The 144,179-nt window shown below is 41.0% G+C and overlaps 2 protein-coding genes and 1 long non-coding RNA gene across 10 annotated transcripts; 2 read left to right on the top strand and 1 right to left on the bottom strand.

The window, feature by feature from the left end:
* The first annotated feature begins 24,869 nt into the window (after positions 1-24,869).
* CCN1 (cellular communication network factor 1) lies at positions 24,870-27,582 on the top strand. Its single transcript, XM_061411395.1, has 5 exons — positions 24,870-24,952; positions 25,263-25,476; positions 25,828-26,184; positions 26,310-26,521; positions 26,636-27,582. Exons 1-5 carry the CDS (start codon positions 24,890-24,892, stop codon positions 26,936-26,938), a joined length of 1,149 nt encoding a protein of 382 aa, XP_061267379.1. The 5' UTR covers positions 24,870-24,889; the 3' UTR covers positions 26,939-27,582.
* Positions 27,583-55,142: 27,560 nt separating this feature from the next.
* LOC133244359 (uncharacterized) lies at positions 55,143-86,032 on the top strand. 8 transcript variants are annotated; one of them, XR_009735376.1, is made up of 7 exons: positions 55,143-55,894; positions 57,001-60,287; positions 63,654-63,795; positions 64,399-64,585; positions 64,926-65,136; positions 65,279-65,395; positions 66,973-67,962. It is a non-coding gene; the product is annotated as an uncharacterized LOC133244359 (long non-coding RNA). The 8 variants fall into 8 exon arrangements; XR_009735378.1 differs by having other exon boundaries at positions 56,655-60,287; XR_009735377.1 differs by lacking the exon at positions 55,143-55,894 and adding an exon at positions 56,238-56,750.
* Positions 78,771-140,641, bottom strand: ZNHIT6 (zinc finger HIT-type containing 6). The gene is made up of 10 exons (XM_061411394.1): positions 139,822-140,641; positions 138,623-138,688; positions 138,430-138,536; positions 138,256-138,341; positions 131,188-131,291; positions 103,784-103,852; positions 102,409-102,489; positions 100,768-100,845; positions 83,680-83,804; positions 78,771-79,675 (listed from the first exon to the last, which is right to left on the bottom strand). The coding sequence occupies exons 1-10, from the start codon at positions 140,475-140,477 to the stop codon at positions 79,635-79,637; spliced, it is 1,413 nt and encodes a 470-aa protein (XP_061267378.1). The 5' UTR covers positions 140,478-140,641; the 3' UTR covers positions 78,771-79,634.
* Between the last annotated feature and the right edge of the window lie 3,538 nt (positions 140,642-144,179).

Genomic DNA, 144,179 nt, shown 5'->3' with positions numbered 1-144,179 from the left:
CAGAGGAACCAGAGACCAAATTGCCAACATCCGCTGGATCATCGAAAAAGCAAGAGAGTTCCAGAAAAACACCTATTTCTGCTTTACTGACTATGCCAAAGCCTTTGACTGTGTGGATCACAATAAACTGTGGAAAATTCTGAAAGAGATGGGAATACCAGACCACCTGACCTGCCTCTTGAGAAATCTATATGCAGGTCAGGAAGCAACAGTTAGAACTGGACATGGAACAACAGACTGGTTCCAAATAGGAAAAGGAGTATGTCAAGGCTGTATATTGTCACCCTGCTTATTTAACTTATATGCAGAGTACATCATGAGAAACACTGGGCTGGAAGAAGCACAAGCTGGAATCAAGATTGCCAGGAGAAATATCAATAACCTCAGATATGCAGATGACACCACCCTTATGGCAGAAAGTGAAGAGGAACTAAAAAGCCTCTTGATGAAGGTGAAAGAGGAGAGTGAAAAAGTTGGCTTAAAGCTCAACATTCAGAAAACTAAGATCGTGGCATCTGGTCCCATCACTTCATGGCAGATAGATGGGGAAACAATGGAACCAGTGTTAGACTTTATTTTTGGGGGCTCCAAAATCTCTGCAGATGGTGACTGCAGCCATGATATTAAAAGACGCTTACTCCTTGGAAGGAAAGTTATGACCAACCTAGATAACATATTCAAAAGCAGAGACATTACTTTGCCAACAAAGGTCCGTCTAGTCAAGGCTATGGTTTTTCCAGTGGTCATGTATGGATGTGAGGGTTGGACTGTGAAGAAAGCTGAGTGCTGAAGAATTGATGCTTTTGAACGGTGGTGTTGGAGAAGACTCTTGAGAGTCCCTTGGAGGAGATCCAACCAGTCTATCCTAAAGGAGATCAGTCCTGGGTGTTCACTGGAAGGACTGATGCTGAAGCTGAAACTCCAGTACTTTGGCCACCTCATGCGAACAGTTGACTCATTGGAAAAAACTCTGATGCTGGGAGAGATTGGGGGCAGGAGGAAAAGGGGATAACAGAGGATGAGATGGCTGGATGGCATCATGGACTCGATGGACATGAGTTTGAGTGAACTCCGGGAGTTGATGATGGACAGGGAGGCCTGGCATGCTGTGATTCATGGGGTCACAAAGAGTCAGACACAATTGAGCAACTGAACTGAGAAGAACTGATATAATAAATGTGTTCCCGAGAATCTGCAAGTCAAATTACAGTCAATTGGATCCTATTTACATATCCTAATTTTGGATATACCCAACTGACACTGTTTCTTAACTTTTTACTTTGACGTGTCTGCTTAGTATGAGCTCCTCAGCCCTACTGACCTGTCAAGGAAGAAAGGACAGCAACTAACCCTTACTGAGCATATTCTAAGGGCTACATCATCTTATCTACAACAAATCTGTGATGAGGGACTGATCCCTAGAAAAGTTGAGGCCAGGAGGCTCCCATTGATAAGTGGTAGCTTTAGGACATAAGTCAGCCGTGAGCAGTCCAAAGTCCACTTTTTTCACGCCCTGCCCCCCCTTCACCAATCACTGTGCTTCAAGACCTTAGTGATCCTTGGATGGAATAGGAGGGCTCCCTCTTCAAAGGACAGCTATAAGGGAGAATTATTTGGTGTTGGAATGAATTACCAATAATTTATAGGTTTTAAAATTATCATTTTCACATGTGTGTCACCTCAGTGGTGAAAACATCTGATACTTAAACTGAGAGGCATAAAATTAAATCAAAACGTTTCACTCAGAAGTATGCAAAATGTTACACCTTTACCTACCATTGTTTAATAAGACCAGAAAATAACCCAAGGGAGTAATTAAAAAACAGGTACAATTTAAAGGTCCTCCATGAGCACCTTTACATTAATCTCAAGCTTAGGAAGGCACATGTAGCATTAGTCTATATACTCTACGTGTAGTGAAAACACCACCATTACCAACTTGCTAGCACTGCCTTGGTTATATAAAGCAGGTCATGGCAGTGTTCTTGGTAAAAGGGAAAACATCCTATCTACGCAGGCTCTGAAACCCTGTGCAAACAAATTTCTCCCAAGTAAGCTGAGCTCTGCCCACGGAGCATACTTTAGGGCTTAGTATATGTGTAAGCTGAGTTCCCTGCTATTATCCACACTGTCAGGAAGGCTTTTATGAATGTGTGACCTTAGGTTTTAAAAGGAGACCACAGAAGCTGACAATGACCTAAACTACCTGTGAATGTCAGCCTTTCAGCTCAGAGAATATTACTGATGAACCCAGGTTACACAGGGCTGCTGTGCTGCTTTGAAACCAGGCAGAACATTGCCAGTTTTAATAGTTACTGGGGTGTGAGAGACACGGCAATAGGCTGTTCATGACACCTCTGGGAAAGTGTTTGCTAGAAATAAACAAGGCTTGTGAATAGAGCTCTAGCACTCTGGCACCTCTGGTTTTCACTGGTTAATTCTCCAGATTACTTCGATAACTTGTGTCAACAGAAATCCAGCTTCTTCTGAGCAGAATTAAATGCCACTGTTCTGCATAGAATGATAACAGCTCCCTGCTCGCTCAGAGTATCAGAATTTCTAGATCAGAGACACAGACTGACATTTATAACATTTAAATTAGCAAGAGTCTAACAAAGTTCCTACTTTCCTTCCTTCCTTGCTGTAACATTTCCTGACCACCTACTCCTATGAGACACACTAGTGATACAAAGACGATAAGGTATGGTCTATTCCTCTAAAGGGCTCAATCTAATCCACAAAATAAACATGAAATGCACATAACACTATAATAGGACAGATGCTATGGTAGAAGACACAACATCACAGGAGACCAACAGGTAGCAGCCTACTGCATCATGTTTCACAGAGGTGACCTTTCAATTTGGTATTAATTGATGGCAAGGAATTTTGCCTGGTGGAAGAGGAGGTGATAAAAAGAATTCTTTGGGTAGAGAAAAGATCATATGCAAAGACAAGGCAGTGAAATAGGGTATGGTATGCCAGGAATGGTGAGGAGTTCTCTGTGGTTGCCACAAAGAGTTTGAGGGAATGACGGAAGAAATAGCACAAAGTCTAGACTTTTTAACTAGGGCAAGGGTTTGGGGTGGACATGGGAAATTGAAGGCAGTGAAATTGAAGGGTTGCTGAGGTACAGATTCATTGGGATGAGGGAGGGTGGGAAGATGAAATCCCAAGGAGATGACTAGTCCTATCAAGTATCCAGTCCAAATACATTTGGACAAGTCTTTGCTAAAGAAGTGTCCATGTCTGAATGTGGTGAATCAGACTTCTTCATGCCACCGTGTCTGGAGAAAGAGTCACGGTTACTATTTCTTATAGACCAGAAAAGAGAGAAAACCCTCTCTCCTTTCCTTTCAAAGGGAGATAATATTAACCCTTACAGAGATTAGCCATCTTTTTCTCCTCAGATCTCACCTCTCCAAGGCATCTTCCACACTGTTGCCAGAGTCATCTTCCTAAAGCACTGCTTTTAAAAGCTAGCTTCTCAGTGACTAGAGTCTGAAGTTTGAATTCTTTAGCAGTATTAGCTTTTCCTTATACAACACACCTTTCTACACTTATGTGCTTCTGCTCATGTAGGAATGACATCTCTTTCTCCCCTACTCCTAATCTGTCAAAATTCTACTTGTCTGAAGTTCAGCATAATGGCCAACTCCCCAGTGAGACCTCTCTTAATTCTTCGCATCATGATTATTCCTTCCTTGTTGACCCATGTTCTCCTGGGCTCCCGCCAGCTGGTTCCCACCAGCACCTATTTTACTCTGTCCTGTAGTTTAGGTGTCTCTGGGAAGTTCTTATTGGAGTGGACATCTTGACTAGGGACAAGGGAAAGAAAGGGAGGGAAGAAGTTTAGCTTCTGAGTAGACACAGTAACTGACTCCTAGATAAGAAGCAGGGACAGGCAGTCTGAGCAGGAAATAAGTGAGACACAGATGCCAAAGTGGAAGACTGTAAATACTTTGGCCACCTGATGCGAAGGGCTAATTCACTGGAAAAGATCCAGATGCTGGGAAAGATTGAGGGCAGGAGGAGAGGGCGGCAACAGTAAAGATGAGATGGTTAGAGGGCATCACCAACTCAATGGACATGAGTTTGAGCACACTCTGGGAGCTACTGAAGGACTGGGAAGCCTGGTGTGCTGCAGTTCATGGGATCTCAAAGAGTCAGACGTGAATGAGCAACTGAACAACAGTGAACAACTGCAACAATCTTTCCCAAGCTCTTCTACAAAGTGGCCTCTAACCTGGAAATAAATCCTGTTTCTCTCCTCTTGAGTCTGAGATGGCCTTAGGACTCACCTGTAACCAACAGAATACTGCACAAGTAATGTTGCATGGCCTCTGAGGTGACACCCTACAGCCTTCCCCTGGTTCTCTTGCGATGCTTGCTCAGCCTCCATGTATGAAGTCTGTCTCCTCAAAGACTACAGCGCTGCAAGAGACAGTAGACAGTCTTAGTAGACAGTCTCAGAGTAAACTCAGAGACTATGCTGGTGCTCCAGTAGACAGTCCCCGCTAAGCTCACATTCCACACCCCCACCAAGGTGACAGACTTGTCAGTAAAATCATCTTAGACCCTTTTGGCCAGCCATCTTCCAGCTGAGTACCACTAAGTGACCTGGTCACCTCATGAGGAACAGAAGAATCTTTTTCTTTCAGAAGAAGCTGCTGCTGCTGCTAAGTCGTTCAGTCATGTCCGACTCTGCGTGACCCCATAGACGGCAGCCCACCAGGCTCCCCCGTCCCTGGGATTCTCCAGGCAAGAATATTGGAGTGGGTTGCCATTTCCTTCTCCAATGCATGAAAGTGAAAAGTGAAAGTGAAGTTGCTCAGTTGTTTCCGACTCTTAGCGACCCCATGGACTGCAGCCTACCAGGCTCCTCCATCCATGGGATTTTCCAGGCAAGAGCACTGGAGTGGGGTGCCATTGCCTTCTCCCCATAGAAGCTGAGTCCTGGCCAAATTACTGGCTCACAGAATCCGCAAGATACAATTTAATGGCTTCTGTTTTAGGTTACTATCTTTTGGAATACTTTGTTTTAAAGCAGTAGATACCAGAAAAGTCAGGGAATGAATGAATCCTAACTCTTTTATTCCTAAAGTATATTGGTCTGAAAGAGTTGTAATCACTGGCCAGTTGGAGACAAAAACTTCTGGGACCTCCTGATAACATTTAAGGTGCTTAGTGAGAATCAGTGAATCCTTAACTGTAAACACCTGCCTGAGGCCACTGGGGCCCAGAGGCCACCCTCTAAGGGCAGCGTTGCTGATCTGACCAGCAGAAGGTGCCCCATTTTAGGTCTGTGGAAGCTCACTGCACTTTGTAAGAGCACAAATTAGAAGTCAGAGGAATGAAAAGATTCTTTGTGCTCAGAAGATGGTAGAGACCAAGAAGAAAGAAAGGCATACATGCTCAGTCATTTCTGATTCTTTGAGACCCCACGGATTGTAGCCTGCGAGGCTTCTTTGTCCATGGAATTTTCCACGCAGAAATAATACTGGAGTGGGTTGCCATTTCCTCCTCCAGGGGGTCTTCCTGACCAAAGATTGATCCTGCATCTCCTGCCTTGGCAGGTGGATTCTTTACCATTGCGCCATCCAGAGGCTTGATAAATACCTGTTGTGTGAACTGACTGAATGCAGAAATTGAAGGCAATACTGGTAGTACAGTTTCCTGAGAGGAAATGGGCAGCTAAGCAATACAGGACGCCATATGCGCTGTGACTGGACATGGGATGCAGATCCAGACTCTCCTTCTTCTGAGACATTTTAGTCAGAATACTTGTAGGTCGGAAACTGTGACCAGTCTGCTGGAGGACTCCTTGTGGAAGAACTTCCTGAGGATTCTGGCTCTGAGTTGAGTGTCTTGCCCTGAGGAGCTCACCCAGCCCTCTGCCTACCATCAGCATCTTCATCTGAAGGTTCTACTTGTTGCTCACACAGCATTTGCCTTTCTCTTCTCACCATTCTGCAGAACTCATTAGTTAAGTGCTAGCTAGCACCCAGATACCCCTAATCGTTTTCTACCATTATTCTAAGCCCTACATGAAACATTCCTCTTTTCTGAGCTCACAATAGCTTCTTTTTCCTCAGGACCATATTTAAGATCTCCCATACTGATTTAAATCTATTAATGTCTGAAGGAGAGACTGACGCAAGACCAATGCACAGGCCCTCACAGTTATCCTGAAAAGGGAATGATGAGATTTCTGATCTCTAAAGCAGCTTTTTTTTTTACAGGAAGATCAAAATCATGTCCTGTATTTTCAGAAGGCCTTTCATATTCTTATTCAATGCATATTTTTGAAGTCATAATCCTGACCGAGAATGTGCTTTAAGCTAGATTTTTAAAAGAGTTAAGATTTTGTTGTGATTTTCAAAGGGCTAAAAATTTTATCAAATATCCTTTTTTCATTACACTGATGACAAATTGCATAATTTTCAGGATTATAACTGCACAGTTCCCTTGCACAAATCTTAGGATTCCCAGTCTCCTGGAGAAATCTCAACTTTGTCTCTATTTTCAGAGATTTGTTAACTATACTGCAGTGAAAATGTTAAACAAAAGGACCAGTTTACTTATGGATTCAGGCTAGGAAAGCCTTGAATCAAAACAAATGGAGAAATTGGCTTTAGGGCCAGACAGAATCAAATTCCTGATCAGTTGTGGTTTGGGGAGCCTAATGAAGAGTGATCCCTCAACAAGGGCTGGGATTACTGCACTGTCAGTCATCATTAATCACTGCAGTTCCCCAGATCGCCTGTCTTCAGTCAGGATACCTTTGTTTCACAGGCATTTCTCCATATTCTTGACTAATAGCACACATATTCATTAGTCTATTAGCAGACTAATGAATGTTCATTAACACAGACTTTATCATTTAAATATTTAAGAGGGACTGCTAAATCATTTTTTAAATGTGGTATTTTGTTCAAGGATGCAGTCAATTATGCTAAATTTAAAAAACCAAGCAATGCATTTTTCGGTGTTTTATATGCCTCCTTCTACACTAAGTTCCTTGAGGGCAGGATCTGGGTATGATTCATCTTTGAGTGCTTTTTGGTGCTTGGCCCTGTGCCCAGCACACTGGAGTGAAGTAAACAGCTTTGGAATGAATGAAAAGAAGCGTATTTGAAGAGGTAAGGGTGGATTCCACGTGAACGCACAGACGAGTTCTCTGACAGCCGTGTGATTTAAAAGGAACACATGTACAGCCCTGCAGTTTGTAAGCACTTCCGCACATTTATCATCTCTAAGCCAAGTGTCAGTAAGCTTATTTTATTGTGGAGGAAACTGATTTCTAGATTACGGGATTTATCTCAGACTTTCTGATTCTCTAGTTCATGGAATGAGGAAACAAAACCACACACACACATAAAATCATATCCCAAAATTCATTCAAGGGGCCCGTGTTTTTAATGTTTTAATCTGCCTACCACATTATCATCAAAATTCTATCTATGGAGGGAGAACATTGAACATCATATTTAAAATCAGTTTCTTCACCTGCAGCTATACATGCCCATACCCTGGTCCTCCGGAACACACAGAGTGGCTGATGGGATCTGACGTGGCTGAACCCACTGACCCAATTTGCAGTGCATGCACATAAAATTCGGTGCTTAGCTTTGCAAACACTTAATCATCAGGTGCGTTGTCAGGAGACAATGAAAAATCAACTCTAGCTTGTAAAATCTAAAGAACTGCTCCAAAAGAAAGGTGAAATTAAGTATCCCTGCTCAGAAATGTCTGATGTCCTTGCAATATTAGGAATGTGGCAATAAGGTAAAATTCTCCATGATGTTGCTTATTTTGATATGCTTTTAAGCATTATCTGAATACACTTATCATCAAAATGATACAAAGGCAGTTCACACCCAGGACAGAAAAACGTGCTCATCATCCTCCCAGCCCCAGCAGTTCTGCCAGCGGGGTGTGAGTGGCAGGTCGAGCCGAACGCAGGAGTGGGCTGGGGAACGTTGCCTCCTCCTCGTGTGAGGCAAAGCCAAAAACGGTTCCTCATTACTGCTGGGTCTTTGATCTCTCGCTCCCTATTTTTAGAACTCTTCTGTCCAATATCTTCTGCCCCATTGCCATGACCTTTCATGACACACTTCTCCTGGTGGTTATTTTGGGATCCTATTCCTTTCCCAAAGTATTACTACAGCTAGAATTAATGTATGAGGTAGATCAGCACAAGTCTTTGCTTGAAAAAGGACCTAAAAGACATGTTCCACATGAAGGGGAGAGAGCTGGTGCACAAAGGACAGATTCATCATCCATATTTTTAGTCATCAAAGCATTCTAAAAAGGCTGCTCAACGTAGCAGATACCGCAACCTCACAAGACAGCATTATCTAGGTGCCCAATCTGGGCATGCGGATTTTGAAAATGTGTCCAGTACAGCTAAAAAGGTATAAATATGTGTGTTGTTTCTGGGGTAGAGAAAGGAGAAGCAACCATAACAAAAAGATGTAGGATTTATTACTTCAGGTTTCTTTTTCAGACCTTCTCTCTCCCTAAATCTACAAATCATATTAAAGAATCAGTGCCAATAATGAGGGAAGGGCAGAGAGATCAAGCATGCTCTGATTGCTCAGTATCCCTTAGAAAAGTATATCCACACAGAATTTATAAAGGAAGAACAAAAGCTCCCTTGCCAAAAATAAGAAGGGCACATAGATTCAGGAGCAAAAATCCTCCTTGGTGATGACAGAGACATCTTTTGTGTTTATCACTATACCTTCTGCATGAAGTACAGTGTTAAATAGATAGGTACGTGAATGAGATAATTTGATGTAATGATAACAGCTAACCTTTATTGAATACCTAGTATATGGCTATGTGACAAGCACTATTCTACAAGATCTTCATAAATTAAATTACTGAATGTTTACAACAAACCCATGAGATATAAGCTTATATTGTTCCCATTTGAGAGAGAAGGATACTGAAATATAGAGAGGCTAGGTATCTCATCCCAGGCCCAACAGTTCTTTTTTTTTTTATTTCTTTTTCTAAAAATGTACTTTTAAAAATAGGGTTTTTTGTTTGTTTGTTTGTTTTTAAGGTCATGCCATGTGGCAGGCATGTGTGATCTTAGTTCCCTGACCAGGAATCTAACCCACACCCCCTGTATTGGAAGCAAGGAATCCTAACCGCTGGACCATCAGGGAAGTCCCTCAGGTCAAAGAGTTCTTAAGTGAGAGGGCCAGAGTTCAACATCAAGCACTTGGGATCCAGAGTTTATGCTTGAAGAGTAAAGAAATGGGTTTTCCTCCCTCTGCTACATCCATGAGGAATTTGAAGAAAGAGCTACACTTAGTCTTAGGGCCTGAATTGTATCCTCTCAAAAATTTGTATGTTGAAGTCCTAACCGCAGTACCTCATAATGTGACTATATTTAGAAATAGAGTCTTTCAAGAGGTTATTAAGTTAAAATGAGGTCATTATGGTGTAGTCAATTTGGAGTAATCCAATATGTCTAGTGTCTTTATAAGAAGAAGAAATGGACACAAACATTCATGTACATATGAAGACACAAGAATCACTACTGGCAAGCCAAGGAACAATGCCTTAGAAGAAACCTGCAAATGCACTGATCTTGGACTTCTAGATCCTATAACTGTAAGAAAATAAATCTTAATTAAAATAAATTTTGTTTACTTCTAATCTATGATCATTTGTTATGACAGTCCTAATAACTAACTAATACATTCCATGTTAAAGTGTAAAATGGAAACCAAGGACAATGCATTGGGTCCAAACGACTCAAAATGAATTCAACAATTCAAGGCAGAAAGTTGCCTCCCTTCCATGGTCATTGGTTGACCAGTTATACAACTTTTGCCAGTTCCCAATTAGGTAGGAGGTGTTCAGTTCAGTTCAGTTCACTTGCTCAGTCGTGTCCAACTCTTTGCGACCCCATGAATCGCAGCACGCCAGGCCTCCCTGTCCATCACCAACTCCTGGAGTTCACTCAGACTCACGTCCATCGAGTCAGTGATGCCATCCAGCCATCTCATCCTCTGTCGTCCCCTTCTCCTCCTGCCCGCAATCCCTCCTAGCATCAGAGTCTTTTCCAATGAGTCAACTCTTCACATGAGGTGGCCAAAGTACTGGAGTTTCAGCTTTAGCATCAGTCCTTCCAAAGAAATCCCAGTGCTGATCTCCTTTAGAATGGACTAGTTAGATCTCCTTGCAGTCCAAGGGACTCTCAAGAGTCTTCTCCAACACCACAGTTCAAAAGCATCAATTCTTCAGTGCTTAGCTTTCTTCACAGTCCAACTCTCACATCCATACATGACCACAGGAAAAACCATAGCCTTGACTAGACGGACCTTTGTTGGCAAAGTGATGTCTCTGCTTTTCAATATGCTATTTAGGTTGGTCATAACTTTTCTTCCAAGGAGTAAGTGTCTTTTAATTTCATGGCCACAGTCACCATCTGCAGTGATTTTGGAGCCCCCAAAAATAAAGTCTGACACTGTTTCCACTGTTTCCCCATCTATTTCCCATGAAGTGATGGGACCAGATGCCATGATCTTCGTTGGTGTTAGTAGGACTTTGTTTTCAGTGGCCCAGACAGCTCTCCTCCCAGAGGACCCCTAATGAATACACAGATTGCAAAACATGACTCCACTTAAAGTCTGTGAAGGGTATATGATTTCTATGTCTGTAGATTTTCTTGTCCTTGAGTATTTCCATGTTCTGAGTAAAGCCCTTTCTTTCCTATACACTCATTTATCAGATACCTCATATTATAAAGCAGTTTTTAGTATAAAAGTTATACTAAAAATAAGAATATAAAAATCACCCATAATCTCATTATCCACAGATAAATGATATTAACAAAGAATGAATGTATATATATACATATGATCTTTATATAAAAGTGGTATCTTGATGTGTATAGAGTTCTTTGTACTGCTTTTGTTCAATTAACACTGTTTTGAGAGTTTTCCCAAGTTATTAGTTTTCAGAAAACATGATTCTAATGGCTTCATGATATTCCTTCCAAGAGATTGTATTATACTTTATTTAACATAAACTCAATACTGGCAAGGATATTGTGAAGCAGGCATTCTCCTAAACTGTTGATAGAAGTAGAAAATGTTATGACCTTCTAGAAAGCAGTTTGACATTATAGATCAATATTATTAAAAGAATTCATACCCACTGCTCCAGTAAAGAAAGGCAAAAGAAAAGATAAACATTCACATTCTCAAGGAAGCTGTGCCAGTCCATCTTTAAATTGCCTTCCTGACATTTGACATTGACTAGTAGAGAGACCTCATGACATCCTAGGTCATTCAATAGAGACACCAGTAGAGTCACATCTTAGTAGTAAACCCGAACTATCTCTTGAGTGAAGGGTTCTCTAGACCTGCCCTAGGAAAGTATAAGGCCTTGAATGGGTCGAGCTAATCTGCATATAACTTAACGACCTGCCAAAGCAAAATACCACACCATTTATAGAAAGAAAACAAACAATATTTGTTTGGAAATACAATAACATAATATTTATAACACTCAGCTTCCAAGTAAAAAATTACTAGACATGCCGAATAGCAGGAAAATGTGATCCAGAATCAGGAGAAAAAGTAATCAATAGAAACAAACTTAGAAATTACAGGATTAATGAGACTAGAAAATGATAATATTAAAAGAGCTATTATAACTGGACAGATCACCAGTCCAGGTTCAATGCATGAGACAGGGTGCTCAGGGCTGGTGCACTGGGATGACCCAGAGGAATGGGATGGGGAGGGAGGGGGGAGGAGGGTTCAGGATGGGGAACACATGTACACCCATGGCTGATTCATGTCAATGTATGGCAAAACCACTACAATATTATAAAGCAATTAGCCTCCAATTAAAATAAGTAAAATAAAAATAAGTAAGAATTAAAAAAGCTATTATAACTGTGTACAAGTATTTAAGGTAAAATATAAATGTAAAGTGTAAGATATTTTTTAAAAATCAAATAGTTTATTTTCAGACTGCAATGAAATCAAACTAGAAATTAATATTTATTATTATTTATTTAGAAATAAATAAGTAACTAGAATGATGTCTGGAAAATATCCAAATATTCAAATCCTAAATAACACACTAACCCAAGAGTCAAATTGAAATTAAAAAGGAAATCAGAAAAGCCTTTCAAATGAATGAAAATAAAAGCATATGTATCAAATTTTCTGGGATGCAGCTGGAGCATCTATAGGGAAATCTACAGCACTAAATGATTACAATAGAAAGAAAAAAGATCTTAAGTCAGTGACCTTAGGTTCCACATTAAGAAACTTGACAAATAAAAGGAAACTGAACCCAAAGTAAACAAAACAAATAAAGCCAGATGGCATACCACAAACAATGGGGGAATAAAATTAAACCATACTTTAAAATGCTACTAAATGTAATGGCATGCTGGGTCATAGCCCTCTTGCCGATTATGCTCTTCTTTCCTGTTTACTTCCAATGTGGTCCACTGCCGAGGAAAAAGGCTTCAATAGCTAGGCTTACCTTTAAAACTATATAACAGAAATCTTGGGATTCACTATGCACCATTTCTAGGGAGGCCAAGAATACAATTCACACATCCATTAGTTATTATCGGCTTCCCTGGTGGCTCAGAGGGTAAAGCATCTGCCTGCAATGTGGGAGACCCGGGTTCGATCCCTGAGTCAGGAAGATTCCCCGGAGAAGGAAATGGCAACCCACTCCAGTACCTTGCCTGGAAAATCCCATGGACAGAGAAGCATGGTAGGCTACAGTCCATGGGGTTGCAAAGTGTCGGACACGACTGAGCAACTTCACTTTCACTTCACTTTAGTTATTATCACAATGCCAGAACATGTAACTTCACCTAAAAGGCCATAAGTAGACATCAGGAAGCCTAGACTGCTTACCAAAGGGAAGTGGAAAGGCATTCAAAACAAAACTACCCAACCCCTTACTAACAAGATTGTCAGAGGACCCTCTGAGTTTACACTGATATTATGTCATTTAAGTATAGTTGTTTAAAACCAAGCAGAGACAGACTCAGCCTGTTCTTTCAAGCTTCACAAAAGAAGCACTGGAATTTCCAAGAGCAACACCATCAAGGGCAGTGAGAAGACCTCACCGCTAGCATAGCCCACATACCCAAAAGGATCCAGAGGCAGTGTATACACAATGCACCCTTATGAGGGGACACAGTATTTGCACACAGGCATTATTTACCTGGGCTCCCCGGTAGCTCAGACGGTAAAGAATCTGCCTGCAATGCAGGAGATCCAGGTTCAATCCCTAGACTGGGAAGCTCCCCTGCAGAAGAGAATGGCAGTCCACTCCAGTATTCTTGCCTGGAGAATTCCATGGACAGAGGAGCCTGGCAGGCTACATTCCATGGGATGCAAAGAGTCGGACACTACTGAGCAACTACATATTATTTACCTATGCTCTCACCACTCTAGACCATGCCGTCCTCAAAGTCAGAGACCACATGTTAGTCATCTCTGTATCCCTAAACCCTAGCATGGTGCAATCATTTAATAAATGTCCTTTAAAGTCAAGTGGGAACCCCCCTAGCAACCTAAAGGGTTGTAGAAAACACCCAATGTGATAGCCTTGAGACTTAGAACACAAAACAAGGCTTCTGATCCAAGTTGAAACTAAAGAACACAGGCTTACTATCTCTTTCCTGAGTTCAATTCAATTTTTGAAACATTTAAAAAATGGATTTGTTTCCAGCCTTCAGTGAGTATTTGGGTGGGACTGGGTTTTATCTGAACTAGTCTGCCCATCCTTTTCCCACGGTGTTCTGGAAGAAAGCAAAGAGTGGTGACTCACAAGCTGGCGCTATTCTTAGTTCCTATGTACTGACAGCAGACTGAATTCCAAAAGAGAGGCACTTACTGAATACAAAGGATTAAAACCTGGATGTCCTGGCCCTAAAATGTGCTTCATGTCATAAACTTTCCAACATGATGCTAAATTAGCTGCATTTGGTTCCAGATGGTTAATGCCTAGTGAGTGGAAAGGTGACTTCAAGTGGAAATTGCCTCAATTCTTATTTATGTCACTTCAGAATTATTCCCTGAGTTTACCTCACACCCTCATCTCCTACCTCCTTCCTTGGCTCCAGCTTTCTGAATTTCAGGCTCTTGAAAACAGTGCTTGCAGGATGGCCCAACTATGAAAGTAGTCCTTTCTGGCCACCTCTCCTGGATGGAGACTCAAGGACTTTTCTATTGGAAACTGCAGAGCAAGGACCTAGGAAGTGCAGAAAACCCACAGAAAAGAAAGGTGATTGGAATCAGGATGAGCTATGTTAACAAGAAAATAATGAATAATAATAATTATAATAATGACAATAATGAATCCACAGGAATGTCATAATTCACTATGTTCTTCTCATTCCACCCCAACACACAAGCACCCATACACACACATGTACACATAACACACAATTCAGTGCGTTTGTCCAATACTCTTTTCACATAGTCCTCTGACTTCCTTCTGAGTTTCCACTCCCTTAATGAGTTGTTGTTCAGTCGCTCAGTTGTGTCCAACTATTTGCAACCCCTTGGACAGCAGCATACCAGGCTTCCCTGTCCTTCATCATCTCCCAGAGTTTGCTCAAACTCATGTCTGTTGAGTCAGTGAAGGGCATCACCCTTTATGAGGGCTTGCTCATTTTTATATTTTCTTAGTGTTGTCACCTTGGCTTTATAGAGCCACTGTATTACTTCAGGGCAGTCTCAGACTGCCATGGCACTTCCTTCTGTCTTTGAAACACAAACTCCCTAAATCATACTTCCTTCATTATTTCCATTTAAACTCCACACCCTGGGGAACCTGTTATCTATCCCTAGAAGACAGAAATCATGGATATCTAAATTATTCTACATAGCGCCTAGCAAGGAAGCAAATCCAAGTGCAGGCTTAGTATCACCATACTTGTTCTCTGGTTATAGTGGTGAGGATAATGATCTCATTCACTTTAATTTGCACCTTCTTGAGAAGTCAGGCTCACCAGTGAGTGGCTCAAAAACTGCAGCATCAATGGATCTGAAAGTGCTAAGAAAAGGTGAAAGGGCTGGCTCTATAAAGGCAAGGTGGTAACAATTAAAGAAAATAGAACAAGAGCAAACACTCATGAAGGGAGTTGAAACTCAGGACGGTAGGACGATGTAGCAGAAATGTAGAAAGGGCAAAGACTTTGGGTTTGGGAGCAGTTAGGTCTGGGTTAGACGCCTTGTTTTGTCACATACTAACTGCCTAATCTTGAGCGAGTTGCTTAACTTCACTGAACTCCAACTTCCTGAGTTTAGAAAGATGTTCACATGCTCACCTCAGAGGATTTTCTTGAACGTAAGGTGAGATAGCCTTTAAGGTTTTGGTTCATGTCAGTTCCCTTGCCTCTTACCTCAGAAAAAAGGATCCATAGTGATAATTTCCAGCAGCACCCACAAAGTTGGTCCTGTCTGTAATCAACGCATTTTCAGAGGCTCATATTAAGTTTCTCCTTTGTATGTATTTTACTATTGTCTCATGAAGATGCCCATGTTTTCTGCAATCGCCAGCTTCAAGGGGAACATACATGTTAGTGCCTGCGTGTGACTGAGTCTGACCCATCCTATCCACCAAAATATACAAACTGAAAAAAACCTCACATTTTGAAAGGGTGGGACTCAAAGTTAAGATGTTCCTTGTCTTTATTCCCAGAGCAATTTGGCTGCCTTTTACCTAGAACATAGACCGCTGTATTATATTATCTGTTTATGCCTCTAGATCTTTTCTAGGCTATGAGAGCCAACATAGCAAAATCTAGATGTTGTTTCTCTTTGCCTTGTCACTTAGAATGAAGCTTGTCATTCATATCATATTAATAGGGCTGAACTGAGCCATTCATCTTCTGAATCGGCAGTGTCTTGGTGTATATTCACATTTTATAATTCCCCCAGCAGCATTTCCTAGGGCCTCAGAAGATTCAAGCATTGAAGACATGTTGTCTTCGCCCTTTAAGAACTGACTGTTCAGGTGATCAAAAAGTACGCACTTTTAGTTATAAAATAATATAAAATAAATAAATTCTGGGAATGTAATGTACAGTATGGTGACTATAGTTCATGCTGTGCTAAGCTGCTTCAATTGTGTCCAACTCTTTGCGACCCTATGGACTGTAGCCCACCAAGCTCCTCTGTCCATGGGATTCTCCAGGCAAGAATACCAGAGGGGTATTGATGTGCCCTCCTCCAGGGGATCTTCCTGACCTGGGAGTCGAACTCACATCTCTTATGTCTCCTGCATTGGCAGGCAGGTTCTTTTACCATTAGTACCACCTGGGAAGTCCCAACCATAGTTGATACTGCATTGTAAATAAGAGTAGATCTTAAAACTTCTACTCTCCCTCCCCCACAAAAAAAACTATATGAGGTGATAGATGTGAACTAGACTTACTCTGGTGATCATTTCCCAATATATAGATACATTGAATCATTATGTTGTATACCTAAAATTAATATACTATTATATATCAATTTTTAAGTTAGAAACAAGTACAAAAAAATAGAACTGTTTAAAAACAGCTTTTTTCTTTTTTTGAAAGCTAATATTTAATCAAAGGAGAGAGGATAAAAGATGTCAAAGAAATGCCTGGGACTAGCCTTAAATTGCTGTATGCTTTTTATTTTTTGCCATAACCTTGGGCACCTCACCCATGCCCACATCCAAGGTTCAGTGACACCTTGCACAAGGTGCACACTAGGAGTGTTTGATGGGTGCCTGGAGGGCTCTGGACTGAGCAGCTCGGATGTGAGGGTGACCACAGGCTGTGGGTGGTAGCAGTGATTCCACCTCAGGTGGTAAAGTTGGCCTCAGGGGATAAAGTCAATGGTGATGACTCAGCTAGGGTAGAAGCATCTCTCAATCTCTGAGTTGCTCCTCTGCTCTGACACATCTCTTGCTTTTCAGAGGAAATAGGAGCAAGCTCAGGCAAGGGTCCCTGAGGAGGGAACCTTTTTTTATTATTTAACTCATTCATTACCAGACTCTCTTGAAGAAAGTGAGGTCTACCATGACTGAAAACACAAATAAGCTCACATTTAGAAAAATATTTAAGTGAGATCCACAATCAGTTGTTAGGAGGAAGTCAAGAGGTTGGGGGCAAGTACATAGATTTTAAGGCAGATTCCATCAAAAGAATGGCCTTTGGATGCAAACACTCTGCTGTCCCTTAACATCTCATATATATATATACGAACTGCCTAGTCTTTGGTAGACAAAACTCAGGCACCATAGATACAGTGATCCTCATGGCTCCCAAACACTGTGGCCAAGTGTTAGCTGTCACTAACTCTCAAGTATGGTGTTTTGTATCTGACTGATCTGTGGGGCACTTGAGTGCATGACCTCTGAGTTGGGGCAATGTCATTATCTTATAGATGAAGAAACCAAGGCAAGAACCTTACATGGCTCAACACTGTTTATAGGCAAAGTTGCAATTCCATGACAGGCAAGGCCATTAAAGTGCTTTGTTAGATGATCACTGGGGCTCCAGTGCAAGCCAGGATCTTGACTTGGGTGGAGTTTATAAATCACATCATCTATATATAACTTAGCAAATGATTTTTAAACTAGAGTTCATCTAGTTTTTTTCTCTAGTCTAAGGAATACAGAATATTCTCTAGAGAATAAGTCTAATTCATCCTATGCTAATTGTAGTAAAAGTAAAGGTAATGGTGGTGATTGCAGTGGAAATAATTATAATTTATTAAGTACTTACTATATGCCAAGCATCCTGCTGAGGATTAAACATGTCTTATGTCTTTGTTCAGCCCAACTGCCAGAATCCTCCTTCACACTTAATCCTCGGCCCTGCAAAAGTTGGCACAAATAAATGGCTTCAGTCTCTCTGTGTGCTCACGTACTGTGCCCAGATCAAATCCTTTCTCAATGTGGTATGTGTGGTTTTAAGTGGGCATTTAAGAGACAAGTATCTCTGGAAATAAAACCCATAGAAAGTGAAGGTTAATTCTTAATCTCTGAATCTGGAACCAACCCATTTGATAGTGACTTATAATTATATATTTCGGATTGCTCCAGCATGTCTAGAAGATAGATTGCAGGGCGGAGTGGGAGGGGTACCTTCCAGTCCATTCCTTTGAAATGTTTCTATGTTATCAAAAAACAAGATCTGTAAGGTAAAAAGGGGTTAGAAATGCCTGGCTTCCTGTGGACAGATGCCAGGTGAAGAAACTAAACAGATATAGTTCCCACTGGATACAAATGCCTTAAAAAAAAAAAAAGTGTTTCCTACCATGCTGCCAAGAGAATGCCTGCTGCTTACAATATAAATTCAAGGGGAGAAGTAAGAAGACAGAGTAGTGTTTGGGGAAGATGGAAAGTGGAAAATAAGAAAAGACACATTCCAATTTTGTTGATAAAGCATAAACTCTTACAACTGAGTCAAATGACAGCCCTAACTCTTAAACAAATGAAAGCCTAACCAACCTGCCAGTTCAATGGAGCCCATGGTGCTATTCCTTAATATGTCAAGAGAGGCTGAGAGTTACAGAATGCCAGAGCAGGACAAGTTTTCAGAGACATTTGGTCTGGAGATCACATTGGCAGCTCCCACACATTGTCTTCTTGAGTTTTCCCAGGATTAACTTAGATGGCATTTTAACACTGTTTTAATTAATTGTCAATATTTTAAAAATTAAAAGCCTTCGTGTGAAAATTCAGATCACTAGTACCTCTAAAATTTGAGAAAACAAGCAAACACTGGATTTACATTTTCACCTACCAACCACTCAGCCCCCACTCCACCCCTCATAGAGTCTACACTATCCACATTGTTGCCCCAGGCTGAGGCCAGTGTCATCAGACAAAAATCCTTGGAATGGCATTTTGTTACCTGGCTGATCCCTTTGAGCCCTTCAGTGCATATTCCCTGAGCTGGGGCAAAGCCATTATCTTATAGATGAGAGGAAACCAAGGCAAAACCTCACAGGCTCACCACTACCTATAGACAGAGTCCCAATCAGATGGGCAAGGCCACTGGCAGAAGATCCAGTTGACGTCTCTTGCCAGTTCCCCAAAGGAATTCTATGGCCAAGCCTTACTAGTGGGTCATCAAAGCTCTATTCCCTCAAATATCTTTCCATGTATCAGACTCTTATTTATCCATATAGACTCAGATTAATTCTATATCCATTGCCCAGGCCCAAAAGTGTCAGACTGTAAAGTCGTTCAGGGGAAGGCCAATATTAAAGTCCTCTTTTTGGTGCCATGACATATCATGAGCTCAGAATAAATCTGGGGTTTGAAGAAGATAAGCAATTTGTCCTCATATACATAGGTGATTATGCTCATAACATAACTGGAAAAAAAGTTAAAAGTAGATTGAGTGTATAAGAAGCACCCAGACTGATAAACTATCAAGTAAGTAGCTGTGAAAACTATCTCAGTGACAAATGTAGCTCTTACCAGGCTAACCCTTACTCCAGAAGTAGGACTGTCTGATCAATGTGGCTTATAAGATTAAAGAAGGGTTCCAAAGGCCTAGATACCTTCTCTGTCATCTGCCAAGGTGTCAAAAAGTCTGTTTGCATTAAGGCTTTTCCGTTGAAATGCAATGACCTTTTCCCTCTCCTTCCCAAGAGCCAGTGCTATGCCGTGCCTAGTTGCTCAGTCGTGTCCAACTCTTTGCAACCCCATGGACTGTAGCCTGCCAGGCTCCTCTGTCCATGGGGATTTTCCAGGCAAGAATACTGGAGTGGGTTGCCATGCCCTCCTCCAGGGGATCTTCCCAACCCAGGGATTGAACCCAGGTCTCCCACATTTTCAGGCAGATTTTTATAGTCTGAGCCACCAGGGAAGCCCAAGAGCCAGTACATAAGGCAATTCTTAGAGGTTTATACAGCTTCAGTTAACTCATCAACTTCTTTTCTATCTGATGCATTTATCCTGGAACATCTGGGTAAGTTGTGATAGAGTTAAATAAAGGTAAGTTTCAGAAGAAGGGACAGGTCTGAACTTCTAAGTGATGGGGAGTACGCACAGCGGTTAAGTGCAAGGTCAGCTAGGACCAAGAAGCCTGGGTTCAATTCAGCTACCTACCTGAGTGCTTTATGACTAAACATTTACCCTCTGTGCCTCCAATTTTTTTCCATTTAGAGAATGGTGTTAACGATGCCCTCAATGGGGCATTAGAGAATCAAATAAGTCAATAAATAGCAGGCATTCAAAACCGTGCCTGACACAAAGTGGGCCCTATATAAGCATTGGCTTCTGTCATTATCAGGAGAGGATGACATAAAATTTGGCCCTGAAAGGGACTGATCCAGTTTTACCACTGCTCCTTTCCCAATTTACTGATGAAGGATACAGGGTCCATTAAGGATGTGCAGTTTACTGAAGACTGTAGGCTAGTGGACGACAGAGCTAGGGCTTCCTATCCAGGGGTTCCGCCTCCACGGAACTTATTGATAAGGAGGGAAGGAAGGGTGGTGGGAGATCCAAGAGAGACCGAGAGCGAGCTTCAGCTTCTCTCCCTTCTAGGGATAACGGAACCAAGGCCCTCGGGGACTACTCCCCAAAATTAATTCCTGGTCCCCACTCTCTGGTGGGCTTGATGTCTCAAGAACGCCTGGTTCCGACACACACCCACACCCCCGCGCCTGGGCGTACCCTCCAAGTCTAGCACAGCGCGGCAACTCTGCCCCGTTGGGAGGACGAGTCAACAGAGGGGTGGACGGGAAAAGTGACACAATCGGGCCGGCGCCCTCCGCGCCAGCCTCCCACGCAGCGCAGGGCGGGCCGAGCCCTCGCAACGGGTGCAGGTACGGGTCCCGCGGCCGCGGTCTCTGGGGCACGCGCGCACCAGCACGCCCGGCACGCCTGCCGCCCCGCGGCGCGAGGGCCGGACGCGGTCACTTTTCAGCGACGCAGCGGCCGCGCGGTTGCCGGGCCCAGCTCCTAAGGCCGCCGCCGTCGCCTCCGCCCCCCAGAGCTGGATGACGGAGTCTTGAAAGACTTTCACCAAATATGGGCTGGGGCTGGAAACGTCCTGCGGCGCGCGCCGCCGGAAACCTCTAGTCCTGACAACCGCGGTGACTCCGGGTGCGCGGGCCGGACAGCCGGCAGGGGGCAGCGGGCGGCAGGCGGCCGGGCGCTTCTCGGTGCTCGGCCCCGGATCTCTCCCCTCCCCATACCACTCTCGCCGCGCGGCCCCTACCCGCTGTCTCCGCAGAGGTGCGGGGGGCAGCCGAGGCCTTCCCAGCACCATTACCACTCAGTTCCTGCCCCCATCTTGCTCACTGACTCTCCCTGAGATCTCTCGGGGTAGGCTGGGCGGTGGGGAGAGATCGAATAGCCTTAAAGCCGGCCTTTCGTTGTCCCCATCAGTTGTTCTGTTCCTTAAGGTGGCTAAAAAAGTGGAGTTGTGAGACCACCGAGTGCCTGACTGAGGACAAATGCAAGCACACACACAGCTCTTACAGGCACTTTTGTCATCCAAGGCGGCGGTCCTCAGGGTATGATTCCCTGAACCAGCGGGATCACATCACCTCGAGACTTCTTTGAAACTAATTAGAACTAATTAGAAACTAAGAAACTTCTTAGAACTAATAACAAATTCTAGGGTGGTGCCAGTTGGGTCGGTCATCTACCCAGCCCTCCAGGTGAGTCTGATGCGGGCCAAAGTTGGAGAACCACTGGTCTAGGGCTAGGAAACCGGAGTCGCCAGATTTAGGGTGATTATTATTCTCAGTTGCCGCCAGACAGTGAACCCTTCTTTTGGTGACCTAAAATTCCCTGGCATCAGCGGACGAGAGACGTTCCCATCGCTCAGTCCAAAGCCAGGAGCTGAGAAGACAATCAGCCCCTTCTCCGTGCCCTGCAGCCCAAGGAAACAAGACGGCCCGTTATTCACTCTTGGGGCACCCGGAGAGGGAGGGTGGGGGAGGAAAGAGAGCAAAAGAGCCATGCAGAAGGAGGACCAGAGGACACTTACCCATAAACGTTTGCACATTTACCCTGCAGTCTGTCAACGTGAGCTGCTCTGCAGCTCTCAGCAGAGGAGGCGAGAAGGCAACGGGACGTTTGGGGTTTCTGGACCTTCCTGGAACAGGACTTGAGGAGCTGCTATTCCTCTTGTTTGATGCTGTCATTTACTAGCAGTGGAACCAGGACATAGTATATATAGGGAAAGGCTGTGCACATAGGTTACTCCCGTCTGTCCGGCTCCCGCGTCCTGGCCCTGTTTGCTCCGGCTTCCCACCCACTCCCACAACACACCCCCTGCTTTAAATGGGCAGCTGACGGTGAGGTTCTGTAAGCTTCTCCTCTGAGGCAAACTCATCCTCCAAGATTCCCCAGATGAAGTCCAGAAACAAACCCACACACTCTTGTTAGAAAACTTTAATCTGATTTTTAATGGAATCTCTGGAATGGTGTGTTTGTGAACGCTGTGCTGCACACTGAATCTCTCTCAGCTCCCCCTTGCCTCCACCCCCCTATGCAACTTCCATAAAGGAACAAGGTGTATACACGAGCCAGTTGGATCATCTGTCGTAATTTCATTTTTAAATTGTGATAGACAGATTGTATGAAAAACAAGGAATTCCAAAGAATTTCCTGCCCTGGGAACAGAAGTTAAGTCTATATTTAACAACATTTGAAGCTGTCAAGAATGCTTTGTGGTTGGATAACAGAGGCAGAAAAATGTTAAAAACGCAGGCTACTGCTATACCCAAATATGGAAATATTGTTACGTCTGGTGTCTGATTCACCATCTGGAAATACTTACAACCATGAAGTCAAAAAGAAAAGACCCGCAACAGAAGCCAGGAAAGCTCCTCTCCATTCTTTCTCCACCGCCTCCTCCCACCCTGTACTGCATCTACTCCTAGTCACTTCATTATGGAGGAAACAATACAGAAACTCTACTACAGGAAAAAACAAAAACGCTTTCTAAATAATAACTGGTGAGTTGACTTGGATAGGGCCCAGAAAACCTGACAGTTTATTGTCTTGAAAAGTAAGACCCCACTCCCAACTAAACCTTAAAGATCCTATTCTCTCTAGTAAAAGTCTCTTAGACTTCTGGAAGAGCACTTTTGAATGAATGAAACTTAACTCTTTCCTGCCACAGTTCTCTGCATTGGAGAATGTTTTCATTGCAGTAGGTCTTTATTGTGTTTATCAATCATTCACAGAAAATTACACTGAAGGCCTTCTTAACCCAGACGGCTCAGTCATTTAGACTGAACAGCCCTAAACATTACAAAGGACAAGAATTTCTCCTAGAGCACATATACATGACAAACTGGCATAATTACTGTGTGTGTTTTTATGAAAATTACACAAGAAGTGTAGTTTTTGAAACTTTGAGGGAACATTTGTCAAGCACATTGATAGTTTTTGAAGTTCAAATAATTTGCTTTGTAAGGGGTCTTCTACTGAATGTGTTGCTCGTAGAAAAAGACCTTAAAATTGCCAACTTTTTTTTTTTTACTACAAAATATTACATCCTAAGACTAATTTCTCTGTATTTAGAGGGCAAAGCATTGCAATTCACTTGAAATGGGAGGCTTCTAAGTAGTCCCAGGAAAGGAGTTAAACTCCCCTGCAAAACTTTCCGTGTCAAGGTGTTTGTTTTCTCCAGAGATTTACTGGGCACAATGGTGCTGGAATCTGGTTTGATTTTGCTGTATATGCCGGTAATGATCTCAATACAAATCACTTGACGATAGTCCTCTACGCTTCTGGCTGTCTGCTTAGTTAGCGTCGCCTCCCGCCTGCGGAGGGAGACTGGAAGGGCTTACCCGGTCTCCTGCATCCGTGCGGAAGTGTAAGACAGCCTCCCGAAGAACTCCCTGCGTTCGTTTCCTCTCGGACTTCCAACCCAGGCAGTGGGCTGGAACTTAAGTGGGAACCTCCAAAAACAAACAAGTACGACGTACCAAAAGGCGGGGAGGGGGGGGGGGTGATGCGGAATAGGGAAGACCTCTGTCTGGGAATCTGCCAGACAATGGGGGGAGTAGATTTTTTCCCCCCCTTCTCATTCATAAATGCCACTGCGGGTATTAATTTGCAATATATTTAACTTGGCTAATAAACACCATGCCAAAGCTTTGGGACTTGATCAGAGCATGCCTCTATGAAGTCCTCAAATAGAGTCCTGGCTCCCAGACACTCCCCCTCCTCGTTCGCCTTTCTCAATAGATAACTTGATTCTCACCTTCGCTGTAAACAGGCAAACAGCTCGCTGCCTTCCCGGGTGAGGGCTTCCAAGGCTGCGGGGTCAACTCGGCATCACCAAACAAAACGACTTTTATCCCTCCCTCCAGGTCCTCCCACCCTCCCAGTCCAGGCAAAGTTCTGAACTCGCCCCCCTCAGCCCTTCCACCACCATCACCATCATCACGCCAAGAAGAGCCCTCCCCAATAGAAGTCGTTATTTAAAGTGGAAAAAAAGGAAGATTGTTTTCTTGACGGGTCCAGGACAAAAAAAAAAAAAAAGTGCAACGGAGCCAGGGGAGGCGCTTGGCAGGAGCCCGCGCCAACCAGCATTCCTGAGATGTTTGAGAATTCTGGAACGCACAGACAGAGCCGACGTCACTGAAACACGCGGCGCCGCGACCGGCCGGTATAAAAGGCGGGCTCTGGGCGCTGGGGCAGACCGCGAGCGAGAGCGCCCCCGAGCAGCACCCGCGTCCTCCGCTACTCCTCGGCCAGGACCTCGGAAGAAGGACGCCCGCAAACCGCTCGCCGCCCCGGCCCTCGCCTCCCCGCCGCCCGGCCCACTACCCCAGCCGCACCGGCTCGTCCGCTGCGCTCTGGTGTGTTGGCGTCTTTGCCTCCGCGCTAGCCGGGACCACTCCTGCGCGCCACGATGAGCTCCCGCACCGCCAGGACGCTCGCCCTCGCCGTCACCCTTCTCCACTTGGCCAGGCTGGTGAGTTCTTAGGCCACCGCTTCCCTTTCCGTTCTCACAGCCCCTTCCCCTTTCCCCGGACGACCCGCGGTTGGAAAAGCTAGACTCCAAAGTTCGGGGGTTGGGGGTGTTTCGGGATAGCTCTTTCTTTAATCCCGCCCTGAAGACCTGCCGGGGGCCTCCTGGCGTTCGCCGCTGCCCAGGACGGCCGGGCTGGACGGGATCAGAAGCCCTCGTCTCCTGCCGCCCGGGTCAGACACCCTCGTCCCTTCCTGGGGCGCCTCTCCTGCGTACCCCGCGGAGCCTCACGCGTTTCCTCACCCCCTTCCAGGCTCTCTCCACCTGCCCCACCGCCTGCCACTGCCCCCTGGAGGCTCCCAAGTGCGCCCCGGGAGTCGGGCTGGTCCGGGACGCCTGCGGCTGCTGTAAGGTCTGCGCCAAGCAGCTCAACGAGGACTGCAGCAAAACGCAGCCCTGCGACCACACCAAGGGGCTGGAATGCAACTTCGGCGCCAACTCCACCGCTCTGAAGGGGATCTGCAGAGGTAAGAGGCTTGCGGTTTGGCCCCTTTTAAAAAAAAGAATAGTCCCCGAAGTCCAGAAGTTTAGTAATTTTGAGACCATGTATGGTGATGCTTTGTTGTTGGTAGCTTGGCAGAAAGGCACATGATTTCAGCAGTCTGGAATGCAATTCAGTGTGTCTGGGCCCAACGAAAAGCGCATACGGAAAAGTGATTCCTGACTAACTTATTGTTCTGGCCTGGAGTCTCCGGGGAATTGTAGGAAACTTTACCATAAATTGAATTAAGCAGCAGAAAATATGTATGAGTTTCAGGCCGTAGTTCGGAATCTTACCTTTATCCACCCCTTCCTTTCTTTTTCGGTGCTCTTTGCAGCTCAGTCGGAGGGCAGACCCTGTGAATATAACTCCAGAATCTACCAGAATGGGGAAAGTTTCCAGCCCAACTGTAAACATCAGTGCACATGTATCGACGGCGCCGTGGGCTGCATTCCTCTGTGCCCCCAAGAACTCTCTCTCCCCAACTTGGGCTGCCCCAACCTCCGGCTGGTCAAAGTTACCGGGCAGTGCTGTGAGGAGTGGGTCTGCGACGACGACAGTGCCAAGGACCCTATGGACGACGGGGAGGGCCTCCAGGGCAAGGAGCTGGCCTTCGATGACTCGGAGGTGGAGTTAACGAGAAACAATGAATTAATTGCAGTAGGAAAAAGCGGCTTCTTGAAGCGGCTCCCCGGTAAGTTAAGACTGCGACCTTGCACTGAACCCTATGCCTAGTCTGAAGCTTTAGAGAAATGAGAACTTGAATTTGTTTGTGTCCCTATGTCTCTGAGAACTCTTCCCTCTTGTTTGTCTGTCTAGTTTTTGGAATGGAACCTCGCATTCTTTACAACCCTTCTTCACACGGCCAGAAATGTATCGTCCAAACAACTTCATGGTCCCAGTGCTCAAAGACTTGTGGAACTGGTATCTCCACACGCGTTACCAATGACAACCCTGAATGCCGCCTGGTGAAAGAAACCCGGATCTGTGAAGTGCGGCCTTGTGGACAGCCGGTGTACAGCAGCCTGAAAGTAAGTGCCTGCGGTGCTGTGCTGTAGACTGGTCCCCTGGGTGTAGACTGGGTGAGAAGGGACCTTCTCTTCCAAGAAAGAGAAAACACTAACTTCCCTTCTCTTTTCTTACAGAAGGGCAAGAAATGCAGCAAGACCAAGAAGTCCCCCGAACCGGTTCACTTTACTTACGCTGGGTGTTCGAGTGTGAAGAAATACCGGCCCAAGTACTGCGGTTCCTGCGTGGACGGCCGCTGCTGCACGCCTCAGCAGACCAGGACTGTGAAGATGCGGTTCCGCTGCGAAGACGGTGAAATGTTTTCCAAGAACGTCATGATGATACAGTCCTGCAGATGCAACTACAACTGCCCGCATGCCAACGAGGCCGCCTTCCCCTTCTACAGGCTGTTCAATGACATCCACAAGTTTAGGGACTAAATGCAACTCGGGTTTCCAGCATAAGGGTGGACAAAGTGGGGAGAGAGTGTCAGAATCACAGAGGCATGGGTGGGGGCGGCGGGGTCAAGGGACTTATGGTAGAAGGGAGGCATTGCTCATTCTTGAGTAGTAGTGAGGTATTTGGAAACTGCCAGGTGTGCTGGTGCACATGGACACTAATGCAGCTGCGATTGGAGAATACTTCGCTTCATAGTATTGGAGCACACGTTACCGCTTCATTTTGGAGCTTGTGGTGTTGACGTTCTGTTTTCTGTTTGTAAATTATTTGGTAAGCATATTTTTCTCTAGGCTTTTTTCCTTTCGGTTTTACAGTTGTAAAAGGTAATTAAGATTAGTTGGACAGTTGAAACCTTCATCCTTTGACAGAAGTAAATGGGAAGGGGGTCCGTCCCTTTCTGAAGGTGACACTCTGTGAGTGTCCATGAGAGGCAGCTATCTGCACTCTAAATTGCAAACAGAAATCAGGTGTTTTAAGACTGAATGTTTTTATTTATCAAAATGTAGCTTTTAGGGAGGGAGGGGAAATGTAATACTGGAATAATTTGTAAATGATTTTAATTTTATATTCAGTGAAAAGAATTTATTTATGGAATTAATCATTTAATAAAGAAATATTTACCTAATACCTGAGTGTATGGCATTCAGTATTTTTAGAGAATGTTCAAAGCCATTGGGGACAATCCAGCTTATGCATTCAATCACTGAAACAAGATTTACTGAGTGAGCCAGGAACTGTTCTAGTGCTTGGGACAGAGCAGGGAACTAACTTAAAAAATCTAACAATGATTGCTTTTGTAAATTCAGTAGAGAAAAACCTTGGCATTGAAAGTAATCTGTTTTAAAAACACATTGAACCCCAGCCCTTGTACAAAGCATAAGAAGGAATCTGAAGTTAAGTTTGTGATTTAAATAATAATGCTTTATTTTCATAAGAATTCAAAGCCTAAGGGTCTCCATCACCCAAGCTGTTTAATCACTAGGTAACTGTGCACATCCTTTAGAGAGGAGAGAAACTTTAATGAAAACAGTCCATAACTCAGGCTGCCCACGTCTAAATCCACGGGCAAGATTTAAATATGGTTGGATGATGTGTTATCAAGTCACCTGTTCATATTTTTCTAGTATCATTCCTCAAACCTGGGAGAATGACTCAAAAATTCACCCGTGATCGGGATCAGAGAAAAAAATCTTACAATCCACAGAAGTCAGTTTGTTTTCATTAAATGAATTTGAACATTGACTTGTGTTAATCCTAATAAGCCGATGATTAGGTAAACATGCTGTTAAATGCAAAGGAATGCAAGGAATTTCAAGTACTTTTCCAATAGTGTGAGGACCATGCTACCCCACCCCCTTTCCTTTTTATAATATACAATATATTGAGGCAGGAGGGAGCAGTTAGATAGAACTGGCTATCCAGAGGGTCAGAGGCTAGATGCAGTGCATTCCTAAAAGGACCCGAATTGTAGGTCTAGGAGAGGTTGAGAAGGCTGCGTCAATGTTTGGGAAAATGCTGGTAGCTAGTTTTAGAAGAATCACATCTGAAGAAAGCACTGACAATAAATGTTTTATAGAGAGAAGTTTCCCTTTCATCTCAGCTTCTTGGCTCCTGTTCAAATCCATAGTGAAATATTTCGGTCTTCACTTAGTTAAGAGAGTACTTGAATCTTTAGGCAACAAGAGAAGGTGCTTTAAAAGAGGAGCCGCTTCTGGGATCTTGTGAGTTTTCAAAATAGTTTAATATTGATGCTCCATTAAGATCTACAGAAAAACACTGCCTGAGCACCTGTTTTAAAGCCTTACTGAAATTCATAACTTTTCAAGTAAATGTGATAGCAAAATCTGTGGACAAAGGCCTTCACTCTTTTGACTCTGACAATGTCTTGCCTTAAATATAAATTTTGCCTACTGAGTGGTCAGGTTTTCTTGCCTGAGGCATTCAAATTTTAAGGTATTTGGAAATTTGAACACCACCTGGCTCAGTCTTGGATGCAGTTAAACTTGTCAGTGCAACAGAACACGTAAAACATAATAAAGTTGTGAGGATTTTTGGTGCAATATTGTTAAACAGACATCTGAACCTTTAGGCAAAATTTATGCATTCCCAGGCACCAATCCTGGTATTATCTTCCAATATTAGAGCCCAGCAAATTGCTTCTTACATGAAGATCAAGGAGCAATATTTTATAGACCCTTTATGTATGTAGAGAGGTAATATTTGTCCTGTGCTGTGCTTAGTTGCTCAGTCATGTCTGATTCTCTGCAACTCCATGGACTGTAGCCCTCCAGGCTCCGCTATCCATGGGGATTCCCTAGGCAAGAATACTAGAGTGGGCTGCCATGCTCTCCTCCAGGGGGTCTTCCCAACCCAGGGATGGAACCCAGGTCTCCAGCAGCCAGATTCTTTACCATCTGAGCAGCCAGGGAAGCCAAGTATTTGTCCATTGAAGTTCAAATGTGAAACATATCTAGCATGGGAAAATACTAGATCTTTGATCATTAAACTTATCATAAGAAATACACTAAATGATACACAAATGCTGATTCAATGAGTACTTAATTAATTTTAAAAAACACCAATAGACACAAAATATTTGATTTGGCAATAGAAAATGAGTGAGAGTGAAGACATTAAAAGTAATTGAGAATGAAATTATGCAATTTAGAACATATCAGTTTTATCTAGGTCTAAAATGGAACACTGCCTACTTCAAATATTGAGAAAACAAAATAAAAAACCATGCATTGCAAATGTGAAATAGAACATATTTGTACCCTCTACACATGGGCTTCCCTGGTAGCTCAGTTGGTAAAGAAACTGCCTGCAGTTCAGGAGACCCAGGTTCAATCCTTGGGTCAGGAAGATCCTCTGGAGAAGAAATGGCAACCCACTCTAGTATTCTGGCCTGGAGAATTCTATGGACAGAGGAGCCTGGCAAGCTATAGCCCATGGGGTCGAGTAAACCACCACCACACGTGGTAAAGATCTTATGTTGTAACCACTTTCCAATCTAAAAGATTCTGATGTTCTTGAGCTGTTTTCTTGTTTTGTTTTTGATAGAGATGTAAGCCTTGAGAGTTATAAAGTGATCCCAGAATCCTAGGAATTTAGTGAATCTTAAGAAATATTCTTTGAGACATTTTATATTTCTAAAAAAATGTCCCAAAGAATGGTGGCTCAGACAGTAAAGTGTCTGCCGGCAATGCGGGAGACCTGGGTTCAAGCCCTGGGTTGGGAAGATCCCCTGGAGAAGGAAATGGCAATCCACTCTAGTACTCTTGCCTAGAAAATTCCATGGATGGAGGAGCCTGATGGGCTACAGTCCATGGGGTCGCAAAGAGTTGGACACGACTGAGCGACTTCACTCAAGAAATATTCTTTGGGACATTTAGCAGGCAAAAGGAGGAGAAGGTGGCAGAGGATGAGATGGTTAGATAGCATCACCAACTCAATGGACATGAATTTGAGCAAACTCCAGGAGATGATGAAGGACAGGAAGCCTAGCATGCTGCAGTCAGTCCATGGGGTCACAGAGTCGGACATGACTTAGTGATTGAATGACAAAGTAGCACAGTAAGTAGTCTCATGGTGATGATTCTCACATAAGCACATGTGCTGTCCACTCCATAAAGAGATGCAACTGAATCAAAATTAGCAAAGTATATTTTAGTTATTTTACTAGTACAGTGACCAGATTTGATATGTTCACAACCTCTTCTCCTGCCTTCTGACACTATTTGAAAGTCACTTGAGCAATAATAGCAAGGGTCCAGTGGGACCACAGTACAGAATAAAGCTGTGTTTTGGGCAGAATGGCAGATGATATTGTAGAAAGAATCCCAGACTAGAAATTGGTAGACATGTCTTTTATACTAGCTCTGCCATTAATTTACTGGGTAAGCCTGGGTGAGTTTCTGGATTCTTCTCTCCTGTTTTAAAATGGAACTTCTCACATTTTTGTCACAAAAAAATTTTTTTTCATATATTCTCTTTAATACATTGACTGCCATACCTTTAAAGCTTTGCCTCATCAAGCAACTGAATGTATGAAGCAAAACCTGTTCACGTTTGTCTGTGGACAAAAGCACTCATCTCCATGAAGCCTTTGAAAATATAAGGCCCTCTTTAGTTTCTAAAGCCCTCCTGGTTATAGGATGTGGCTGTCCCTGGACCTTGTAGGTTATAGGTCCTTATTTTTCCCTCTCTCTATATAGCCCCAATATCTGGACCTTTTAAAATTCCTGCCCTAAAAAGCTTATTCTTTGAGACAAAGCACATTGTGATGCATGACAGTGATGCATGTGTCCTAAGAATAGAACAGACTTACTTTTAACTTTATTGCTGGTGGGAAACACTTACCACATAATCTAATAAGGTGCAATTCAATTAAACAAGTACTCAAGCACATTTGTTAGTACTTTACAGTTCTCATGTATTCTGCTTGTTTATTTTGAATCCACCTCTTTCTTAGTCTAGTGCAAACATCTAAATCTAAGACACCATCACCTCTTGCCTGAATTACTGGAATGGCTCCTTCACTTGTGGCACGCAGTATTTTTCAAAGGTGGCTGCAACCATGTCTTCCAACCCACATGCCCTTTAGCAGCGTGACCCCATTGCTCTCCAAAATAGATGGGGTCTACTTCTCCACCCTCTTGGAGCTGGGTGGGCTCTTTGACTGCCTTGACCAATGAATATCTAAAAAGTCATGTGATATGGTGCTAGTTCCAAATGGTGCACTGGCTAGGTGCTCCTATTTCCTTTCTCTTCAAAAACGAGCTACCATAAAAGAATTATAAGTACACTGAGACTAGAAGATTGATAAGCCCATGCCACAGGGATAGGCTTGAGAGGATGAGATGCCATGTGGAGAGAGAGGAAGATCAGGGAGTCCTTGGGTACCACATGTATATGAAGACACCATCTTGGAAATGGACCCTCCAGCCCCAACTGCCTCAAAAGCTGATGTCTAATAAATTAGAGATGAGCTGCCTGTTGAATCCTTCCCAGAATTCTTGACACATAAAATAATGAACAAACCAATATGATTATTTAAGGCCCTAAGTTTTGAGTGTTGTTTGTTACATGGCAAGTTAACTGCAACATCACTGGTTTCCAATCTTGACCATTGGTGATCCATTTTCCTTAGACGAGCTGGAGTCATTCTTTAAAAGTGTAAATCAGAAACAGGTCCCATTGCTCTTGGAATAAGATTCAACTCCTTACTTGGCACACAGCTCCTGGTAACCTGCCTACTTCTTTCATTTACTCACTGTAAGTGGAGTTTATGGTGCTCCACTTGCCCCTTCCTTTCTGAAATAAGCCATGTAAGTTCCTCCTCAGGACCTTTGCACTAGCTGTGTTTCTCTGCCCCAAACGCCCTGCTCCCTGATCTGAACTTCTTCCTGTCATGCAGGTCTCAGCATCAAAGCTACATTTTCATTGACCTTCCCTCCCCACCTAGACCCAGTCTAAAGTAGTCTACAGCAAAGCTGACTGTTTTAAATGTTAATTGTATCTATAAAATACCATCAGGGTAACATCTAGACTTTTGTTCAACCCAACAAACCAGCATCATAGTCTAGCCAAGTTAACACATAAAATTAACCATCACCGTACTTGTGTTGTAAAACCTTTTGAGAAGAAGAAACTAATGTCTTCTCTCTAAAATGGAATGCATTTTAGCAGTCAGAAAAAGCAAAATTGTTGCCAGATATGCCTACAATTCCTCTAGGCCGGACACTGTGCTTGGGTATGTATGGGGGAGGGGCGCCAGCATTGACTTTTCATTGACCAAAGGTATGGGGCACCTCAAGAAGATTTCTATCCAATTAAAATTAGAAAAAATAAAATGAAAAAAAAAAAGAAGATTTCTAGAACACTAACCCCAAGTTCCATATCGAGCCAGCAGGATCCACCTCAACTGAAATGGATGTAGGAGTCTCATAAAAGCTCTGGAGAAAATTCTTCTCCAAACCCTCATAAATGTGGTAAAACACAGTCCCTTACTTGGACACACTACCAGAAAGAAAACAAGTGCTCCCTCCATTGGCTCGTCAGGCAAATCCATGGTAGCAACACCACCACATCGTGAGTGGCTATTTAACCATTCCCATCAGATTTTAAATTCTTTAAAGAGTTTTGTCAAGGAATGAGTGCCAACTAAGAATAGATTGAAAGGAGTTTGAGAGCTTCCCAAACCTCCAGATCTTCATGAAGAAGAGAAAGCAAGTTTGTCCTGCCTTGCCTCATAGCAGAGGTCCTAAGCACATGTGTGCTAAGTCGCTTCAGTTGTGTCCGACTCTTCGTGACCCTATGGACTGTAGCCTGCCAGGTTCCTCTGTCCGTGGGATTCTTCAGGCAGGAGTATTGCAGTCGGTTGCCATGCTCTCCTCCAGGGGATCTTCCCAACCCAGGGACTGAACCCGTGTCTCCTGCAATTGGCAGGTGAGTTCTTTACCACTAGTGCCACTTGGGAAGCCCAGAGGTCCTAGGCTGGTGACTTAAATAGGATTGGACAATAAATATGTTTTGTTCAGCCTGCAGAGAGTTTATAAAAACTGGGATTTGCTGCCAATATTTGAAAATTGAGAATTTTTTCATATTTCCATATTTCTGAATTCTTTTGAAAAATTCATAGATCTGGTAACAGTAGGCCACAGTTTCTACAAGTTAGTTTGCACAGGGTGGGAGCTGAGCTGCAGCCTCCCCTCTTAGAGTAGGTATGCTGCATTCACCAGAGATGGATGGAGAAGAGATATATATGTATTCCTGCGGTTGGTGGAACTGAAGGGCAGGCAGAGATGATCTTTAAAAATCCAGGATCTTTCTAAAAAAGGCACAATCAGAGCACCACTTTTACTATGAAAGTGCTTCAAAAAAAGATTTTAGGCGTGGAAACTCTGCATTATAAGCCCAGGATAAAATAGAGACCACTTCATTAATTTCAAATATGTGGGGCTGTAAATAAGCCCCCATTCCCTACCTTCCTCTACCATTCCAGACTGTGTATTTTTGTGGAGAAGTTGTACCTATTCCATTTACAATATCATGTCACATTTTTCAACTGACACCAGATAAGTTGATCAAAGATATACACTGCATCCTGAACCTCTGTTGAATTTAACCATCTATTTTTATAGTAACCAAAGAGCCTTCCCAGGAGAGTCATTCCAGGTAGTCAGGAGGTTTGTTCTAGAAATCTTTTTTAATGATTCAAAAATGTTTCCTTCAAGTACTGTCACATAAATATTACTCATTTTTCAGAGGTGTTCAATGAACTTCAGAGAAATTGAACTGAGTAGTTACAGTTAGTAGCAGAGCGGAAGGCGGACCCCAGGATTTATTCTCTGAGCTTATCCCTGACAGAGTCATTTGGGGTACAGGAAAGCACTTGGGTTACAGGGACATTTGCCTGGCTCTTGGTATCAGTGTGGCTCCTGGGACGACTTTCGCTAATGGATTTCCTATAGGCGAGTCAGCATCCTCAGCATCCTAGAGCAAGGATGATGCCCTTCTCCAGCAAATAGAGAATGATTCAACACTGTAAAAATGTGTATCTTCTGTGAAGGAGATTGGCTAACTTGAAAAAAAAAAAAAAGTTGCTCATTCATGGAAAGAGTTTAAATTCTGGGCTCATGAGCAAAACTTTCGGAGCAGTCCCGCCCACGTTCCAAATTAGTTTACTCTTGGAAAGGAGCCCGTGTCTTTAATTGACTTCTTGCATTCAAAATGATACTTGGCCTTTTAAAGTGCTCTTTTTAATATTTGGCTTTTTTTCCCCCTTAACAAAAGAAGGCATACTCATACAAATTCAATATTATAAGAAATACAGAATGTCAAAAATGAAGGTCTCTAAGGAAACCCTCCCCTTCACACAGGTCCCCACATCCAGCCTCTTTTATGGGCATATTACATGGAATTATAGGTTTGGGATGTGCCTAACCTGTTATTCATTATTATTATTATTATGAACAAAAAGATTAGACTATACACAGAGCTTTACAGTTCTTATATCTTGAAAGTCATTTCATGTTGTTGCGTGTAGTTCTCCTTCAGCCACTGTAGTGGGTTCATAGACTTTCACTCTTTTATTGATGTGCCACAGTTTATTCAAGTACTTGGCGTGGGGACACCGTTAGATACGCACCTCACAGACACCCTTCATATCCTTGACTCCTTGCTAGCAGAGCCCCGGTTTTGTTCAGGTGTTTGGCCTTCCATACGTTCAGGGAAGGAGTCCCCTGTCTCTCCCTAACCCCAAGGGTTGCATCAGGACTGGCTTCAGCCACCATAATGGTCTCATTTCCTTATCCATGATGGGCTATGATTTAATCCTGATCAATGATATTCCAGAAAATATATCCTGGAGGAGGGTGATGGGGGATCTTCTGAGAAAGGATTTCTCTGATAATAAAAAGAAACTAGAAGAGGAGAGCTTTTCTTCTTTGCTGGACATCACCTCTCTTGAGCTCAGGGAGAAGTGTCACTGACACACGGAAGACAGCAGAACAGAACGTAGGAGGCCCCTGGGTCTCTAAAGAGACCACTGAGCTGTCGAGTCACCCGACCTTCAGCCCCTCTGACATCCATACCTCTTGTTTAGTGTGATAAGAAATCTCCTATTGTTCAAGCTATTTTTTATTAAACCAACTGTTATAGCTAAAATCATCCTTGTTGTTGTTTAGCCACTAAGTTGTAATTGACTCTTTTGTAACACCATGGACTGTAGCCCGCCAGGCTCCTCTGTCCATGGGATTTTCCAGGCAAGAATACTGGAGTGGATGCCATGCTCTCCTCCTTCCCAACCCAGGGATCGAAACCACATTTCCTGCATTGGAGGAAGATTCTTTACCACTGAGCCATCAGCGAAGCTCAAAATCATCCAACTGATGATTTTACACTTGGCCCTTTTTGAGGCCTATTGATTTTATAAATAACACAAAGATAACCATATCCAAAGGAGAAGAAAGTACTCCTAAAAATGAGTGAATGAACCAACAAACAAATATTTGACAGAAATATAATAAGTCCATTCATTTAACAAACATTTACTGAGTATGTAGTATTTGACAGGCCACATATCAAGACATGGGTAACAGATGAAATAGTGAGACATTGTCCCTGGCCACAAGGATGTTGTATCTAGCACAGGTAGCAAGGTATACAAATAATTCTGGTGCATAGGAACAGCATTGGAGAACCTAGGACTGTGAGAGTACAAAGGGTAGTCAGAGGAAACCGCACAGAGGACAAAATATCTGAACTGGGTCTTGAAGCATGAACAGGAGTTTGCTACTTGGAATTACTTCCAAAACTGGTGGGGGGCAGGGGGGAGAAGTATTTGAAGCCTGGGATTTCTATCAAAGCCAGCAAAGTATTTTGCATCTTGGTTTTTACAATGGATAAGAAGAAAAGCAGCCTTCAGCAGGGACCTACAGAAGACCTGACCTGGTGATGGGGACAGGCAGGACCCTTCTAGGGGAATTACCTTTGGAAATTCCCCACCACCACAGTAAGAAGAGCTGCCATCCTGCAGAGGGTGAAGTAGCGAAGTAGCATTGGCACCACCAGATACAGGCTGAAAATCAATCTGCTTCTCCCACATGACAGCCTCAATATGACAGGTCGATCCCAGACAGGATCCAGTCTAGGCCTGACCCACTGGTAGGTCACCCGAGGAGGCCCTTGCGACTACTTGGACCCAGGTGCGAAGGCAAAAAGCCCAGAGAGAAGTGGCCTGGATGACTCGGTCGCTGCCACCCTCTTGTTTTTGTGCCACAGTCAGAATCTCACAGGAGGCCAGCCCATTAATGCCTTCCAGTTCCTCCTCAAGTGATGCTTCCTGCTAGCTGCACACAGCTTTCTCATCCAGGATCTTAAAGCCTACAGTGTGACATGTAAACAAAAGGCCACGGGCAACTCCATGCCGGCTTCTGAAACCTCATCTATTTTTCCAGAACTCTCATAATTGCACTCACAGTCAAAGTGAATGTCAAGAAAAGACGTAATGAAAGTCAAGTGTCTTCATGTTCTGTATGTGCAAGAACTATAAAGTCCCTCATAGACTTTCTGGGCTACATCAATGATAACCAAGTTAGAGGGTTTGGACTGTGCTATTATGCCTCTTGAGAAATCTGTATGCAGGTCAGGAAGCAACAGTTAGAACTGGAACGACAGACTGGATCCAAATAGGAAAAGGAGTACGTCAAGGCTGTATATTGTCACCCTGCTTATTTAACTTTTATGCAGAGTGCATCCTGAGAAATATTGGGCTGGAAGAAGCACAAGCTGGAATCAAGATTGCCAGGAGAAATATCAATAACCTCAGATATGCAGATGACACCACCCTTATGGCAGAAAGTGAAGAGGAACTCAAAAGCCTCTTGATGAAAGTGAAAGTGGAGAGTGAAAAAGTTGGCTTAAAGCTCAATATTCAGAAAATGAAGATCATGGCATCCGGTCCCACCACTTCATGGGAAATAGATGGGGAAACAGTGTCAGACTTTATTTTTGGGGGCTCCAAAATCTCTGCAGATGGTGACTGCAGCCATGAAATGAAAAGACGCTTACTCCTTGGAAGGAAAGTTATGTCCAACCTAGATAGCATATTCAAAAGCAGAGACATCACTTTGCCAACAAAGGTCCGTCTGGTCAAGGCTATGGTTTTTCCTGTGGTCATGTATGGATGTGAGAGTTGGACTGTGAAGAAGGCTGAGCGCCGAAGAATTGATGCTTTTGAACTGTGGTGTTGGAGAAGACTCTTGAGAGTCCCTTGGACTGCAAGGAGATCCAACCAGTCCATTCTGAAGGAGATCAGCCCTGGGTGTTCTTTGGAAGGAATGATGCTAAAGCTGAAACTCCAGTACTTTGGCCACCTGATGCGAAGAGTTGACTCATTGGAAAAGACTCTGATGCTGGGAGGGATTGGGGGCAAGAGGAGAAGGGGACGACAGAGGATGAGATGGCTGGATGGCATCACCAACTTGATGCACATGAGTTTGAGTGAACTTCAGGAGTTGGTGATGGAAAGGGAAGCCTGGCGTGCTGTGATTCATGGGGTTGCAAAGAGTCGGACACGACTGAGCGACTGAACTGAACTGATTATGTTGATGTGCTTGGTCTAGACCATTCCAGCTATCTGTACATGCTCTTAAGAAGGTATTTAACCTACACCATCACTCTCACTATCATCTGCCTAGAAGCTGTACATTCTCTTGACCCTTTCAGAAGTTACAGACCAGATCTCTTGGCATGAGATGGGAACACAGCCATTTAAATAAATAGAACAGGGCAATGGTTCAGTACCCACAACAGGAGTCACTGTTTTTTTGGGTGAGGAATGGTGAAGCCAAAAAAAGATAGGGAAGAAATCCCCTGTAACATTAGACAGACTGTAAGAAATCATTCTGAATTTGAGCCAAGAAGTCAAGACTAGCAGTCACATTGAAATTTTTTTTGTAACAACAATTTGGCCTCCATAACAGAAGTTCATTCATTTGACATATATCTGTACATATATTTCTGTCTATCTGCACACATATGTTTATATGTGCACGCATACCACACACACACAGTTGTTGTTTATTTTCTTGTTTGTTATCGGCCAGGCACAGGGCTGGCTCTTGGAAGGTCCAGCTGGCAGAGGACTTGCCATCTAGAAGTCAGAGATCAAACACCAATTTCCTCATTCCTTAAGGGCTGCCTCCCAGACCTGCTCCTGCTGCTTGGCTCCTTTGGTTTTCTCAGGACCCACATAGAAGGCAATCAATCAAGGCATGGCCACTACCATTTCTCACTCCCAGAATGGAGGAAGGGCAAGACCACTCCAGCCTAGTGTCCCTGGATAACTGTGGACAAGGGATATTATTTTGAACTTGTTTCACACATTCTCTGCAACAGGAACCCATAAGGTATATTCACACAGGGGCCCAATTTTATCCTTCCAAAATCAAATCTCACTGGGAGTTCTGTGGCATTAAACTGTCACCAAGCACTTACATCTGCCCTGTTTCACCTAAGACGCTGACGACTGCAAGGTAACATCACCCTTTTACATACCGCTGAGAAAAACTCAGCCAATTAAACTGTCCACACCACCTGCAGTAAGATGCACTGTGATTTCAGCTCTCTTAAAGAGTGAAAACATACTTTTAAGAATCAGTGAAATCCAGGGCTTCTTTCCCACTAGACTGCGAGTTCCTAGAGAATAGGGATGCGCCTTACAATCTCCTCTGCTTTGCTGTGCCTAGCACAGTGTCACACACAGAAAGTCAGTAGCAAACACTTCTGAATGAATGGATAGCTGATACAAATCCCATGTTCACCTGAGCAATCGAGCAGCCTACTCAGGCAGAGCCAGACGGTCTAGATTGAGCCTGGTTTTTCCTATCACACCTGCCTTTGGAAAGTGCCAGCTCAGAGAGCTTGGAGGGGTATCCTGAAACACACCTACTCCAGCACTTAGGGCAGCTCCAGGCCTGTTCACCTTAAGGCCCGGTCAACAAGCTTCTGGCCAGACACACTGCAACACCAGGCTCTCCAGGGACCTATTTATGTTTTGCCTGGAAACCGGTGTGTAATATCAAACTCTTGAAAATAAAATCGGAGGTAAAGTAGACTGTGGGAGTTGGCTATTTAGAGGAATTGCTGGCGAGTCCTCTTGTAAAGTCAATAACCACCCCAGATTTATCTATTTTATGACTTTGGATTTTTGTGTATCGAGTTCCCGACAAGCAAGGCACACCCTTATATTGAGTTTCCCCACAGCAGAGTCTTTGTGCTGGGTCAGTGGCCTAAAGTGTTTTTGCCATGACTGGCCTCTCTCCCTTGAGGATTCCTAGTCTGCTCAGGCCCCCATTGACCAATCCCCTCCCCCAGATGCCAGGGCTTCCCTGTTGTGGAGGGAACAGATGGAAATCACAGTTTCCTTTGTTCATTTACTTTAGAATTAAGTTCTCTCTGACCAGAGCTGCATTCCAACTTGAGCCAGATGGGCCACAGCGATAATGCAGGTATGTGCCCTGCGTCGAAAGAGCATCAGTGAGCATGCGCCACGCCAGCAGGTGGAGAAGGGAGCACTCCGCACGTTCCACCCGCTTGAACTGAGCATCTGAGATGCTCCAGGTTCTGTGCCCGCCTCCTCTGAGGAAGAAAGAGGCGAACAAGACCGTCTCTGTAGAACTAGTTACAGTGAGCTTTGCTGGATGATTCCAGGCTGCCTCGGCCTGAAAGAGTTGTGGAAGGTTTCTTACACGGGGTAGAACCTGGAAGTTGGGTCTTGATAGAGAAGGAGAAACGAGAAAGGGAAACCAGGGCTATGAGAACAGCCTGTGAAAAGGCACAGGTGTGCAGGAGCCGGAGAAGCCCCGGGGAAAGATAGGTTCAGAGGGTTCTCTCCAGCCCCTTCCTTTATTCTCACCCAGAGCCGGTGAGGGAGGAGAAAATGGCCCTGGACCCGGCCCGTAATTGCAAGGTCCCCAGGGAACCCGAAACGACCTCCCAGATGTGCTGTTTCCCACGAACCTGCGACTCTGTAGTCCTCTCTCTCGTCCTGGTACCATGGGTGCGGCCAGACCCACGGACCGGAAATGGTGCCCCCACCCCTGGAAAGGTCTTCTCCCCTATAGTTTCACAGGCTGGAGGGGGAGGGGAGCAGGAGAGAGCCAGTTAGGTGCCCTGACAGTGGTGCTGGAACAGAGCTGAATTCCTAATCAGGAATGCCAGATGACTTCCTCTCCTTGTGTAGTCCTCTTCCCTCGTCCTTCCTGAACTGTCCACACTTGCGAAATCTGCACGCTCATATTTGCCTGACCTGCTCCTCTGAGTCCGCCTCCAGGGCATAATAAATAATTCCCGGAAAACGCAAGTTCTCACGACCACTCAAGAGTGGTGAGAGACATTCAGGCAGCGGCTATGGGTCTTTGAGCCTTGATTTCTCATTCCCTTAATCTCTGGGCTCTGCACCATCTGTGGACAGTCCTCTCACTCACTACTGGCAGGCCGATGTCGGCTGGTCTACTTCAGAATGCTAGCCAGTCGGGATGAGAATGACAGAACTTCGGGGGTGAATCCTAGGGTGGAACACTTAGGAGAGACTTAGAAGCTCCTGGCTCCACCTACTGTCAGAAGCCCCTCCCCACCTGCTCGGCAGGAGGCGACCCAGCCCGTTCTCCCTAATCTCTATGGTGCCCACTCCAAATCCTGCAGTTCATCCTCCAGACGTGTTAGACATTCTTCTGAATATTAATTTGAAACTCATTTCCCTGTAACTTTTAGTTCCTGTTTATGTTTCTCCTCCTGGCACTTTTCAGAATGAATTTAATCCTCTTCCATATGTAAGTGTTAAATAAGTCTGTGCTCCATCCTTCATCCCTACTTATACTGCCAGCCTGTCTTTTCCTTCCTGTTTCTCTTATCCATGGAGAAGAATTTATGGTGGCTACAATGATTCCTCACGTGATCTGATCTTCAGGCCTTCATTTCCTGATTACTTGCTTTCAGGTATACTTGAGTTTGTCAAGGTCACTGTAAAAAATGGGATACTGGTGGGTTAGATTTTGGGAGCCTGAGATTGGTGGTCCACTAGATCTTCCCTGAGTGCTAACTCCAGCAAGTCCATCTGCTTCCTTAAGGGACCTAAAGTTTTCTTCTATTTACATACCTACCTTCCCTACTAAACTATGAGCACTTATTCTCTTGTTTTCACAGCCCCCAGTGCTAGTACAGGCATAAATTTCAGAATCCAAGAGAAAATATGGTACAGGAGAATTGGGTCTTAAATTCCTTGTATCTCCAGACCCTGACACAAAGCCTGGTAACTAGCAGGCACTTAATAACTGTATGGTCTATCAACCAGTTCATTTGTTTCATGAAAACAGGCTGAGCTTGCATTTAGTTTCTTAGCAGTATGTCAGTGCTTATGGTTAAATGGAATCCTGTGGTCTAATTCTTGTGACATTCTGTAAGGATCATCTGCCAATTCTCCTTGTACTGTTGACCTTTCTTAATGTAAATTTAGGACTTGACATTTGTGTAAAAAAACCCTTCCAAAATTTGGCCACTTAAAACAACAATGACTTACCATTTGTCACAATTTTGTTGGTTGACTGGGTTTAGCTGGGTGGTTACTCCTGTAACTCCTCATTCAATTAGGAGCCTGGCTGTGAAGTGGGTGTCTGAGGTGACCTCTCAGCCCCCAGGGTTTCCCTTCTTGTGGCTTCTCATCATCTATAGTCTAGCCTGAGCTGCTTTACAGCCATGGAGCTGGCTTCTGAGAGGGAGTGTTCCAGGTAGACAAGCCCCACTGCGCAAGTACCTATTAAACTTCTGAGTATGGCACACTCACTGATGCCTCATTGGTCAGAACACGTCACATGATCACAGAGACAAGATGGGAGGGAACTGCACAAGGTCATGGATAGCAAGAGGTGTGGTTCATTAGGGGCCATCAGTGTTACAGTTTACCATGTTTACCCTTATTAAACGTCACTGTCACACATTTGAGAAGGAGTATTTTTTTCTCAAAATCCAAATTTTGTGGATGATGAGGGAGGTGATGAGGAAAATGCATCATTTATTGTCTACTGTGTGCCAGGTTTTTCTTCACATATTTACAATTCATGAAAAAAATCTGAAGGACAGAATTACTCCCATTTTAGAGATGAGTGAGATTCAGAGAACCTCAATAAATTCCTCAAAGTCTCCCAGTTAGTTGAAAGGCAGGATTTCAACCTAGATCTCTAATTCAAAGAATGTTTTTTTTTTTGTTTGTTTGTTTTTTGTTTGTTTTGTTTTGTTTTTAATTACTGAACCACACTGCTCTCTCTTGGAATCTGTGCTTTTGACTCAAAGAAATATACAGTTGTTTTTCAATTCTAATAAGGAACTCAAGAAGTCAGATAATGCAAAGTGACTTTTCTTTCTCTGGAGTCCTTTAAATGTTTCAATCTCATTTTGTCCTGGAATATTTTGGTTTCTTTTGTTTTACATAGCTAATTCCTCTAAGCAGTGAAGGAGCCCTAAAGTGCTAATCATACAGTAGAGCTGGGATGTTTAAATATCTGGATGAAGGTTCTAAGACTTTATAAACATAGCTATAACGCAGGACTCCTATACAAAAAAGCTCAGTCTGAACTTGAAGTCAATCTTAACTCCATCCCTAATGTCTGAATTCCCAGCCTAATTGGCCTCCAAGTAGAGAACTATGCTTTTTTCTTTATCTACTCTGGTAAATTATTAAAGGGCTCTTCTGCCCATGGGGGGAAGATCATTAACTACCTGGGAGAATGCAGAAGGCATCTGGCAGGTGCAGCAAGGTGAACTTGGGCTGCTCTGACTAGGATGGCAGAACTAAGTGTCCTTAGGCAGCTTCCACTGGTGGCTAGAATGACAGAGAGGCCCCCAGTGGGCAGGGGTGGGTGGTGGGGATGGGCCAATGGGCAAGAATGGAGGTGAGAATGGATAGGGGAAGGGGGCCTCCCCTGTGTAACCTACAACCTCATTTTTAAATTTTAAACTCATTTAACTAATAAAAATCCAATTTGCCTGGCTGAACATGTGCCAAAATGTATCTGTACTTACCCACACTCCCTCCTTTCTGTCGTGGAGGGTGGGGCTACTGGGTGACAGCCCTGTTACCTGTAAAAGTAGAGGCTGGGGAAAATGCCAGATTGCTCACTGGAGAAATGCTTGTGTATGTGACATGGGAGAGCAGGAGACATGGGCAGGAGCCATAGACCCTCAGCCAACCTCTTCACCAGCCCAATCTCTTCACATCACAGGTGAGGTGACGTGGGGGGTTATGTGACATGGCCAAGTCCCTGACTTCATCAGTGCCAGAGATGGAGATACAAGCTACATCTCCTACTTCTGTGAATGTTAAGTCACTTCAGTCATGTCCAACTCTTAGTAACCTTGTGGACCATAGCCTGTCAGGCTCCTCTGTCCATGGGATTCTCCAGGCAAGAATACTGGAGTGGGTTGTAATGCCCTCCTCCAGGCAGTCTTCCTGACCTGGGGATTGAACCTGGGTCTTCTGTATTGCAGGCAGATTCTTTACCATGTGAGCCACTAGGGAAGTCCCTCCTACTTCCAGGGCAGGGTTTTTTCCTTGGCACTGGGTCCTGTTGCTGATTTCAATAGCTGTAACCAATACATTGGGTGGGCCATGGAAAGCACTTTTCCCAGAGAGTCTAGGGACTGGAGCACTAAATTTTGGCCTTCAGACCAATAACTCACAGCCTAGTTAGTCTTGTGTCCTCGTTCCATCCTTCACTTACTACTCATTTTGGAAAGTGATTGCAGTTGTTGGAGAATTCTCTTGACTGATTCTGCTCTCAGCTTTTCTGTCTATAAGGTGGGCCTTGAGTACAACCTTTCATTCCTTCCTTGCTCAAGGATCTGGGAAGGATTTCTGCAGTAATGTGAGGTTCGTCTGGAATGAGAGTCATTCTTCACCATTCACCCTTGTGGTGCCAGAACTCAGCCGTGTGCAGCCTCTGATTCACTCTGGCCCTGCAATACATGCACGAAAAATCATCTTTTTTTGATTTGGTGGATGATCCTCTCCTTTTGTGGATGGAGGCACCAGTCGGCCTCTGGGGCTAAAGTGGGCAAGGAAAGGGGTGATGGAGGAACAAGACTAGGAGAAAGATTCATCCATGATTATTTCAACTTATTTTAATGCAGGTGTGCTACTCCTTGCTGAGACCAGTGTCTGGGAGTCTATATCCCTGACCTTTGGGAGGTCACATCTGTGGGAGAGGCAGATCAAAACAAATTATTATTTTTTTTGCAGTATTTATTAAATAGCTTTATTAGGTATGATTGAAATATAGAAAGCTACACATATTAGAAATGTACATACACCCATGAAACCATCACCACAATCAAGATAATAAAAATATCCACCACCCTTTAAAATTTCCTCATGAACCTTTTCTTTTTTCCTTTTTCTTTTTAAATTTATTTTTAATTGGAGGATAATTGTTTTCCAATGTTGTATTGATTTCTATCATACAATAACGTGAATCATCCCTAAGAGTATACATATGTCCCCTCCCTCTTGAACCTTCCTCCCACACCTCTAGGCTGTCACAGAGCACCAGGCTGAGCTCCCTGTGTTGTATAGCAACTTCCCATTAGCTATCCATTTTACATATGGTAATGCATATAAAACAAATCATTTTAATTCCCCAGGAATGGGAGTTTACGCAGCATAGCCAAGGCCAGAGATGGGACAAGAACCCACATCTCCCACCTCCCAGGACAGGATTTTCCCTCCACCCCGGAGCTGTTGCCAACTTCAATAGGTGTAAGGAGTGTATTGTGTAAGGTGTAAGCCAGCACGTTTCTCTAGGAGCACGGAGTTTGGGGGTGAGAGAAGCAGGCACAAAGCCCTGTGGAGGCAGGGCACAGAGCCTCTGCTTCTGACTGGAGCAGCCCAAGGAGGAGACACAGCCTCTGAGCCCCGGAAGACAAGCGGACAAGGAATTAGGGGAAGGCATTCTAGGTTAAGGATACAGCCTGGGCAGAAGCACAGCAGCCTTTGGTAGTCAGGGGCTACTCTGCCTGGCCGAGGCCTTCAACCCCACACAGCACGGTGTACAGGAACCAGGTGCCCAGGGGCTGCCCTCGCATTCTTCCTCGTGGGAGGCCTCCCAAGGAGGTCCGGAGAGCTCGGCCTCAGGTTCTTATTGTCTGAAGTCACTGAGCCTCCTGAAAGTATTTCAAGAATGTGGAGGCCTGACTCACTCTCTTCCTTGAGTTCACAGTCTGAAGTTCATAAAACCGCTTTCCCCTTTAGTCATTCTTATTCAAACATCGGCTCACATGCCTCACAGATGGAGCTGGCAGGAGGAATCCAGGGACACATTTTTTTGCTCAGGATGTGAAAGGAGATGAGGAGTGAAGGAGATCAAGGAGAGGATTATTCACCAAGAGCCAGGCCCCTTTGGCAGGGGCTGTCAATGTGTACAGAGAACTGCCGGCTGGCTCGGAGCAGAGACCCCAGTAGAAAGGAAAGCTGTGGAAGCCAGCCTCTCCAGCCTCAGTTTCCTCAACAGCCTCTTTACACCTACCGCAGAGAGTCAGGCTTCCCTGGTGGCTCAGTTAGTAAAGAGACCAGCTGCAATGCAAGAGATGTGGGTTCAATCGCTGGGTTGAAAAGATCCCCCGGAGGAGGGCATGGCAACCCACTCCAGTATTCTTGCCTGGAGAATTCTGTAGACACAGGAGCCTGGAAGGCTATGGTCCATAGGGTCTCAAAGAGTTGGACACGACTGGAGTGACTTAGCATGCACATCTGCACTGTAGAGAGGCATGATAAAGATGAAATGAGTTAATCCATGTAAAACACTCAGAATGCTGCCTGATACATAATAAACACTCAATAAATACTAGTTTATTACTAATATCATTACTCATAGTTGGCATGAAGAAGGAATTCATAGGACCTGGACTCCATCTTAGGCCTGTTCATGCTGATCATGCTCGGCCACCTTTCCAATGGACTCCGAAATCTGTGTTTAGTGCCTATGAAAACAACAACAGAAGGATAAGACCCGCTCCAGACAGGGGAACCTTGAAGATCGTATCTAGGTTACTCACTGCCTAAGAGAAAACATACACTAATCACCCCTTCCTCCAGACAGGCCATAAATTTTTCTGTATCTATCGGAGTGTAACCTCGGTTTTATTGATTATTGGCTAATTGTTTGACTGTTTGAGCACATGAGCACCTAACACGTGAATGATGGGGTTATTGGGATTGTATTTTCCTTGGTTTATGTAAGTCTCAAGGAATTTGGGGTGGTGGGTTCAGACACGTACACATAGGGTATAAAAGATTTTCACAAATGCTGGTCAGGGTCTTTGGCTAAGAGGAGACTCTGCCTTGGGCCCGCCGGTGTAATAAACTGCACTCCACTGTCTGCATTGTCCTTCTGAGTGAGTTTGTTTCCCGGAACGCGTGGCTACAACAGGCAAAGAGTGAGTTTTCTAAACACAGAGTGATGGGGAGAGAGGGAGTCTTCCTGGAATAGGACTGCATGGGTTACACCTGAAAGGAGAACCTCCCCCTGCGGTGTCTGGAACTGTCTGGCCGAGGAGGACTTGGGAAGTAGCACACAGGGGGAAGGGCAGTGCCAAGAGAAGAAACTCAAGTGTCCGCCTCTGACCAGATGCCAAAGACAAAGTTGTAACTAAAGTACTTCTTCTGGATGGGAAATAGGTATCAAAACATCAGAGAAGAAACAAAAGGGACACAGAAGAGACATTTAGGACTTGGGCTGAGCAGACAAAGAGGCCAGTGCAGGTTTCCAAATTGGTATTAGTCACCTTATTTCTCCTGTTGCCATGTAGCCAATGACATTATCAGCAAGACAGGCCGGCCAAGGATGGATCAGATGCTCTGTTTTCCTCCTTTCTGACTCCGGCTCACTTTAGAGGATGGAGGATGCCAGGAGACTTCCAGATCAAAACTCCCGTCCACACCACTGCCTCGGGCTGTTTTGAGATCCATCCTAGAACACATCGTCAGTTATCTTGACTCACAGGTTTGAGTCTAAGCGGTCTTAGCACTGCTGGAATTCTGTTTGGCTAAAGCAAAGCTTTCTGCCTTTCTGAATCCTCAATCTACAGAGAAACTCTCAGTCCTGCCCAACTTAGACAAGGTGCTGAGCACCCTGGCAGAGGTACAGAAAGGGACGCATGCAGCCCCAGAGAGCCTCTGGAATTCATTTGGCAGGCCCACTGCTTTATTTCTTCCTGCTCCCTCAGCCCCTCTGTCCTAATCCCCCCTCCCCTCCTGCTTCAAGTGGCCAAAACATTGAGCACCTGCCTCTGGGTGCATCTGCCATTGCAGTGACAACAAAGTAAGAATCCTACATGAATTTGAAAGGTCCTTAAAAAAAAAAAGTAAAAATAGTCCCAGAGGCAGAGATGATTAAAGAGTTTCACTGAAAGAATTGAAAAAAGTTATTAGCGGCTCAAAAAGAGATGGCTGAATACTATAGGAGGAGAAGGCCACTTTAGGCCAATGACATTACTTTCTTGATGCATGGAAAGTAACTGAGAGGAGGGTTGAGATGAGGTGATTCTTGAAAGAAGGAAAGGTTATTAGATTCCTTACTATTAATCATGAAAATTCCTCAATTTTTTATTAACCAGCTTTCCCCCCTATTAATTAGATACATGCTATGTCAAGTAATTCAAACTGTGTAGAAGGGAATGAGGTAAAAAGTGGAATTCCTTTTCTCTGCTACATACCCTCCTCCCCACACCTCCCTGAGTCCCACTCCGTAGCAGAAACCACTCTGAACAGTTCCTTCCCTATCTTTCTAGAATTTTCTATGTACATTCCAGCCACCTCTCATACTACTCTTCCTCTTAACCCATGTACAAAGAGCCTTCAAACTTGGGATCTTGCAGCATTATGCTTCTTTTGTCAGGAAAGCTCTTCTAGTTTTTGTGGCTAGCCCCTTCAGGACTCACGATCTACTTAGGACTGTCACCGGCTCAGAGAGGCAGCCTGAAACATTTCTATTTAAACAGGAGCCTCATTGTTACCACCATTCTCTACCCCAACAATCCAGGCTTAACACTGTCTGCCCAACCTGTAGTACAACGTCTGATGCACAGAAGCTATTTGATAAATATATGATGGATGCATGAGTGAGTATATTAGTTGCGTGCACACGTGCGCGCACACACACACACTCATACAAGTGTATAGATTCTTTTCACAAAATATAAATGTGGTGGTATTATAGCTAGGGGTCTGCAAAAATGATAATAAGTAACATTTCTTGAGCACATTTGTTCCAAGGCCTATTCTAAACTTTCATGTACTCTTTCATTTAATTCTTACAACAATCCCATAAGATAGGTACTAATACTACCCCACTTTACAGATGAGGAAACAAAGAAATGGAGACACAGGGAGGTTAACTGACTTCCTCTGGTGACACAGCTTGCAAATGACAGAGCTAGCACATATACATTTCCCTTAATCTTATAATGACTTTAGCCTTAGCAAATATATTTTTTTATTGTGGCAAAATATACATAACAAAATTGGCCATTTGAATCATTTTTAAGTGTATAGTTCAGTGGCATTAGGTACATTCCCATTGTTGTGCAACCACCACCTTCCATCTCAGGAACGTTTGTCATCTTCCTAAGCTGAAACTCCGCACCCACTAATTAAACAAAAACTCTCCATCCCCTCTTCCTTCCAGCCCCTGGTAAATACCATTATATTTTCTGTCTCCATGAATTTGAATACTCCAGGTACCTCTAGGGCTTCCCGGGTGGCTCAGTGGTAAAGAATCCACCTGCCTAGTAGGAGATGCCAGTTTGATTCCTGGATCAGGAAGAGCCCCTCGAGAAGGAAATGGTAACCCACCCCAGTGTTCTTGCCTAGAAATTTCATGGACAGAGGAGCCCAGGAGGCTACAGTCCATGGAGTCAGTCACACCTTAGCAACTAAGCAACAACAAGGTACCTCATCTAAGTGGACTCACACAGTATTTGCCCTTCTGTGGCTTATTTCACTTTGCATAGTGTCTTCTTTAACTAATATTTTAATGAATAATGTTATTGAATAAAATATTTGAGCACATGATATGAAATTCAAAAGGTACAGAAGGACACAGAATAAAAAGCAAGTTCTTCTCCCACCTCTGTCTCCAGGCACCCCTGGGGCAATCATTCTTCTCAGGACCCAGAGATGCTCTATGCATATACAATTATATGCCCACATCTATTTTTTATACCAGTCATTGCATATTCTACATACTGTTCTGTCTCTTGCATTTCCCATTTAATTTGGAAATCATTCCATGTCTCTATACATAGAATGGCCTCTCAGTAACTTTTTTAAACTGAAATATAATATACATAAAGGGAAGTGCATAGACTATAAGAGTCCAGCTGAATAAGTGTTCACAAACTGAACACACCCATATAACTAGCACCCTGATCGAGAAACATAACATTATCAGTCCCTCCAAGTCTCTGTCTGGTTCCAGAGAGGTCCAGGCATGGCCCATCCCCTCCTCAAGGGTAGTCACTCTCCTGACATCTTAACAGACTAGATCAGGTTTGCCAGTTTATGTAATTTTTACAAAAAGAATTCTACTGTATATCCTCTGGTGAAGGGCTCATTTGAGATCCATCAGTGTCAGTGACTTTCAGCTGATATTTAACAAATCTTTGAATAAATTAAGGCCCTTGCTGCTGCTGATGAGACCATCCCTGCCTGTTTGATGTTTTGCTCAGTCTCAGCCTCACAACACTAGCCTTTCTCTAAATGGCATGGTAAATGCCTGAAAGAGTCCCCAGATAGCCGAAATTCACCACCAGATGCAGCTCGTGATGAAAACCAGCAGCCTGCTGTTGAGAGGGCTTATGTGGGCATGAGCAGAAGGGAAGGAGGAGCAGCAGCCTTCCTTTCTGATCAGCATCTTTACAGCCACAGCTCAGTAAGACAAGCTTTTGGAGCCCTCATTCACTCAGCCAGGAACTCAAATCTCAAATTCCCTGTACATGAGAAATCATGACAAAGCACTGGTCTGCATTCCCTTTGCAAATGTTACTTTGAAAGTGGAGTCAAAACTACTTCCAAGAGCAGAGCAGAGCAGCTTTAACTAGTATCGGCAAAGGGCCTAAGAAAAGAGATGGAGTTAATGTATTCCATCTGTTTGTTTGCTCTCTTGTGCCCTAAGACTCAGGACAAAATACCAGTTTGGCAAAGGAATTGTATATACAGGGCAGGAACAAGGTACCAACAGGGCAAGGCTGGATACACTGTCCAACCTGTGTTGGCCACGTATGAACTTGAAATCCCAAACTGGCAAATCTGTCCCCAACCTCACCCCCACCCCTAGCCTGCCAATGACAGCAGTATCTATTCCCAGATATGAGTTGTTATTCGTCAGGACCAATCAGCACTTTCATGTAGGGCCAGTCATCGCTGCCCTGATTGGTTCAGGAGGCAACATGCAGGACTGCATTCTTGTGGTTTGCCCTTCCAGAAAGGCCTTTCCCAAGCACCACATGCTGCCTGCACTGGGTCCAGCAGAAGAAGGGGAGGCAAAGCTGTGCCCCGTGGCAGACCCTGTTTTACCAGAATAATTCTGTGCTTCTTGCCTGGGTTGAATGCATTCCTTCTCCCCACATAGGCCTTCTCTTGCAAGGCTTTGTTGCACAGTCTCCAAAAGACCTCTTTTCTATTTACCTGCCAGCTTGTAACAAATAATTGTAGTGGCTGCTGGGTATCCTTCCAAACTGGTGATGACCTCATTCAGTTATTTTAGCAGCAAAAAAAATTCACAGAAAACCCAAGACAATCCAAAAATCATCTCCTAGCTTTAAATTAGGATGTGAAAAGAGAAAAGGAAGGAAGGATAAGCATAAGAAGAGAAAAAAGCTTGTGGGAGAAGTTGAAAACAAATCTTTTCCAAGTTCAGAAAGAATATCCCATTTAAGTGCTTTATAAAGGTTTTCTATGATGAGTAGTAGAGTATTGCACAAGATGTACAACTTTCTAGTGGCTTTTCAACCAGGCTTCTTTTGATAGGTGTCTCATACCCACTGCAGACAAGGGGAAAGGATACAGGAGACCATGTACTCCTACCGCTAATCAGGGATGAGGAAGGTCTGCCAAGGCCATTGCCATCTCTCAGTTTGTATCACCAGGAGCCTGTGGAGGCCACTCCTGGATAAATACAATCCTGTCTAGCTCTATTCCATGAAATTATATCACAGTCCTTCCTGGAAACTTCTTAAAAAAGAGGATGGAGATGAGAAATGCCCACAGGGAAGGTTTTCATAGCGGTCCACAAGCTCAATTGGCTGGAATCTGAAGAAGGCAAAAACAGAAAGAAAGAAAATGGAATCTTCACCCAAAAGAAGATAAGCAAACATCGGACAGAACAAACAGGCAGGGAATATGACCTACCAGTCCTGGGAAGGGATATAGTTCTTGTATTACTCTCAAAACGTGAGGAGGTTCTAATTAACTCTGAGGCTTTGAACCCAAGTCTGAGCAAAAGCTTCAGTCTTGATTCCTGGAAGAGCTGTATGAAGTGCAAGGGCCAAGGACTTTTCAAGCTGATAGGATCTGAGACTCAGTCTCATGTGAACAGAAGTTCCCAGAACCAACAGTAGCTGGCAGCAGATAACCTCTCCAAGCTGGAAGATAGCCGAATCCTTGACTATTAGTGCCAGGAGGTACCTTAGAGATGACCCAAACCCCAGTCCCTCTACTTTAGAGATGAGGAAACCTAGATCCAGAAAGGGTAAAACCTTGTCCCAGGTCACAGAGCTGCGTAATGGCACAGCTGTGACCAGCATCAAGGTGATCTGGCTTTCATTGCCACACCTCAGCCAATGTGTAACCCAAGATCAAAATAGTCAGGGGCAGAAGGAAGGGGAAAAGAATGGGTTTTGATTCATTAGTAATACTAGCATTAGATACACAGTTGACATCATTAGCCAGCTAACTCTGCTGATGTCCCATGTCCTCAATGTAAGAGGCAGTATCTATTGTATTAATGAGGGGACTGGTACCATTAGCCATTTGGCAGACATTTTTTTCAAGTTTAGGGTTCTAGCAATATATATATATATATATATATATATATATATGTATTAATATAAGGTATCCCTAATGGCTCAGCGGGTAAAGAATCCTCCTGCAATGCAGGAGCTGCAGGAGACTTGGATTTGATCCTTGGGTTGGGAATATCCCCTGGAGGAGGAAATGGCAACCCACTCCTGTATTCTTGCCAGGAAAATCACATGCACAGAGGAGCCTGGTGGGCTACAGTCCAAAGGGTCACAAAGAGTTGGACATGATGAGCATACACACACACACACATACACACACACACACACACACGTGGAGATTTATATAATGTAATCACTAAATATACACCTTGACCATTTTATTATGTAGATTGAATGAATGAACATTTGTCCTTTAATTTTGCCAGGAAAAAAAAATTCCTTTGAATTATACACAAAGTTATATGGCTTGTAGTTTAAAAACAAAATTGATTAGGTCCCCCTCCTCTTTTTCACTGTTTATTAGTTTTTAAAAAGTGACTAGTTTTTAAAAAGTAATGAAGGTGTTGAAAGAGCAGACATAAAGTCCATTCAATCATCCCTGGCAGGATGAGGAACATTTGTCCAATGGTGGAGTTCCTGAATCGGGACAAGGAAGAAGGGCTTGGCTATAAAAGGTATGGGTAAGCTGCTATATTTTAGATGCTTATTCTGGGGGGCCCTTCAAGGGACTGAGTAATTAGAATGCCAAGTTGAGAGAGGATATAGAGTTTTTTCTCATTGTTTTCTAATGTAGGTTAGCTAAAACATTTACAATATTGGGAGACCTCTTGTATTTTATTCAAGGTAAATGAATGGCAGTGATAGTCATTTAAGTCTAGCAGGACCTCAGAAATCACTTCGTTTTCCAGATCAGAAAACAGAGCCCCAGATAGATCCAGTAACTTGATCAAGGTTAGCACAAGCTCTCCGAGTGTTCTGCCAACCTCTACTGTGTGTACTGGGGTGGGGGGAGGGGCAGGGGTGAGGGTGGGGAGACAGCATTCCAGCAAGTCTGTGAATCTTTCAAATTGCAAGCCATACAAAATGTGTATGTAGAATACTCCCCTGGCAGATTTCAATCTACATGAATTAACTTGAAGATTTAAATGAAGATTTTAAAATGTATTGATTATAATCATTGCCCAGCCCTCCAAAGTGTTTAGGTGTGAACGCTCTGGAGACAGATTTTCTGTTCTCTTAGACATGCTGGAGTCTGTGCAGTTCTAGACCCCGCTGATAAAACAGAATGGGTGGACTGATAGGAGCCAGATGCTGGGAGGCCGCTCCTGGTAAGTGTCACCAACTTGCCTCAACTAGGCATCCTAGTTGTTTGTAGCAGATCACCTTTGGCAGCTGAAGTCTATACTTTTCAGTGATGGTCCCATCTGATGACAACTGTCCACAAAACCAAGGGTGGCCAGCACTGAACTTCCTTGCTGCTACTGCTAAGTCGCTTCAGTCGTGTCTGACTCTGTGTGACCCCATAGATGGCAGCCCACCAGGCTCCCCCGTCCCTGGGATTCTCCAGGCAAGAACACTGGAGTGGGTTGCCATTTCCTTCTCCAATGCAGGAAAGTGAAAAGTGAAAGTGAAGTTGCTCAGTCGTGTCCAACTCTTCAAGACCCCATGGACTGCAGCCCACCAGGCTCCTCCATCCATGGGATTTTCCAGGCAAGAGTACTGGAGTGGGGTGCCATTGCCTTCTCCGACTGAACCTCCTTGGTGCTCCCTAAATGCTCCAAACCTCAGAACCCCAAAGACAGTTTGATGAATGAGTCTACACCCTTTGAGCTTAATGGGACTGCTCTCACCACTCCACAAGGATGGCTTTGAAAAGCAGTCGCTCAGTTGTGTTTGACTCTTTGTGACTGCATAGACAGTGGCCCACAAGGCTTCTCTGCCCATGAAATTCTCCAGGCAAGAAAACTGGAGTGGGTTGCCATGCCCTCCTCCAGGGGATCTTCCTGACCCAGGGATTGAATCTGAGTCTCCTGCATTGCAGGCAGATTCTTTACTATTTGAGCCACCAAAGAGGACTACTATTTATTTATTGAACAGTTATTGTGTACAGAGCTCAAGACTTGTTATCTTATTTCCTCTCAATATCAGCAATGCAAGGTAGGGATAATGGCTCCCTGATATAGAGATGAGGAAAGCAGAGGTCAGCCAAGGCTTAGTAACTCACCCATTTAACTTACACAGCTTGTAAGCGGCAGAGCTGGTCAAATCGTTGACTCTTGGACTCTAAAACCTTTGCTTCCTGGGTCAGAGTCCCTGCTGGTAAAGCGGCACCCATACACTGCAGTTCCAGATTTCAAGTTATTGTCAGAAACCCTCTTAATTCTAGTGTGTTTGGAATCCTGTCTTCTGAAACTTCATGTTTGTCAAGCATACATACAACTTCCTTCGATTTCTCTGCAAATTTTTACCTAATAAAATCATATGCACTTCCATAGCAACATTACAACACAAACATGGTGTAATCTTTGTCCACTGCAGTACACAGCTTGAAAAGGTTTTTTTTTTATTAAAAAAAAAAATTACATCTGTGTACAGTTGAACTGAACCCCATGGCAACAAATACAAACATAAACGAGGGCTCTTCTCTTTAAGCATTTTCTTCTTTTCTTTGCAGGCAAGAGTTTGAGCACATCAGAAACTGGGTTGTACCACTTGTGACTAAGCAGAGCCCCAGTTCGCTGACCGAGGAGCCGCCAGGGCGACGCGGGCCTCCTGCAGGACAATGGCCCCTGCCCGCTACGCGCGCGCCACTCCCGGCCCGGGAGCCCTGGCCACCGGCGCTTGACGCACGCGGAGCCGCGGGGGCCGCGACCCCGGCCTCTCGGAACCGGAGAGCGGCTCGCAAGACGAGCCGGGTCAGGTCCCCGGGGGAGGCCGAGCGCCACCCGACCCGCAGGAACGCGGGTGGCCGTAAGGGAGGGACCGGGGATGCGGGCACATCCTTCCGCTGCCGCTCTGCCTCTGCACCCCCGGGCATGGCGCCGGCCGGTCCCATTTCATCCTCCCCACGAACCTCCAAAGCGGTGTTGTCATGAGCCACGTTCACAAACGAAATCCTCCAGCCTCACGGACGATGTGAACTTGCCCCAGCTGCCTCGGCTGGGAAGGTGGAGTGAAGGGATTTGAATACAGGACTTTTTTTCTTCTTTTACTCTATTTCGCTTGGCTCCCGATTTCTAGGGCGCCAAGGACGGTAATTCGCGCCCCTTCGCGCCGGCTGTCGTGATGCTTCCCGGAGCAGTCCTGGGTGTGCCTTCTGGGGAGCGCTGGGGCGGAGGCATCGGCTGCGCTGAGTGATGCAGGTAAAGGCGGGTTTGTCTGTCTGAGGTCCCTGCTCTTCTCCTCTGATTCTCCCTCCTCCCAGAGCCCCAGCTGTTTAAGACTTTCTACGTCTTGACAAATGGAGAACCTACCGAAATGAAGACAATCCCAAACAAACTAGGGAACTGGGGTTTATGCGGTGATTTGTCGTCGTTTCCATGGGGGATGGGGGTGGCTGTCACTGAGTAAATGCTACTGTGTTTCATTTTCATGAACCGGAGAGACTTATTATGAGCAGGTGCTAAAACCTGAATGTCCTTGGCTGCTTCCTCACTGAGCTTGTGCTGAGGTATCTAGTTGACTGCTGAGGGGGTGGAAGGGGGTGGGGGTGGCTGAGGTTGAAGAACATCCAAGTGATGATAACAAGAAAACCTCCCATTTCTGAAATACTTGCTAGGTGCCAGGCACTCTGAGAAGCCCTTTATAGCATTTCATCCTGACAAAACAGGGGAGGCAGATAATACTGTTTATTCTCATTTAATTCATGAGAGATCCAGAGCTCTCAGAGGTAATCTGTTTTGCCCCAGATCCTGCAGTGGCAGAGCAGGTTCTGCCCAGGGTTTCAGACTCCAGAGCCTGTCCAGCAGTGATTTCCCTATAGAGGACAGTGTTGGTTGGTTGGTTAGTGGCACAGTGGTGTCTGACTCCTTTGCGAGTCAGACATATATAGCCCACCAGGCTCCTCTGTCCATGGGATTTCCCAGGCAGAATACTGGAATGGGTTGCCATTTCTTTCTCCAGGGGATCTTCACAGCCCAGGGATGGAACCAATGTTTCCTGCTTTGGCAGGCAGGAGAGAGTGACCTAGGGAAGCCACTAGGGAAGCCCCAGAAGGGGGTGAGTGTGTGCTCAGTCGTGTCTCCTATGCCACCTGAGAAGGGGGTAGGGGGCCACTCCAAAAAGACACCCATAAGACTGTGCCAGGAGAAACACAGACTCTCAGGTGGTCTTAAACCAGCTTTAGGATATGGTGGGGGAGGAGGAGGAGAGGAGTGGGAATACCCCCGCTTCTTGTTTGGATCCAAAAAGGGGATCCAAAGTTCAGTCAGGAAGGTTCTTTATTTAATCAATTGTTTTTTGTTTTCAGAACTAAAGTGGAAATGACCCAGTGAGGAAGGAAAGTGAGCACCGCCTGCCCTGGCCACACAATTAAAACACATACGCCGGCCAAAGGTGCACACTCCTCCGCCCATCTCTTCAGAGTGAGAAAGGCTCTTTTTGACCTGGAAGCCTATTAAAGCATTCCACTGGGGGAATTCTCTGCCCCTGCTGGAGGGACACTGTGAGAAAATCTTTTCTTTAGAATGCAGCCACACAAAGGGTTTTGTGCAAATACCGAGTCATGATTCTATAAATGCAAAGAAGAATTAGGGATGGTATGTGAACAAAAGCTGGACAGAGGGTGCACGCCCAGATGCTGTCTTGGCCAGGTTGCAGTTTGAATGATCTAATGTTTTCTGGCTCCTTCTTACTTTGCTTTTCCAATTTGGTTTGAATATTTGCATTGCTGTATTATTTTCCCTGTACAATTGCTGTTGTCTGTACACAATTAGGTCATTTTCACAGTTGGGTGAGGAGACACTTCAGACCTGAGATGAGCTGCAGCTGCTAGCTGATTCCCTCCTGGGATGTGTAATTAGATTCCCATCTTGTTGGTCCCAAAGGCACTACCTGCACCCAACATCTGAAAGTTTTAATGTAAGCCATCTAACCAAGTGGAAAGAAACCATGACATTCCTTTGTAATGGTGGCTAAGCACATCTTATCTCTGTAAGTTTTGGGTTCATTTGCTGATCTAGTCATCCTGTTCTTTGTTCCAAATCTAACCTTGTATTTCTATGCTCCAGACAAGAGAAAAGGACTGTTTCCTGGCAGCCTGTGGGTTCTCGGTTTGCGGCAGGTCTGCTGAAGACCCGGGCAAGGGAGAAGAAAAGGAAATTAACAGGATGAGGAGGAAGGACCAGCTGCCTCCAGAAGTGCACACAGAAATTCATGCAGATGTTCAGATCAGTACAGAGGCTGGACTTTGAACTAGGACTCTGAAGAGTGAGAGGAAGGGGATCCCAAAGGAAAGGAGGCTTATTTGGCAGGTGAAAGCTGATCAGGGCCATGTCCACAAAGTGCTCTACGATGCCTCACTGGTATAAACTCTCACTGATACACATTGACTGATAGAGCTTTTTCAACTAAGTGGAGTGTGTGGCCCTTCGGTCAAGGCCAGGGCTAAAGTTTATGTCCATGCTACTTTGAACTAAGGTTGGGCTAAACAAATGGAAAGGACATCTATGATTATAGTCACTAGGGAAGCCCCTGACTCTTAACATGTTTCATAATCAGACATGACTGTGCCCAGCTTATTGACTGGGCTGGATGGTCTCTCCGGCTTAGCCTTCTCATTGTTTTCTGCTTGCTTCCTCTTTGGTACCTTAGGTCTGAATCTGACAGTGGCCTTGTTGCTCCTCTTTTCTTTTTTCCTTTTCATCCAGATCACTCGTTCACCATTCATTTGCTAGCTAATGTGTCTAGAGCTGACACAAAAAGTGGTATGAGATGTGATCTGAGAGATGGGCAGGAGCAACAGCATTTTCCCCCCCTTGAGAGCAGCATGAAGTCACTGGAGGGATTTAAGCACAGGAACAACGCATTCTGCCACCCTGCATACTGTGTGGTAATAGATTGTAGTGGTAGCAAGAATAGATTAGGGATCCCAGTTAGTGATTTCAGTCATTCAGGCAAGAGATGACAGCAGCTTGGACTAGGATGATGGCCATGAGTATGGGGAAAAGTGGAGGGACTCAGATATATTTTGGAAATAGAAACACTGTATTTGGCTGGTGGCTCAGACAGTAAAGTGTCTGCCTACAATGCGGGAGACCCGAGTTCAGTCCTTGGGTCGGGAAGATCTCCTGGAGAAGGAAATGGCAACCCACTCCAGTACTCTTGCCTGGAAAATACCATGGATGGAGGAACCTGGTAGGCTACACTCCATACGGTCGCAAAGAGTCGAACACGACTGAGTGACTTCACTTTCTTTCTTTCACTTTCTTTTAAAAGGTGAAGGAAAGGGGAGGTGGGATTAAGCATGATTCTTAAGTTTTTGGGTCGAGTGGCTGGGTGAATAGCCGTGCGATTTTCCAGATGGAGAAGAGTAGAAGAATAGTACGTGGGTGGGAGTGGGGTGGGAATGTGAAACAGGAGTTCTTTTTTGTGCATGTTAAGCTTGAGATTCCTGTCAGACATCTGAGCAGATAGCTATATATGAGAATATGGAGGAGCTCAGGAAAATGAGCCCCAAGCCAAGGAGTGTTCCTATTTTGCAGCTTATGTTTCCTTCAAGATCCTCCTATAGTGTAGGTATGGATGGGGGTATGCATGGGGGACTGACCACTTTTAGCCACAGACTCTGTGGGAGCAGGGTCAATGGAACTCTGGAGTTTAGGAGACTCTTTTGGGCCCATTGCTTAACTCAGCATGGGAGCTTACAGTCTTCCAGGCCCATGTAACCCTGATGATTTTGGTAGCTGCCGTAGTTTTAAGGTGATGTGATTTTTGACGGATGTCAAAAGTCTGAGTTCAGAAACGACTCAGTGACAAACTCAGGCGGTTCTTGTGTGGGGAAGGGTGGAGAAGTCATCATGTCATCTGGCTCTCACCCACTCCTGCCCACTAACTCAGAGCATTGTATCTCAGAGATCCAAAGGAGTCAAGTGTCAAGAATATGACGCATCAGAGATACAAAGGAAAAGGAGATCCCAGCATGAGTTAATGACCGAAGAATGCCTTAGCCCATTACATAAGCGAAAGTGAAACCTCTGAGGAACAAATAAACAAAGGGTATCATATTGATATAAAAATACAAGCTTACTCTGTGGTTGCTGACATACATCACTGTGGAAACAAACTCATGTCCGAAGTGACTATGGTTAAACTTGGAACCACATGACAGGAGCTTTAGGAAGTTCCGAAGTAATCAAGAATAACTTGAACAAAATAGCTTTCTTCCCCAAGCTATGGCTTTGAGAGAAAGCACAAGGATTCCTCTCTGGAGAGGAGGGACCACGATGCAAGGGGACCAAGTGACTCAAGGTATGTTATTTCATAGAAAAGAAGGAAACTACTGTTGCCTTGGAAAACAACTGTAAGTTGACTGCCATCAATCAGGATTCAGCTCTAAAATCCATGAGACTGCAGTAGGATTCTTTTCTTCTCAGCTATGCATACATTTAAGCTTACCGAGAAATCTTTCTGCTTTCATTTCTTAGGAAAACCAAGACTGTTACTTGGACCCTATACCTTACCATGTCGCTCTGCCAACTAGGAAACTCAGAGTCAAATGAAGGCCCACCCTTAACTTATAAGGACAGAAAACTTTAGGTAAATGTAGTTTTAAGTCTACCTCATTATTGGATTAACTTTGTTTTTAACCCTTATTTTTCTTTCATTCCCCATTTTATGATTTTTTTTTTTTTAAACAGTGTGTTTCACATAACATGTGTTTTGGAATGAAGTAGAATACAAGAAAAAAATAAATAAACTTTCTGCCCAAACAAGGCAGCATGAAAAACAGGTACCTGGTGGTGTTACAATATCTCAATGAACAGAACAGGTTCTAATTGCTGTCTGTTAGACACCTACGTCAGTATCATTAAGTTCATTAGATAGACAGGAATCTTGTTGCAGCTATAACATGATGGCACATTAACGTTCATGAACAAAAGAGGAGGTATTCAAGGTAAGATGGGCAGAGCCAATGAAAACAATCAGCTGTGCAATTCCAACTCTTTTAGGGGTTGATTTTCACCCAGCCTGGGAAAGGCTTCCAGGAGGAGCTCCTTTGGCTTGCCTAGGTGGTTCTCTTACAGAGAACCTAGGTACGCTTAGTCCCTCAGCTTCCACCTACTGGGACAGACCAGACTGTTGTCCAGACCCGTGGGTTAGAACCCACCCTTGACCTCTGGAAAGGTTACTTTGCTTGTTATCTGATTATTTTATTTATATGTTACCAGTTTTACTCCTTTTTTCTGTTTTTAGAAAATTAAAAAGTAATTTTTTAAATCCCAAGAGTAAGAGAAGGGCCATAAAAATTCAGATATACCAAAATATATAAAATATAAAATCAAACTTCCTTTCTTTTCCTCTCTTCTCCCCTTCCAATGCTCCTACCCATTTGTCAAATGTAGCCACCACTAACTGCAGTGCGAACCCATCTGGATCTTTTCTGTACACATTCAGACGTCTTTACATACACATACATAAAGTCTGTGTAAAGTTTTTTTTTCTTTAAAGAATTTTCTCTTCACATTCTATAACTTGCTTTCTGCAGTCAGTAAAATATTATGAACTACTGTTACATACATAGCAACCACATTCTTTATAATGGCTACTGAATGAATCATGAAACTATACCAAAATGTACTCAACCTATTAAGGAACATAGGTTGTTTCTAATATTTTGATAGGACAGATTAATGCTGCATTGAGCAGTATTATACCTGTATTACTCTTTTTATTTCTAAGAGTAGAACTGCTGGGTCAAAGGGTATACATGTATTGAATTTTGATAGATACTGCCAAACTGCTTTCCAGAAAGACTGACCAATTTGTACTTCTACTATGAAAGAATGCCCTTTGTTCACATTCTCATCAACAATGGATATTGCCTGCTTTTTTCCTTTTTCTTTTTTTTTAAATTTTGGCAGAACTGATTGGCAAGAGCATGGTACTTATTTTAATTTGTATTTACCAGACAAGTAATGGAGAAGGCAATGGCATCCCACTCCAGTACTCTTGCCTGGAAAATCCCATGGACAGAGGAGCCTGGTGGGCTGCAGTCCATGGGGTCGAGAAGAGTCGGGCACGACTGAGCGACTTCACTTTCACTTTCCTGCTTGGAGAAGGAAATGGCAACCCACTCCAGTGTCCTTGCCTGGAGAATCCCAGGGATGTGGGAACCTGGTGGGCTGCCGTTTAAGGGGTCGCACAGAGTCGGACACGACTGACGTGACTTAGCAGCAGCAGCAGCAGACCAGTAGTAAGTTTGATCACTTTTAGTCTTTTACTATGGGTACAATGAAAGACAAAGTTGAAGAAGTGGTTTTAATGTATTTCTTTTAGATACAGATGACCAGTCCAAAGTGTGATATTTTCAGCTACTGATCTCTAAGAGAGCTTCCTTGGTGGCTCAGATGGTAAAGAATCAGCTTGCAATGCTGGAGACCTGAGTTTGATCCCTGGGTTGGAAGATGCCCTGGAGAAGGGAATGGCAACCCACTCCAGTATTCTTGCTTGGAGAATCTCCATGGACAGAGGAGAGTCAGACATGACTGAGCTACTAAGCACAGCTTAAGAAGATCCATATTTGAATGTTACACATTTCCGTGTTAGGAAAGTCAGTCATAATTGTACTCCCAAGGTCAAATTGCATATGGTGTTTATTCTTGGCTTTACATAATGGCTTTGGCCCAGAACATTCAAAGATGTCAGAAATGTATTTTGATAATTTTCCCTTGTGCCAACATTATCACGCTAGCAGTTACAAACAACAGAAACAACTCTGACGAAATTATGGATAATAAGTTTATTCTGTAATGGTTGAGAGCCCACAACTGGGCTAATTAATGGGATGACCGGCCCCCAGTCAGACCTTGCTGGTCTCATAGCAGGCATGGTATGGCTGGAAGGTCTCCTCCACACAGCAAATGTTTTAAATTTCTTGATCTCTGTGCTCAAGAGTCTGCTTCTAGGGAGAAAGCATCTATTGGTTTAACTTGGGCCTCAAAGGAAGGCAGGCTCTTAATTACAATCCCAATAGACTGAATCCAACAGGAAGAGATCCTTCTTCAAAAGAAAACTGGGGTATTGTTAGGGAGTGAAGTGGATGCTAGTCAGCCAAAACCAAAACAGGACAAAACCATCCTCTACACTAATCTTTCCAAATGCCACTTCTTCTCTTCCCCTTGTAAACCCTTCAGTTCCCACAGTCTTCATAGATAATCTTTTAGATAGCATAGCAAGCTGCTTATATCCAGAATGGGGACCCCATGGGGCAGAATAACGGAGACCAACTTATTCAACTTGCATTTTGTGCTATGCTTTCTCAAGTATTTTCTACTATTCCAGCCCTGGGATCAAAACACTGAAGTCAAGACTTCCCTTGTGGTCCAGTGGTTAAGAATCAGGTGGGGAACACGTGTATACCTGTGGCGGATTCATGTTGATATATGGCAAAACCAAAACAATATTGTAAAGTTAAAAAATAAAATAAAAAATATATATAAAAAAATAAAAGGATATAAAAAAATAAATAAAATAAAAGATTACTAAAAAAAAAAAAAAAAGAATCTGCCTTCTAATGCAGGGAATGAGGGTTCGATCCCTGGATGGGGAACCAAGATTCCACATGCCACAGAGCTACTAAGCCTGCTCAATACAACTAGAGCACCAGGTGCAGTAACTACTGAAGTGCTCCAGAGCCTGTGCTCCACAACAGAGAAGCCCAAGCATCGCAACTAGAGAAAACCTGCACACCGAATGACGACCTAGTGCAGCCAAAAGCAAAAAATACACTGAAGTCTTAGAATAAAAATTTTTCCTGAGGGGTTATAATATTGGCTTTCTCTCACTCTGCATTGTACTTGGTTATCCTTGAATACATAGAAATTCTGTGTATTCATTTATTTATTCATTCATTCATCCAACTACTACTTATAGAAAGCAATGTTGTGCTATACATTGTTCTAGGTGCTGAAGGAACAGCAATGAACTGGAAAGATAAGGTCTCTGTCCTAGTAACAGATGAGGCTGGAAGGAGGAAGCAAGGCTGGAATTTGGACTTGGGATTTTATCTGAAAAGCAATATAAAATACTTAAAGGTTTTGGACAGGTAAGAAATACAATCAGATTGTATTTTAGATACATTATTTTAATTTGTACTTTAAGTCCATAGAGCATGGACTATGCGGAGATAAGAAGAGAAGCCAAGAGACCAGTCCGAGGACCAAAGTAGTAGCTGGATGAGAAAAGATGTTAACTTGGACTAGTTTGGTGGCCAAAGAGAGAATGAGATGTGGACAGAATAAAGAGAGAAAGCTGAATGAATAGGATCATGTAGCTGGTTGGAGTATTAGGGAAAAGGAAAGAGAAAAAGATAATTCTGATATTTCTGGTGTGAGCAACTGAATGAATAGTGATGACCCAGGGGAGCTGGTTAGGGGGAAGTAGAGAAAAGAATGAACTGGCCATGTGTTACACTGAGTACATGTGTGATTGTCATGTCAAGTAAGCAGTTAGGTCAGGTCTGAAGGTCAGAAGAGAGATTCAGTGGTCACTAAACCAAGGAGTTAGAAGATGATGTCCAAGGAGAGGGTGAAGATTGAATAGATGGGTCACCAACATTGAACTCATATCTTAAATAAAGGAACTCTGGAATAGTTTGCCTCAAGAACTGTTTCCCATGGAGCCCCACATCCGTTCTTTTCTGCTGCAGTTTTTTTCTGCTCCAGCACCAGCTGGCCCCTGCTTGTAAGGAGGTTACTAACTCAAGCAGCACTGCTGGCGGACCCATCGTTTGGCCCAGGTCATAGAAGGATTCTCAACTAAATCTGTTCAGTTCCGTCTTGTGTGCAGGGAGACATGTTCCTCATTGTGCCCACATCCTCACACAGACTGTCCAGGTAAGTCTCCCACCTTTAGCTCAAGGGCTCACAGGTTTCTGGGGCCACTGGACACAGGGATACACAGGCTATGGGCTGTTGTTGGTGGGATGGTGGGTCTACCCCTTGATGAGTAGCCCATCAAGGCTACTCTACCCCAGCCCCGAGGCTTTCTACTCTGTTCCTCCGTCTTCATGGCAAATCTGAGGATCCTCCTCCCTCCACACTGTCCTCTCTGGTGCCACCTGCCCCTCTCCTGCCTCCTTTCCTCACACCAGCACTAGGATGTCCAATCATTAACTATGGAAAGATCGTATACTCAGTGGATCCTTTGGGTCTTTGTTTCTGTTTCCATCTGCAGTGCGGAGAGAGAAGAAGGGAAGGGAAACACACAGGAAGCATGTCAATAGGCTGAGAACTCTGCTACACTTTCAGATGACAGCTCCCCTACGGACAGATGGTTCAGGAATCAGCTAAATGCTGGATTTCTTTACACTGCCAGGAGTAACTCAGAAGGCTGGGGATATGGCTGGAAAGATCAGACACCCAAGCTGTTGAAAACCACAGTTTTGGTAAATATATGCACAATTTAAAAAATGTATTTGCAAAAATCTAGTTGCCTCCAGTCCAGTCTTCCCTATTAATCAAAAGATTTTTTCTTGAGCTCTGTGGCCCAGTCTATGATCCCAGCTCTGACCGCTGTTGCCCATGCAGGTCTCAATGAATTTCTCTCAGTCTCCAGACTTCCTTGGCTGACAACTTGTTCCTCTTGGGACACTTTTCGCCGGAGCTGAGCAGCCTGGCCCCCAGCTGTGCGGGGCCCTCTCTCCGGTAAGAGGAAACGCTTTCAGCTTAGTCCATTAACACAAACATTCAAAAGCCACAGATCGTGTTCACATAAATAAAACAAGATTGAGAAAAGCTTCACCCCAAGAAACCAAAGGGGTGTTTTAAAAAACTGCCCCTGCCTTCCAAGTAGGCAGGCAGCAAAAGCCACAGTGATTCCAAAGCCTTGTGTGCTCCTTAGAGCTGGGTGGCTGCAGCCACAGGCCTTTGAAGAGGAAATGCCATCCCTGGGACAGGCAGAGAGCCAGCCCCCAAGTCCTGAAAGTACCAGAGAGAAGCTGAAAGCAGTGAAAGGAAGGGGGAGCACAGCTGGGAAGCGAAAAATGGGAGGAAGGTGCAGGGAAAATAAAGGGGGAGGCTCTTCCCATCTGGGCTCCCCACACCCAGGCCAAAGAGTCAGTAGACAGAGCAATTCACTGTGCCCCTGAGACAGAGCTGGGCATGGAGAGGCCTGGGCGGCGGGCACAGCCCAGAGTGACTAAGGCTCCGTGGAGGGGTGTGTGTCTCTGCTGAGGGGTGGAGAGGGGTGGTGGTGTCTGGGCTGAGAGATGCCTTTACTTTGAAAGCTTCTGAGGAAATTAACTTTACAAGGTGCCTCCCTGTCTCCCAGAGTTATTAAAAGAAAGGAGGGAGCAAAGAAGAAATGGAAAAATGGTAACACCTCAGGAAGGGCTGAATGATCCCAACTGAAGGAAATGGGAGGCAGATTAAGTGATGAATGTGAAACCTCCTCTCAGGGAGGAAGAACTCTGAGTGTGACCTTGTGTAAATGGGAAAAAACACAACAAAACAGAAAACCCCCACACAAAGCACAACACTCAGTGTGGCCAAGGGCAAAACAGACACACATACACATGCCCTTTGAATATATAGGATGAATGACTAATTAAATAGCCTAGGAACTTCCAAGTAAAAGGTCTGTTGGTACTTCTGTCTCAATGGGGCAGCACTGAATGCTGAAGGAATGGAGCAAGGAAGAGAGGTGCTGTAAGTCATGGGGTCCCGAGAAGGTGCAAGTCTTGGGAGCCTTTGGAGTCCTAACAATGGGGCCCATAGATGGATATCTATCTGGACATCCATTGCTTGTGTGCTCCTTAGAGCTGGTGATGAAGAGAAAAAAAAGCACTAAATCTAATCACTCTTTAAAAAAAAAAAAAAGGAAGCCAACTGAAGCCATTCATTTCAGAGGAAGCCAGGTGTTTTCCTATGTGTTAAAAATCTGGGATTTAAAAATTTAAACCCCTCCTGCCTGACAATAATCCTCAGATCAGATGAGGCCACCCTCGGCCAACTCTGGCAAGCCCAGTTACTGTTTGAAAGCATGATCCTTAGAAGCTTGTGCCTGCCCAGACACGTGTACCCACAACTGCCTTACATTCAGAATTGCATTCAGGTGGGCTGGCAAATCCAGGGTTGGAAAAAATATACTGGGAGAGAAACAGCCTACCTTCCACTCCTCTTCTTGCTCTTCACTCCTAAGCCTTCAGTCCCCTAAGACTCTGCAGGTGACACAGGAGTGAGTGACCTTCTAGTGGCCGGGTATCTTCTGTGTTTCCTTCCAGACAGTGCTGCATTTGCCTGGTGGTGGAGGAAACATTTCCAGCTGGTTTCTGCTGGCTCCTTCATCAAAGCTGCTTCTGAACCTCTCATACTGCTCCTCCCAACATGCAAAGCCTTTGGGTGGTTAGGAGTTTTCTCCACCAAATTGTCAGAGTCCTGATGACAGTACAAGACAGAAGCTGACTCACCCAGGTACACAAGGTCATGATGGACAGCTCCAGTCTCCATGGGCTAACTTTTATTTTCAACTCCTCTAATTATTTCGTGTGTGTTTTAAGAGAATTAGAAACAATCATAGCCACTTATGTTAAGTGTTTACCATGTGCCAGATGCTTTATATATATTACTCTATGTAATTCTTGGCCTGAGACAGGCACCGTGCTGTTTCCTGGGTTAGCTGAAGCTCGGAGAGGCTGTGCAGCTTGTGAGAGGATATAGGACTAGAAAGTCAAAGAGTCAGCATTTGAACTCAGTTCTAGTTAATTCACTAATGGGTTCCTTCAATCAGTATCCTGGACTGGCCCCAGGGGCCAAAGATAGATTTATTTCTGCAACAGGGAAAAATTGGTAAGAAATCCCATGCTGAGCTAAACCTTTAACTAATATAACTCAACGGTCTGCCTCTGGTGTTGACCAACGGAAACATTAGACAGGCAAGGTTAGGACATCATATTAAAAAAGTTGAGCACCTGCCTAAGTATCTCCTAATCTCTCATTGATACATGCTAAATCCATTAATATTTTCAGTCTACATCAATCTCTGGGATACTAGTTTGTATATGTTTATTATTTTCTACATTTACCATATTTTTGGGTACTCTAAATTACTTTTAAGTTTCAAGGGACACCCTCATACTTTGTTATTCCTAGATTTATTGGCTGATAGAAATCAAGACCAAAAGGAAAAAAATCTCAACAAGCTGAAATGATAGAATGAAAATGAGTGAGAACAAATGACAAGTCATGAACTGAGGTTCAGTTAGTCAGCTGACTGCAGAATGATGGCGAACAAAGATGGACGTTGTTACTTCATGGTCAGCCGTGGATAAGGTGATCTTAGGCTGCCTGAATAGAAACATAGAGTCTAGGACAAAGCGGGGGACAGCTCTAGTTTAGTCTACACTGTATATGTATTAAGTCATGTTCTAGCCACACAGCTTTAATAGTAACAAAGACATCTGGGTGTTAAATTAAGAAAAAAAAAGTGAGAAAACCACATTTCATGAATAGATCTGATGTGTGTATTGAGGGAAAAGTGGAAGAGGGCAGGATTAAGTGTCTTGAAACATTTGAAGCCAGGGAGTAGCTTCAGAGGGAAAAACTGGAATCAAATGGAAAGAAATTTCAAGGGGCCGATTTTGGTTCAGTATACGGGAGAATTTTTCTATCAAAACTTCCAAAACAGAATGTGCTGCCTCTAATGGTGATAAACTTCCATCCTCGGGATATGCAAAAAGAGGCTAGATGACCACTTGTGAGATGCTTCAGATAAATTCTGAAATTGGAGGTGGGCAAGGGTAATTTCATGACCTCTAGGCTCCCTTCCAGTTATAAGATTCTCCATTTAATATCTCTCACCCTTCATTCACCATCTGGGCAATCCTTAAAACATCCAGTAATCTCTCAAAGCTTCAATTTTCCCTTCAGTAAAAGGATTACGAAACCTGTTAAATCACAAGTTTAATGTGAAAATGCTAGTTATATTTTACTAGGATTCATAATTATATTTTTTAAAATAAAAAAAATTTTCATGAATCACATAAAAATCACCTTGCTTAAACCCCTGAAGCGTCTTTCGAGGTCCTGGACTAGTTGATTTCTATGGTCCTTTTGGTTCTAAGATCCTACAATTCTGTGGTTTTGCAGAGACCTTAAAGGTCATGACACACAGGGGAAAGAAAGCTCCTTGGAAAAGACAACAAGACCACTAAAAAGAGGTGCTTGTTTGAGTTTCCTCACATTCTCTATGTCACTTAGGAAATTTTGTTGTTGTTGCAAATGAGGGGAAAGCCCTCCAGAATGACTCCAAAATGAAAGCAAAATGTTATAACCAGGATCCATCTCTTAACTCTGCTTCTAGTTTCTCACGCTGGGTCCCCTGTGGCAGCAAAAATGGTGACATCCCCATGAGTTAGGCTAGTGAGGAAGAGAGATGGAGTTCTAGCAGTCCTAGCAAAAATTGGAGGCTCACTCTGGTATGGATTTCCATGCCCATTCCTGAACCAATGACTGTGGCTGAGACGGAATGGGAAGGTGGGCATCAATCCCAACCAGCCCTGCAGCTGAGGATATGGGGAAGTGGCTCTCAGAGGAAATGTGGAGAACCAGACAGGACTCAGAAATGTTGCCTGGTCCAGCCTTCGGCTGCCTGACAGCAACCCATGGCTTCCACACACACACAGGGCATGATACTTCTCTACAGGGACATCATGTGAAACTCCATTACTAAAGCTAGATCCAAGTTCAATATTTCATGTCAGTGTGCAAATCTTGTCAAGTGATTCTTCTTTGTTCAGTGATCTGTGGGTAAATAAGAAGTTAAGCCACACCCTATGTATATTAGGACAGGGAAAACAGAAAAATTCCAAATTGCAAAGGACATCCAGTGGCTACCAGGCCTCACACATATTACAATCTTTTTGGACAAAAGTGGCAAAGACTCCCTATTTTGCAGGGAAATGGTGGTCTGGGGCTGCCTCAGTTTGCACTTTCTAAGAGGATCCCCTTTTCCCCTGTTTCTGTGAGAGAGCCTTTTCATAGGACAGCACAGCTTTAAATACCATTGCTCTCTGGTATAAATGGGAGTGCATCTGTGGTGGGGCAAGGGGTTCCAAGGACAGTTTTCAGACTGGTTCCCATCTATGTGTTTCTGGTTTTGATGGTTAATTTTATGTATCAACTTGACTGGGTCATGGGGTACCCAGATATTTGGTAAAACATTATTCTGGATGTTTCTGTAAGGATATTTTGGAATGAGATTAACATTTAAATCAGAAGAGGCAGTAAAGCAGACTACTCTCCCTAATGTGGGTGGGCCTCAGCCAATCAGTTGAAGGCCTGATTAGAGCCAAGTGGTTGACCACCCACTGAGTAAGACAGAATCCCTCTGGCCTGACTACCTTTGAACAGGGACATTCCTTCAGACTCAAACTGAAACATCTGCTCTCCTGGGTCTTAGCTTGAGCACTTACCTTGTAGATCTTGGGACTTGCCAGACTCCATAATCACATGAGCCAGTTCCTGATAAATCTGTTTCTCTCTCTACATATATACCTATTGGTTCTGCTTCTCTGGATAACCCTGATAATACACAGGTCAATTCCATGAGTTAGTAATAAAAGTAGAGATCTAGCTGATTTATAGCTTCATTTAGAACACAGATTTGGGGTGGCTGTAAATTACTGGCTTCTGCCTCTATATTGGTCTCTTTTGGGGGCAATGCAATGCAATGACCTGGAGCTACTCTTCCTTTGCTGGAGGGCTGCACACCCGCTGCATCTGTTCAAGAGGCACGGCTGTCCCTTTTGACAGGTCAGGAGGGTGCAGCAAGAGGATTCTAGAAGAGGTATGGGAGATCACACTTATTCTAGGTCCTAATCTTTCTTTGGGCTTCCCAGGTGGCTAAAGAATCCTCCTGTCAATGCAGGAGACCAGGGTTCGATCCCTGGATTGGGAAGATCCCCTGGAGAAGGAAATGGCAACCCACTCCAGTATTCTTCCCTGGGAAATCCCATGGACAGAGGAGCCTGGCAGGCTACAGTCCATGGGGTTGCAAAAGAGTCAGACATGACCGAGCGAATAAACAATAACAATCTGTCTTTATTGTACTTTTCCCTTCTTTTTTCTTTTGCTCAAACTAATTTAACTTTACAAGGAATCTGGCTTTTCTATTCAGCAAAGGATCCAGATGAATACACTCAGTTGACTTGGGTCACAGGCAGAAACTGTTTTTTGTAGCAAAGCCTTATTTCATTCCTTCTTGGTTTTAGAGGCATTAGCTCTTGTAAAATGTACAGAGGCTTCAACCTGCAACCACTACATTCCTACAACCTGAACTTTCCAAGTCCCTGAATGCTGCCGCCCAGAGAGTCACATGGGCTGAAAATCCCAGTGTACATTAAACAATTTACCACAAACCAAGAACTGCCAATAACTGACTGTGTTAAAGACTGTTATTGTCCCAATACCCATCTAATTATCCTCCTTAGTAAGAAGAGTCCACAATTTTTAGTTAGGCACATTGCCAATCAGAAGGACTTCTTCCCATTCCCTTGAAAGCAGGTGTGGCTATACAGCCAAGTTCTGGATATGGGATATCAACAGAAGTGCTGTGTGCAACTTCCACAAACTGTCCATAAAGGGCCCGTTAAGATTATTTTTCCTTTTACAGACCAACTTAATCCTCACTAGCACCCAGAAGTTCTACTATCTTCATTCATCCAGTTCTATAATCCAGGGGCTGCAACTTGCCATGCTTCATTTCCTGGTATTAAATTCTGACAGTTGACAGAAAATCTAACTTACACAAGCTTGATTAAGGGAGGAAAAAAGAGGAATGTAATGGGTAATGTAACTGAGCACTACACAGGGATATATGGGTTTGGCTTAATCTAGATTCAATCAGCTTCCTCTGAGTTGTCACCAGTCTCAGGCAGGCTCCCCTTACGGTAGCAAAACAAGCTAACCTGCTTTTAACGTGCATCTTTATAGTAGGGGAGATTCTATCTGCCTGTTCTGTAGGTCTCTTGGATTGCACCAGCTTAGGTCACCTGCACAGTTCTGAACCAAACACAGGGAGTGGGATCTGTTGAGGCTGCTGAAAACCCACCCTAGAGCTAGGGTTGGTCTTAATTCCATCTGAACCAGATCACTGTGAACAGAAGGAGCTGCTAGCTTCCCAAAGAAACTCAAGGTAGTGTTATGAGAAGGGGGATGCATATTGAGTAGCAAACAACACATTTTACCATACTCTTTAATTTATACCTGGACCATCACTTGGCCTAAGCTTTACAGATTCACTACCACCCTTTGGAGAAATCTTAAACAGGACTAAAGGAGATTACAAAATATTTTAAAGTCCTTTTGAATAGACTAAGTTATAGGATTTCAAATTAAGTACTGTTTGACGGGTTAAGAAAGAACTTGCTGTCCTTCATGCTCCTAAGGGGCACGGAAGTTTGGTAGGGGAAAGGAAGATTTGATTGCTTAGGAAAAAAAAATCAAACCAAACCTCCCAACAGGTCTTGGCACTTAAGAAAGTGAGAAAAGAACACCTGGATCATGCTTTCCCTTTGACTGTCCACACACAGGTCAGCCACAAACAGTAGCTTCCTTCTTGCAGAGTCGCATTAATTCATTACCTGGAAGACTGGATGCCTGCTCTCACTTGGCTTTCCTGGCCACCTCAAGTTTTCCATTTCCAATGCTTAGAAGTTTTGTTTGTGAGGGTCCAAATGTGGCAGGAACTATTTACAGGCTTCTAAGCTGCACTCGTTACGCAGGCCAAGGGTGTTGGCTGAACAACCGACCAACCTTTCCAGGGAGAGATCTGAAGCAGGGGATTTGAAAAAACACCTTCCAATCTGTCAGGAACATGGAAAAAGTTGCTGTCTCTTCTACATTGGCGGGGGCGCCAAAGCACAACATCACAGCATCTGGTTAACCAACTGCTAAAACTTCAAAACACAGAGATCAGACTCTACTGTTTTTCTTTAGGAACGCAGAGCAGCAGTCAAGGATAGGACCACAGGGTTCTAGGAAAAATAAGAAGTTATTGGGCTTCAGGGACTGTCTTTGCACCACAGAATCATTCTGTATAGACTTAAACTAGAATCAACTGTTCAAAAGAGCCAAAAGAAATCATACCAAGAGGTGATATGTGACAATCTCTTCTCATGGTAAAAATAACTGAGAATACTTAGCAGAAAACTGGGAGAAGGAAAGCTTTTCTGAGATACAAAGTGAAACAGTTATTTGATGAACACTACATTACCTACCCAAGGGGGATGGAAATTTCCCTTTTAAAAATCAAGAGGCTTAGTTTACTTTCCTTGGTTATACAGTTTAGAGCATGAACACTTGCTTTCATGAAATTAAGAATTAAGACTCAGATTTCACTATTTACAAGCCCTTTGCCTTTTCATGGATTTTCTCCAACTATCCCGTTTCCACTTTTGAAGTCATTCTCAAGATTTCCAACAGGTCCTGAGATTACACCTCCTCCCCTATGGTTGTCCTAGCTCCCCAAGCCTGTCCTGTCCAGAAGCAATGCCCACCAGCTCTCAGTTGGATTCACCAGTATGCCAAGCACATGTTCCTGCCACAGCTCAACATAAGGTCAACCCAACAATCATTAACAGCTGTCTTTGTGTCCTTATGTCTTTTCCATGTGGGCTCCCTTTACAATATAGTCCTGGACAGCCATGTTCCCTGAGGTCAGTTGTAACAGTTCTGAGCAGTGCTCAGTTCAGCAGTGCATAATCCATCATGGACAGTGAAACAGACTTGAGACTAACATCTTGGATCCCACTGAAAGAAGCTGGCACTAGCATTAACAGCTGGTTTCAAACTAACTGAAGTGATTGAAGTTTTTATGCCCAAACCAGCAAAATATGAGTAACATGGATGAAAGACTCAAGACAGGAACTGAAAACATTAGGAGAAACAGCCCACTGTCCATCAACGGCGAGAAAAACCTCCAAGAAAAGTGGTTTCACAAACTCTGAAGAAACTGTCCTACTTTTTCAAAAAATTTGTTAGGTAAAGTAGCCTATTAGAATAATTATCCACTTTTAAGTAGCAGTAAACTGTAATGTCATCTCGAAATCATTATGAAACATAGTATGACTTCAGGATGACTTGATGACCTGGGCAGAGCCCATCCAGGAGTCCAATTAACCTAATGGTTAAGGACATGACCTGTGAAGCCCGACTTGCCTTGGTTTAAATCGTGGCCCGCCTAGTGAATTTCCATGTAACCCATCTGGTTTGGACCTTAATTTCCTTTCCTATATAAAATGGGGATGACGGTACTGTACTTTATTGACTCTGGAACCCACATTTTAACATTCTTGAAATCTTCAGGGCCTTAACAAAGGCCGCTGGCCAGGCCACAGTCATGATGTACGTGTCATTGTTGGGCACGTGTGGTTGTCTCTGGTGGCACACATGGACATCAGCAATCTTTCAATATTTCATCCCACAGGCCATCGTCTTAATAACAGCTGACCAAAATCCTTCTGTTAAATACCTTTAGATCAGCAAACATCAGTGTCAGAACGTGCAGAATCGGTGTGTGTCTGACTCTTTGTGACCCCATGGACTGGAGCCTGCCAGGCTCCTCTGTCAGAATTTTCCAGGCAAGAATACTGGAGTGGGCTGCCATTCCTCCTCCAGAGGATCTTCCCAAGCCAGGGATCAAACTCATGTCTTTAGTGTCTTCTGTATTGCAGGTAGATTCTTTACCACTATGCCACCCGGGAAGCCCTCATTCCACAGACCATTGTCTTAATAACAGTTGACCAAAACCTTTCTGTTAAATACCTTCTGATTAAAACACCAGCATCAGAACTTGCAGAATGGGTGTCAGTGACTTTGAAGGAAATTGCACAGACAGTGGTGGAGCAGTTCATTAAGAATTGCTGCATCATGTGGTCTGAGTCATAAAGGTCAGACTATGAAGTTTTAGGAATGCCTTACCCAGTTAATTTCACTTATTTAAAACATAAGCACAGAATGATATGTTTGTCTCAATATCACATTACATTAGTTCTAGCTATTTTTTCCATATTTTAACATCTCAAGTCAGGATGTGTCATACAATTTGTTGAACCATGTATTTTTATTCTTAGTGCTATACAAAATGGTATGTCTTACAACTGACAAAGTCTGCGATTTATTGAAATAAAACTCCTAAAAGAGCTTTTTGCATAAGCATTCTAAATTTTCTAAAAAGCATTGTCACAATTTAATTGGCAGCATTGTTTTGTTAATAAAATGGCGCATCTTATCACTAATGACACTGTGCAGTCAATGAAACACAGCAGTACTTACTTCACCAGACTGTGAAGAATCCGTGATTAACAGCTGTAACGTGCTTAGAATGGTGCCTATGTCCTATGCTTTTAGACAATAATACTAACCTATCAGTCAGGGGCTTTGCTATAGACTGAGAGATATCAATCTATAACAAAACCTTAAAAATTGTTTTCAACCTAGAGAGCATCCCTACTTCTCCCAACTTATCTCAATATCCAGTCTTTACTGAGATCCTACTTTATGCCAGAAACTGCTTGATATTGTGCCATAATTATCAACCACAGATTTGGCCTTCAAGACCAGTTAAACAACAATTTGAGCAATAATTATATAGACAGGAAGAAAGATAATACCAGGTTCTGAGAGGAATTAAGAGAAGGAAAATATCGAACACCCATCATTCATCATTTAACAGTGTAATAAGTTTGAACCTCTATTGCCTTGGTTTTCTCATCTGTAAAATGGATTTATTTTAAACCCCATCGATAATGCTAACATAACATGAATCAGTTCCATTTTCCACCTGAGCCCCTGTTCACAAATGCACGTGGGCTCAAATCCCAACTCTTGGTGGAGGCAAGGAACATGAAAGAGAGAGTGAAGGTGGGTGAGGAGATGGTAGGCTGTCTCAGGAAGTGGGGAGGCAGAGGGTGAGTTAATCTCAAGAGAAGGGTGCTAAGATGGGCACTGACTACCTGAGAGACTCCTGGGCTCCTGCTATTTTCTTAGATGTACAAGACAGCCATAGGCCTGGCTCACAAGTGTCAGAATAGTGCATGGTATTTAGTAAGCTATTAATATATGCTAGTTATTAACCTTATTATCAGTGTGATATTAAAAACACTTAACAGGCAGTGTGGCATGAGCATCTGCCTATCAGGAGACGCATGCAGTGTGAACATAACTATGGGTTCTGCATGAGAGGCTCACAGCCACGACTGGTCAAGCTGAGTCTCAGAGAGTAGGGAGAATATGCTCATATGGAGATTATGAACAAGGAGAAAGGCACTTCGGGGGGGAAATGCTTGGGATGTATATATGGTAGCGTTTTTGTTGTTTTATGAGACTGAAGTTAAAGGGTGGAGATAAAGGAAAGAAATGGCTGTAAAATTAGGTTGGGGACCAGTCATGAAGAGTAAGTGGTATTGTATTCATTAAGAAAACAAAACTGGCGATAGCAGAATTGTGTAGCAGCTTATCAAAGGCTAAAGGATGCATTTGGTTATGAAGTTCAAAATGAGTGCAGCTCACCACACTTCAATATGGAAAATGCCCACACTTTAGTTCATTTTAAAGAACACATGCACACATACTTTAGATAGCTTTCAGTTGACCAAAGTTAAAAGAAAATATTTTGTAAACCTCCTCAGAGGTTTAAGGGTCTATTTTTACTAAAATAGTCTTCATTTTTTTGAAGCATTATCCTCCAGTACAACTCTAATTTCAAAATCAGTATTTCTCATATGTTGATGAAATGGGCAATTTCCAAACCCCATTTTGGAAACAGACTGGTGCGGTGCATCTGATCAAACCAGTAGCAACATAATGTCAAACACAAATGGGAAGCATTAAAAAAAAAAAGCCTATAATGGCAACTCAGCAGCAATGGCACAAATAGGAACTAAAATCTCTAGTTAAAGCCAATGAAGGCCTCCAGATTAATTCTGAATTTTACTCCTTAAGTGATTTCAAATCAGAAACCCCCTGCTACTTAAATTCCAATAAATGTGCAATGGACATCTATTTGTTTCTTTTGTATTCTCAGGAACCACCTTTCCTCTACTGTTCCCTACACCCTTCCTTTTTTGGGTAATTTCCCCTTCCTTTGGGGGAACTCCTCATCAGCTCAGGGATAGAATGTGATCTAATCTGGTTAAAATGAAAGTTCTTACCCCCAGTTTTATATAACTTGCTGCCAAGCTTTGTATGATGATGTAAGCTGAAACCGTCGACAGCTGTCACCTACTATCCTTACCTCACTCCAAAGTGGGCATCCCCAAAGAGAAAGCTTGCCTGGGAAAGAAAACCAATCCATGGACAAAAAAGAAAAGCAGGGTCAAGTATGGGAGATGGAAAGACAGATGGCTTCTTTGTTGTTTGGACCCAGTCATGCCCAGACTTCCCAGCACAGGAGTCAATGAACTGCCTTTCATGCTGACTCTAGTTTGAGTTTTTGACACTTGCAGTTGAAGGATGATTGGTTAATAAAAGTATTCAATACATACCTGAAAATAAACCTAACACATTTTAATACAGTCATTTATGACTAAATAAAAGCAGCTTAGGTTATCTTTACTTAAAATTTAATGCCTGATATTAAGTCAGGTACAACACACTGTATATGCCAAACAAATTAAAGAAAACATATAAAGTAAATTGTTGGCATTATATGTTTAGCATTTCACTAACATCCTAAAACCTGAATTCTATCACTTGCTACAATGAAACAAATTGGCTCAACTACACTTAGGAATATTATAGTAACTCTCTTTAATTCCTATTTATAATATGAACAGGTGCAAGTTTTGTTTACTGTAAATTTATGTCTATTAATCCCATATGTAATAATTAGCAATTATGAAAGGCCTACCTTCCCTTTGAAATCATTGTTTAAAAAATAAAGAAGGCCAGGTGGAGCCTTTCTCCTTTTAAAATATGGTTCGTGAATGAAATGCAGGATGTTGAACTTAACATGGGTCAGGGAGTTTGTTTATTCATCAGAATTTGTCAGGAATCCAAAATGGTGAAGGCCTCTAAAAAAGAAATTGGGTTTTAATACTACAAACTTAAAGGGCTCTCAGTGAATTATTCCAAGTTTACCCCATCCAAGCAGCTGACACAGTTATTCACTAAAACACGTTTATTGTAAATTCTGTGGGAATAAATGTGCATATTAATCAAATGATCTGATAGTTATATTAAGAGAACTCTGCTATATTCTTTCCTAAGGAATAGTCCATAATTTAAAGTCTAACAGAATTCCAGACAATAGATATGGTAAAGATGCATTAGATCATGTGGGGTTTTTTCTGTTTTTTTTTTTTTTCCCCTCCCCAGGAGGGAAAGTACAGGATAAATCCTTTGGTTTTTGTCCAGTTTTTCAACTTAAATTCTAGATGGGATGGAACTCAACACTTTTCTTGGAAATGAGACTACATCATAACAGATTTCACTGTCAGGAAATTCCTCTCCACCCTGACACTCAGATCACATGTTCTTTTTGTATACTTTATCCCACTTTTCTCAGTAACAATTCTGTGACATGTCTGATTCAATTCATTATCTTTCTTGCCTGTCTCAAGAAGATAAATCTCACTGTTAAGATTGTGAAATCCCATTTAGTTTTCAATCCTGTAATTATTGTGAAAAACATAATTCTACACACAGTTTTTACTATATATGGGGAGAAGATCCCTGAAGCTGCTTTAGAAAGTATATGTATTTTTCAAATGCCTAACCTTTACTGTCTATGAATCACATTTCTACCACTACTCTATATCAAAGGTCTTTGGGCCATTACTGTCTTTAGATGCTCTTCTCCAATTTCTACCCCAAGTTACATATATTTGTATTCTATAAGTTTCTTCTGTGCTTATAATGTTCTCATTATCTTTTCCTATTTCTAATCTTTCCAAGTCTCTTTTAATGAATATCTCTGGTTTCTTTTTGGTCTAAAACTTTTCTTAATTGTAAACTAAAAATGAATTACATTGATATTCAATTTTATCATTTGTTTTCTTAACCATTAAGCACACAGATGCAATACAGATGTAATAATCTTTTATAGTCATATTGCAATTTCATAACTATAAATTCCAATAAAACTAGGAAACTTTAATTTTAATAAGTGAGATCATAATGTATACAGAGCTGCCATAAGGTAAAAATTAAATCATGTATATACATAAATACACATACACATTCCAAAAGTACTTTGAAGAGTTCCAAGTGTTTCTTCTTTAGCTATTGTTAGATGTTTCCAAACACAGCATTAAACTGCTCATCACAACACCCCATGTGGTAATGCCAAGAGGAGAGTTGGAATGGGGTGAAAGGCACAGAATTCACAGTAAGACACAGCTCACTGTGTGGACAAGGAAAGCCAGATTCGCGAGCACTGATGGTTCAAACAACAATGCGGAATCGCTGCTTTTCTGAACTGACTGTAAGAAATAGAAGTTCCTAGTACTTACACAATCTTTTACATAGGACATCATACCAGGTGCCACCCAAGTATAGAAGATCCATTCAGTTGTCTCAAGAGGTTAAGTTACACACAAATCCCAAGGACAAGAATGGGCATCTGAGAGACCAGTCCTCCTGTGGCTAGCTGGTGTGCCACATGGCCCTTCTTAGTGAGGTTCCGCTAAAGAGAATGCCAACTTTTGGCTAACGCAGGATCCTTGGATCAAACTAACACAGTTTTCAGCCTACAGAATAAAGCATATTAAAGTCTAAGCTTTTCAGGAAGCTAGAAAATACATTAAAACATTTTTTTTTCCAAGATGGTTTAATCACTTTTCAGAGAAACAAAACTTTCCAATGACCAAGTGAAAGTACCCCCAAATCTTCCAAGGTCCTCTGCCACTATCTGGGTACTGTCACATTCTTCCTCCAAAAGAAGTGCTCAATTTTCATCACCAATGTTCTTAGTAGATTCACTTTTCACTGAAAAAGTAAGTAAACATACAGTCAAGAGTGTATACTGTTTCTGTTTAGCCTGTTCTGTTTTTCCCTCTTCTCTCCTCCCTTCTGATTCATACCAACAGCACTGCTCATGGGGACAGACAAACCATGTCATGTCCCAGGCAGCTGAGATATACAATTCTGGCCACAATAAATACAGAAATGATGTCTGAAAGTGGCAATTATGTTTTGTGAGGTAACATCCTTCCTGACTCTGCGGAAGACTCAGGAATGGTCACTTCACAGTGTGGGTAGGATCCGATACTTGCACCACTGAACAGACCACTATTATCACTCAGGCTGGCCAAGTGTGGTTGGAATAAATTTTTCCAGGATTTTTTTTAAACTTAAAATTGAGGGTCAGTATATATTGAATGAATGTGGGCTGACAGAAGACTAGCTAATCGCCATCTCCTTCTTTTCCCAGGAAAGGAGACTGAGAGTAGAAATGGAGCTCCTTTAAAGGAGTTGTCTTGACTACAGCAAAACTATGATTTACTCACTAATGGAGAGTTCCAAGAGAATAGACACTGGGCCTTTCTCTCCTATATTTATTTCCCCCGTGTAGCATGTATACTGAACTAATATAACTGTAAACTACTCCCACTTATAGACTGTTGTTTTTTTTTTCAATTTGCAAAATGGGAACCAGAACAACTGCTCTCTTTATTTTATTGTACAGGGAAGCTAAAAGGAAATAGCACATAAACACTTTGAAAACTGTTATGGTTAAAATACAGATTATTTGCTTGAGGCTTATAGCCCTTTATCTCCATTGTGTAGGTAAGGAAAATAAAGCTCAGAGGCAGAGTGAATGCCAAGGACCCAGCTAATAAGAGGTGATGCTAGAACCATAAATTTGGATCTTGCTTCAAATTCCAATTGCCAAGTTCCTTGGGTTTGCCAATGGTACCTAGATGTAACACTGTACCAGCAACCAAACCGGTGTCCATCAGGTCATTTTTACAAGGAAGGCATTGAAATAGGTTCTACCCAAGATATGGTCCTGATCTTTGTAGAAGTTCAAGATCCTAGCAGAGTCCTTCAGGTCTCTCTCCATGAGAATACAAGGTATTCGTTTTCTCCTCTGGCTTTCTCAGGATTGAAACCATTATAGACCTGATTGCACTGTAAAGTTGCCGTGCCGTAAAGATGGCCTGAACTCCATCCCCATCCCACTGCCTCCCCTCTGCTGCCCTACCATGCCACACACACACACACACACAGAAAGAGAAAGGGAAAGAGAGGGGGTAAGCAGGAGTGAGGCAGGAGAAAGGAAGAAAGGATTTATTGGCCCAAGAAGAGACTGATGTGGGAATTCCCTGATGGTTTGGTGATTAGGACCCAGTGCTTTCACTGCCGAGGGCCCAGGTTCAATCCATGGTTGGGGAACTAAAATCCCACAAGCCTCATGTCATGATCAAAATAAATAAATAAATAAGTAAGAAAGGACTGATATATAAGTAACTTCTAAGTTAGTATTTTCACTAATTCAAGTAATCACTTTTGGGTTGTGTGCGTGCATGCTACGTCACTTCACTTGTGTCTGACTCTTTTAGACCCTATGGACAATAGCCAGCTAGGCGCCTCTGTCCAAGGGATTCTCCAGGCTAGAATACTGGAGTGGGTTGCCATGGTCCCCTCCAAGGGGATCTTCCCAACCTAGGGATGAAACCCGCACCTCTTAAGTCTCCAGTACTGGCAGGCAGGTTCTTTACCACTAGCGCCACCTGGGAAACCTAAAAAGGCAGAAGTATTCTGTGATTCTGAGTTATATTAGAGGAAAATATTTTGCTAATTTTTTAAGTTAATGGGCTTTGTGCTGTTTGGTATTGCAGTTTGGGATGCTTTTCCGTTTGCTGCTTACTGAAGTTGCCCAGTTTTTTTCTTTTAATGGAGCTCCATTCTTTTTCCTTAGTCTGAAATGTAGCATGCCTTTACTGTGTCATTTAAATCTACCAGCTAAGTTTGGCAAACAGGACCTGTGAGACAAGAAACACCATTCTGAGCACTTCCACTGGACTGATACAAGGTGTGGGGACAGCACTCTACGCCTCCAATCCGGTGCGGCTACACTAACTGCTTAACCTTTTCCAGTCAACCTTTTCCATTTCATAAAAAGCCAAAAGCAAACAAAACTTGTCTATTGTCCATAGATGGAGGCAGACTTTTAAAAAAATAAACTATGGCCATCTATACTCATAACAAACATTTTAACAATCATCAAATGTGAAAACAACTGAATCCCAGGCCAGAAACACACATTCCCCAAACTAGAAGAGAGACACCTTTGCTATGAACTTGAGATCAAAATCCAACATTTTTTGCCTCTGGAGAGAGAAAAAATTTCAAGGCTTTCCAAATAAAATGCCCCGTTCTTATATAACACCCCCTTTCTGCCCGCCCCCCCCACCCCCGCACTAAGGGACCACCCTGTAGAATATCCAGTGCTGTGAGAATGTACAAAGAAAAAGACACCTTGAAGTGCTTACACAAAGAAATGCATCTACAGGAAGACCTGGCATTATTTTTAGAGTCCATGTATTCATGATGTGACAATACTGATGTGGTCCTTAAAATCCTGCTCGATCGTCTTCAGTCCTCTGCCACAGCAGCTCTAAATGATCCTCTATACTGAAAGCGCAAGTCACTTGAGGTTCATGTAAATAAGTCAAATATCGAACAACCACCAAAAAATACCAAATTTTACTTCATAAGGTTCCAAGTCCACTACAAAAGTAGCCTTTTCTTTTTGCTTCGTGACAGGAAGCCTTACTTCAATGTGCACTCCTAAACAAGGTGAAAGAGGAGCTGTGTGTGCTGTGTTTATTTACACAGACAATGTTTGCTCTGGCTAGTAACCCATATTACTAAACAACTTTCCCTGAAACCAACATTTAGAGAGAGAGCTATGTGAATTATATTAAGGAAAAAGAAAGGTTTTACAGTTTTTTTCCAAAAAAAGTGAAACTGGACATTTAGTACTGAAATTTCTAATTTAATTTGAAAAAATGGATGCTCTCAAATTCCAAAAAAAACACACTAAAACATAAAGTCAAGAATTAGCCTAAAGATTTAGAGAGCTAACTGATTTTTAGAAACTTCATGTTTGCCAATTAAAAATCTGGCTTCAAATTGTGGCACTAACAAAATTTGGCTAGTTTAAAAAATTTTTTTCTATTAACTTTCACAAAGAAAAAGAGCTACCATACACACATACAGAGAAGATCTTACAACAAAGGCTATTGCCTATTAAGAGTCTATAATGCTGGTATAACAATAAAACCTGAACTACATATTTCCAATCCAAGGATTTTATGGTTCTCTGGAATTACAATGAAACCCGGTCTGTACCTATAATTATTAGCTGAAAGTGCTATATAGTGGTTCTGAGTTAAGGTAAGTAACTTCTTCTTTTTAGAAGTACTTTTAAAATTTTATTCATCTTCTAGAATTTACATTCAGCTACATAATTAGTTTCAACAGTAATTGCAAATAGGGATAAGTCACCTTATATACTAACATTTTACACATACAATTTTCAGTTTTGGTACTTCCTCCCAACTTCACTACTCACCAAAGAGGGAAAAGTATAGAATACTAAAAATGTTTTGTGATCTTTCATTTTAGGAATCTCTAAGGAGTTTTAACTAGGGAATAAATGTATCTGATCTTAGACTGACTGTTACTTAAAGATTATTACCTTAGAAAAAGACAAAATACAAAGAACTCCAAAGAGGCAAAGGACATCTTTTTAGAGGCAGACATTCAATGATTCATTCATTTTAAGTTGATGAAAGCTTACAAGGTCTCAAACGGGACAGAAGCAACAGCTCAATCATATTTTTCTTTATAGCATTATCTGTAGTTACAGAGGAAATTCAGTTAAGTGTGTAAATACAGTGAGAAAATATATAAAGACAATCATGTAACGGTTTCAATTTCACCAGTTATTTAAAAGTTACCAGGAAGAAATTTACACTCACCTTGGTGAAGAACTTTCATGTCATTACTGTATTCTTTTAATACTACATGTAATGTTGGGTATTCAAGGATCACTTTGCCCCTCAAATTGTCAAGGAGACTTCTGTCAGGATCCAGCTCATAATATCTTTTAGAAAAAAAGCAAAACAAAAATAAAAATACTCTTTTATTTGAAGTTATTCATAAACAAAATATGAGTTCCTTATATTAAAAAATTTTACATGGAGATGACAATTCAATAGCTGTTTCCTTATAAATATAGTAAGTTTACTAGCATTAAGAAAATTGGGTAAAAGAGCTATTATTATGAGGTCCCAAAGTAAATCAAAAGCATATCAAATAATTTGATATTAGGAAAGCTCTAGAATAAGTTATTCATTTTCATCTTAAGGGATAGAGGCTTTTATATAATATCTATATTTGATATGTCATGAAATTTTTCTTGGATAAAATACCGACTAGCTAAAAACTCAAATTCCTCAAATATATTTAGTTTGAGCCTTAAAAGAAAACTAAACAACTAGCCCTGATAGTTTATAGTTATATATGGCAGTAAAATAACTGGCTATAAAATACTTCTGTGAAAATTTAATTCTAAATTATATTTTCCAAAATTTATATTACCATATAATTAAATCTGGCTTTCCTTTATTTTGAAATTAAAAAAAAAAACAGGTTTGAGTTTATGAATTAGGTAAAAGCACAAAATATAAGAAATATGGAGTTTATCTATAAAGAGTTGGACACGACTAAGTGACTTGCACTTTTTGGGCTTTCCTGATAGCTCAGTTGGTAAAGAATCCGCCTGTGATACAGGAGAGAGAACCCAGTTCAATTCCTGGGTTGTGAAGAGCTGCTGGAGAAGGGATAGGCTACCCACTCCAGTTTTCTTAGGTTTCCCTTGTGGCTCAGCTGGTAAAGAATCTGCCTGCAATGTGGGAGATGTGGGTTCAGTTCCTGGGTTGGGAAGATCCCCTAGAGAAGGGAAAGGCTACCCACTCCAGTATTCTGGCCTGGAGAATTCCATGGACTGTATAGTCCATGGGGTCGCAGAGTCAGACACGACTGAGCAACTTTTATTTTCACTATGACATAAGCCAGTAAATGTGTCACAGGAAATTTAGATGTTAATATTCCTTAAAGTATGAAATTCTCAAGTCATTATTTAAAAACAATTTTTTTTTTCAGTTGATTAAAGATATATGCCCCTAGCATTTTTCCTTGCTTGCTCTCTGAGGTAGGAAGAAGGGTGAATTTCAGCTAGCTCATTAGGAGCTGTTTAAGAGAATGTGCTGGCATGTGACTATCATGTCATGTCAAAGAGGAGAAACCTCAGAACCTCCACCAGTGTAGTGCAGAAGTTCTCCAATTTTCTTTCTCTTATCTCCACAGATGACAGATGATATTCACATGCAAAGCACACATACCAAGAGATACCAGGCCTGACAGCTGGAACACCATCCTCTTTCCTTCCACTCAAGAAAGTACACTGAAATACCAGTGATCAAGAGTGAGGCTGCCATTGAGATACATTTGAATCTGCTGTAAAATTAAGAGTAATAAAACATTCAAATTTTGGTGTTTCTTAATTAGCAACAAACTGTTTGCACCACACTTTGCAGCTGACTGAGACACGCAGCACACTACACTCTTGGTGCAGTGATTCCTCTGTATGCTAACTCTGTCCCATGCACTAGTTTTTCACTGAGGGGAAACAGAATTTCTCCACAAAATGCAAAGCTGAGCCCACTACAAAAACTGATTTCTTTTTAAGAAATGAGTGACAAGTGAGAAAACAACTGTAAAACCAAAACTTTACTTATGTTTTGCATGACCACAATTAAATTCTTCACTTTAGAATCATAGAATATTTTATATGTTGAAAAGAAACTTGAAATGCAAAACACTCAGTTTTCCTAAACTAGTCACCCTCGTGCCCATAGGCCACAGAATGCATACATTCTTTTCCCTGTGTAATATAATACAGACATGTTTCCGATATTTTAAAAGTGGTTCCAGCCTTCAATATATCCTCAAGGAATAAATGTTTCACATCTTTTACACGTTATTTCCATTTGAAAAAGCCATATTTTTTTTTAAGTTAACAGTGATTATACAAAAAAGAGAGATTGAATTAGATATAGAAGTATACAATTAACTTTTATAAAGTAAAATATAAAATGGATGTAACTCAATTTTTCTCAGGAGAAAGTAAGACTTGAACTTTCAAACAGGAAGTTTTCAAGTGGCATCCTACAAACACTTGTGGTAACTTATCTTCTGTACATTTTAACTGAATCATAAGGCTTCTATTAAGAGACATTTTCCAAATAAGGGAATGTTTTCTACATACTTATTTTTGGTAAAAAATTTTCAGTTCATATCTAATGTTTTAGGTATTTTCTTTGTAAAATATTAAATCTTCATTAAGCTTCTCTAGATTTCCAAAGTGAAACAATTAAAATAAACCTGGTATGTTGTGTGGTTTTAATTAGAATCACTGAATTTTACTTAGTGTTTACTAAAAGATGTTGCAAACTTATCATAGCAATATTGCTATCGAGTATCAATCAGCTTGGAGACCTGTTTTCCAGTCTGTCACTTAAAAGAGGTCAGACTTCACTGAAATTCTGAATTTCTTTGATTTTTCTTACTAATGGTTACTCTTAGTCTACCATTAATATTTGCCAGTAATTAGGAAGTAAATTATGTAAACTGTTTTATAAAGAAAGGCTATTAAACATAAATGTGGTAACATTTTGTGGACCTGGGGTTTAGTTAAAGGAGGCAGTAACTTTTGCTGGTTGCTTGGGTTTGGAGTCTAACACTCAAAGTCCTGGCTCCATCTCTTACTGGTCTGTGATTCTTCACAAGTTACTTCTCTAATTCCTATTCCATGCTCGAAAGTGGAGATAATAACTGTATCACTTCAGAGAGTTATTACAAAGGCTAAATGATAAAACACAGAAATTGTTAACTCATTTACTTAATCTGTGAACACAGTTTTACAGTTGTATTTACCTAAAATAACAATGCACTCTTACAGAAACTTTAGTTCAAAACAGTCAACATTTTCAATAATGAAGAATGGCACTTATGTAGCACTGAAACACTTACTTTTTTATGCATTCTGCATTTTTAAATGTAGCCTCATAGCCTTCCTCACAACTTTCAAATCATTGTTTTGTATTACGTTTACTTCCAAGAGGCTGTAACTACTTTGAATGCTTCTGTTTCCATTATCTTGAGGCAAGCTGTAGAGTCTAGCTTGGCTCTGCCCAAAACCTTTAGGAGTCAGCTCCTTTGCAAACCATTAAGTCACTGAATCCCAAGTGAAAGCTTCATCTTTTTTTGAAATTTTCACGAACTCTGGTGTTCCCATTAGTAAAAGGGTTCTACTACCACAAGACAAACTACTTGGGTTTGAAAGAATTAACATACCAACATTTGTCTTTTGTTTTTCCCTTAGGGACTCTCTTAGACATTTCCTCTTGTTATTTCACTTGCTTATTACTCTCACAGGCTCACTAGCCGACCCAGCTGTAGGCACCTTCACCGGGGCATTGCAAGGGCAGCACAGCTCAGGAGGCTAAACAGGTATTAAGTGATTGACATCATATATGTAAAAGGGGACTGATATTCAAGGGTATGCTTTTAAGCTTAGCTCTGTTACTAATTTTCAAAGAAACTGGCCAAGTTCTTGAACTTCCTTCTCTGCATTTTATTAGCAAATTAGGATTTTTTAAACTTCCCATAACTCAAAAGGAGACACAGATTTAAAAAAAAAGAGAGAGGAGTCACAAACCATTCTATTTCCTATCTAACCACTGACGACCTTTAGATCATCTTCCCTTTCACCCCCTTAAAAAACAGGTGAACTAAAATAGAATATTCTCCAAATTTAACAGTTCAATAGCAATCCCGAGGCCACAGAATTTTTCCACTACAAGATAAGGTCATTGGATGAGGTGATCACTAAGATCCCTTCAGCTCTAAAACTGTGCAAGTTTTTTGATATTTATCTACAAAAGGCAGCACTTAACCTATATTCTTCATAGTTGTGTATTATTTCTTAATTTAGGTTTCTAGGTTAAAAGTGCAAACTGTACACAGTTGAATCTCTTGGTGTTTAAAAAAACTTAGCTTTAACATAGATCAGTTTATTGTTATCTGATAGGCAAATGTTTTTCAAGTATGACTTATCTTGGTATAAACTAAATTCAGTAAGCTCAGTCACTTCAGTCGTGTCCGACTCTATGTGACCCCATAGATGGCAGCCCACCAGGCTTCCCCATCCTTGGGATTCTCCAGGCAAGAACACTGGAGTGGGTTGCCATTTCCTTCTCCAATGCATGAAAGTGAAAAGTCAAAGTGAAGTCGCTCAGTCGTGTCCGACCCTCAGCAACCCCATGGACTGCAGCCTTCCAGGCTCCTCCATCCATGGGATTTTCCAGGCAAGAGTACTGGAGTGGGGTGCCATTGCCTTCTCCGGAATTCAGTAAAGTTAATAAATTATAAACTAAATGTTTTAGATTCATACTTATCAAATTCCTTTAAAATAAGTAATTTTAAAGTACTAAACTTTTTTCAATAGAGGAGAAAGAGAACAGATTAAGTGAACAAACTAGTTTTTAAAATCCAAATGAAAAGGAAGAAAGAAACCAGATAGGTAATGAAGACCCAGAATAGGAGAAAAAAGGATACATAAATTCAAACTAACACATGTAAAACCAAACTAAATACAGGGGTCAGACATTTTTTTTTTTTTAACTCTTCTGTTTAAAAGAAAAAGGCATTAGTTAAAATTTCTCCAGATGATACTCCCCTGTGACAATTTTTGCAACTCAAACTGTCCATGTCACATTAGAAACAGGTTTTGCCAAAGTCAAATTTTCTTCTTACCTAATTTCACTTAGTTTTCATATTAAAAATATAACAGTAGTTGAACCAGTAGTTTGCTGCACCTCGTTTTGGGACTTTTATGTAATTTATGTAAACGTGTAAATGAGGACTCCACATACTTGGCATGAATGGGGGCAGTGCAGACACCTGCCTCCATTCATAAAGCGCTACAGCTCAGAAACACACAGGTAGACGATCCCAGTCTATTGATGACTTGAAAGCTATGGGTGTAGTGAAATAAACTGACCAACTACGCAATTTAAAACATTCTTTAAAGAGGGCTTTACAAGGCTCTTATTCTAGATGCGATTAGTAGTAAGCTCAATTACTTGTAAATCCAGAAGGCTTGGGTTCCACTCTTATCACAGGTCCTTATATGCTCTGATTTCTCAAGAGTATTCAGTTTTCCTCATCAGTATAATGATGAAAGTTATCTAGCTTGTAAAAGCTATCTAGCTCATCAGCTAGCTTGTAAAGATTAAATCTAATAGGTGAAAATGTTTCTAAAACGTAACTTGCCAAACTAGTGTTAGTAATAAGACTTTGTACTTCAAAGGTAATTTTGCATCTTTAGCAGGGAAATAACATACTTTTCAGGAATTATATTCATCATTTATATGATGGACAAGTCAGTAGAAAAAAGCAGAAATTCTGTAGACAAAAAGACCTGAGTCCAAATCCTGGCTTTGTAACTGTAATTTGGTTTCTTTGGGTAACTCAATTTCTCAGAGTCCACGATCCCTATCTTATAGGGATACAGTACATGCTTCATTAGAATTAATGCACATGAAAATGTTGTAAACAGTCCCTAGCATTCATTCATCAATCAATTCCTCAAATATTTATTTAGTATCTACCATGTAAGGTGGCTCAGATGGTAAAGAATTCGCCTGCAATACAGGAGACACAGGTTCAAACCCTTGGCTGGGGAGATCCCCTGGAGAAGGAAATGGCAACCCACTCCAGTATTCTTGCCTGGGAAATCTCATGGACAGAGGAACCTTGAGGGCTACAGTCCACTAGGGTCGAAGAGTCAGATATGACTGAATGACTAACACTAAGACAAAGATAGTCTCCTAGGTAATGGAAGTTCACAGAAGTAAACCCTACAGTTTATTGGAAGTGCCAGTTAAAGAAACAAGCTATCACATTTCATTGGGACATGTGTCAGGATAGAAATCTAAACCTAAGTAGATACTCAATAAACCTTCACCTCCAAATGTTCTTTCAGGCTGCAGAGGTGCCTGTAGTATCTAGGCACTTCATTTGCTAACTTGAGCTCCTTCCCTCCTTAATTGGTTCTTAAAAATCCTTCCCCCTGCATGGATTTTCTCCTAATTAACACAGGGAATTTTAAGTAGCCTTTCTCCTGTTAACAAAGCATATCTTTCTTCTGGTGCTAGACTAAATGCAAGAGTCTTATACACCTTCAGTCTTCATTAGGAAGTATCACTTTGGAAAATATGATCATGTTCCTCCAAATAACTTGCTTAAATGTTAAGTAGTTCATGGATTAACTACACCATAGAATCATTTGTCTGTTTGGTTATTCCTCACTCAACACATACTTACTAAGGTCTACCATGTACCAGTTGCTGTTTCAAGAACTGGGAATACAATGGTAAACTATTAGGTATTCACTAGAGATGAAAAGATGAAGGCTTTCTAGGAAGAAACACATGTACAAGATAGTGGGTTGCCATTTCCTTCTCCAAAGCATGAAAGTGAAAAGTGAAAGTGAAGTCGCTCAGTCGTGTCCGACTCTTGTCGACCCCATGGACTGCAGCCTACCAGGCCCCTCCATCCATGGGATTTTCCAGGCAAAAGTACTGGAGTGAGGTGCCATTGCCTTCTCCGCAAGATATTAATAGATAGAGAATATGGGAACACACACAGAATTCAGTTTTGGTACTTATGAATTTCAGTGAGAAGTCTAGTTGAAAAGGAGACGAGGTACTTTGGCTAAAATGAATCACCTAGAAATTTTAATATGTTGTTATTCTCTTTGCAGAATATATAAAATTTGGTACAAGTTATTATGTAATGTAACTAGAATGGATAAAATTAGTGGATTAACATCAAGCTAAGAGTTAAAATTTATTTTCCAAGTTTTTAGAGAAAACTTTTTATGTTTTACATAATCCTCTTAATCAATAATCAAAATAGTACATAGTTGAAATGAGATCATTACTATGGAAACTGTGGGCTTATCATCTGATAAGACTTTGACTGTCATATCATTTTGGATCAACTTTTCTGTACAGTCTCTCAAATTAATATTCACAAGTTCACAGCAGCTGAAACTTCAACAACTCATCCATCCAGCTGAGTTTCAGCTTCCCTGGAGCTAAGAAAGAGTAAACTTCTCTAAAGCTACGTTTACAATTCTTATCATAAAACTGCCTCAAGCAGAATGCCACACATGAAACCCATTTCATCACTGGATGTGTTGTGAGATGATGAAAGTATTTAGCAACCTGTGCTACATATTTTCTTTATGTGTGCAGACATTCTTCAGGTTGATTCTAACATTTTCTAGTTCTGAAATGATCCCTTGCTTCCTCTGTTCTAGAGTCTAGATCCAAAATGTGGCCAACGGTTAAGACTATTTTGAGCACGTACTCATCCTGCTTATGATTCTCACTTTGGAAAATAATCAATAATCCCAGCAATGGGTAATAAAGAACTGGGGTTGAGTTCTACATCTTCCAAGAACGTGTACTCTGGTTTAATAGTTAGTGGTTACAAATTTGCAGTCAGGGCTTTCTGGGTAATGAAACATATTTATGATGTATAATGTACGTATGTTGTTGTTTAGTCGGTAAGTCGTATCTGACTCTTTTTGACCCCATGGACTGTAGCCCACCAGGCTCCTCTGTCCATGGGACTTCCCAGGCAAGAAAAATGGAATGGGTTGACATTTCCTTCTCCAGGAGAACTTCTGGACCCAGGGGTCAAACCTTCATCTCCTGCAGTACAGGCGGACTCTTTACCACTGAGCCACCAGGGAAGCCCAAGGCATATATTGTGTAACATAATTGTAATGTGTATAAAATGCTTAACAAAGTACTTAAAAAACAGTAGGAGGCACTCAATATAAGGGTGTCATTAATACTTATATGTTCCATAAAGACATCCATCAGCCTTTAGATTTAACTCTGATTTTAAACACCCTTGCAGCAAACATTTGTGTATGTCTCCATTTGGGAAAACTTATGCACGTTCTGCACACTTTTCTGCTTATCATAACTAAAATAATTTTAGAAAACAAAGATACTTTTGTACATTTTAGAATAGACATCTAAAATTTCATTTAAAAATCTTTATTCACAAGTTTAAACAGATTATAAAGAACATAATTTGTAGGGCAGTGCACATACTGATAATTTAAAATGAAAATGTTATATCACTCTTAAGTAAATTCACCGGAATTTAAATAAAATGGGAATGGTACCAGTATCACCAACTTAAAAACTGTTTGAACAAGTTCTTCCTTAATAGTTAGAAATCTTATATGGTTTTTCTTTCTCCTTGATTGTCCTTCCATTTCAATTTTCCACAGAATTTTATCCTAAATACATTCATGCTTGAAAACCTTTTACTTAGCACCCAGTTATACTTCCCTATAACAAAAATGTGTATGTTAGGTAAAAATTTCATTTTATTATCTATGACCTTAAGGCTTTAAGTGTTAAAATTTCTTCTGGATAGAATAATTTTAATTATTATTAGTACAAAACTGATCAAAACAAAAACATATTACAAACATTTAAAGTACAATTTTACTGGGAATGCATCTCTTAATGAGATGAGTGAGTGCTGATGATGGCATCTTCTACTAATCTGCAAGGTTGTTTACAACTGATTCTTAGATTAAGTGATTTCCCCCCATTTATCTCTGCAGAATTCATTACTAGAATTAAATTCCAAAAGGGAAACAAAAGGAAGTTTAAGTAATCTCATCTAGAGAGCACACTGTTAGTCACTAACCCTTCCTTCATCACAGTTATTTTCAGTGGATCTAACTAAAAGGCAAAACCGGTCTCTGGCTATTTACATAAGACAAGGCATCTGAAAGCAGTTAATGCCGTTTTTAGCAATCCTGGAATTCCTTTAATGTTCTCTGATATATATTTAATTCTAGACCATTATTATCAAAATAATCTTAAGTTCAAAGGTCTTCAGTTCCTTAATGGCAGGATATTTTTTTTAAAAAATCCTAACTTAACATGTATATTATAAATTTTTTATTTAGAATATCTTCAGAGTATACTTTTCAATCATACTCTGTAAGCCTGAAATTAGATTTAGTTTCCTACTACTAGTTCGATTAGGCAAAGGGTACAGACACTATCTTTAAAGATGTAGAAATCTGACTTCAAAAATTCATCCTAATGTTACACATTTCTACATACAACTTCAACAACTCAACTGCATAAACATCTACCAAATACTTTTTATATAGAAAACACATTAGACACTTGTATGGGATTTAAAAATGTCCTCAAGGAGTTTACCATTCTGGGCAGAGTTTCTAAGTGTGGTTCCAGGGATAACTTCTGTCAGGGTCCCCTAGGAGGCAGAGACTAAAAAATGCAGGTTCTGTGTGAGATTGACTAAACCCAGAACTTTGAAGGCGGGTTGAAAATCAACATTTTCATCTGTCCTAGATAATTATGATGGACACCGAAATCTGAGAAGCAATGGTCTGAGAAAAGAAACAGGTTAAATAATCAGTTGGAGAGATGCTTATGCTAAGGGAGCAAAATCAGCCAGTAGGTGTCTGCTGCTACTGCTAAGTCGCTTCAGTCATGTCTGACTCTGTGCGACCCCATAGACGGCAGCCCACCAGGCTTCCCCGTCCCTGGAATTCTCCAGGCAAGAACACTGGAGTGGGTTGTCATTTCCTTCTCCAATGCTTGAAAGTAAAAAGTGAAAGTGAAGTCGCTCAGTCGTGTCCGACTCTTAGCGACCCCATGGACTGCAGCCTACCAGGCTCTTCCGTCCACGGACTTTCCAGGCAAGAGTACTGGAGTGGGGTGCCACTGCCTTCTCCAGTAGGTGTCTGGGCGAGGTGAAAAGCAAGGAGAGACCAGGAGGAGGTGACACAGGCAAGAGACCAGGTTCTCAGAATCAACAAAGTCTGAGAGATGGTGCCTTGCAGGCAGAATTCAGAGTCTTGGAAGTGAGAATCTGAGCAAGTAACCTGAGCTGGGGGGTCACTCTGCTTTAAGGTAGTAGTTGAGGGGAGGGGGTCTTTGCTTGCTGGTGGGTGGGTGTTAGTGAAAATCAAAAAGAAGTCAGAAAAAAAAAAAAAAAGAAGTCAGGAGGGTCTCACTTGAGGCCTTTATGGAGGCAAAGCCAGTTTCTCTAAAAGGGCATAGGAAAAAGTATCTTACCTCAACTTCACAGTAAATGATTTTTAAATATTTCAAGTTACAGATCCAAAGAAAGTAAAGTACCTTTAGTTTTTTATTTAAAAAACATCCTCTCAGCATGGAAATAAAATCATCCAAGAGAAATAGCTCATTCTTTTGCTGGTTGCTTTTTGCTTAAAAAAAAGAAAAAAGTGTTCTGAAATTATTAACTACAACCAGCAACCGGCATAGTAGGAAACAACTAATAGAATCTCTGTAAGTCATGTCCGACTCTGTGCGACCCCAGAGACAGCAGCCCACCAGGCTCCCCCGTCCCTGGGATTCTCCAGGCAAGAACACTGGAGTGGGTTGCCATTTCCTTCTCCAATGCATGAAAGTGAAAAGTGAAAGTGAAGTTGCTCAGTCGTGTCCGACCCTCAGCGACCCCAAGGACTGCAGCCTTCCAGGCTCCTCCATCCATGGGATTTTCCAGGCAAGAGTACTGGAGTGGGGTGCCATTGCTTTCTCCAGTACAATAGGTAGTCCCCACAAAAGAGTAATAACATTTTCTGTGACATTCATGAAATCAAAGCTTGGACAATATTTTAATTTGGTTTGGGTTTAAAGTCTCAACTCCTTGCTCTATATGTCGATTTTTGGAAGTAGAGTGAAGACAACTGGTCTGTGCACCCATCAAAAACTGACAGGCAAAGATGCCCATGTTTTCTGCTATGCTGTATTATTAAATACATATGTATTGTACCATTTACCACATACCTATCTTCATTCCTCAACTGTGAGCATCTTGAGGGCTAGTCTTTTAGATGTCTATGTGTTCCTAAGGCTTAGCACTGTGCTGGCATATGGAAGGGACTCAATGAATATTAACTGAATAAATGAAAAATAAAGACTTGATCAGTCTTAACCTATTGATACTTCAGGTCAAGGTTACATATCAAAAAGCCTGTTCTCTGAACAAGTGCTTTTTCTGAAGAAACTTTACATTATACTTGGCAGTTGTTTTAATAATCTTTCTCTCTCATTTTAGAGAACTGAGAATTGAAGCACACAGGAATTGGCAAATACAGTCAGCAGGCCAAATTCTGTCCATTGTCTGTTTTTGTAAATAAGGTCTTATAGTCATACCCAGACAGTCATTTATGTACTGTTTATAGCTGTTTATGTGCTACCGTGGCAGCTTGACAATTGCAACTGTACTGTCTGGCCACTCGCAAAAAAGCTGTCCGAACCCTGCTTTAAAGTGGTATCAACTCCTAGCGCATAGCAAGCACACATATATTTAAATGAATTAGTGCAAGGAGATCCAACCAGTCCATTCTGAAGGAGATCAGCCCTGGGATTTCTTTGGAAGGAATGATGCTAAAGCTGAAACTCCAGTACTTTGGCCACCTCATGTGAAGAGTTGACTCATTGGAAAAGACTCTGATGCTGGGAGGGATTGGGGGCAAGAGGAGAAGGGAACGAGAGAGGATGAGATGGCTGGATGGCATCACTGACTCGATGGACGTGAGTCTCAGTGAACTCCGGGAGTTGGTGATGGACAGGGAGGCCTGGCGTGCTGCAATTCATGGGGTTGCAAAGAGTCGGACACGACTGAGCGACTGATCTGATCTGATCTGATACTACTTATTGGGTCTTCCCTCGTGGCTCAGTTGGTAACGAATCTGCCTGCAATGCAGGAGACCTGGGTTCGATTCCTGGGTTGGGAACATCCCTGGAGAAGGAAATGGCAACCCATTCCAGTATTCTTGCCTGGAGAATCCCATGGACAGAGGAGTCTGGCAGGCTACAGTTCCTGGGGTCACAAGAGTCGGACATGACTTAGCAACTAAACCACCACCACACTACTTATTAAAAGAGTTAAGACTGAATTCCTACTATGGGAAAGTCACTGACTCAGCACTTTTAGGAATATAAAAATGAAGATGCATATGGCAGCCACTGTTTTCAAAAGGGAGTTTATCACCATATGGGATGTTTCATTGAGATAAATGTTAAGACAAGAATGCAGGAATCTATAAAAAGCTTTTGAGGCTCAAAGGATACAGAAATAGGGTGCTTAGTAATAAGGGATTAATATAGAAAGGCCATTCTTTTTGAAAGTAATGACTGAGAAAATGATGACACTTCTACTTGAAACTCAATGTGCCTTAACCCTCTCCAGACCTTATCTCCATCTCTCGGAAGACAGATCCACACCAGGCACCCCAGTCAACTTTGCTACATGTCTGTTTTCTTCATTACAACAAAACTGTACCCTACTCAGTCCTATATAAACTCCAATTTTGTAATTTATAGGCCAAGGAGAGTAAATGTGCTTAATTAATGGCTTTTGAGTAAATCTGAAAAGAATTCATCCCACAACAGCTTAAACTACATTGTTATCAAAATCAGGATCTGATATAAACATCAAAGCAGCAACAAAGTAAACATAAAACAATAGAAAATGCATCTGAATTTCTTTATGGAAAATAAATGAGTCTTTATGGAAAGTAAATAGTAAAATATAGGTCTAAAATATAATAGATTTGAAAAATTACAACTGAATGAACTACATCAAAGCTGGGAGTATTCTAACTTATTTTGTTAATAAGTTAGCAGCAATATAATGGCTGCCTCTGATGGTGCCTGGTACTACTGTCATAGCCTTTTCTGCTTCAAAACACTCATTTACTCTCTGAAAACAGAAACATGGTGAGAAATGATGTGCAAGAGAGTATCTTACATGAATTCTCCTCCACTGGGAATGTGAGCTCCAGAGTCAAGAATGGTTTTCCTTGCTGCTGCTGCTAAGTTGCTTCAGTCGTGTCCGACTCTGTACAACCCCATAGACGGCAGCCCATCAGGCTCCTCCATCCATGGGATTTTCCAGGCAAAAGTACTGGAGTGGGGTGCCATTGCCTTCCCCTTCCTTGCTGCTCTCAGTCTAATGTCTATAACACCTGGACCGCAATGGGTATTCACTAAGTGTCTGCTGGATGAATGAATGGATTTACTTAAGTAGACATATTTTTATAGTGAGTGAGTGAGTGAAAGTCGCTCAGTCGTGTCCGACTCTTTGCCACCCTATGGACTATACAGCCCATGAAATTCTCCAGGCCAGAATACTGGAATGGGTAGCCTTTTCCTTCTCCAGGGGATGTTCCCAACCCAGGGATCGAACTCAGGTTAGGTGGATTCTTTACCAACTGAGCTACAAGGGAAGCCTACTTACTTTCATAAGAAGATACAAATTCAATCCTGTGTATTCTGGAAAGAAAATGCCTAAAGAGTAACAAATTCCTTAGGGTGAGATACACATTCTATGATCACCTAAATCTAAACATAGAAGTTGAATAAAGTAAAGCTAAAGCATGGGAAAATTTAAGATTGCTCTAGCTGATCAGTTATATAATGGGACAATTGTCATAAACCCTCTAAGAATGAAAAACACAACCAGTGGAAATCACCAATACCAAGTATTTGGTCAAAAGACTACTCTGAAGTTACTGGAGTGCTATAAATCGTATGATATATGTAAAATCAGAAAGCCACAAGGAAAATATGTTTCAGTCTTCTAAGTACTTTTCAGGAAATAATAAAATCCTCCTTATTTTAAATTAGAAGCCTGCATTTTATAACCTATAATAATCTTACTTAGATGTTCTCTGAATGTACTTTCCTTTAATGGTGTAACTGTAATTAAGTATACAATGAAGTGTAAACGCTCATCTTAGCCTATCTATGAATGTATAATGTGATGAACACAGGTTTAAAAATATTTAATAAAAAAATATACTTCTAAATGTATCTCCATAGTATCAAATTTCATTATTCATGATTCAGTTCAGTTCAGTCGCTCAGTCGTGTCTGACTCTTTGCGACCCCATGAATCGCAGCACGCCAGGCCTCCCTGTCCATCACCAACTCCCGGAGTTCACTGAGACTCACGTCCATCGAGTCAGTGATGCCATCCAGCCATCTCATCCTCTGTCGTCCCCTTCTCCTCCTGCCCCCAGTCCCTCCCAGCATCAGAGTCTTTTCCAATGAGTCAACTCTTTGCATGGAAACTAATAAAACTAGGGAGTTTTGTAGAAATTAGGATAACTATACTTAAGGCTGACTTAACAGTCAGAGATATAAGGATGTACCTTAGCCCAACATAGGTCCACCTTCAGGATAAAAGGTATCTCACTTAAGAGTTTCTAACATTATTATTGCCTTAAAGTAAAAAACATCACTAGTCAAAGTTACGCAGCATGGCAATTTTTAAAAACAAAATTCTTAGACCTTGGTTGTAAGCTACTGCTTCCTCTTCTTTGATAGCATTTTCATATATTATTCAGTTTAAGTAAACAACTCAAATGGGGATATCTGGAGGACATGTTTTCCTACATAGATAAGGGAAAGTCAGAATACTTTTCATGTTACTCAGTTTGGCTTGGGTTTAGTATTCTAGATATTCCTTAAAGTCAATACTACTCATCTTTTACTTTATTACTGTACCATTGTCTCCCCTCTGGGGATTAAAAAGGTTAATCCAAGGCCCAACAGAAGTCCTTTTTAAGTTTCTAAAGAAGGAAAGCCATAACATAAGAGAAACTAAAGGCTCTTACAGGGAAATGGAGCCCAGAGAAGTTGAATTAGGTCATCTGATCTTCACTGCAGTAAGTCCTTTGACCTTTTTTGGTGAAGGTTTATCCTCTTTGGTCCTTTGTTAAAATACAATCTACCAATCTCACTTATATCCTCCTGTCTTGCTATGTTCGGATTTCTTTCTAATGCAACTTCCTGAAAAGGTTTTACCAACTGCTCCCCTCTGGGTTGTGTCATGCTCCAGGCATTTCTGTCACTCTCTAAGAAAACTCTGTCCTCTAGGACAAGCTGAGATCACCATTCCCATTCTCTCTTCACAGATTAACAGTATGTATTTCCAAGTCAAAAATGAACACTTATCTGGGCCTAAGCAGTCTATCCTACATTATAAACTTTAAACTATGCAGTATCTTACATTTACCTTACCTTTTATAATAGGTAAGGAATTCAAGGAATTTTGGTTTCCTTGAATTTTGGAAGATGTTTGTAAGAATCCATTTATCTGTTGTAATAGTAGTAATAACAGCAATAGTAGCAATAGTAATAATAAAAGCATGCACTTACCATGTGCTAAATATTTATCTCAATCTCTCATGACAACCTGATTATTATTACCCCCAGTTTAGAGATGAGGAAACTAAGGCAGTTAGGCTATGTAATTTACTCAAGTTAATGTAATTAGAAGCAGACTGAGCCGGGATTCAAACCCAGCTTTGTTTTCACAGCTTGGATGCTTAAATCTCTAAGCGATACAAGCAGACGGGACCAATCATATTTAGTCTGAAGTGAATCTAGTAGTTTTGTTAATGAAACAAAAGGGGCAAAGCATCACAGATCTTAAAAGATCAGTGTTCTGCAATTTAGTGTAATGCACACGTAACTGGCACTTATTAAGGACACACTGCAGGGACTCTCAAAGATCTGTCAATGTTGTCTACTTCATCAACCCATTAAAGAAGGGACAGAGAACCCACTGATATTAAAACTCTCAAATCACAATGTTTGTTAGAGCCTGGCTTTCTTCACATTCTGTGTAGAGTTCTTTCCACTGTGATATATTCAATGGTCAGTTTATCACACAAATTTTTTTATTCCTAAAGCAAAACCTGGAACATTGGAACTCTATTGTATAGAATAGGCTTCCTCGGTGCCTCAGTAGTAAAGAATCTGCTTCAATGCGGGAGATGCAAGAGACTTTGATTTGATCTCTAGGTCGGGAAAATCCCTTAGAGTAGGAAATTGCAACCTACTCCAGTATTCTTGCCTAGGAAATTCCATAAACAGAGGAGCCTGATGGGCTACAGTTCATGGAGTTGTAAAACAGCTGGACATGACTGAGGATGCATGCACACACACCTGTACAGAATATTTCTTGAAATAAGTTACAATGGAATTTAAAAACCTTTCAGTTGCACATGATGTTATTTTAAAATATTCTAACCAGGGTGATTTTTCTTCTTTTTTTTTGTTTATTTTTAAAAAAATTTTATTTATTTTTTTAACTTTACAATATTGTATTGGTTTTGCCATATATCAACATGAATCCGCCACAGGTATACACGTGTTCCCCATCCTGAACCCTCCTCCCTCCCCATACCATCCCTCTGGGTCGTCCCAGTGCACCAGCCCCAAGCATCCAGTATCATGCATTGAACCTGGACTGGCCACTCATTTCATATATGACATTATACATGTTTCAATGCCATTCTCCCAAATAATCCCACCCTCTCCCTCTCCCACAGAGTCCAAATGACTGTTATATACATCAGTGTCTCTTTTGCTGTCTTGTATACAGGGTTTTTGTTACCATCTTTCTAAATTCCATATATATGCGTTAGTATACTGTATTGGTGTTTTTCTTTCTGGCTTACTTCACTCTGTATAATAGGCTCCAGTTTCACTCACCTCATTAGACCGATTCAAATGCATTCTTTTTAATGGCTGAGTAATACTCCATTGTATATATGTACCACAGCTTTCTTATCCATTCATCTGCTGATGGGCATCTAGGTTGCTTCCATGTCCCTAACCAGGGTGATTTTTCAATTGCATTTATCCTATATTATGATGTGTGATTATCTAAAAATTTTAATTTGAAGTTCATTTTTAAAAGCCTAGGCTTTGCTGACAGCCAGATAATTAGTAAAATAACTAGCCACTTCCACTAAGCAAGCTACTTAGTTGTATTACAGAATTAGAAAACATTTAAAGAAATGGAAAGAGAAGCAACTTTACCTTACTAAATTTTGCTGCATATTTTCTACCTTCATTAAAATTTGGACCCCAGTCTGACAGCAAATGTAGGCTTTCAACCTGAAATAAAAAAGTCGTATTAAAGGAAGTAAAACTGCTTTTTGGTGTATTTTAAAACTGTGTCTATGGAAAACTAAGCATCTATGAGTAGCTAATTATAATACTTAAAATTTACCTATCCAAGCACAGAAAAAGTGTTAAAGATATTTTCTAACCAACAATCTAAGTGTAAAAAAAATTATCTATCTTCTTTCTGTACACATTAATCTTGCTAATTTATTTAATTTTTTAAAATAGTATCCAATTTGATCACAGGTATTTTGCCTTATTGTTAAATATATGACCAGTAATAACAATTAGATTGTTCGTAGCAAGAGGAAAGGCTTCCCTGGTGGCTCAGTGGTAAAGAACCTGCCTGCTAAGCAGGAGATGCAGGTTTGATCCCTGGGTTGGGAAGATCCCCTGGAGAAGGAAATGGCAACCCACTTCAGTATTCTTGCGTGGGAAATCCCACAAACACAGGAGTCTGGGGGGCTACAGCCCATGGGATTGCAGAGAGTCAGACATGAGCTGGATGACTAAACAACGACTACAGTAAAAGGAAAAGAAACATGGTAGTGGTCCCAAAGACACTGTGTGGTATGCAACATAGATCGGGTTTGTGTCAACATTTTTTATGAAAAGCAGAAGATAAGATTTAACTAAAACTGAATCAGATGCTTTAGAATTCACCCAATTTAAAATTTAAAACAAACCAAGCATGACTGTCTTAAGCAGGTATCACCTGGTGAAAAGAAACTCCTGCTCAGAAACACATTCACATGCTAACAGTTTTCTTCTTTCAGTGCTACTATGTGTAAGACTCTGTACCAGGAACCTTATATACGTAATTTTTTAAAAGCTTCATAACAACTCTATCTAGTAAACATCATCATTCTCATTTTACTGATGGAAAAAATTAAGGCCCAGAAGTTAGGTAAGTAAGTTGACTCCTGATCACATAGCTAATAAGAGACAAAATTAGCTATTCTAAAGCAGATATTCATAACTGAATCTTTCCACTATGCTATGTTAACCATTTTTGTCCATGTATTTCTGGACAGGAGGCAGAACTACATTACTTAGTTTTATGAAGACTTGGCTGAAACAGGATTTCCTGTCTTTAACTACTTGGAAACTCTAATTTTCAGAGTTTTGAGTTCAAACTTGAAAGGCAGTTTAGTTTAAGGGCTAAGAGTACAGACTCTGAATCCAGACTGCCTGAATTTGAATCCTACTTCCCTAATTATTAGCTTTATGAGGTCACTTAACCACTTTAAGGCTTAGTTTCTCCACCTGTAAAATGGATATAATGGCAATAATCTACTTTAAAGGGTTATTGTGAGGATTAAATGAATTAATACAAAGTGTTAAGTACTGTTATTTTTACTATAACCAAAATTCTCACCCAAAACATCACCTCTGACTGACAAAGCCCTGAGTACACCCCAAGGAAATGGGACAGAAAGTAAACTATGAAAATATCACATTCTAATAAAAACATGGCTTTATTTAAATATGCACATAATACACACCTCATTATGTAGAATAATTTCAGAAAGTGACAAGATTTTTGAAACATACCTTTGACGAATTACAGGATCAGACTTTTCAGGATCAATGTAAGGTCTTAGGATTTCATTAATAGTTTTATCATCTGGTACTCTTCCCAACAAAAACAAAAACAAAATTTATTATTTATAATTTTCTACTAAAGGTGTTAATTTAGAATTATTAAATATTGTGGCTTTAGAGAAAAAACTGAACATAGACCTTTTATTCTAGTCTTGGCAAAATATAATATCCTTTTAAGCAAAAATTACTTAGGAAAAAAGCTCATACATATTCATATACACTACTGTGCTACATATCCCTACCTGTAAAATGTAAGTCCTTTCCCTGTTGTTAGTCAGTCATGCAACCTTAAATAATAAAGTTCTTCCCTAAAATTGATATGGCAATTACAAAGAGAGGACATTTATGCATAGTATGAATATATGCTAAAGACATTATTTAAAAGGCAACTTTAAAATTTTCTTAACCCAAGGAATTAAATAGTATACCACCATTCAAATTTTTAAATGGTATCTGAAAATGTTCATAATATGAAAAAAGTAGGATAAACAACTGTTATGTGAATTAATTCCAATTATGAGTATACATATTCATGTCCAAAATAATGTATTTTCTGAGGACACATTGTGATGTTAATAGCAGTAATTTTATCATAGTAGAATTTGGGATTAGTTTTCATTTCCTGTATAACCACCTGCCTGAAGAGGTTTCCTCTTGATTCAGCCCTCTTGATTCTCCCTATGCTGCTCTCCTTCACATCTGTCCCCATCTTGAAGTAAACACTATTATGATTTCTGTGCTAATCACTTTCCTCAGAGTTCTACCATTACTATGCTATGCTATGCTAAGTCATTTCAGTTGTGTTCAACTCTGTGCGACCCCATAGATGGCAGCCCACCAGGCTCCCCCGTCCCTGGGATTCTCCAGGCAAGAACACTGGAGTGGGTCGCCATTTCCTTCTCCAATGCATGAAAGTGAAAAGTCAAAGTGAAGTCGCTCAGTCGTGTCTGACTCTTAGCGACCCCATGGACTGCAGCCTAACAGGCTCCTCCATCCATGGGATTTTCCAAGCAAGAGTACTGGAGTGGGGTGCCATTGAGGTATTCCTAAAAAGTATACTTTTATTTTTTTCCATATTTACATACAAAAATCATACTTTATATTCTTCCTTAACTTGGTTTTCTCACTAGACATTACTTCTGAGGTTTGTCCATGTTGATGTGTGTAATTGTAGTTGATTCATTTTCAGTGGTGTGTAGCATTTCATTGTATGACTATACCATACTTAGTTATCCATTCTACTACTGACATCTAACAGTTTATTTTAAATACGGAGGTGTAATGAAAACAAGTAAATTGTGAATAGAAAGTGGTGATACTATACCTTTTTTCTACGTACACAGCTTGACTCTGAGGAAACTGAAGCTTCACATGCCAACAAAACTGTTGTTTTCTAAGAGAGAAAACAATCATGTGGGGGATAAAGGCAGAAAACAGAAATCTGAACACACAACTAACTTCCTAAATTTTTGTTTTCAGATAATTATTCTAAAAGTATTCTTGGAGTTTAAAATTTTTTTATACTAAAAGCTATTTTCTCTTTTCTAGAATGTTAGAGGTTATGTTTTTTAAACAATATACTTGCAAGAGGCTTTAAGAGGAAAAAATATTAAGCAGAACAGAAATTCCAAGGATTTCGCATTCTTGAATTAAAAGGCAGTTTCTCATAGTTCAGGGGCTTCTGAGATTAGTGAGCTACTACTTGAAGTTTACAAATAAATTTCCTCATGACTAAAAATAAAAAGCTGATGTCTCTGCCTGACTAGTTTGGAAATTAGGTGAATGAAGTATTGTCCAGTTGAGACCAGCTGGCTGCAGATACACTTCTGAGCCATGAGTACGTGCATTCAGTAGCAAAACAGGAGACAACAAATTGGTTGCTAAGCAGAAAGCACTCTGAGTTAGTCTGTTCGCTGTTAGTCTAAACTTTGGCTTGACACAGAATCAACTGTAACAATTCACTAAATGTGTGATTTTAGAAAAATGGCCATATGCTCTATCTGATACATCAAAATTTGGAGACCATTCCTTTTTAAAAACATTTAATGCTCAAAATATTCAATCCATTACAGAAATTTAAATGTCTTCACTACATGATCATTTTATACATGTTTTTCTTTCTTGGCAAATAAATTTCTAACAACCCACCGGCAAGTTTATTGCTAGCTGTATGTACAAGCCATAGTCAATATCTCCTATAAATATATCCCTTAGCAGCATGGTCCCAAAATCTAAAATAATTTTTTTTAATACAATCTGGTAGAATATCTCCCACCAAACATTTATATGATTTGGTCAATTTTTTGTGTGAAGACTAACAAAAAATTAAGTAAAAATCCTTCTATTAATGTAAGTTATCACAGATTTGCTTATGGATGCTTTCTTCAGTAACAAGATAGTTTTGGGCACTAGTTAGAGAAACACATATTGATACTTGATAGTGCCACTTATACAAGAAGCAATCATGTTAAATTTTTTTTTTTTTGGATAGATTTAAGTTGTAAAGCATCCCTTACTGATTTAAAGGTTGGATATCTAAAATCTCAGAGGAGAAAACTTAAAAAAAAAAAAAAAACAGAAAAACCTGAACACAAACACAACAGTTACTGATTTTAAATAAAGAATTCTTCTAAAATGAAACATCTTGCAGTATTTGCTATCTGTGAAATAGGTAAGTATAGTATCAGTATCAAGAGACCAAGAGACACCACATTTCTTAGTATGAAGTAAAGTAATTTTTTAATCTTAATGTACAATATGGTTTCCTTCTAAATATATTTAAGTTACAGAGGGAAGAGGAAAGATTACCAGTTTGTCATGTTTTGGAATTGTAAATCATAATCACCGCAACTGTTGCTTGAGTAATTTCAAGAACCATTTGCCTTTCTTAACATTCAGTGGACCCCAGATACCCTCTGAAAGTACTTAACATTCCAAAAACAAAGACAGAAAAGTCCTTGGAAATGATTTTATTAGTTTTAGTTAACTAGTTGTGGCTATATGGGAATCATTCATTACTCTTTTATTATATATTGCTAAATTATGCCTATTATCTATTTATATTTGGCCCGAGTTAAAACATGAACAAATCTGAAAAGTGTATTTAGCTTAAAAACAAAAAAAGAATAAAAACATTCAACATAGACATAGTCAACCAACTTGCATGTTGCCATATTTATATGCTTGAGATACTTTCTTCTAAGACATGTAAGATTATAAATGTAGTTGATGAATCTTTTCACTGGTCCTTGATCCAATTCCCTTCTCCTTGAGAGAGGTAATTACTATCCTGAGGTTGGGTATCTATTTTTGTCATTTATGGTTTTACATTTTTAATACATATATAAACATATCTATGCAATATTTTGTGTGATAGCAACACCTATTTCAATGTTATCATACTCTAAATACCTCATGTCATGCTCTTTATGTTATGCTTTGGAGACTTATGATGATACATGTAAATTAGTTCATTAATTTTAACCATTACATAGTATTCCATTGCACGAAGAATGCCAAAATCTATTTATCGACTCTCCAGACATTTATGACTGCTTCCCATTTTTTACCACTTGTTCTTGTTCTTACATCACAGTAAAGAAAAACAGAAGAATGGCCTCAGGGATGGGGCTATCATGTACCTTTTCTGGTACATAGAACTTAGTTAACTTCACTGAAAAACTGCCTCTATGTTTTCACTTTATGATAGTATAAGAGGCATCTGTGAACAGTAATGTGGAGTCTAAAAGTTAAGAGAGAGTGGACAAAAAGGTTGAAGAGTACAGTATAAAAAATTCCTGAAATGAATGAGTTAATTAATTCCCTCTGAAGTGGTTCTTTAGTGTTCCTGAAATTGATGTGGTCCTGACTAAGGCAATGAAATCTCTAAGTCTGAAAGAATTAACTCTTTCATTTTTCATACGTATATAGAACGATATGGGCTTCCCTGGTGGCTCAGACAGTAAAGAACCCGCCTGCAATGCAAGAGACCGGGTTTGATCTCTGGTTCAGGAAGATCCCTTGGAGAAGGGAATGGCTACCCACTCAAGTATTCTTGCCTGGAGAATTCCATGGACAGAGGAGGCTGGTGGGCTACACTCCATGGGGTCGCAAAGAGTCAGACACAACGGAGTAACTGAATAGCAGCATGTCACTATATGAAAGTCAAAGTAGTCACTCAGTCGTGCCCAACTCTTTGTGACCCCATGGACTACAGGCCACCAGGTTCCTCTGTCCATGGGGTTTTTCCAGACAAGAATACTGGAGGGGACTGCCATTTCCTTCTCCAGCGGATCTTCCTGACCTAGGGATCAAACCCGCATCTCCTGCATTGCAGGCAGATTCTTTACTGCTGAGCTACCAGGGAAGCCCATATAGAGATAAAAGTCCTACTTCAAAGAATACATACATCAAAATCCCAACAACATTATTTTTGGGGGGGACTGAGTCCCCCTCTCTTTTGTTTGTAAGTTTTCTGAAAGAATACTTTGTTAAAAAAAAAAAAGATTAAAATTAATAATGCTTCAGTGAGCATCTCTAGGCATACATACAATTGTTTCTGAGTTTTGGGTTATTTTCTATATATAGATTCCAAGATATAGAATCATTAGGATAAAGCTGGGTTTCTCAACCTCAGCAGTGCTGACAGTTTGGACCAGATACTTCTATTATGGTTCACGGTGTGGGGATACATCACCTTGCGCACTGCAAGATGTTTAGCAAGATATTTAGCACCAGGCCTCTCACCATGAGATGCCACTAGCAACATCCACTCCCTCAGCTGTGACAACTAAAAATGTTCCCCAATACTGCAAATGTCCTCTGCGAGGCAAAATCATGATTTTTGACAACCACTGGGATAGAGGTTTAAATATTTATTATTGTTCTTAACGCATTAGGACTTCTGTTCCCTCAATTCAACAAAATGCCTTCAATTAGAAAGATGTCATTGTGTCCTTGCCATATTTATCAACGTTCTCAAGGATGGAATTACTATACCCAGAATATTCTCAGCAACTTAGGCACCCTAAAGCACGATGTTTGTAGTTCGATAATAGACCAGTGAAGTAATGGTGGCAACAATTAAATCTAATGTTCCCTTCTGGACAAACTGACAAGGTAATAAAAACACTGGCTCCTTCTCTGAGTGCCATGAAACTGAAGTAATCATTCATGCACAGCAAAGCTTTTTCTCCTCCTCTCCCAAATACACACACACACACACACCATACATTCTCAATGTGGGAAGCATCACTCCCAAGAGGCTGAAAACTGGTTCTTAGGAGGGTAGAAAAAATTAGTATAATTGTTTGTTTGTGGCCCTTTGGAGGGTTCCAGTACATAAACAGATACATACGTGGTATCAAAATATCAGGGTGGGCGGGCGGGCAGGCAGCAATTTGAGGGAAAATGTTTAAAAAGGTTCCTTGGGAGGTGATAATGAGAAAAGACTGAGAAACACCTATGTGAACAAGTATTAAATGACAAAAATAAGTATTATTTTACACTTAATTTTACTGAGTTAACATAGGACATTTACTCAACAACTCTTGCTTACTAGAAACTGTTGAGGTTCATTCTCTCCCACAGTTCCAAGACAATAATATGTGGATGAAACACAAATTTGGGGCTGGGGAAGTAATGTATTTATATACTCAACTACTCTTCTGACTTCATGACTTTGTATTTAGAAGTATGAAGGATACGCCCCAAATTTTTAACAATGGTTATTTCTTAACATTATGAAAGGACTTAATTCTTTCTCTGTGTGTCTGTATTAAATAAACTGTCGACATAATGACTGGCTATTTTTTATTATCAGAAAAATCAAAGATGCTTTCATGGGGAAGTCACAGAAAAGACAAGAATAATTTTAACATTCTTTTTAAACTTAAAAATATTTTATTCACTGACATATATACACTGCTGCTGCTGCTAAGTCGCTTCAGTCGTGTCCGACTCTGTGTGACCCCATAGATGGCAGCCCACCAGGTTTCCCCGTTCCTGGGATTCTCCAGGCAAGAACACTGGAGTGGGTTGCCATTTCCTTCTCCAATGCATTAAAGTGAAAAGTGAAAGTGAAGTTGCTCAGTCATGTCGACTCTAGCGACCCCATGGACTGCAGCCTACCAGCTCCTCCATCCATGGGATTTTCCAGGCAAAAGTACTGGAGTGGAGTGCCATTGCCTTCTCCGATATATACACTACCATATGTAAAACAGATTGCTAGTGGGAAGCTACTATATAACACAGGGAGCCCAGCCTGTGCTCTGTGACGACCTAGATGGGTGAGATGGCGGGGGTGGGAGGGAGGCTCCAGAGGAAGAGGATATATATATATATGACTGATTTACGCTGCTGTATGGCACAAACCATTACAACACTGTAAAGCAATTATCCTATTAAAAACAAATAAATAAAAGTGATGAATATTCAGGGGAAAATTCTCAAGTTTTTCCAAATAAAAAATATTTTATTATTAGAAGTCCTATTTTAAAGTGTTTATCTCAGAAATTATTACTCAACCAGAACTAGGGTTCCTTATTTAATCTTCTGACAGCTTCAAAGCTTTGTGCCTCAAGAAATATGCTGCAACTAAGAGTAACATTGGAGAAGGCGATGGCACTCCACTCCAGTACTTTTGCCTGGAAAATCCCATGGATGGAGGAGCCTGGTAGGCTGCAGTCCACGGGGTCGCAAAGAGTCAGACACAACTGAGCGACTTCACTTTCACTTTCCACTTTCATGCATTGGAGAAGGAAATGGCAACCCACTCCAGTGTTCTTGTCTGGAGAATCCCAGGGACAGGGGAGCCTGGTGGGCTGCCGTCTATGGGGTCGCACAGAGTCAGACACAACTGAAGCAACTTAGCGGCAGCAGCAGCAGCAAGAGTAACATATGGAGACTGAATTCTAAGAACTAAGATTTCTAATACAAAGTTTAAATGCACATGAACACTTTTGTTTCTTAAAAAAATTGCCAATTCTCATTCCATTACATCACTGATTAACCAACATTTACTCAAAGACCACTTACGAGGGCTCTCTGAGCATTAGGGATACAAAGAGACACAGGGGATGAGCCCAAAGCAGCCTCTTTTTAAAAGGGCAGTGAATGAACCACCAACGCACGTTTTTCCTTCCAAATCACTGTAAGAAGAGTATAGAGTTTCACATAAAAGAACTCTGTTCTTTATTGACATTGTACACAGAAAAGATATCCAATATACTGTAATGCCCAGAGGTAGGAGAGGGGAGAGGTGAAGTGGACTCTGTTTGAATCCTACTCTTAACAAAATTTATTACTTCATGTGATCTTGAGCAAGAGACACATCTCCTCTATGCCTCAGCGTTCTCACAGTAAAACAGGGAGAACAATATTTATATCATAGGATTAAGTGAGTATATATAGGTCAAGAGCTCAGAACACCACAACCAAAAATGTTAGTTACTGTTATTACTACTGTTATAATTTTACATTCAATTTAATGTCCTGTGAGTTATGAAGCTTAGAACAGAAACATTGCAGGGTCTTCAACTTAGAATATTGTGCCACGAGTTTATAACCAAACTCTACTTTCATGGAATTCAGTGTTTATGAAACTGGACATGTGGACTAATACCAGACTGCTAAGGGCTCTGAATGTTCTGTCAAACAATATGGATTTTATTCTGATGAACGCACTACCAACACAGGTTTTTAAAGAAGAGCAAAATGAAAGCTTAGAAGGAAATCTGTCATCCTGCTATTTAACTCTCCTAATAACTGTTTCTACAGTATATTCAGGCCATTAACTCTTCAACTCTTGTTCGAAGTTATTAAGGGAAGTATTTCCTACAAGCTTGTGGAGAAGCTTGCTGATACAGTGCAGTTTAAATATGCCTGAAATTTTTACTTATGATTCATAAATACAGGTGACGTCATGAGGTAAGTGAAAGCTAAACTTTCTACAAGTCTGATCTTCAGACTACCATGTGTATGTGCGTGCTCAGTCACTTGAGTCGTGTCTGACTCTTCATGGCCCTACGGACTGTAGCCCGCCAGACTTCTCTGTCCATGGGATTCTCAGGCAAGAATACTGGAGTGGGTTGCCATGCCCTCCTCCAGGGGATCTTCCTGATCCAGGTGTCGAACCCATACCATTCATTAACTCAGAAAAGTCTACAGGTTATGCAAACTACCAGTGAAGCCTTATACCAGAAAGCACTCGCTAGTCGCAACAGCAGTAAACAACAGTCATCCTTTGGTATCCTGGGGGAGTTGGTTCAGTCTTCCCCTGCACCCTGCTGCACAGATACCAAAACTGAAGATGCTCAGATCCTTTATATAAAATGTCTATCAGCATATAACCTACACACATCCTCCCAAATACTTTAAAATCATCCCTAGATTGTTTATAATATCTAACACAATATAAATGCTATGTAAACAGTTGCTGGTATACAGCATATTCAAGTTTTGCTTTTTTGGAACCTGCCAAGATTTTCCCCAAATATTTTTAATCTGTGATTGACTAAATCTGTAGATGCAGAACTGGCAGATTTCAGAAGGCTGACTAGTTTATTAAGTGCCTCCTGAATGCCAGGCATTGTTCTAAGTGTTTTATATGTATCAATTAATTTAATTCTTATAATTCTATGGGATAAAGGCTACTATTTCATTTATAGGAGAGAACACTACGGTAAAGACAAGTCAGGCACTCTTCCAACATTATTATTCTGCTGGAAAGTGGCAGAGCTGGGGTTTGAACCCAGGCAGCACTTTAACTCTTAAGAGTTTATGCTGCAATCTAGCATACTATAATGAACTTTCCAGAAATCAAAGTTCAATAACAAACCATGTATTTTTCTGTACTAATAACTCAAATGGATCTCAATTTTATTTTAAACACTTGCCTCCATATTTTAAAATGACTTTTAAGAGTTATCCTGGACATTCTGTCTCCTTGGCAATCCCTTACCTCCATTCTCCTTCCTAATCCAAATCAGATTTTGGTGAATAATAGATCCCATCCCCATCTCTAGGACTACACACTTACTGTTTGGCTTAAGAAAGTCACACCTTATATTCTCCTGGACACAAGGTCTCAGGATTGGGCAGATGACCTAGGTGATCCAATCACAGTGAATTTCAGGTTTCCTGTTCAGTTACATTGGGAAACACGCACTCCTAAATATTTTACCTAAACCATTAGAAGGATTTGGCGGACATCACAGAAAATACAATGAAGAATCATCTATAAACTGGGTCTTTCATGATACAATGAGTCACTGTACCCGAAGTCCTGAAGTCCATCCTACCTGTGGACATTCAGTTATGAAAGCCTATATAATAATACACCACATTTATAGCTCAAACTGGTTTGAACTGAATATTTTATTTCATGCAAATAAAGCATCTTGTTTCATACAAGGGATTACATTTTTCTTTCTAGGTTCCTTCTTGCATTTCTAAGCCATAGTGAAGATAGATTAATCAATATATTGTCAACTGCTATAAAATCTGGAAACAGAAAATAACACCCAATGGACTATTAGGAAAAACAAATTTTATTCCACTGTGGGTTATAAAATCTTATTTTAACTTAAAGCAGAAAGAAAATCTACAAAAATGTGAAACCCTTCAATAATAAATAAACGCACATAATCCTTCACTCACAGGCATTTTATCTTTTGAAATTTAAATTTTATCTTTTAAATTTAAAGCCTCAAAAATAAACATAACTATCTTCATAAAAATAACCCATCTATTTTGTTAGGATTGGTACCATGAGCAAATGTTCTTGAAAGAGTGAATGCAAAGGGTTACTGGAACTGGGGAGAATGAAAACCGTAATTTTATGCCTCACATCATTATGAAATACTTTGAGAAGTTCCAGTTATATTTTGCTCTTTTAAAAACCAGTTTCACTACTGGTAATACATGATCATAATAGGAAACAGGTTAACCTGCTTGTGGAGTATGTGGTAGACAGTACATTAAGAAAACGGATACAGTAGGTAAAGATCGAAATGAACAAAAAGTACATTTTGCTTCAAATAACTAATATATATTCGAGCACTTAATAAGGCAGTTCTCCACCCGGAGTGGCACCAACCTCATTTGGAAGCGGCTAGGCAGTTTTGATTGTTCCGAGACTGGGGAGCACTTTAGGTATTTAGTGGGCAGGGACTAGAAATGCCAACCTTCCTGTAATGCACACTAAAGTGCCACACAACAAAAACTGTCCTGTTCAAAATGTCAACAGAGCCATTCCCAAGAAACACTAGAATACAGAAAGGAGAGCAGATACATGCATACCAAAAACTGAACACCAGCACTAAATGCAGGCATCTGTTTTACATTAACTTTGGAGAAAATATGTACCATAGGAACCCTGGCAAAGGAGAAATAATGGAGAAGATGAGCTACCATGTGTATTTTCACAGATGTCTAGGAAACAGGAAAGGGGAAGGCATTCTAGGATTAGGAATAACCACTTTGGGTGCCTTTAGTTGAACACACTAGGAAATCAGGTGGGGGCATCTATGAAAATCTACTATTTAGTATGGATCCCAATCCTTAGAGGAACAGGAACATACTGCTTAAAGTAAGAAATATTTGAAAGAGGTATTTCCAACTGCTGAAAAAGCAATTTGAAATGGGGGGCGGGTAGGGAGAGATAAAGGAAGGTAATTTGAGGTCACAGAAAAGGGTAAAACACTTGAGACCTTCAGATAGTTCAAAGCTGGTGAGGTGACAAATTTCACCTACTGGCAATTCTGCCTGTGACCAGTAAAGGTATCTTGGAGCTAATGACTCCTGTGGGCACAGAAGCACTAAAGGATTCTGAGCAGGTGACCATCAGAGTAAACACGTGCTTTCAGAAGATGTATTGGCATCAATGTATAAGAGTGACTGAGGTAAGGAGACACTGAAGGTACGGAGAGTTTCTTAGAGGTTCCCTAGTAATCCCGGGTGAGGCAAGATGGGCCTGCATGGGAGAAGATGACAGCTGCTGGATGCTATAGATGATAGATGCCACAGTGAAGGCAGTGGAAAGGTACTCCTTCCTGAGATGAACAAGCAGACTTGGTGGCTGAGGACAGACTTTCCTAACTGAACCAATACGGGGACCGTAACATGATCAACAATGTTTGGTTTCCACTTGAGTGAATGCTGCCTGTTGCCATGGAAAGGCACACCCTCTCTGATGTGTGGAGTAAAAACTTCCTTACCACTGTCTACATGGCCCCAGTAAGGAAATACCTGATTAACCGAAGAACCATTAGAAAAACAGTGTGAAAGAATAGAGGCATTAAGTCCTTGTTGTTGCTTTGAAATTCTTCCATTAAACTGTATCAGTTATGGGGAAGAAACCACAGAGCTAACCATGTTCAATTAGTTAACAAGTGTGCACTGAAAACCTACTATGTCATATTCTCTAATCCACCTCTCTCATCACGACCATAACTGCTAAACCCATTATTTCATTTTCTTTTGTTCTTTTCTAAAGTTAGTTTGCAGCAAGGTAAAAACCTATATATACTACTTATAAAACACCATGCCCAAAAAGAAACAAAAAGCTCAAACCCACAAAAACAAAACCAAAAACCTGTCCTTTAAGAAATGTATTGCCATATAATTATTGAAGGAAAAAAGTGCTCCTGATGTTAATACAGTGATGGATACCAGGTATATCACTGCAGTATAATTTGAATGTTATAATTTTATTCAAAAAGTAATGAAAAAAATTTTAACTGAAGTGTAGTTGATTTAGACTGTTTTGCCAATCTTTGCTATACAGCAAAGTGACTCAGTTATACACATATAGACATTTTTACAAAAAGTAATTTTAAGACTCTGTAAAAGGTTATTTCTTTACAAGAGAGACATCTAGTGGCTAGCTTCTAAAACAGGACTGGAACTCAAATATCAATTCATACTGTTGTTTAACAATGGACACACTTATACTATCTAAACACTCTAAGTTTAAGACAGACCCATAGACAGAGAGCCTAAGAACTCTGAACCAAAAGTAAGATAGCAACTCAGTTCTAAGTTGACAGTGGTAAAGGAATGAAGATAGACTGGGCTGCTTAGAACTGAGGGTCAGGGCCATGTGGAGATAAACTGCCAGAAGAGGAAGGTCAAAAGCTGGGTCCACTCCTAGGGAATAAGAGGTTAGATCACATAAGAGAGCATATGCCTGGAGATAAGGTAAATATATTACTGGGGAGGAGTCCTCAGTCCAATTCTTTTTATCCAAGTGACAACTCAAAATATATTGCCCCTCACTGCTGAATCCTCTGCTCAGACCCTAATGGCTCAGGAAAATAAAATAAGGAACTTAGGCAACCAAATGAGATGTTATTCAAACACAATCAAAGATAATCTCCAGGTTTGCTACCCACGGCTTCCTATAAAAGAAAAAAAAAAAACAAACAAAAAAACTAAAATACATCTGAAAAGATGAAGCCATGGATAAAAACATGGAATTTTATCTGAGTATCAGAATACTTTCCAAAGACTATAACTACAACTCAAAATGTATAATGGTCCTACCACATTTATCAATTTTTAAAAAATATCATTTAAAAAATTCATTTATTCTTAAAATAAATATAACATGCACAGTCTAAAATTCAAAAAAGGTACAAAAGGGCACATAATTCCCACTCCTGTCCTCCTCTACATAGTTCCCCTCCCTTAAGATAACTACCATTAATAGCTTATAACATAAGAATAGATACTAAATTAAACTTTACTTCTCACACAGTGGCAGAAAATGCTAGTATATAATGAATGTAGTTCTGTATCTGTCTTTATTCACTTAGTATTTCTGGCAACCACTCCATATTCATACATTTAGAGTTGCTGAATTTTTTTCCCATTATAAAGGCACACCATAATTCAGTTCAGTAGTCCACTATTGACGGGTATTTAGATTCATACTGCTCTCTTACTATCAAAACATTGCACTGAATATCCTGGTACATATTTCATTTTCCATACATACGATTATATGTGCCAGATACATTTCTAAGAGTAGAACTGTTCAGTGAAAAAGTCATTATCATGCCTTCCTGATCCATCTCTCTTCAACAACTGAAGCTCCCTTTGTTCAGGGCCACTATTTATTTTAAGCAATTAGTGCAAAATGGTAAAGAAGATCATCTGAAAATCTTCTCAAAGCGCTTAATAAGAAATCCTGGACAAATAAAGCAAACATACTGAGCTCATCAAAAAGTAAGAAACATCTTCAGGAGCCAAAAGGAAGCAGGAACTAAAAACCATAGTGGAATGAGGAAACTATACCCGCTCTGGAGGCCTTTGCCTCTGAGTAACCAAGAGGCTTAGTAATTAAAAGGCTTATGTTTCAACAGCCACTGGGTAACATGAGACAAGATACTGGTATCAAATAAGGCGAAGACCTTAAATTAAGACCACTGCATAAAACTAGTGAAAGGGTGAACCAGAAAAATTGTGGCTACCAGCAAAGGGAGATAAGGAGGAAACACATTCATCTCAGCTTAAGCCTGAGGGGGAAAGAAAGGATCAGGGGGTGGGGGAAAGGTTTCAATTGAGAATGAATAACTATGAAATCCTCAAATGGGTTGGAGTTCAAATCATTACCATAGACAGTATAGTCTGATAAACTTCAAACTAAGAAATTAAAGAGGGTCCTCGACTGGTGCAATGCGGTATCTGGCATAAGCAATTGCATACCACCTCCTGCATGAACTTGACTTCACAATTTTAGAAAAAAACAAGGAAATAAGCCATCATAATGAAGAATCAGCAGAAACAGCAGATAGCTGTAGCAAATTACCAAGAATTTCAGACAGAATTATTTATGCAGATAACAGATGTATTAAATTATTGAATAAAAAGGTAGGTTAAAACCTGAGAAGGGAACACATTCTACTTAAAAGACCAGATACATTTGAAAAAGGAATGTAACTCCTAGACATGAAAAATGTAACTGAAACAAAAACCCATCCAGTGCATGGGCTAAAGGTCAGATTAATTAGACACAACAAGGAGGGAAAAGTGACTTGGTTGATACAGCTGAATTAATTGCCCAGAATGTAGCAAAGATGAACAAAAAAGCAAAAAGTTAAGGTAACAAATTAGAATTTTCCAGAATTACACAGAAAGCACACCACCCCCAAAGGAAGATAAATCACCCAAAGACAAAAATGAAGAACTTAAAAGCAATTGACATAGAAAGACTATATAAAACAACAATGTTCTCAATAGTGGCAAAAGAAGTGAGAGGACAGTGTTATAAATAATTAAACTGAAGTACTAAAATGTGACCCTGAGATACTTCATATTCAGCTAAACTATTGTTCAAAAGCAAGGGTGGAGCTATAGGATTCACACATATGAAATTTTAAAACAGGCAAAATTCATCTTCAGGGGAAAAATTAGAATAGTTTGTCTGGGGAGGAAATGGGATAACTAGGAAAAATCTTTTGGGTGATGATAGTGTTTTACCTATTTACAGGGACTGGGTTATACAGGTATATATGCATTTGTCAAAACTCAACAAATGTACACGTAAGATTTGTGCATTTCACTGCATGTAAATTTCACAATAGTAAAAGTTAGCTTCTTATCTTTCAGACAACTAAACTCCAATATTATTTTTCCACTGGATATTTATCATGGATGTCATGGCATGACAATACTTCTATATGTAATTTAATGGTTGCATAGAATTCCACCGTATGAAGGCATCATTATTAACTTGGCTCAGTCCAGTACCGAGGGATACTCAAAGTTGTTTCCAGGTTTTGTGTTATTAAAAACAATACTGCACTAGATAAATATGTACATATATCTCTGTGAACTGTACTAATACATGTGTAGGCTAAATTCCTTGAATAGGCACGCATAATGCTTTTAGAAACACTGCCTTCTAAAATGACTCCTAAGTTTTTACTCTCAAGAACAGTGAAAGAAGAAAATGGTCTGGGTAGCTCACACATTCACTGTATTAGATACTATTAATATATGCTTGTCAGACACATACTTTGTTTGTGTGTACACACACACACACACACACACACATACACATCTTTCTATGACCATCTATTCTTCTCCTTTGTCCTTTTTCTTAGTTACTAGTCTTTTTTCTTATCAATGCATAAACATTGTCATATATGTCAAAGATTTTTTTGGAGAGGGGGTCTTTGGATTTTATTATGGTCTTTTCAGGCTATACAATTTTTTTTTTTAAAGCTATGTAAATTTATATTTTTCCCTTAATGGCTTTGGATGGGATGCTTCTCTCTTCAAAATTATGAAAATATTTCCATATTTTTTTATTTCAAGTTTTAGATTTTACTAACATGATGTTGTAGGTCACTTAGACTTCAAAAATAAATTGACTCATTCATAGAAAATGAGATCAGATTTCTGGTTACTGGAGAGAAGGGAGAAGGAAGGGGAACTGGAGAAGGGTAGTCAAAAAGTACAAACTTCCAGTTGTAAGAGAAATAAGCACTAAGGAGATAAAAAAACAACATGATAAATATAATCAACACTGCAGTGTGTTATATATAAAAGTTGCTTAGAGAGTAAATCCTAAGTATTCTCATCACAAGAAAAACTTTTCTATTTCTTTAATTTTTTATCTATGAGATGAGGGATGTTTACTAAATTTATTATGATAATCACTTCATGATGTTAGTAAATCAAATCATTAGGCTATACACCTTACACAGAGCTATATGTCAATTATATCTCAATTAATTCCACTTGGACCTTCATCAAAAGATCATTTCAATGCTGAGCAACTTTCACAAAACAATTTCTGAACAATGGTGGAGGACACTAGGCACCCAGAAAGGCAGCCCATTCTCTTCGAAAGGAGGTAGGACAAAATATAAAAGACAAAAAGAGAGACAAAAGAGTTAGGGGTGGAGACCTGTCCTGGGGAGTCGTGAAGAAGGAGAAGTGTCCACACAATAAGAAACCCTCTCACAGGCGGGTCTGTGGGGAGTTCTGGAATCTCAGAAGGCAACATAACCTAGAGGCGGGGGGCGGGGGGGTGGCGCTGTGGGGTGGGTGTTGGGGGCGGTGGGAAACCCACAGAATACATGCCTAACTGCAACTGTGGAAAGGAGAACTTTCCCAGAAAGGTTCTAACCTAACAACCTAACATGCAGCCTGGCCTGATCACAGCACAAGGGACAGAGCAAATATCAAAGGAGAGCTAGCAGTGTACCAGCCCCTCCCCGCCCAGAGGCAAAGAGGCAGCCTTGACACAGCCCAAGCCCGAAGGCAAGAGGCTCCTAGCTGCAGAGAGGGCATTTTAGCCCTAGAGAGGGCATCTTCCACCAAACTGTGAGCAGGCTCCCAGCTGCTAACCACTTCTTCCTGAGATCATGGATGGCTGACATCTGCCAGATCAGCTCTCCCGTGGAGACATACGGCACACATGCTCTTGCTGCGCAGCCAGGACCTGGAAGGTGATTAAGATGCACAGCCCACCTGAGACAGTGCACTGGCCAAGCACCTGGTCACCTGAGCTGTTCAGACCAGGGAAGGGCATAAAATGCATGACCAACCCACAGAAACTGAGCCAGAACTGTGTCTGAGTGTCTACTGTGGAAGTACGGGTCAGCAGAGGCCTGCCGCAGGGGCAGGGGCTCTGGGTGCAGCAGACCTGGGTATGGCATAAGCTCTCTTGGAGGAGGTTGCCATTAACCCCATCATAGAACTTCCTGAACTTACACAGGATTGGGAAAACAAACTCCTGGAAGTGAGAGTGAAGTCGCTCAGTCATGTCCGACTCTTTGCGATTCCCATGGACTGTGGTCTACCAGGCTTCTCTGTCCATGGGATTTTCCAGGCAACAGTACTAGAGTGGGTTGCCATTTCCTTCTCCAGGGGATCTTCCTGACCCAGGGATCGAACCCAGGTCTCCTGCATTGCAGGCAGACGCTTTACCCTGAGCCATCAGGGAGGGCACAAGCAAAACCTTGTGTGCACCAGGACGCAGGAGAAAGGAGCAGTGACCCCACAAGAGACTGACCCAGATATGCCTATGAGTCCAGGAGTCTCCAGCAGAGGCGTGGGTCAGCCGTGCCTGCATGGGACCTTTTGAAGGAGGTCGCCATTATCTTCATCACCTCCACCATAGTTTGGCCTCAGGTCAAGCAACAGGGAGGGGACACAGCCCCGCCCATCAACAGAAAATTGGATTAAAGATTTACTGAACACCGGCCCCACCCAACAGAACAAGACCCAGTTTCCCCCTCAGTCAGTCTCTCACTTCAGGAAGCTTCCATAAGCCTCTTATCCTTATCCATCAGAAGGCAGACAGCATGAAAACCACAATCACAGAAAATTAACCAAACTGATCACATGGACCACAGCCTTGACTAGCTCAATGAAACTATGAGCCATGCCATGCAAGGGCCACCCACGACGGATGGGGCATGGCAGAGGGTTCTGACAAAACGTGGTCCACTGGAGGAGGGAATGACAAACCACTTCAATATTGTTGCCTTGAGAATCCCATGAACAGTATGAAAAGGCAAAAAGGTATGTCACTGAAAGATGAACTCCCCAGGTTGGTAGGTGCCCAATATGCTACTGGAGAAGAGTGGAGAAATAACTCCAGAAAGAATGAAGAGACGGAGCCAAAGCAAAAACAACACCCAATTCTGGATATGACTGGTGATGGAAGAAAAGTCTGATGCTGTAAAGAGCAATATTGCATAGGAACCTGGAATGTTAAGTCCATGAAAAAAAGGCAAATTGGAAGTGGTCAAACAGGAGATGGCAAGAGTGAACATTGACATCTTAGGAATTAGCAAACTAAAATGGACTGAAATGGGTGAGTTTAAGTCAGATGACCATTATATCTACTACAGTGGGCAAGAATCCCTTAGAAATAATGAAGTAGCCATCACAGTCAACAAGAGTCTGAAATGGAGTACTTGGATGAAATCTCAAAAACAACAGAATGATCTCTGTTCGTTTCTAAGGCAAAACATTCAATATCACAGTAATCCAAGTCTATGCTCCGACCAGTAATGCTGAAGAAGCTGAAGTTGAATGGTTCTATGAAGACTTACAAGACTTTATAGAACTAACACCCCCAAAAGATGTCCTTTTCATTATAAGGGACTGGAGTGCCAAAGTAGGAATTCAAGAGCTACCTGGAGTAACAGGCAAAATTTGGCCTTGGAGTACAAAATGAAACAGGGCAAAGGCTAATAGAGTTTTGTCAAGAGAATGCACTGGTCATGGTAAATACCCTCTTCCAACAACACAAGAGAAGACTCTACACATGGACATCACCAGATGGTCAACGCCGAAATCAGACTGATTATATTCTTTGCAACCAAAGATGGAGAAGCTCTATAAAGTCAGCAAAAACATGACTGGGAGCTGACTGTGGCTCAGACCATGAACTCCTTACTGCCAAATTCAGACTTAAATTGAAGAAAGTAGGAAAACCACTAGATCATTTCGGTATGACCTAAATCAAATCCCTTACGATTTTACAGTGGAAATGACAAATAGATTCAAGTGATTAGATCTGGTAGAGTGCCTGAAGAACTATGGAGAGAGGTTGTGACACTGTACAGGAGGCAGAGATTAAGACCATCTCCAAGAAAAAGAAATGCAAAAAGGCAAAATGGCTGTCTGAGGAGGCTTTACAAATAGCTGAGAAAAGAAGACAAGTGAAAGGCACAGGAGAAAAGGAAAGATATACCCATTTGAATGCAGAGTTCCAAAGAACAGCTAGGAGAGATAAGAAAGCCTTCCTCAGGGATTAATGCAAAGATATAGAGGAAAATAATATAATGGTAAAGACTATAGAGATCTCTTCAAGAAAATAAGAGATATCAAGGGAACATTTCATGCAAAAATGAGCACAATAAAGGACAGAAATGGTATGGATCTAACAGAAGATATTAAGAAGAGGCGGCAAGAATACACAAAACTGTACAAAAAAGAACTTCACAATCCAGATAATCATGGTGTGATCACTCACACTTACCTAGAGCCAGACATCCTGGAATGTGAAGTCAAGTGGGCCTTAGGAAGCATCACTACGAACAAAGCTAGTGGAGATGATGGAATTCCAGTTGAGCTATTTCAAATCCTAAAAGATGATGCTGTGAAAGTGCTGCACTCAATATGCCAGCAAATTTGGAAAACTCAGCAGTGGCCACAGGACTGGAAAAGGTCAGTTTTCATTCCAATTGCAAAGAAAGTGAAAGTGAAGTTGCTCAGTCGTGTCTGACTGTAGCCTACCAGGCTTCTCTGTCCATGGGATTTTCCAGGCAATAGTACTGGAGTGGATTGCCATTTTCTTTTCCAGGGGATCTTCCCAACCCAGGGATTGAACCCAGGTCTCCCCCATTGTAGACAGACGCTTTACCGTCTGAGCCACCAGGGAAGTCCAATCCCAAAGAAAGGCAATGCCAAAGAATGCTCAAAGTACTACACAATGGCCTTCATCTCTCACGTTAGCAAAGTAATGCTCAAAATTCTCCAAGTCAGGTTTCAACAGTACGTGAACCGTGAACTTCCAGATGTTCAAGCTGGATTTAGAAAAGGCAGAGGAACCAGAGATCAAATTGCCAACATCCGTTGGATCATCAAAAAAGCAAGAGAGTTCCAGAAAAACATCTACTTTTGCTTTATTGACTATGCCAAAGCCTTTGACTGGATCACAAGAAACTGTGGAAAATTCTTAAAGAGATGGGAATACCAGATCACCTGACCTGCCTCCTGAGAAATCTGTATCCATGTCAAGAAGCAATAGTTAGAACTGGACATGGAACAGACTGGTTCCAAATTGTGAAAGGAGTATGTCAAGGCTGTATATTGTCACTCTGCTTATTTAATTTATATGCAGAGTACATCATGCAAAATGCCAGGCTAGATGAAGCACAAGTTGGAATCAAGAATGCTGGGAGAAATATCAAATATCTGTATCAAATATCAGATACACAAATGATACCACCCTTATGGCAGAAAGCAAAGAAGAACTAAAGAGCCTCTTGATGAAAGTGAAAGAGAAGAGTGAAAAAGTTGGCTTAAAACTCAACATTCAGAAAACTAAGATCACGGCATCTGGTCCTATCACTTCATGGCAAATAGATGGGGAAACAATGGAAACAGTGACAGACTATTTTTTTGGGCTCCAAAATCACTGTAGATGGTGACTGCAGCCATGAAAGATGAGTGCCAAAGAACTGATGCTTTTGAACGGGGGGTGTTGGAGAAGACTGTTGAGAGTCCTTTGGACTGCAAGGAGATCCAATCAGTCCATCCTAAAGGAATTCAGTCCTGAATATTCACTGGAAGGACTGATGTTGAAGCTGAAACTCTAATACGCTGGCCATCTGATGCGAAGAACTGACTCATTTGAAAAGATCCTGATGCTGGGAAAGATTGGAGGTGGGAAGAGAAGGGGACAACAGGGAATGAGATGGTTGGATGGCATCACTGATGTGATGTACATGAGTCTGAGTATGCTCCGGGAGTTGGTGATGGAACAGGGAAGGTTGGTGTACTGTGGTCCCTGGGGTCACAAAGAGTTGGACACGACTGAGCAATCGACCTGACTGGACATTCTATTAAAAAAAAACAAAGAACTGTTAAATGGCAGGCTGTCTCAACTGCATTTATTGAATAAGTCATTATCTATACTAATTTGAAATGCTATCTCTATCTGATCATATACTAGAGTGTCAAATAGCCTCATGTCTATTTTCTATAATCTCACTGTAGATTTCTACATCAATACCATAAAACTTTACTAAAATTTCATACATTTTAATGAGTCCAGCCTTATTCCTCTTTTTCCCCCCTGGTTTTTCCTGGTGCTTCTCCCATGTTTATTCTTCAGAATGAACTAAAGTCATTTTATGGATCTTTTCCTTCTCCAAAAAAAAAAAAAAATTTCCGAAATAAAAAACAGTATTTCATTAGTGATTTCATTAGGATCATATCAGATTTAAAGATCATTCATTTAAGAAATAAATGTTATTTCTGTAATATTGAGTCAGCTAATAACAAGGTCCTTTCCCCCCATTTGCTTGACTTGTTTAAGCCATTCAGTAGAATTTAAGTTTTCTTCATACAGATCTTTTCCATTCTTTCAACAGTTTTTGATTAGCACTGATTGAGAATAAATATAAAGTTATATGCCATACAAAGAGCTGAGGCAGAGCATTTACCTCTGAAAGAGTCATTATTTAAAAGAAGTAGTTTGTGGTCCCCTCTAAATGTTGGCCAACTGATGCAAAGAGCCAATTCACTGGAAAAGACCCTGATGCTGGGAAAGAGTGAGGGGAGGAGAAGGGGACGACAGAGGATGAGATGGTTGGATGGCATCACCGACTCAATGGACATGAGTCTGAGCAAACTCCATGAGATACTGAAGGACAGCGAAACCTGCGTGCTGCAGTCCATGGTGTTGCAAATAGCTGGACATGACTCAGTGGCTGAATAACAATGACTAAAATAAGTAGGGGAGCCTTATACCATTTTCTTACCAAGCTCCTCTATTTTTAACAGAGAATGTCTATTTTGTATTGGCTCAAGTTATTCTTAACATAAGCATCTCTTAACTTTTCTTTGTTCATTAAAGTTATCCATTATGACATTATAGCAAATTCACCAGTCCTTTAAAATTTACACCTATTAAATATACTTTTGACATCACAGGCTGGTTAGTGTTACATCACACTTCGACTATAAAATGAAAATTATGGTTCCTAGTCTTAGAAAAATTTATGTATCACATAATTTTGCATATGATTTTGGAGATTTGAAGTCATACTGGTCAAAAACTTCTACCATAAAGAATGCTTGGGTTAAAATGAACCTATGATTCTAAGGTATTAATGCACTTGCTACTATATAAGTTGCTATTAGTCCTACGGAGGTAATTCAGACACAATGTACATTAGTCACACTTCATGGAGGTGGGGGCAGGGGGTGTAGGTATTTAATTTTTTTTTTTTAAACCCTCTTATTTTCAAATAATTTCAAACTTTACAGAAAAGTTACAAAAATACCACAAAGAATTCTTCATTCAGATTGCTCAAAAGTTACCACTGGAACATTCAATTTTAAATAATTTCAGTTTGAGTTTTTGTGTATATTGTAGCTCAAGCTGCTTAAATAAGCAAAGGACCAATTTAATGCCTAGGGAGTAATTATAATAATCTTAGTACAGGACCAAAATTACATGGGAACAATTCCAAGCCCTGAATCTCTGAAGCTGAAAGATTTTCATAACTCCTCCAGCAGCAAAAAAGTGACTGAGCTCATTTATACTCATTATTTTCCCATTTTAATTAAAACATTTGGAGGTTTCACTGGAGAAATAGTATTGTTTAATTATAATGCTGCCCTAGACCTACTAGGGGAGAAGGCGATGGTACCCTACTCCAGCACTCTTGCCTGGAAAATACCATGGATGGAGGAGCCTGGTGGGCCACAGTCCATGGGGTCGCTAGGAGTCGGACAGGACTCAGCTACTTCACTTTCACTTTTCACTTTCCTGCATTGGAGAAGGAAATGGCAACCCACTCCAGTGTTCTTGCCTGGAGAATCCCAGGGACGGGGGAGCCTGGTGGGCTGCCGTCTATGGGGTCGCAGAGTCGGACACGACTGAAGCGACTTAGCAGCAGCAGCAGCAGACCTACTAGGAATGAATATAATATAGTAAATGTATTCCCAAAGATTTCCAGTACGAAAATGCAGATCTTTTATTGCTGCACATTATCTGCTAAGTGCTGGGTATTATTTTAATATTATTTTATTTATTCCTGTCAACAATCTAGCAAATTCACTTTTGCCCAAGGACACCTAACATATACCAAGTGTAGAAACAATATTCAAATTCATGTTTATCTCAGTCAAAACTTTAACTACTTCTTAAAGTTTAAGAAAGCTTATAAACAATTCTCTTAAAAACAGAGTATCGGAGATATGGGAGGTAAAAATAATTCTCTGATAAGAGGTAGTATCCCCTTCTTCCTTCCCTCCAGCAAATAACATTATGATCATCCAAAGTTTTTACCATTTTCATACAAATGTCTGAGAAACCACGGGTATCACAAAGAATGCCTTTGTGTGTGTGTTACCAATATCCAGTGGGTAGAGGCCAGGGATGCTGCTAAACATCCTAAAATGCACACTCACAACAGGAGCTCTGTGGTTCAATATGTTAGCAGCACCAAGATAAGAAATCATGACCTAAATCACTGATGAAAATGCTGAAAAATAAACAAAGTATAAGGACACACTCAAAAGACTTCCAAGCTATTAACCAACTGAGCAGACTATTAACTAACTAATAAGTATGGCTATCAACTAAATGGGAACTCACCTTCATGCTTTATTATTCAAGGAACATCCAAATACAGACATTCTAAATTCAGTTTGTGGCATGATTATTTTCCATTTAGAAATAATAATGGGCAATTTAACAAAGAACAAATGGAAAACTCTGTCCCACAGTTCTGAATTACGTATTTTACCAAAACAGTTCTAAGAGCATCTTACTACCACAGATTAGATTAAGTCAAACTTCACATTTGAATTTTAAAATATTGCTTTGAAACACATGGGCAAATACTCCATATCTATGGAGCAATTAAGTAAAAGCAAATTAAAACAATTTCCACCTTCCAAAATAGCAACAAATATTAAAAAAGAGACAATTCAGTGCTAGTGAAATGTTTAAATAGGATTTCTAAGTTACTGTAAGTGGAAATGAAAACTGGCTTATCCCTAGTTTATTATTACTAGTCCTACTTTATAGACGAGGAACTGAAGCACAAGGAAGTTAGGTGGCTTAGCTTAGTATCACATGGCTAGAAGAGGAAGGTCAGAAATTTGAACCAAGGCAGCCTAGCTCCAGTTTGTGTTCTTAACCACTCCACTTCACTATCTTTATGTTTTATAGAACCTTTCTTCTTTTTAGCCATTCTTTAAAATGCATCAAAAATGACCAGAAGGCAAAATTAAGAATGGAAAGACTGGTAAAAACATTTACAATGCATGCAACTGATCAAGATGAGATTAAAAACATGCATATCTGAATGAAAAAGTTGAAGAATTCAACCTCTAATCAGATAGGCAAAGAAGTTTAATAATATTCAGTTAAAGCACAGTATAACTAAAATAGGTATTCATACATTTTTGTAAAAGCTACAAAGTGGTACTTTTTTTGAGAGGACAATTTGGAGCTTCTCTCAACAGTTTAAATGCATGTAATCTGTGACCCAGTAATGCCACTTATCAGGAATCGATCTATAGAAAAGTCACATAAGCATGCAAAACAACTTGTTCAAGGATGTTTACAACAGTATTATTTGTAATAATTAAAAACCAGAAATTAAGCAACTGTTTGATAATCTGGTAATAAATAAATTAGGATACAGTAGTCATAGTTGAAATATACTCCTTAAAACGCGCAGACTTGCATTATCAAGCATGAAGTTCATAATATGTTGCTAAATAGGAAAAAGCTAGCTGTAGAAAAAAGGTGTACCTTTTATTTATAAAGTAATGCTTAACTTGAGGAGAGTCAAGCAAATTTTTATACTTTTTCGTAAGGATATTATATTTTATTAATTGAAAAAAAGAAGCAAACATGATGAGAAGGAAACATTATCATTGGTTGTCTCTACATAGTGGAATTACACTTGCTATTTTTCCTTTAAACTCTTTATGCTGAGGGTTTATTACTTTTACAATTGCTACTATGTGCTGATTTCTTCCTGCGTTCAGGTTAGTGTCTAGGTAAATTAACACACTGAGGTCAGGACTACACAGTAGCTATCATTAGCTCCATTTTACAGAGGTGAAAACAGCTGAAAAACTAATTAAAGTCTATTGTGTTCTATGTTGCTAATCTCTTCATGGCAAGACACTAAAAATATAAAAACATCAAGCCCAAATCATTGTAAATTCATGAGTAAAAGGCATAATGCAAGAAGAGTCTGATTTGCTACTTCACAGATGAGGAATTCCAAAATAACAGCATAAATTTGTAATCTAAACCCAGAAAATACACTGAATGTAGTAGTCTTGGAAAAAACTTCCCACAAACATTTATGTATCTAAAGACCTCAAAGTTTTACATTTGAGGCTCTGAATGTTTTCTTTCAGAAAACAGGAATACATTTTATATTTCAGAAGGCACAAACCAGTTACTTTAAATTTCAAACAAATCATGTCAATTTCTATGTCAGTTTCAAAACACACAAAAGAATTATCTCATATTTGATAAATGCAAAGTGAAGTCGCTCAGTCGTATCTGACTCTTTGCGACCCCATGAACTTTAGCCTGCCAGGCTCCCCCATTCATGGGATTTTCCAGGCAAGAATACTGGAGTGGGTTGCTTTTTCCTTCTCCAGGGGATCTTCCCTACCCAGGGATCAAAGCTGGTCTCCCGCACTGCAGGCAGACTACGCTCTGAGCTACCAGGGAAGTCTGATAAATGCAAAATATTACTATAATCTTGGAAACCAACCAAGAAAAGAGAAAACCACCTTTATAACTATCTGTTTTGAAATATATAACTGGATAACACCATTCTCTAAAAATATAATATCTGTTGAAAAGATGGAATATTTTTAGAATAATGATAGTTCTGATGGTTCAGTTTTTTTAATTTACGTAGTAAAATTTTAAGGGAACAGTAGCGTTACGTTTTCACAGCTATTTGTAAGGCCTCCTCAGACAGCCATTTTGCTTTTTTGCATTTCTTTTCCATAAGGATGGTGTTGATCCCTGTCTCTTGTACAATGTCACGAACCTCTGTCCATAGTTCATCAGGCACCCTATCTATCAGATCTAGTTCCTTAAATCTATTTCTCACTTCCACTGTATAATCATAAAGGATTTGATTTAGGTCATACCTGAATGGTCTAGTGGTTTTCCCTACTTTCTTCAATTTAAGTCTGAATTTGGCAATAAGGAGTTCATGATCTGAGCCACAGTCAGCTCCTGTAATAGTTGTGAAAAGAAGAGAAGGGAAAAGCAAAGGAGAAAAGGAAAGACACAAACATCTGAATGCAGAGTTCCAAAGAATAGCAAGGAGAGATAAGAAAGCCTTCCTCAGCGATCGATGCAAAGAAATAGAGGAAAACAACAGAATGGGAAAGACTAGAGATCTCTTCAAGAAAATTAGAGATACCAAGGGAACATATGCAAAGATGGGCTCGATAAAGGACAGAAATGGTAGAGACCTAACAGAAGCAGAAGATATTAAGAAGAGGTGGCAAGAATACACAAAAGAACTGTACAAAAAGATCTTCATGACCCAGATAATCACGATGGTGTCATCACTCACCTAGAGCCAGACATCCTGGAATGTGAAGTCAAGTGGGCCTTAGAAAGCATCACTACGAACAAAGCTAGTGGAGGTGATGGAATTCCAGTGGAGCTATTTCAAATCCTGAAAGATGATGCTGTGAAAGTGCTACACTCAATATGCCAGCAAATTGGGAAAACTCAGCAGTGGCCACGGGACTGGAAAAGGTCAGTTTTCATTCCAATCCCAAAGAAAGGTAATGCCAAAGAATGTTCAAACTACCACACAATTGCACTCATCTCACATGCTAGTAAAGTAATGCTCAAAATTCTCCAAGCCAGGCTTCAGTAATACGTGAACCGTGAACTTCCAGATGTTCAAGCTGGTTTTAGAAAAGGCAGAGGAACCAGAGATCAAATTGCCAACATCTGCTGGATCATCTAAAAAGCAAGAGAGTTCCAGAAAAACCTCTATTTCTGCTTTATTGACTATGCCAAAGCCTTGGACTGTATGGATCACAATAAACTGTGGAAAATTCTTCAAGAGATGGGAATACCAGACCACCTGACCTGCCTCTTGAGAAACCTGTGTGCAGGTCAGGAAGCAACAGTTAGAACTGGACATGGAACAACAGACTGGTTCCAAATAGGAAAAGGAGTACGTCAAGGCTGTATATTGTCACCCTGCTTATTTAACTTATATGCAGAGTACATCATGAGAAACGCTGGACTGGAAGAAACACAAGCTGGAATCAAGACTGCCGGGAGAAATATCAATAACCTCAGATATGCAGATGACACCACCCTTAAGGCAGAAAGTGAAGAGGAACTAAAGAGCCTCTTGATGAAGGTGAAAGGGGAGAGTGAAAAAGTTGGCTTAAAGCTCAACATTCAGAAAACAAAGATCATGGCATCCGGTCCCATTACTTCATGGGAAATAGATGGGGAAACAGTGGAAACAGTGTCAGACTTTATTTTTGGGCTCCAAAATCAGTGCAGATGGTGACTGCAGCCATGAAATTAAAGGACGCTTGCTCCTTGGAAGGAAAGTTATGACCAACCTAGATAGCATATTCAAAAGCAGAGACATTACTTTGCCAACAAAGGTCCATCTAGTCAAGGGTATGGTTTTTCCTGTGGTCATGTATGGATGTGAGAGTTGGACTGTGAAGAAAGCTGAGTGCTGAAGAATTGATGCTTTTGAACTGTGGTGTTGGAGAAGACTCTTGAGAGTCCCTTGGACTGCAAGGAGATCCAATCATCCTAAAGGAGATCAGCCCTGGGATTTCTTTGGAAGGAATGATGCTAAAGCTGAAACTCCAGTACTTTGGCCACCTCATGAGAAGAGTTGACTCATTGGAAAAGACTCTGATGCTGGGAGGGATTGGAGGCAGGAAGAGAAGGGGACGACAGAGGATGAGATGGCTGGATGGCATCACTGACTCGATGGACGTGAGTCTGAGTGAACTCTGGGAGTTGGTGATGGACAGGGAGGCCTGGCGTGCTGCGATTCATGGGGTCGCAAAGAGTCGGACACGACTGAGCGACTGAACTGAACTGAGCGTTACCTAGTTCAACCCCCACCATTATACAGACAGAGCCCGGAGAAAGGAAGTAATTTGTTCAAGGCCTTGCAGTTACTAAGAGACTAAAGTGGGAGGGACTCACTCAGGGTTCAGGATGGGGAACACATGTATACCTGTGATGGATTCATTTCAATATTTGGCAAAACTAATAAAGTTTAAAAAAAAAAAAAAAAACAAAGTGGGAGGGACTCACTCAGGCTTTTTGACTCTAAACCAGAATCTTGACTTTGTAAAGGTATTACCTAATAATTTAATGGGCTACTTACAGTACTTTGGGATCCTGTTCTCCTCTGTACGAATGGGGCCTTTTTGACCTAGCAATTTCAGAGAGCAAGAAACTAATCTCTAATGTATTATCTCTATTCAGATTTTCTAGAGTAAATGTTTTCCAAGTTTCCCTTCTTCTCCATCACTCACTCACAAATGAATTACTATTTGGAATTCCAAAGTAGAAAAGAGTATAAAAGTCAAGCTCCTCTGGTTAAAAATATGCAGAAATTCTGCTTGACTTCTTATTTTGTCCTTGAAGCTTCTGAAATACTTTGATGGTATTTTAGGTCTCAGAGAGAAAGATATATACATATACATGCTACCTTCTCTCTCTCCATCTCTCTCTCTCAAACACACAGGGAGCAAACCAAAAATGTTAAAGTCACATGACATAAAACTAGCATAAGTTCTTAAATGCTTAAGTCCAGTTTCTGCAGTCATCTTGTCCTCTACCAATCAATGACAAACATCTCATAGGCCACACTTTGAGGAGCAATGTTCCAAGCAAATCAAAGCTTAAAAGATGCTCCTCATCTAATAAGAACATCTAATATACTAAAAAAGAAGTCAGAAACTTACTTCTTATCAAAAAATGTTGAATTTTCTTTTCTTTTTGTGAATCCATTGGGTAGAAGTTTTAAATTAATACCTTGCTTTCGAGCACGATTTTTCATAAAGTACATCTAACAAACAAAAACAAACAGACAAATTAATTTTCAAATAGCTTAAATTCCAAAAGCACATAAAACAGTGTTTAAAATGTAAGTTAAGATTTATCGAATACTTATGCTTCACAAACTACAATAAACAGCAATATATCATTTAATCCTCACAGTATTATGAAGCAGGTACTATTATTACTCTCATTTCTGCTATTTTAGAGATGTAAAGCCTACATTTAAATCCAGGTCTGTCTAACTGCAGTCTGTGCTTTTAACCATATATCCTATAAGCCAAAAGAAGAATTTCATGGGGATTTTAAAAACATACAGGTTTTAGCAATCACAGGGATTACCTATATAGTTTTTTTTTTCTTCTTCTTTTTTACTGATGGTTTCATACCATAGTTGGCTGTATATATGCCTGCTTCTATTACTAGGCAGGTAGCTAATTCAGGGAAGGAACTATGGCGCTGCCGAGTACAAGGCTTAACTTAAAAGTAGCCACTGATGTAGGATGTACAAAATGAGGTACGAGAATTCTAGCTCTGACATGTATTATTCCACTGACCACGTAGGTTGGTTGAGCTGAATTAGTCAACTCCAGAGAGTACTGAAGGAAGTAATATCATCAACGAAGAAGAAAGATCACTCAAAGAAGTGGCAAAATATAAATGCAACTTTTTAAGTGAGTGGCATCTAGACTTTGCAATGTACAGAGTTAGACAATCAAGTCAAGTCAAGAGGAAGGGAGGGTCAGTAAGAAAATGACTTAAGAAATTACATGAAATTTCACAGTGCATAAACTTTGGTTTCAGTAATGACGGTGATTATAAGGACCCAACTCTCCTATGGAAAACATCTAAGAATGCTATTTGCTATATATATTTGTGTAAATATTTTCAAAGATCACCTTAAAAGCATTGAAGAGCTGACAGAAACGGGAAACTACAGGCCAATATTTAATGAAAAGTGAAACTCAGAGAAGTAAGCAAAAAGCACTGAAGCCACTTTTGCTAATTATGGCAAATATAGGCTTCCCCTTTCTACAGCCTCCTCAGCAAGACAGTCAAGATCTAGTAATGTTTGTGGAAACTCCTCTCAAATGAAATGAAACTGAGTCACAGAATGATACACCCTCAGGATAAGGGTCACCAGAGCATGCTAGGAATTTTTTTTATTAGTCTGACTGGAACAGGGGGAAAAAGAAAAATCCATTAGAAATCGTCTAGCCTGGCCATGGCAGTCCATGCTCAGACTTGAAATGATTTGCCTTGCTTTGGGATTAATGTAATCTTAAGCCTTCAACCTGGTTTAAGATAGCCTAGATCTGCAATGCTTCTAGGTATCTGGTAGAATAAAAGAAGGCCTATTTATTTATTCCAGCCTTCAAACAATTCTCATAAGTAATTTTTAAAGGGAAAAATAAAAGGAGTACTCAACAAAAAACTAAATAAGCATAACCAATATAAGAAAATCAGGGGGTCTTCCCTGGTGGTCTAGTGATTAAGAATCCGCCTGCCAATGCAGGTTTGATTCCTGGTTAGGGGACTAAGATCCTATATGCCAAGGGGCAACTAAGCCCAAGTGCCATAGGTGCTGAGCTGTACGCTGCAACCACTAAAGCCGATGCCCTGTAGAGTCTGAGCTCTGCAACAGAAGCCACCACAATGAAAAAAAAAGAAGAAGAAAGTAAGCCTCAGTACACAGGAACCCAAAGAGAAAAAGAGATTCAGTTAAGAGTTACAGATTGTCAGAATGGAGAAAAACTAGAAATCAACAATATGGTATTTTGAAAAGACACACAGAACATAAGGACACAGAAAGGCCTAACGTAAAAGTGAAGGACAAAATACACCAAAGGAGTGAAATAGTTTAAAAACAGACAAAAACACAAAAAGCTAGAGACAAAAAGGGTTACAACATAGGGCCAAAGGTTAAATACACCAATAATTTCCTGAAGTATGCATCTAATAATGTACCCTTAAAGCATATGAAGCAAAGCTAACTGATCCACAAGGAGAAACATACAAATCCTGATGATTTTATCTATTGGGAAGTATTAAAATATGTCTCTCAGTAACTGGTAGAAGAAAGAAACAAACAAAGAGAAAATCAGAAATGTTATAATTTGAACAATGTATTTAACAAACCTGACCTAAAAGGAATATGTTTAGAATAAGACATTTAGCAATTGCAGAATACGTCCCCCGCTCCCCCAAGAAAACAGGGAACGTTACAAAATTTGACTATATGCTGGGACATAAACACAAGTCTTAATGTATTTTTTAAAAAATGAACTCAGAAAAAAATATGTTCTTTGACCATAATGCAATTAAGCTAAAAATAATAAAGGATATAACAGAAGTCAAGAGGACACAGTAACTAAATAGAAAAGGAATCTGTAATAGCAACTGATCTAGAAAAAAAGACACAAGTAAGCAATATCACAAATGATAATACTACATTTCCTATAGACACATTAAAGAAAATGTTATGAAGAACTTTATGCCAATACATTGGAAAAGTTAGGTAAAATGAACAAATTCCTAGGAAAATGTAGTCTTAAGACAAAATAATGACATGAGACAGAGAAAACCCGAACAGTCCCATTAATGGTAAAGAATAAACTTCTGCAGCCTATTAAAAAATTATATCAAACTCCCAAGGAAGAAATAATCCCAATGTTAATGTATTTAAGAACAAAATGGAAATATCAGCAAATAATTTTATGAAACTGGAATCACATCAATAGAGAAACTTAAGAATACCAAAAAGGAAAATTAGAAGTTATCTCACTCATGAACAGAAATGCAAAATGAATGAAAGGATAATGTGTACACACGTATAACACAACGGAATTCTGCAAAGTATAAAAAGCATGATATGATAATAATACACCATGCAAGTTTAGCTTAAAATAGAAAATCACCTAAAAGATTATTATTCATATTCTTATTAGAATATTATATATTAAAATAATAATAAAATATAGAAAAAACATTTGATAAAATATAACCACGATTCATGTTAACATGTGTTAGCAAACTGGGAACAGAACTTCTTTAATCTAGATATCAAACTATACCCACAAACTGAAAAGTAAACATGGTGAAATCTTAAAACTTTTCCCTCTATGATCAGGGTTACAAAACAAAGACAGAAAAGAGCTAACATAAGAGGCCTGAAACTTATCCTTAGAAAGTTCTGTTGGCAAGATTTGCTCTTGGCTGGAGTTTGGCAATTTGACTGACTGGTAAATGGACCCTACACTGACAAAAAATTTCTCCTAAAATGGTATGAAAAATGGTAGGTTCTGCTTCATTATGCTGAAATTGTACAAAAATGTGGTTTTTATCTGCTTTCCTTCTGGGTGTATGGAACTTGGCAACTGCTAGGGTAAGGGTGTTTCTGCAACTAGTCCCCATAAAAACCTTGGGCACTGAGTCTCTAATGAGTTTCCCTGGTAGACAATAAACTTTAAACATTAGTTATCACAACCCACTGCCTGAGGAAATTAACTGTGTATTGTATGACTCCAATAGGAGAGGAATTTGGGAAGCTTGTGGCTGGATTCCTACAGGCTTGGCCCCATACACATTTTCCTTTTGCAAAGTTTGCTCTGTATCCTTTCACTGTAATAAACTTTAGCCATGAGTTCAATTGCACGTTGCATCCTGTGAACCCCTCGAGCAAATCATCAAACTCAGGAGTGGACTTTAAATATCTACTATCATCACTACTATTTTACATTATTGAAGTTCTTGCTATTCTAACAAGGTAAGAAAAAGAGATAAAAGAATAAGGACAGAAAGCTAGACACAAACTGTGATGAACTGTTTATAGAGAAAACCTCAAAAAATCTATAGATAAGGTATTGGAATAGATTTTAATATGGCTACTACCATAAAATGGACAACAACAAAAACTTTCATTCCTGAATACCAGCAAAGAGATAATAAAAAATTTTAAAAGAAAATACTATTTAAAATACTAAGAAAAAATAAAGTGCTCAAGAATAAGTCTAACAAAAAATGTGCAAGACCTTCACTAAGAAAATTACAGAGACGTTAAAGACCCAAATAAATTCAGAGATACAACAATCAAGGATTTAAATATTCAATGCCGTAAAATCCAATCACCCAAGTAACTCTACAAAATAAATGCAAATTCAATCAAAATACCCAAGTGGGGAAGGTAGGACTATAAATCAGTTGGCTGGTTTTTCTTATTTGTATGAAGTTACAAAGAGCCACATCTGTATTTCAGACAATATTCTAGAAAATATTCTAGAAAAATGGCTATGGTCTAATCTAAACAATGAACAAAGTGAGAAGATTGACTTCTTCAGTGAGTTCAGCAAAGACTACAATAGTTGCAAGAGACAAGAGGTTTAACAGAATAGAACAGACAGGCCAGAAACAAACAGGCCAAGCATATGTGGATGCCTGATATATAACAGAGATGGTCCTGCAAAGCAGTGGAGAAAGGGTGAACTTTTCAATAACTGGTGCTAGAAAAAGGAGATTATTCATTTGGAAAATTAAATAGGACCTCTACTTCACATGATAGACAAAAATCAGTTCCATGTTTACAGACATAAATGTGAGACATGATATTACAAAGCTTTCAGAAAATCATTACAGGAGAATAGCTTCATAACCTCAAGGAAGGGAAGGATTTCTTTAAAAACACATAAAACTATTAACTATAAAGGAAACACAAGACAATTTGTACTACATTAAAATTTAAAAAAGCTGTTTACCGTAAGAAATGAAAAAGAGTACAAACACAAGCCACAGAATCAAAGGATTTATAACATACACAATCAACATCAGCATCTAAAAATACAAAGAAAACCAATAGGAAAAAACAACAGACCAAAGACAAAATGAACAAAGACTTAACAGGCATACACCACAAAGGGGAATATCCAAAGGCCAATAAAATATTTGAAAGGTGCTCAATCTCATTAAGAGGCTTCCTTGATAGCTCAGTGGGTAAAGAATCCACCTGCAATGCAGGAGATCCCAGTTCAACTCCTGGGTCGGGAAGATCCACTGGAGAAGGGATAGGCTACCCACTCCAGTATTCTGGCCTGGAGAATTCCATGGACTGTATAGTCCATGGGGTCGCAAAGAGTTGGACACAACTGAGCGACTTTTACTGTCACTTTCAATCTCATTAAGAATTGGACAACTGTAGATTAAAAATCATAATAAAGTAACAAAGCCATCAAACTGACAAAAGCTTAAAAACTATGACCAAGTCAAGAATCTGGAGAGGATGTGACAACAGGTATACTTAAATACTGTGAGTATAATCTGGCATCACCACTTTGAAAAATATTTTGGTAACATACAGTCAAATTGAAGATATGTATACTCCACAACAAAGCAATTTCACTCCTAGGTATGAACTCCAGAAAAACATATGCATAAGCAAACCACAATTCCTAAACAAAAGTGTTCACTATAGCATTGTTCATAAAATTTATTACAGAAAACCCAGAAATAAGAATGGTTCAGGGATGGGCATAACATGGTGGTAGGAATTCTTGAGAAGCTGGTTATGTTCTAATTCTAGATCTAGGTGGTAGCTACATGGATGCTCACTCCATAATTATTATTAAATGGTATATTTCTATTTTATGCTTTTTTATATGCGTGCCATATTTCATAAAAAGAAAATATTTAAAAAGCAGTTTATCCTTTAACTATATAATTTAATGATGTTTAATTAAGCTCAAGGAAAAAAAAACCTTGATATATGGTAATTTTTCTTTCAGACATGTGTAATGTCATGTCTGTACCAATAATACCAATAAAATACTTTAAAGAGTATTAAAATTCTGCAACTCCAATACCAGTATGGTCTCTGAAAACCAAAGATAATTCTGTGATGTGATTAAATAATATTAAAGAATTTTTAGAACAATAGCAGTTGGAAAATATTTCCAATATGTAAGCTTTTCATTTTGCACAGTGCTTAAGGAATGAAAAAGAAATTAAAGAGTATAATAAGTTTATTAAAATAGCAAGTCTTATTAGCCCTTCTTTCAAAATTCAAATCTAATCACTTCCTCTGTATAGCATAGGGAACTCTGCTCTGTGGTGATCTAAGTGGAAGGCAATCCAAGGAAGAGAGGATATACATTTACACATGTTGCTGATTGACTGCTGTACAGCAGAAACTAATACAACATTGTAAAGCAACTATACTCCAATTAAAAAAAACACATCTAATCACTTCCCAATAATTCTAACAGCATCATCTGTGACCAGAACCACAACAATAGCTCTGTAACTGATCTTCCAGCTTCCAATCTTCCACTCTTGCCTATTCAAGTCCACTTTCCAGAGAGCCTCAAGAGTGATCTTTCAAAAAGCAAACATGCTCAATTGCCTCCCATGGCCTCCATTTTTACTTTGAATACATTAGGAGACTTCATCAGTTTCTTTAACCTCACCGTTCAACATGCTCCTCACTCAATTATGCTACAGTCACTGGGCTCCTCTTTTAAGCCCTCAAACACACTAACTCTGACCCTGATTCATTCTATACTTCTGCTTTTGTCTCTGTCTGTAAAGTCGTCCTTCAAACGATCACGTGACTGCCTCTTTCTCAACATTCACACTGCTGCTTGATGGCATCTCTCCGAGAAGACTCTCCTGACTACTCTCAGAACCTCCCTCACCCACAAACACCATTTTGATTTTCTTTAACCTCCTGTTGTCCTCTTTATCTTTCAGATGCACTTAACTCTATCTGAAATTATATTTGTTCCTGTACTCATCCCCTGTCTCTCCCGCTACAAGTTCCACAAGGGGAAGGACTTTGTTTTGGTCACTGCTGTATCCCTAGCAACTGGAATAGCCCTGGATCGTAGTAGCCACTTAATATATTATTTGTTGAATGCAAAAAGAAAAAAAAGAATCTATTTGATTAGAAGAAATTCTAACTGGAAAAGAACAGAAGAAATACTTACATGTTTATTGCTGATTGGTCTTTTCAAGAAAGCATCTCTAGAAATATGGTCTGCTGTTCTTGCCACATCTTCTAAAAATCGATAATCTACAAATTTCAAAAACACAGAAAAATACATAAATGATATATGCCTATGGCCAGGAAGCATCAATCTGCTATACATAAGATGGCTTACCACTTAGGAGATTCATTTCTGTAAACTGTTGTATTGAAACATACGCAGTTTTATCTCGAACTCCATTACATGTTAGTTCTGCTTTGTGTTTCTTTACACAGGGCAAACTGAAGAGACAAAGAGAAGGAACTTTTATGCTTTGAGGTAAAAAGGATACAGGCAGAGATAATAAGGTAGAAAATTACATATATACCTGCAGGAATACCGCAAACAACGTGGACATCTGTACTTTGCTTCTTCTGTACCACAAGTTTCACATCTACAAAAGTCCACAAGAAACTTAAGAGATTATCAAATATTAATTCTATATATTTATTTATAAACTTTTAATCCATCACAATTTACAGACTGCAGTCACAGTGAATAAAGTAGATGCAAGTAACTCTAATGAAATAATGGACAGCTGTCAAACATCATTAGAAAATTCTCCTCTAGGAAACCATCTCTAAATGACACTACATTTACAATGTTGTTTAATGATAGGTAATTCAAGAAAACATGTATCAAATTTAAAAAATTACCTCACTGTGACTTCCTTTTCTAAATAATCAGACAATGAGATCGCTTTTTGATATTTGAACTTGGAGTGCCTGACACTGTTAACAACTGTGTGGGTGCACATACCCAGAAGTCCAATCCATGAGCTGTTTATATATCTTTAAGGCAGACACATTCAGAAAAAGAAGACCCAGGCAAATTTAGAGAGCAGCAGTTGCATCTTTCTTCCTCAGTTCCTCACCCAACTGAGAATGGGCATCAAAACACTCTAGAAATACTACTACCCATCATCTGTCTCCAACTGATCTTTCACTTGAGTGACAATCAGTGTACAATGACAATCAAACTACAAACAGACAAGCAAACTACATGTTGATTCACTGTATTCGAGACAGAAATGGTCCCGAGAATCTGACTACTCTTATTTCCTATGCTGCCACATGATCACAGTATAAAGAAATCAAACCAAAAGCAATAAATGTTCATAGTACCCATAGAGAAACTAGCCAATTGAGTGAGTTACAATGTATTTTGCCTAATTTTAACTTACTCCACTTTTCCTTGTTGGTTTTATTGGACTGTTCCTCACACCTATCCTCTCTCAAAGGAATACTGAGCCAAGGGCATACAAAGTCAAGCCAGATACTGGTCCAGGGGTTTTCTGGTCCCAAGAATTTTCATTTCCTAACTTGGCCACTGGACACTAGTACCAACCTCACATATTTCCACAGAATTTGTTGTTATCTGACAAAACCCTCCTTTCCTAATCGCCTCTCCCCCCACCACTCAGACTCCCGGCCCAAACTCGCGCTTATTTTTCATTAATCCACACCTTTCTGATCGTGTAGTTTCTTTCAACCTAGACAACAAAAGACCTTCACAGCTCTGCCCTACCTTGACATGGCCAGTTTCCGCTTCGAGCCCACTGAAGGATTTATCTGAGGCTCTTCTTTCACCTTTGTATAATCCATCATTTCTTCTTTGGGGAAATACTTCTCTTCTTTTACATACATTTCATCCATTATTTCCTCCTTTTTAATATTCTGATCAAGAGACACTTCCTCACGTTTAATCTCCAAGATATCTTTCTTCTCTTCCTTCACTTCCAGCCAGTCCATCACTTCTTCCTTCACCTTCACTTTCTCTTCCTTTATCTCTGTTTCTTCCACCTTTTCTTCTTTTACCATCAAACTACTATCCATCTCCTCCTTCACCTCCAATGTGCCTGGTTTTTCCTCTTTCACCTCATGTCGGTCCTCCTCCTGCTTTACCCACTGGCCATTCAGCGTACCTTCTACCATTTCTGACCAGTCCATTACTTCTTGCTTCACAACCGTTAGGTCCATTCGCATCTCCTCTGCTCTTCGTCTACTTTCTTCTTCCGCTGCCCTTGTCTTCTCCATTCCGGTCAGACCATTCTCCGCCTCTCCATCGCCGGACTCCTCAGTCCTTACTCTCTCTTGATCTGTCTCGAGACTTAGCCGCGCCCCCTCAGCTTCACTCTGGAGACCTCCTCCCGACATCTCTTCACTTTCAGCAGCAAAATCCATCAGCTCAAGATCCTTGACCTCCGTTGCCACACCGTCCTTCAATGTGTTTGGTTCACGCCAAGAGGGCTGAGTTACCTGCAAAAACACGAAGAGCGGCCCACGTGCATATCACAGAAGTAGCAAGCACGACCCGGCGCGCCTGTCCGAACGGTCGTAAAGCAACGCTTCCGCGCCGTACCCTTTCACGACTCACGGAGCTCTTTACGGCTCTGCGGCAGTCCCGCACAGATCTTCCCGGGATCCGTTTGAGACCACGCCCACTTCGATCCCGCCCCCGGGGCGGGGTTTCACCAAACCCTTCCCTTGGAGGGTTTCTGCACCGGGCTACAGGCTTCTGCTTTAAGAGACCGGAGGAGTTCAGGATAAGGGAGAGAGGCGAAATCCTCGCTGCGTTCAAATGTGAAGACCTACTCTGCTCTGTTCTAAGCTTGCACGAAGATGGAAGAAACATCTAATAGCACTCCTCTCCATGCTTCAGTTTCTTAAGCAGTACTCCAGAGACGATGGTATTATAAATCTTGTAGTGTATTTTGATGTTACGTGTGATAATGTATGGAAATAAGCTAGCAGTGATGAAACAAACAACATCGTTTCTATTATTACCGGGAGGTTTCAGATAGAAAGAAGGCATTATTTTTATTCTTTCAGTTATTCAATAACAGCCGGCATCAGCCAGTTCCCCATTTACAGCATCCTACTGAATTATCTTTAGAATATATATATCACATATATTTAAAGACAGGGTCAAAAAATCAGTCTCCAGGATTTCCTAGAACTTATAGGGAAAAAAACCCAAAACAACCCTCAATAAAGGAAAACTTTCCTGGCATCCATTTCAGTTACTTTTGTTGTGTTGTTGAGTCGCCAAGTCATTTCCAACTCTTTTGCAAGTACACCAGGCTCCTCCTCTGTACTCCCGGCAAGGCAAGAGTACTGAAATTGGTTGCCATTTTCTTCTCCAGGGGATCTTCCCTACCCAGGGGTTGAACTCCTATCTCCAGCGTCTTTGCATTGCAGGCACCACTGAGCCGCCAGTTACTTTTAAAGACTGTTATCACGTACTGATAACCACGATGGTGTAATTACTCATCTAGAGCCAGACATCCTGGAATGTGAAGTCAAATGGGTCTTAGAAGGCATCACTATGAACAAACCTAGTGGAGGTGATGGAATTCCAGTTGAGCTATTTCAGATCCTGAAAGATGATGCTGTGAAAGTGCTACACTCAATATGCCAGCAAATTTGGAAAACTCAGCAGTGGCCACAGGACTGGAAAAGGTCAGTTTGGAAAATGTCAAATGGAAAAGGTCATTCCAATCCCAAAGAAAGGCAATGCCAAAGAATGCTGAAACCACTGCACAATTGCACTCATCTCACACGCTAGGCTTCAGTAATATGTGAACTGTGAACTTCCAGGTGTTCAAGCTGGTTTTAGAAAAGGCAGAGGAACCAGAGAGCAAATTGCCAACATCCGCTGGATCATCAAAAAAGCAAGAGAGTTCCAGAAAAACATCTCTTTCTGCTTTATTGACTATGCCAAAGCCTTGGACTGTGTGGATCACAATAAACTGTGGAAAATTCTTCAAGAGATGGGAATACCAGACCACCTGACCTGCCTCTTGAGAAACCTGTGTGCAGGTCAGGAAGCAACAGTTAGAACTGGACATGGAACGACAGACTGGTTCCAAATAGGAAAAGGAGTACGTCAAGCCTGTATATTATCACCCTGCTTATTTAACTTATAGGCAGAGTACATCATGAGAAACACTGGACTGGAAGAAGCACAAGCTGGAATCAAGATTGCCGGGAGGAATATCAGTAACCTCAGATATGCAGATGACACCACCCTTAAGGCAGAAAGTGAAGAGGAACTAAAAAGCCTCTTGATGAAAGTCAAAGTGGAGAGTGAAAAAGTCGGCTTAAAGCTCAACATTCAGAAAACGAAGATCATGGCATCCGGTCCCATCACTTCATGGGAAATAGATGGGGAAACAGTGGAAACTGTGTCAGACTTTATTTTTTTGGGCTCCAAAATCAGTACAGATGGTGACTGCAGCCATGAAATTAAAAGACGCTTGCTCCTTGGAAGGAAAGTTATGACCAACCTAGATAGCATATTCAAAAGCAGAGACATTACTTTGCCAACAAAGGTCCATCTAGTCAAGGCTATGGTTTTTCCTGTGGTCATTTATGGATATGAGTGTTGGACTGTGAAGAAGGCTGAGCACCGAAGAATTGCTTTTGAACTATGGTGTTGGAGAAGACTCTTGAGAGTCACTTGGACTTCAGGGAGATCCAACCAGTCCATTCTGCAGGAGATCAGCCCTGGGATTTCTTTGGAAGGAATGATGCTAAAGCTGAAACTCCAGTACTTTGGCTACTTCATGTTTAGAGTTGACTCATTGCAAAAGACCCTGATGCTGGGAGGGATTGGGGGCAAGAGGAGAAGGGCACAACAGAGGATGAGATGGCTGGATGGCATCACTGACTCGATGGATGTGGGTCTGAGTGAACTCCGGGAGTTGGTGATGGACAGGGAGGCCTGGCGTCCTGCAATTCATGGGGTCGCAAGGAGTCGGACACGACTGAGCGACTGAACTGAACTGAAGGTAAAGAGGCTTACAGAGAAGTCATGACAGTGTTTTTTTTGAGATACTTGGAGGTACCAGCTGCCCATAGAGTCAAAGAGAGCCTTACTGGTAACCCTGTTACTGATCAGGTTTGTTTGACTCCTTCATCAATAGAAATTGCTAAGAGACCAGGCAAGAAAATCAGGCACGGCTTTGTTGGGAGTGAAAGCAAGGAACAGGTGATTTTGCTCACTGGTGGGAATGGGGGAGGGGTACTCCAGGGCAAGCTGGTTCCTTGTATAGGGTGAGGGTAGGGGTGGGTATAGGGTTCCAGGATTAAAGGGAGGCTTAGTTGGTCTGCTTACCCCCTTGGTGGAGCTGTGTGCCGGGTGTGTGCACAGTTCCCTGCTTTTGTTCCAGACTCTTTAGAAGTGGTAGTTGGGTCTTTGGTCTTTTTGTGTCTTGTTCATAATTTGCCTCAGCTGCCCATGCAGGAAGTTATATTTTTAGTCCCTTATGGTTTCTTTGTATTTTGTTGCTGGAGGAGACTTTTGTCCAGGTGCAAGCACTGCAGTAAAGGGTCGCAGGTCTCATGGCCCAGTCTGTCTCAGATTTGCAGGCCGGATTACATGTTTATGCTAGGAATAGTGCTAAATAACAAGGAATCCACGTGGCCTTGCTAAAGACAAAATTTGGGTGAAGATAGTAACAGGAGGATGTGTTTATCCTCAAGAGAATAAAACCATCTGGATTTCCATTTAAGATTACAGGCCAAGTTGTGAAACTACAAATCAGACACCAGAAGTAAAAACACTTTGGAGTATTTTGGATATTTGTCGTTTTCCTACATTTTTTCTTGTAATCTCTGTGTGTTTTTTAATGGTCATTGGAGGGAAAATTGTTAAATCAGTAAGGATTCTTGAGAACATCACAGCTTATCACTTACCTGAGTTAAACAGTTAACACTGTAAGACTAGTTTTAATGGAGGTATCAGAGGTTATGGGGCCTCCCTGGTGGCTCAGGGGTAAAGAATCTGCCTGCTACTGCTGCTGCTGCTAAGTCGCTTCAGTTGTGTCCGACTCTGTGCGACCCCAGAGACAACAGCCCACCAGGCTCCCCCGTCCCTGGAAT

This window comes from Bos javanicus, chromosome 3 (assembly GCF_032452875.1).
Source record: "Bos javanicus breed banteng chromosome 3, ARS-OSU_banteng_1.0, whole genome shotgun sequence".
Lineage (NCBI taxonomy): Eukaryota > Metazoa > Chordata > Mammalia > Artiodactyla > Bovidae > Bos > Bos javanicus.
The sequence above is the reverse complement of the archived record's forward strand: the minus strand, read 5'-3'. Positions and strand labels throughout refer to the sequence as shown.

Bases quoted from the DNA above. Each gene is read 5' to 3' on its own strand.
- CCN1 (XM_061411395.1), top strand. From the start codon at position 24,890: ATGAGCTCCCGCACCGCCAGGACGCTCGCCCTCGCCGTCACCCTTCTC. The intron at 26,185-26,309 runs GTAAGTTAAGAC...TTGTCTGTCTAG, and splicing joins CTTCTTGAAGCGGCTCCCCG to TTTTTGGAATGGAACCTCGC. The intron at 26,522-26,635 runs GTAAGTGCCTGC...CTTTTCTTACAG, and splicing joins CGGTGTACAGCAGCCTGAAA to AAGGGCAAGAAATGCAGCAA.
- ZNHIT6 (XM_061411394.1), bottom strand. From the start codon at position 140,477: ATGGATTTTGCTGCTGAAAGTGAAGAGATGTCGGGAGGAGGTCTCCAG. The intron at 102,490-103,783 runs GTATAGTATCAC...TTTGTTGGGAAG, and splicing joins GCTGTGTACGTAGAAAAAAG to AGTACCAGATGATAAAACTA. The intron at 79,676-83,679 runs GTGAGTGTAAAT...TTACTTTTTCAG, and splicing joins CATGAAAGTTCTTCACCAAG to TGAAAAGTGAATCTACTAAG.